Raw genomic sequence first — 109,854 nt, 5'->3', positions numbered from 1 at the left:
GATCCAGATGCACAGCATGGCACATCTGGAGTTTCTTTGCAGTGATTGAAGGCCCTGGAGCACCCATTCTCATTCTCTCTCTCTCTCTCTACTTGCAAATAAATAAAGATATTAAAAAGCTGGGCATGGTGGTGCACGCCTTTCATCCCAGCACTTGGGAGGCAGAGGTAGGATTGCCATGAGTTGGAGGCCACCCTGAGACTACATAATGAATTCCAGGTCAGCCTGGGCTAGAGCAAGACCCTACTTTGAAAACCCTCCAAAAATAAATAAATAAAATGAAAACTAACAACACAATCATTATATTTCTATACCACCTGAAGTTTTAAGGGAAAATGAAAATGCTGAAGGTCATATCACCATCATACAAATAATGGTGAGAAGTTTGATACACTTAAACACCAAAACATATTCTGAAATAAATTTCTGTGAAACACTTCTCTGAAAAAAAATAATTTTATTTTATGAATGTTGAATGTTTTACAATGATTTACTAAAAGTTAATATATTCTATAAAATATTATCTTAAAGTTTAATGGAATTATAACAGATAAGGTAAATACAGGATGGAATAAACCCAATCTCATTTTTATTATACAGTTCTTTTGATAAGAAATGTATCCAATGCTACAGGCACGCCTGATCTTCTGTGAAATGTGCTGTCCACAGTTTTTTGGTTTCTGTCACAGTAGCTATAAATAGTTGTTTAAGGATATCTTTATCTAAGTTCCTGCCTGCAAACAAAACAAACATAGTGATTATATTGTGCTTAACCAAATAACACAGTTTACCTGTGAATTCCAGAGTATAAAATGCTTGATAATCTCTAGGAATTTACAAAATCAATGGTAACCATGTAATCCCTTTTATAACTTTCTAACTACTGTCAAGATCAAGTTGGTGCTTACAGTAATCAATCACTTCGCTAAAGTTATCAGAAGAATTATAAAAGACTTGGCAAATTCTTATGACTATTATCACATGATTCAGACAAAACATTAATCACAAACTAATTTAGTTACAGAACAGAATCTTATTGCCTAATAATGGCTAAGTAGCACATTGCACATCCCCTTCAAAACTGTTTTGTATTTTGCTTTCGAAATTTTATCATTGAGCCGGGCATGGTGGCACACACCTTTAATCCTAGCACTCAGGAGGCAGAGGTAGGAGAATCGCCGTGAGTTCGAGGCCATCCTAAGACTACAGAGTGAATTCCAGGTCAGCCTGAGCTAAAGTGTGAGACCTTACCTCAAAAAATCAAAAAAAAAAAAAATGTTTGTTATCATTGGAATGGGGTATGGTGGCTCACGTCTTTAATTCCAGCACCTGGGAGAATGATTTATCCTTGGTTACTTACCAATAAGAACCAATCGATTTGTTCTCTCAGTGTCATCTTTCCAGCTCACTGAAGTCTCTTCCAGGTCGTAGAGCTCATGGACACCTTGCACAATCACTTGCTGTGGTTTGTCTCGGAGGGACACCAGGCCCTGCACAAAAGGAGAAGGACCATCACCCTCAGCTCAGTCTTGAAAAGAAACAGTGTATCATGTGACTGCTTAACATTTGCTAATCTTTTTCAACATGCAAACTCACAAAGAAACTTAGAAAATTATTCCACCTCAATCATTTGTGCATTGTAAATTGCAAAAAACTCTAATAATTTTGTGTACACTTATTTTTTATAAACAATTACTTTTAATGATAAAAACCAATACATATTAGAATGCTCTCTCAATATTATATATCAAAACAAAATGATAAAGTATGTTATATACCATATCCTAAGAATTATTCTGTTATTAAATTTCATTTGTTGTTGTTGTTGAGGTAGGGTCTTACTCTAGCTCGGGCTGACCTGGAACTCACTCTGTACTTCGAGGCTGGCCTCAAACTCACAATGATCCTCTTACCTCTACCTCCCAAGGGCTGCGAGTAAAGGGGTGCACCACCACAGCTGGTGGGATTTTATATTTCTCTCAAAGATTTAGTGGGAAAATTTGACAAGTTAAAGAATTTAGGTGGTGAATTTGTTTTGAAAGTGGGTTATAAAATGTGTGGACCACCAAGAGGAAAAGAACTATTACATTTACCTGGATAAAAGTTCACTCTGTATTGATTTACAGAAACAAAGAAAATTACCTGATAAACTACTATGGAGATAAAATTAGTTTCTGACACAATGTTTGTTATATAACACATGTATATTATATAATACAAGTATACATACATGTATGCATGCATACATACATACATATATATTCATCACATTATACAAATATATAGATTTGAAAATACTGAGTAACAAACCACACTTTTTTGTGTGCATTCTTGGTATATTTGGGCATTCTGGATACATTACCTCTTTGGTTTTCTCTATGACCAGTTTTTGCTTTTTTTTTAATTTTTATTAACATTTTCCATGATTATAAAAAAATATTCCATGGTAATTCCCTCCCTCCCCCCTGACACTTTCCCCTTTGAAATTCCATTCTACATCATATTACCTCCCCATCTCAATCATTGTACTTACATATATACAATATCAACCTATTAAATAGCCTCCTCCCTTCCTTTCTCTTCCCTTTATGTCTCCTTTTTAACTTACTGGCCTCTGCTACCAAGTATTTTCCTTCTCATGCAGAAGCCCAATCATCTGTAGCTAGGATCCACATATGAGAGAGAACATGTGGCGCTTGGCTTTCTGGGCCTGGGTTACCTCACTTAGTATAATCCTTTCCAGGTCCATCCATTTTTCTGCAAATTTCATAACTTTGTTTTTCTTTACCACTGAGTAGAACTCCATTGTATAAATGTGCCACATTTTCATTATCCACTCATCAGTTGAGGGACATCCAGGCTGGTTCCACTTCCCAGCTATTATAAATTGAGCAGCAATAAACATGGTTGAGCACATACTTCTAAGGAAATGAGATGAGTCCTTTGGATATATGCCTAGGAGTGCTATAGTTGGGTCATATGGTAGATCAATCTTTAGCTGTTTTAGGAACCTCCACACTGTTTTCCACAATGGCTGGACCAGATTGCATTCCCACCAGTAGTGTAGAAAGGTTCCTGCTTTTCCACATCCCCACCAACATTTATGATCATTTGTTTTCATGATGGTGGCCAATCTGACAGGAGATGGAATCTCAATGTAGTTTTAATCTGCATTTCCCTGATGACTAGTGACGTAGAACATTTTTTTAGATGCTTATATGCATTCGTATTTCTTCCTTTGAGAATGCTCTATTTAGTTCCATAGGCCATTTTTTTTGATGGGCTTATTTGATTCCTTATTATTTAACTTCTTGAGTTCTTTGTATATCCTAGATATTAATCCTCTATCAGATATATAGCTGGCAAAGATTTTTTCCCATTCTGTAGGTTGCCTCTTTGCTTTTTGCACTGTGTCCTTTGCAGTGCAAAATCTTTGTAATTTCATGAGGTCCCAGTGATTAATCTGTGGTTTTATTGCCTGAGCAATTGGGGTTGTATTCAGAAAGTCTTTGCCAAGACCAATATGTTGAAGGGTTTCCCCTACTTTTTCCTCTAGCAGTTTCAGAGTTTCAGGTCTGATGTTAAGGTCTTTAATTCATTTGGACTTAATTCTTGTGCATGGCGAGAGAGAAGAATCTATTTTCATCCTTCTGCAGATATATATCCAGTTTTCCCAACACCATTTGCTGAAGAGGCTGTCTTTTCTCCAATGAGTATTTTTGGCATTTTTATCGAATATCAGGTGGCTATAGCTACTTGGGCTTACATCTGGGTCCTCTAATCTGTTCCACTGATCTACATGTCTGTTTTTGTGCCAGTACCAGGCTGTTTTTGTTACTATGGCTCTGTAGTATAGGTTAAAATTAGGTATGGTGATACCAACAGCCTTATTTTTGTTGCTCAGTATTATTTTAGATATTTGAGGTTTTTTGTGATTCCAAATGAATTTTTGGATTGTTTTTTCTATTTCCATGAAGAAAGCCTTTGGAATTTTGATAGGGATTGCATTAAATGTGTAGATTGCTTAAGGTAACATTGCTATTTTCACAATATTGATTCTTCCAATCCAGGAGCAAGGGATGTTTCTCCACTTTCTAGTGTCTTCTGCAATTTCTTGCTTGAGTGTTTTAAAGTTCTCATTGTAGAGATTCTTTACTTCTTTGGTTAGGTTTATTCCAAGGTACTTTATTTTTTTTTTGATGCAACTATGAATGGGAGCGATTCTCTGATTTCATCCTCTGTGTGTTTGTTGTTAGCATATATGAAGGCTACTGATTTCCGTGTATTTATTTTGCATCCTGCTACATGGCTGTAGGTTTTGATCAGCTCTAACAGCTTGCTAGTAGAGTTTTTAGGGTCCTTTATGTATAGAATCATGTCATCTGCAAATAATGATAACTTGGTTTCTTCCTTTCCAATTTGTATCTCTTTTATGTGTGTCTCTTGCCTTACTGCTATTGCTAAGACTTCCAAAACTATACTAAATAAAAGTGGGGACAGTGGACACCCTTGTCTCGTTCTGAGTTTTAAATTTTAATTTCTGCAATAAGAAATTCCTTGGAAAGAATTAGGTAAGCCTCCGTGTGTGCTAGTTCTACACAGAGCACAAAGGACTACTGACTCCAGTTAACCTTCTAGTGGGAAGAGTACTAAAGACTGGATCCAGGACCTCACTCATTCTAGGCATGTGGGCTACCATTCTGGGCTACAGCCTTGGACCCTAGAGTTAAAATCTTCAACCTTTCAATGACTGTAAGAACAAAAAGTCCAGGAAAGCAGACCGTTTTGCCCCCAGAATCTGGCAGTGTTGTGGCACGATAAAGACCAAGGGAAAACCAAAAAACACAACTGAAAGGCCACACACATATAAGGGCAAAATCCAAGCTGAAATGGTAGATGACAAGCTGCTGAGCCCTGGTCTTGGTGGCAGCATTAGTGTCTGTGCCCTTCTAGTTAGCTTTTCCATACTACATGCCAGGGGATAAAAGTGTCACAAGGAGAAACGTGCTCTGCCAGTAGAATCAGGGCTGTCAGTGGCACTACAGCCACAAAGCAGCCTCGGGCTCCACTGCCTTCCGGTCTCTAAGTGGAAGTGGCCTGGGATTCCTTTGCCTGCTCTGCAGAGCCAATCCTAGGCACAGCCAGCACTGGGAGGAAGAAATGAGAATCAAAATGGCTCCTCTGCAGCCTCAATGTCTGTCACTCTAGCAACTGTAGGAAGTCAGTCACTAACTGGAGAGAATCTAGTCACTGCCAGTGACAGACACCTTCTGCATGCCTGTGAACCCACTAGAGTAGGCACTAGATGACTGCTACCTCTGAAGTGGGCATCTAGAGCTACTGCCTCCTGGAAAAACCTTCACACACACATGTGTCAAGTAATATGAATGTGTTTCCAAACAGAACAAGAATTCTTGTGTTCGTAGCTTGGTATAAACTATGACAAATGTTTAGCGTCTGCTAAATGCATCAAGAAACACGAGGTTCAGCAATAACAGGACTTTCAACATTATTTCTCTGTTAAATGAAGCTCTCTTAGAAAAATAAACAGTTTCTCGAAGTGACCCGTCTGTGTGGCAAGAGCGGCAGATTCCGGCACAGGCTCCCGAGCCAGGCCACTGCTCAGCACACCTGGCAGAGGAGAGCGGGGCGAGCGGCCAGAGCTCGGGTTGTTGCGGCTGCAACACTAACCGAAGCTGTGCGAATAAATCATGCCTCCCTCAGTGACCGCTGCAGCTCCTTTTCTGCACTGAACATGGTAAAAATGAAAGCACACAAAGATTATTTGTACTAAATCCAGTGCCTCTGTTTAAAACTAAGCATGGTTTTTCTGTAACAGCCAAGAAAATGACACTGTGCAAGTCTGCAAGGGTGACCGTGTGCCGCACCTTCAGCCGTATGACCTCCATGCAGTGCTCGTCCTGGTTCCTCACGTTCTTTTCCCACAGGAGATTCTGTATGGGGTGAGATAATTTAGTAAGACCGACCGTCACTAATGCGACAAAGCAGCTGATAAATCATTAATCGGTTAAAAATTGCATTCACCTGAATGAATACATTTAAATTCTCTTCCTTTGCATTTCCTGGGACTTCAAAGGTGATTGTAACAATACTCTGAAAAGCAATAGAATAAATAATCACTAATTCTTATAATGACGTCAATATATTTTCTTAAAAATATAAACAGCCGGGCATGGTGGCGCATGCCTTTATCCCAGCCCTTGGGAGGCATACGTAGGAGCGCAGGAGGATCACTGTGAATTCGAGGCCACTCTGAGGCTACATAGTGAATTCCAGGTCAGCCTGGGCTAGAGTGAGACCCTGTCTCAAAAAAACAAAAATAAAAATAAAAAATTACGCACGCGCGCGCGCACACACACACAATCAGCTTTAAGATGAAAAATAGAAAAACACAGAATTTTAAGTTGTCTATGTATTAATTTGTATTTTTAATATCTATGTAGATTTTTGAAACTAGCAACTCTATTTTCCATTCTATAGAAAAAGATATAGATCATTAGCTTAGTATTTATGAAAAGCAAGCCCTTTCATGAGAGGGTATTCATTACTCAACTCCTTCTTTCTAGGACTCAAGCTGTAAGAAGGAATGTCACAGAGTCCTGCCTCTGTACCAAGCCCAGCATTTTTGCCTGTGCCATCTTATATTTTCAGTTATACTTTACAACAAGCCTGGGGAGTCAAAAGAACTATTTCCATTTTATAAGCTGACAAATGAGATTCAGGAAATAAAAACAGATCTAGAAGCACTGCTCCAAACAAAGGTAAAATTCTGTTCTCTTAGAAAAATAAATTCAGAGGGAAGGTTCATTTTATCTCTAATGGAGCAAGCAAAAAGAGAGTTCTTAGCGATGAGAATGACAGCATGATGTCATCTTTGGCTTACACTCTGACAATACCACTTATAGAACACAGACTCAGATCTACTTTCCTCCTGGCCTTGATAAGTTTCTCACTGACTTCTCTACAGAACCACAGCATGATTTCTTCCCTTTGCAACAATACAACCTAAAATTTCAAACAGTGTAGTACAGGAAGGCCAACATAACATGGTAAAAACAACAACCCCATCATGGATTATAGGATGCTCATACCAACTCAAAATGGCTTAAATAGACAGAAAAAAAAAGGTATCAGCCCACATTTCATTCACCATTGGAAAGCTATGTAAGATTGTAGTGAAAATATAGAAATATCAGAACCTTTTTCATCTTTATAACACAGTCTTGGCTATGGAGCTTAAGATGTCTTTGAACTCAAAATCCTCCTACCTCAGCCTCCAAAATGCTAGGCTTTCAAGCATACACCATGTCCGGCTTCAGAGCTGTTTTTATGCAGACTTAAGAGAATATGTAAAAATATTGAAGAACAAGTTAAATACAAATATACCCACACTTAGTCTCCAATTTTACTATCCATATGGAAAACAGAAAGTGCTTCTTGTTCAGACATGAGAAGTACAAGTCAATTAAAAAAAAAAATCAAGGGCTGGAGAGATGGCTTAGCAGTTAAGGTGTTTGCCTGCAAAGCCAAAGGATCCCTGTTTGATTCTCCAGGATGCACTAAGCCAGATGCACAAGGGGCACATGCACCTGGAGTTTATTTGCAGTGGCTGGAGGCCCTGGTGTGCTTATTCTCTCTCTCTCAAATAAATAAATAAAATATATTTTTAAAAATCAAGTTCAATTTTAATATGTGAGACAATAACAGCACTTATCTATGGGGCATATGGCCCAAGACCCTCAGTATTTATCTGAAACCATCAGCAATATTAAGGCACAATGCAATGCCTTTTCCACCTTAATTAAGCACATATTATTATGGCTATAACTTCAGCAAGTTGGGAACAGAAAAACCAGTGTGAATGTTTTCTCCTCCTCCACAATGTCATAGATAAGTTTCATTGCGAGACCACAGGTCTGAGCAGCCTCAGCTTGTGATTGTTCCGCCTTCCTTATTGAACCAAACACTTTCACCTTTTCACATAAAGGAATCACTTTATAGCTTCTCTGACACATCTGCACTGTCATTATAACTACTCTTGTGCTTTGGGACACTTGAACACTAGCATGATGATGTATGAGAGTCGATCTGGCAGCAGAGATGCCCACTAACTGAATGATGGGCAGGTGCTGTGTTTGCATGGATACAGTGGATAGTGGGCTCATTCCCATCCCAAGAGGGACAAAGCAGAGTGGTGAGGATCAACCATGCTACTCTGAATGGCATGCAACTTAAAACTAATGAGTTGTTTTTGAAATTTTCCATTTAATAATTTGACTATAAGCTGACCACAGGGAACTAAAAACGGGAGGGGGGTGTCTATTTGTATTGTTACAATAAAAAAGCATTAGAAACAACCTAAATATCCACCAACAAATAAATGAAAATGTGACACTTGCATACAATTTGACATTACTTAGCATTAAAAGGGAAGGAAACTTTTTCATAGAGTATAATGTGCATAAGCTCTGAGGACATTAAGCTGTGTGAAATAAGCCAGTGCCAAACTGACAAATACTGTCTGGTTTTACTTCTATCAAGGATTTAAAATAGTCAAGCTCACAGAAATCAGAACACGGGAAGGTGGTTACCACATGCGGATGGGAGACAGAACTGGGGAGTTAGTTTTCATCACACAGAATGATAAGGTCCTGGAGATCTGTTCTACAACATGTATATCCAATACGTGACTTTATTCACTAGGCTGTACACTAAAAATGTGCTAAGAAGGTAGATCTTAGGTTAAGCGGCTTTTACAACAATACACAGTTCTTGTTTTAAAATCTCACTAAGCATACCATACTTTCAAACTGTTTGTTTGAGTTCAAAATACTATGCATAAAAAACTGATGTCTTAAATCCCAGCACTTGGGAGGAAGGGGTAGGAGGATCACTGTGAGTTTGAGGCCAGCATGAGACTATTAGTGAATTTCAGATTAGACTGGGCTAGAGCGAGACCCTACCTTGTAAAAACAAAACAAACACACAAAACCCTGGCAATATTTTTCTTCATTAAAGAAATTATGTAAAATGCCAAAATTTGGCATCAAAATATAATGTAAAAGGTTGCCAAATAAAACACAACTTATTGGTTTCAAAGACTGTAATTCTGTGTTCAAAAAATTAAAACTGTACTTAATTCAAGTTGTGTAACAGTGTTTAACATTCAGGATGTCTAAATTTAGGGCACAATCTAGTCACACTGCCTTACAAATAAAGATGTGGGTGGGACTGCACATGCACATGTGTGTACATGCATGTATAAGACAGAGGACAACCTTGGTTGTTGTTCGTCATACTGTCCACTGGGCCCCAAGGACCTGTCTGTCTCTGCTTCCCCGATGCTAGGATTATAAGAAATGGCCACCATGCTGGCATTTTTTTCCCCAGCAGCAGTGTCTCACGCTAGCTCAGGCTGACCTGGAACTCACTATGTAGCCCCAGGCTGGCCTCAAATTCACAGCAATCCTCCTACCTCCACCTTCCGAGTGCTGGGACTAAAGGCATGTGCCACCACAGCCAAGCTCCATGCCTGGCATGTTTACTTGGGTTCTGAGGATCAAGCTCAAATCTTCAGGTTTGCAAGGCAAACATTACTAAATGAATGATCATCCCCCAGCCCCAGTTTAAAACTTTTTTTAAAATTTTTATTTATTTATTTATTTATTTATTTGAGAGCAACAGACACACAGAGAAAGACAGATAGAGGGAGAGAGAGAGAGAATGGGAGCGCCAGGGCTTCCAGCCGCTGCAAACGAACTCCAGGCGCGTGCGCCCCCTTGTGCATCTGGCTAACGTGGGACCTGGGGAACCGAGCCTCGAACTGGGGTCCTTAGGCTTCACAGGCAAGCACTTAACCGCTACGCCATCTCTCCAGCCCCAGTTTAAAACTTTTTATGATGACTTATTTTATAGCTTAAGGATATAATTAACTAATTAACTGATTAATGTTTTTGAGACAGGGTCTCATGTAAGCCAGACTGGCTTTGAAATCTTGATCCTCTTGTCTCTGACTCTCAAAATACTAGTATTACATTTATTACAGGCATGTGTCACTACACCCAGTTATGACTTAATATTATAAGGGGTACAATTAATTCCAGTGTGAAACATCAAGGATTTTTTAAACTAAGATGGTATATAATGGGGGCTCAAAGAAGGTAATCTATATGTTGAAACTGTGGTTTCTTCACATACAAAATACTCTTTTATTAGATAGAAAACACCTGAAGATGATAAAGTTCATAAATGATGGTCAAAACTCAGAATTCCAGCTGGTGAGATGGCTTAGTGGTTAAGGTGCCTGCAAAGCCTGAGGAGCCATGTTAAACTCTCCAGGTCACACATAAGCCAGACACACAAGGTGATGCAAGCACACAAGGTTACATATATGCACAAGGGGAACATGTGTCTGGAGTTCGACTGCAATGGCCAGAGGCCCTAGCACACCAATTCTCTCGCTCTCTGTCCCGTCCCTCTCTCTCTCTCTTGCTTTCACTCTCACTCCCTCTCATTTAAAAAAAAAAAAAAAAAAAAAGGAGGGCAGTCTGTTGGGCTTAACTCAAAAAAAAAAAAAATCAGAATTTATAGTTACTTCAGTACCAATCTTCAACTGAAACTTCTACTTTCACTTTTAAACATCTGGATTGCCCTTTCCCCAACCCAACACTTACCAAAATACCAAGCCAACCAAGCAACTAAAAAAACCCCTGCTAATTCAACACTATTTTTCTTGGTATTTAAGTCAAAAAAGAGTATCTATCTCTTCTTTGACTACAAAAGAGTACAGAGCACTTTTCTACAATTTTGGATACTTTTATTATCTGTATCTGAGTAGGATAAATAAAGCAAGTATTTGTGTACATCGATATATAAATATAAACATATACATTGAATTGCATACTAAAATCTGCATGTGTTATTCTATATGAGAAAACACCACCTCTCATTAAGTTTCTGATGAGTTTAGGATACCAGTTAGTGTTAGCCCTCGTTGTCTCTATGAAAATGAACCTTGGAATGTGTCTAAGAGATTGTTTCCATAAAGGTTTAACTGAGGAAGGAAGACCTACAATGAACATGGGTGGTGCCCGTGGGCCAGTGTCTGACTGAATAGAAAGAAGAAAGGATCAGCATTCACTTCTCTTCATCCTTCCTGACAGCAGACACAATGTGACCAGCCATCCTACATTCCTGCCTCTGACTTCTGCACCATGATGGACTGTGAGCCTACGCCAATCCTTCCCTCTTTAAGTTGCTTTCATTGTGCATTATGTCACAGCAATGAAAAAATAACTAATATTTCACCCTGTCCTACGATATGGCACTTTGGCCCTTGAGAAAACAGTAGAAGCAGGAAAACTATTTCCACCTCCTCCCCTAAAGCTTGTCTAAAACCTAGGACCAATTTCCTCACCTTTCCCTGAAGGGGCTCTTAAGACTCTCATGTAGGAAATGCCTTTCAGATACCCACAGGGAAAAGCATTCTTACATCTAAAGAAGGCCTGAAACAAACAGGCTCTGCTAAGTCGCCCAGCTTAGTTAAGGTCACCGGAACATCCTCCTTTTCTTGTCATGTTTCTCTACCACTCTCTACTATTCATCCAGTTCTTCAGGCTTTTATTATGAAAGTTTTCCTATAATGTCAACTTACTAAATAAAGCTGTATAATTTTTTTTTTTTTTTTTTTTGGTTTTTCAAGGTAGGGTCTCACTCTGGTCCAGGCTGACCTGGAATTAACTCTGTAGTCTCAGGGTGGCCTTGAACTCAAGGCGATTCTCCTACCTCTGCCTCCCGAGTGCTGGGATTAAAGGCGTGCGCCACCACGCCCGGCTAAGCTGTATACTTTTGTTGATCTGTATTCTGTTCAAGGTACTTCAGTCATGAACTTAGCAATGAGTGAGGAGGAGATTTCCTCCTCTGCAACTCAGATCCACTAAACCAAGGGAAAGGTTCATGTTTTTGAATCCTAAAGCCTTTTGCCTGCAATGCTGTGTGCCCAAGTTCATATATTTAATGTAGGACAGTGCATCAGAATCACCTGTCAAGTTGTAACAAAAACAGACATGCCCTACTGACTGGTGAGATGACATCATGTCTGGGATTTGCTTCAACACACTCTAGCAGAGGTAATGAGTATATACAGGTTTGTTATACTGTCCAATATTCACATATGTCTGGATTTACTATTTAAAACTTTTAAAAACTCTAGCAAAGCAATGTTGAGAGGATAGATGAAAACATTGGTAAATGTACCATTTAAATTAAAAAACTATATACATGAGGTCCATTTTATTCTTTCTACTTTTGTGTATCACTGAAATTTTCCACAATAAAAATATATATAAATGCACATTAATATGCATACATTCAAGCCTCCTTTTAGAGATTTCAGGGACAGGGATTATTAAGTAGCCAATTAAGAAAAGCCAGGCATGGTAGTACCACACCTTTAATCCTAGCATTCAGGAGGCAGAGGTAGGAGGATCACCTTGAGTTCGAGGTCACCCTGAGAATAAATTCCAGGTCAGCCTGGGCTAGTGTGAGACCCTACCTCAAAAAAACAAAAAAAGGGGCTCAAGAGATGGCTTAGAGGTTAAGTGCTTGCCTGTGAAGCCTAAGGACCCCAGTTTGAGGCTCGATTCCCCAGGACCCACGTTAGCCAGATGCACAAGGGGGCACATGCATCTGGAGTTTGCAGTGGCTAAAGGCCCTGGCGTGCTCATTCTCTCTCTTTCTCTTCCTCTCCCTCTCCCTCTCTCTCTCTCTCTCTCTCTCTCTATCTGCTTCTTTCTCTCTCTGTCACTTTGAAATAAATAAATAAACAAAAAAATTTAAAAAAAGAAAAGCCAGAAAGAGTAGGAAGGAAAAACAGGATACTCCATGTTTGAGAATCACAGATCTTCATTATTTTGACAATACTCACTGAACCCCATCACATATCAAGTCTTGTGTTAAGCAATGAAAAACTCATTTTTGGGGCTGGAGAGATGGCTTAGCGGTTAAGTGCTTGCCTGTGAAGCCTAAGGACCCCGGTTCGAGGCTCGGTTCCCCAGGTCCCACGTTAGCCAGATGCACAAGGGGGCGCACGCGTCTGGAGTTCGTTTGCAGTGGCTGGAAGCCCTGGCGCGCCCATTCTCTCTCTCTCTATCTGCTTCTTTCTCTCTCTGTCTGTCGCTCTCAAATAAATAAATAAAAATTTAAAAAAAAAACAAAACTCATTTTTAAGGAACCCATATGTAGAGTAATGCAAGGGGAAAATATACAATGCATAGCATTATAAATACCATAAAGGGGTCTTTTCAATATAACATGGATGTACATAGTGGCCATGATACACTACTTCTTCATAAGACTTTTCTCTTTCAACATTTAAATTTTATTATTTATTATTATTATTATTATTATTATTATTATTATTATTATTATTTGAGAGAGAGAATGGGTGTGCCAGGGCTTCCAGCCACCACAAATAAACTCCACCTACTGTATCTGGCTTATGTGGGTTCTGGGGGATCAAACCAAAGTCCTCTGGCTTTGCAGGCAAGTGCCTTAACCGCTAAGCCATCTCTCCTGCCCTCTCTCACCATTTTAGATGGAACTAAGGAGGTGCCCTAAAGTTCTACCATCTATGATCTGCTCAACAGAAATGTGGGTGCAGTACAAAGCTATCTCCCTTGTTTATAGCATCTTAAATATCTTCCTAAGGGATTATAATTTCAGATTATAAAAATACCTTGTAGAATTCAAATGTACAGTGTTACTGAAGGTGAAACTCAACGTTAATGTTTACTTAAATAAGCTTTGCTTGCAGAAGACTTTTTCTTAACCAATTAGTTCAATATCACTTAAATAGGGAGCAGATGAGCCCCCAGGGTACTTGTAAGTAGAAATTCTCAGAAATAAGAACTGAGCAAAATATGTTAAATGGCCTGCAGTAGAAACTACAAAGAGCACTTCCTAAGACTTGATCAGGTGATCTCAAAAGCACTCACAACTCTCACAAGTATCACCCTAATTGAGAAAGACCATTTTAGCAAGATCAAATAAAATCGTGTAGTCAACTTACTTGAGACGCCGTAACAATACTGCACAGTTTTTTTTGTTTTGTTTTGTTTTTTACCTGATCAAGGTGAGGCGCTGCTGGGACATGCTGAAGTTTTGTCTGCAAACTAAGAAGAGTCACTTTTAAGTTCAGAGTTAACAGGCCAAATAAGGACAAGCTCTTCCTAAAAGAATCTATTCCACAGTTTCATGGGGATACCGTTCATATGTTCTAATACAGAAAAGCTGACAAATTTAAGTTTTGAAAATTTCTTTAAAATATATATGCATACACGTACTATTAGCAACATTTGTCTGTGTAGTTAAATGTCAGAAGACTACTTTATGATTTCAATAGCTCTATACAGGCTTCGGAATAAATATATGGTCAGACCCATGCCTTTAACCCCAGTATTCAGAAGGCTGAAGTAGCAAGATCACCATGAATTAGATAGATTGGTAGGTAGGTAGATAGGTAGATAGGTAGGTAGGGAGATAGATAGATAGATAGATAGATAGATAGATAGATAGATAGACAGACAGACAGACAGACAGACAGATGATAGATAATTGGATGACAGATAAAGATAGATATATAGATGGCCTTTTTGTACTGCTCAAAGTTTCTTAATTCTCCCTAGGCGTCCAAATATGAAAATAAAGTTAGTAGTTAAAGAAAGACAGAGGAATAATTTTTTCTTTGCCAAAGTTTTCCCTTGAACAACATCTACTTACTGAAGGACAACCAGAATCATAAGTACAATCTTCCTACAGTTAGATTCCAGTTAGGAACAAAGTCAGAATCTTAAGAGTACACTGTTCTCTTATGAAAAGAGCCAGAAGATCAATATGGCATAACAAATTACAACCATAACAACTGTAGCATACACTTGGACACTGATGGGGACAGAATGGGAGGGAGAAAAAAAGACTTAAATCCTTGCAGATGTTTCGCCTTAAAGAACAGTGAGGGGTAAATTAGTAACAGCAAGTTTAGGAAAGAGAAAAGGCTTATAGGAACTGTTGGAGGGAATGAGTCACACTGGGGGGTCTTCTTAGGGAAAGTGTCAAATTAAATCCTTCCCAGCTGGTTCCTCAGGAAAGGAGTCTCCTGTTTAGCAACTAAGCAAAAATAGTCATACAAAAGCCTTATCTATCTATAATGGTGGGATAGCATAAAATAGCTATTGAATAGCTTTAAGTATCATTAAGACAAACTGCTCTTAACCAAAAGTAGAACAAGATTAGAAAATCATTGTAAATAATTCAGCAATGAACCTTTAGAGTTAGTTCCTAGTAAGACTCAAAATTTGTGCCCTTAATTTATTCCCTGTCATACACAGAAAATAAACCTTTCTCTCGTCTAGTAGACAAGCATCTGCTACCAAAACTTAAAATTTACTAATCAGAGTCTTCATTTTACATACTTCCTTAAAACAAGAACATAGTAGTAAGTGTTCTGTCTAAGTATCTTTTTTTCCCCCCCTCAGGGCTGAAGAGATGGTTTAGAAGTTAAGGTGCTTGCCTGCAAAGCCTAAGGGCCAAGATTCAATTCCCCAGAACCCCACATAAGCTAGATGCACATGGTGGCACATACATCTGGAGTTGGCAAGTGGCTAGAGGCCCTGGTGTGCCCAAACTTTCAAGTCTGGGGGGATGGCTCAGTTGATAAAGTGCTTGGCTCCCAAGCATGAGGACCTGAGTTTGAATTCCCAGAATCCATGTAAAAGCTGAGCATGGTGATATGTGCCTATATCCTTGGTGCCGGGGAGGCAGAGACAGGAGGAGCCCTGGGGTTTACTGGCTTGTCAGTCTAGCTGCATGGAGACTACACGTTCAGTGACAGAGCCTATATCAAATAACAGGATGGGAAGCAGGGCATGGTGGCACATGCCTTTAATCTCAGTACTCAGGAGGCAGAGGTGAGAGGATCACCCTGAGTCTGAGGCCATCTGGGACTACAGAGTGATTTTTTAGGTCAGCTGGAGCTAGAGTGAGACCCTATACCTAATGTCATCCTCTGGCTTCCACATGCATGCACACATGCATGCACCTATAGTCATGTGCACTCACACACATGTACCCATATACATACATACCCAACAACAAGAAAGAAAAGCAAACTTTAAGGCAATAGTATTTCATTTCCACCACCCTTACAAACATATTTAAATGTACCACAAGATCTGTAACAAACCAATAACTCATCGCCTCCATTAAATAATTCAGTTCTAAGCCAGATGTGAGGAGTGGAAGAAAGGAATGAGCCAACTGTTGAAACAGCATTAATGTTCCAGTGAAATTTACCGAATCTTGGAATCAAAAGGACCAGCAATACTGGGGTAGGCTAGACTTCTGGCCATTTCTGAAATGGGCAACTGAGACAAAGGCTCCTCATGCTTAGGACACAACACAGCCACCATGTCCCTCATAACGCTAGAACTAACAGACTATTCTTGGGCTGGGGAGATGACTCAGTACTTAAAAGGTACTTGCTTGCAAAGCCTCCTGGCCTGGGTTCAATTTCTGTCATCCGCATAAAGCCAGATCGGTATTCCTCTCACACACATATTATAAAAAAAAACTCTTTTAAAAAGGCCAACAATTGCCAGGTGTGGTGGCGCACACCTTTAATCCCAGTACTCAGGAGGCAGAGGTAGGAGGATCACCAAGAGCTCAAGGCCACCCTGAGATGCTAGATGATAACTCGAAAAAGCAAAACAAAACAAAAGGCCAATAATTAATGGCCAAACTTCTGCTTTATTAAATGAATATGACTTAACAGGGGAAAGTCTCTCATGTCTTATAAAAACACAAAAGCTTTGCATGAAAAAAAATCAGTTTAACTTTTAAAAATATTTTATTTATTTATTTATTTTTTATTTATTTCAGCAAGAGAAAATGAGGGAGAAAGGGGCAGATATATAGAGAGGGAATGGGTACACCAAGGGCCTTCAGCCACTGTAAACAAACTCCACATGCCTATGCCCTTTGTGCATCTGGCTTACGTGGGTCTGGGGAATTGAATCTGGGTCCTTTGGCTTTGCAGGCAAGTGTCTTAACTGCTAAGCCATCTCTCCAGCCCTCAGTATAATTCTGAATGAACGATTTCCACTTCCATACACAATCATTATCAAGCATAAACCATAATGCAGACCTGAAGCTCACATCAAGACAGTTCACAACTTAGGACAGCAGTCTTCTAAAAGGAGGGATTACTTCTGCCATAAAGGAAGTAGGTGTTTTGACCATGTAATACAGTGAGGGAAACTACCTCACCGATGCACAATATTTAGAGGCATACATTTTCATGATATTGTGTGCTCACTTATGAAACTTAAGAAGAAGAAATTCACTGGGGCTGCAGAGATGGCTCAGTGGCTAAAGGCACTTGCTTACGAAGCCTGACAACCTAGGTTCAATTCCCCAGTACCCATGTAAATCCAGATGCACAAAGTGGAGCAATGCATCTAGAGGTGGGTGTGCAGTGGCAAGAGGCCTTGGTGTGCCCATTCTCTCTGTCTCTCTGTCAAATAAAAAAAAGACACTTATTATTTATAGTAGCCAAGAGGATAAAGCAATCTAAACGTCCACCAAAGGATGAATGGATAAAATAAATGTGACATTTGTATATAGAATATTGTTAGCTATTTATGATAATATAGGTGACCCTGAGGACACGTGAAGAGAAACAGCCAACAGCCAAAGGACAAACACTACAACCCACCAAAGCAGAGATTGGCGTAGTGGCTGCTGCACAAGCAGGAGGGCCGACGGGGAGCAGTTACTCCACAAATAAGTTTTACAGCCTGTTACTCATCATCATGCCTTTAGTTAACAATACTGTATGGGACACTTAAGAATGTGCTAGAATACAGCTCATGATATATATTCTTAGGACGATTAGGGAACAAAAGACGGTGACGTTCAAAAATAAATATTTGCCATGCCTTAGCAAAAAGATTCTCCAAGTCAGGCATGTTGGCACACACCTTTAGTCCCAGTACTTGGGAGCAGAGGTAGGAGGATCGCTGTGAGTACAAGGCCAGTCTGAGACTACATAGTGAATTCCAGGTTAGCCCGGGCTAGAACAAGACCCTACCTCAAAAAAAAATGGGGAGGGGCTGGAGAGATGTCTTAGTGGTTAAGGCACTTGCTGGCAAAGCCAAAAGATCTAGGTTTGACTCCCCAGTAGCCACGTAAAGTGGCACATGTGTCTGGAGTTTGTTTACAATGGCTAGAGGCCCTGGCATGCTCACTCTCTCCTTCACCCCTCTCTCAAATAAATATATAAAATATTCAAACAAAATAAAACAAATAAAATATTCCCAAAGAAGATATGAAAGCTGACCTAAGGAGAAGAGAACAAGGGGTAGGAGTTGTCTGTAGAAACACATAAGCTAAATTTTCTATGTACCTTCTGCAATTTTTTTCCCATGGAAAGAGTATTACAGCATTTGGCAGAGAAAATTAAAAATTAGCCTCTATGGTTAACTATCATTTGCATTAAAATTTCTATAGAAAAACATTATGATTTCTTAACAACCAATTAAAAGAACTTTCAAGATCAAAGTAAATTATCTTGTGAGGCAGATGTGAATGGTATACACCTATAATCTCAGCACTTGGGAGGTTGAGGCAGGAGGACCCCAAGTTCAAGGGCAGCTTGGGCTATAAGGTGAGACCCTGCCTCAAAAATAACAAAACAAAATACAGAATGAAGCCAGATGTGGTGGTTCACAGGCAGAGGTAGGAGGATCAGCATGAGTTGGAGGTCACCCTGAGACTACAGAGTGAATTCCAGGTCTGGGCTAGAGTGAGACCCTACCTCAAAAAAAAAAAAACAAAAAAACCTAGAACGGTCTTATATGTAAACAGAATGATTGCTTAAATCAGGGATAACTATGAAATAAAGTATTTACACTAAAAATGACTAAAATAAAAACATACCTTACTCCAGAGAGACTGTCAAATGCATGAAGATCCAATACATTAGAGAGATCAACTCTAAAGGAAGAAAATTCATGTGAACAGTTGAAAACTCTGTGAAGTTAAATCCAATTAACCAAGAAGAAAATCTCTAAGAGTTTTCTTAATCAAAACATAGAAGCTGGGCATGGTCATGCGCACCTTTAATCCCAGCACTCAGGGAGGATCACTGTGAGTTTGAGGCCAGTGTGGAACTACAGAGTAAATTTTAGGCCAGCCTGGACTAGGACGAGACCCTACCTCAGGGGGAAAAAAACAAACAAACATGTAAGCATCAAGATTAATCTGGAGCTGAGAAGGTGACTCAGAAGTTCCAGCCTAGGTTCAATTCCCCAGTGCTCATGTAAACCCAGATGTAAAAAGTGGTGCATGCAATTGTTTGTAGTAGCAAAAAGCCCTGGTACACATGCACATAAATAAAATTTTAAAAAAAAAATTAATTAATCAGCATATTTAGGGAAGTAACCTAAAATGACAAGCAAAAAACAGCTATTTTTTTAAAGTTTTTCTATATAAAAGTTACAAAAATGGATGAATGGTTAAGATCAAGCAAAAAATTACTTAGTTATAGTTTCAACAAACTATTTTAACTTTATTGCTCTTTCATGAAATCTAATTTATAAGCTTTCCCAATACTATCATTTTAGTCAAAAGATAGCCTAAGTAATCATGACATTTCTCTTTTTAAAAAATTATTTTTGGGGCTGGAGGAATGGCTTAGCAGTTAAGGTGTTTGCCTGCAAAGCCAAAGGACCCAGGTTTGATTCCCCAGGACCCACGTTAGCCAGATGTGCAAGGAGGCACACCCATCTAGAGTTTGCTTGCAGTGGCTGGAGGCCCTGGCGCGCGCACCTCTCTCTCTCTCTCTCTCTCTCCCTCTTTCTCTGTCAAATAAATAAATAAAAATTTAAAAACTAAAAAAATAAAAAATAAATTAAAAATTATGTTTGAAAGTATTTTATTTACTTATAGGTGGGGAATGAGTACAATCATGACAGAATCTCTTGCCACTGCAAACAAACTTTAGACACATGTGTCACATTGTGTATCTGGCTTTACAGGGGTACTAGGGAATCAACAAGGCTGGCAGGCTTTGCAAGCAAGCACATTTAAGCTCTAACCCCCTCCCCACTCTAAATGAAACTTTTCAAGTGTCTCCAAAAAAATAAAACTCAAAAGTAGCAGTACATGCCCATTCTCCTGGAATGTACTCTTTGGAATTTTTATATTCTTCCTCCTAAGATAAAACAGGTAATATAAAAATAGTAGGAGGTCTTGATTATGCATAGATGCAAGGCTCTGGGTTGAATCCCAGGCACCAGCAAGTAAGAAGCAAACACAAACAACAGGAATCAAGTAACTAATAGATATTAGCATAGAGATTAGCTCATTCTAGACTTATCTATATGTGGGTTTAATTCATTCAAAATGAAGTCACAAATGAAACTTCCAGTCACTGTGTTCTGCTGGAATAGTTGTTTTTTCTCTTAGTTACTTAATGATAATGTAACCTTGTGAGGAATGTAGCAATAATAACAGATGAGAATCATAATTAGTATTTGGTTTAAGTACATAAAGGTAAATCTATTAAGATGGGTGGTTGATTTCCACTTTAAACATAAGCTCACAAAGCAGCAGAGGACAGTGACTTTGTCATCAAAGCTCAGATGAAGGGAGAAGATGACAAGAATAATGAAATTTCAAAACTAGACTCTGGCAGCTTGCCAAGTACTTACTGAATTTTTTTTTCACTAAGGAAACAAAAGCTCATTTGTCACTTCAAAGTTGTTTGTTAAATGTACAAATGCACGGTAAACTATCTCCTGGAACTGGGGGGTGGCCAGCTGTGCCTCTCTGTCCCCTCTCAGCAGCCGGCGGCACACTCACACTCAGGACAGCATTCTCAGATTATGAACGCTTATCTTGGCACAGACAGACAAATTCCCATCTTATTAAATGATGAATACTGCACAGTACTATGTTAATAGACTATATCAACACTTCAAATTCTGGACATGCTAGATGTGCTGAACAAGGAAAATGACCAAGCAAAGCAGTAAATGTTCCATGAACAAATTCCTGAATATCAATTTACTCTTAAAGATCAAAGTCTTAACACTGAGTGTACTTCCTGGTCCACCTTCACAGTGGAACAAATGTTTGCAATGACAAGTCAAAACTGAATGAAGTTTTCCCCCAAGTTTAACATCTTCACCCCAGAAAACAGATTAAAGTTTAATAAAGTTTGTATATGCCAATTCTGTGACGATCTCATTCATGAAAAACAACCTTCTAAGTACGTTGGTGTTTCACTGTGATAGTGTCCTCACAAATACATATTCACAGGTATTCTTTTTTTGTTTATTATTTATTTATTTGAGAGTGACAGACAGAGAAAGGGGGAGAGAGAGAGAGAAAGAGAGAGAGAGGGAGAGAGAATGGGCACGCCAGGGCCTCTATCCACTGCAAACGAACTCCAGACGCGTGTGCCCCCTTGTGCATCTGGCTAACATGGGTCCTGGGGAATTGAGCCTCGAACCTGGGTCCTTAGGCTACACAGGCAAGCGCTTAACCGCTAAGCCATCTCTCCAGCCCAGAGGTATTCTTCTTTACAATAAGATTCTTCTAGCATTTCTAAGACAGATAGGATCAACAATAGACTTGTGCAAAATAATAAGATATCAAAGTGTCCCATCAATTTTCAAAGACAAGTATTAGAGGACAAGACAAAGCCTGAGCTTCCACATGGACGTTTCTATAAGCTTTCCTTCAGACCAAAACTGTCATGGAAAAGAAATCCCCACTCAATCAAAGCACACATCTAAAAACCTAAGTTCCATGGCACTGAATGCATGTAATTTCTTTCTTCAGAGATAAAAATATCAGATTTTTTTCTAAAATATTCAAATAGCAAAATGACCATTGCCATCATTTTGTAAACTAAATAGGAAAAAAAAGTAAACAAATTAGAAAGAAAACAGCATTAGAAGTTCACTTTTCTCCCAATTTCTTGCAAGGACATTTTCCTCACTGCAGCGAGTGTCCTCAAAGCATGCCACAGCCAGTCCCGGACCTATAAACTGCAGCTACCGCCTATAAGCTCAGTCCTGAACTCTAGAACGAATTTCAAACGGTCTTTCCCAGTGGCATCTCACACTCAAAACTGCTTACAAAGCTAAACTAACCCCCTCCCCTCAGCCTCCTTCCAGTGGCAATCCGTGTATCTCAGAGAACAGGCCTACACAGAGCCCACCTCCCAGGAGTCTCGCTGCTTCTAACTCCTCTCATTTCAAACCGTGCATCAGGACTCCAGAGCCTTTGTGCTGAGTTCACCCTTCTGCTCTGCTACATGCTGCCGTGTGTCCTGATACTCTGAAAGATCCCAAAGCCCCCCTGCCTGGAATATCCAGGTGGAATGCTCTCTCTCGTGCTGTAAGACCCAGGTCACTGATCTTCTTACTCTTCACCAGGGGGAACTGAACAGTCACCCCTCTGCCTCCCTATCCTTAAAGGACCCTGTGCAGATCAAATCTCTGTTGTGATATGTTAGTAACATGTACTTCATTGTTTCATGCTTGTTCGCTTCTGTTTTCCTCAAATGACTAATCTCAAAGGCAAGCACTTAAGTCCTAGCCAACACTGTGAAGTGCCTAGGAGCCAGTAGGATGTCCAGTAGTTTACTGAACTGGTTAGTTATTGGCCAACTGGGTCTTTTGTTTTTCCTCTGTTCAGTCCCTTTAAATCTCTAAAACTAAAAAAGCCCAGAAGAGAGAAATGGCATGTCTTCCACACTTCTTACTTCTGAAGTCTGCGCAGTTCCAGAGAACTTGTGTTTGTCTGCAAACCCACCTCGAGCGTGCAGCATGCTACGCTCACTCTTCAGTCTCGGTCAGGTCAGCCTCCCGCACAGCACTTTCACTTTTGTCAGCTACAAAATCCTCAAGAGATTAGAATGTTTAAAAAAATGCAATGCAATTTTTAAAGTGACTTAAGCTATTCTATTAAGAACTAAATCTGTAGTTTGTAAACTGAGGACCCCAAATTCCTACACCTTGAGGAATTATGACTTAATAGGGATAGATGTCTGCATTTCACTGAAAAAGAATCTAACTCAACTTCCATTTTTATAGCAAGAGTGCATTACTTTTAGAGTCTCAGATGCACTGGCAAACACCAAATACCAAAGGATTAGAAAAAAAGTATTCTATTCATTGTTCACTCATCCTTTAAGTAGTAAACACTGCATGGTTCCTATCCCATAAGAGAGCAAATGTTAGAAATAAGAGAAATGCCAAACAACTTCATTACATAACAAGCTAATCAAGATGAAAAACCCTAATTGGAGAAAAGAGTATTTTCAAAGTGAAAATAGAAAACTGCTTTGTGATGTTTGTAAACATGAACTGAATAAATGCTATTAAAACAGAACCATAGCTACTAAAAAGACATGATTTCTAAAAGCAAATTTAGCCAGGCATAGTGGCACATGCCTTTAATTCCAGCACTCGGGAGGCAGAGGTAGGAGGATCACTGTTGAGTTCAAGGCCAGCTGAGACTACATAGTGAATCCCAGGTCAGCCTGGGCTAGGGCAAGACCCTACCTCAAAAAAAAAAAAAAAAAAAAACAAGCAAACAAACAAAAAGCTAACTTAAGCATTATACAGTTGCCTTCATTTATAGAGAAAACTCAAGAAAAAAATGCAGAGCACAACGGGACGCAGACATCCGGAGAAGAGGCCCACAGCATGAGTCCGCAGGTTTGGACAGCGGAATGCGAAGCACGGGGAGCACGTGCTGGCCCAGAACTGCGGAGCTCACTGGGAACACTCTTCCCCGGATCAGCAGGAGGCTCCCGCAGATACATGCTGAGTCCGCTCCCAGGGGCAAGCCCAGCAGCTGCTGCTCTTACAGCCTCACACTTCTGACAGTCTGTCACCACTCTAATCTCTGCCACCACAGACAAGCCATTCCGCCTCTGCTGCATTTCCAAGCAAAGACTCTGATAGGAACTGGGCAGCACTAGGCTGCAGTTATGTGCCCCGGAGCTGCCATGAGCATGCTGAAGGGTCTATTAGCTACTGAGACATCACTGACTCAAAATGAGCTTAAATAAATATCTGTGCATAGAAATGTTCTGAAGCCAGGCATGGTAGCACATGCCTTTTATCCCAGTACTCGGAAGGCAGAGGTAGGAGGATCACTGAGTTCAAGGCCCATCTGAGACTACATGGTGAATTCCAGGTCAGCCTGGGCTATAGCAAGACCTTACCTCCTACCTCAAGAAACCATTACAAAAAAAAAAAAAGCTTTGAAATCATAGTAGCATTCAACAGAAAACAGTTTTCTCCATCAAAATACTGTAGGCAGGTGTTTTAAGATTACATCTATTTTATAAAGTTAAGTAAATGTGTACAAACAGAAGTAAAAGAGAAAAATTTAGAGAAAATGTAAATAAATTTAAATAAAAATATGTGTCAGGAATTTAAACGTAAAGATTCCATGTACCTTTATGCATAGTTTTTGCAACTGAAACATTAAGAACATTTTGACGGTATTAAAAGCCATTTAAATATCATAAATTAAATTAAGATTTCTTTGTATAGCTTCCCAGATTTCAATATAGAATTGCCTTTTTTGTTTGGATTTTTGGTTTTTTTGTGACAGGATTATACTACATAGCCCAAGATGGCCTAACTGAGATCCTTCTGTCTCAGCCTTCCAAGTGTTAGGATTATAGAAATGTTACACCACGCTAGCTAAGTCTTATTCTTTCTCATTAAGCAAAAGCACAGTTACACAGTGTAATCAAAGCTCTAATCTTAAGCAAGGACACTGGTTAAACAATCCAAACTAATTTATAAAGAGCATTCCAAACAACATGTTAGGTTCTTCTTTTTTTTTTCTCTCAATTTTTCAAGGTAGGGTCTTACTCTGGACCAGGCTGACCTGGGATTGATGTGGAATTAACTATATAGTCTCAGGGTGGCCTCAAACTCACAGTGTTCCTCCTACCTCTGCCTCCCATGTGCTGGGATTAAAGGCATCCGCCACCACGCCCAGCTAGGTTCTACTTTTAATGCACCTATGTTGTTAACAACCACATTACTTATCAATTCCTTAATGTTTATTGTTAACTAAAATTATTTGCTATTAGTGTTAGTAATAGTTTTTTGTTTTGTTTTAAAATTTTTATTTTTATTTATTTATTTGACAGAGAAAGAGGTAGACAGAGAGAGAATGGGCACGCCAGGGCCTCCAGCCACTGCAAACCAACTCCAGACACGTGCGCCCTCTTGTGCATCTGGCTAATGTGAGCCCTCTTGGGCTTTGCAGGCAAACGCCTTAACCACTAAACCATTCCTCCAGCCTTGTTGTATTTTTTGAAATAGAATCCGATGAAACCCAGGCTGCCCTTGAATTCCCTATGTAATCAATGATGACTCTGAACTTCTGATCCTTCTACCTCTACCACCCAAGCGCTGATTACAGGGATATGTCACCATGACCAGGTCATGCAGGGCTGAAAACTGAACCCCTAATCTCATGCATATTAGGCAAGCATTCTACAAACTAAGCGACAACCCAGTCCTAGCAATTAGTTTCAAAAATACCTTGATCTTTGTGTTTCTAATATTTTCCCCAGTCCATTTATTGATCTGAAATAAAATGGAAAAGATTAAGTGTTACGTTTTTTCAAAGCACACAAAAATCGTATTTCTAAACACAGAGTAAACAAATATAAACACATCTTGAACTAGTAAAAAGTGAAAATGGAAAACAATTGCATTTTCTTATGATTTAGTTCTTTTCCTTCACACCATATATCTGATATAGTACACTCCTACATCGAAGAAGACATGATGTGACAGACCCTCGGAAGGAAGCTACTGTTGCCATTTGGCTAAACGGCCATGTTGTACCCGTCAAACTGCCCTCTGAACCCTATGCTTATGATCATAGATTAGTGCTGTCCTCAGCTTTGGACACAGAAGCGTCTTTTTCCAGTTGGTGGTAACTACTAGGGAGGCTCATCAATGTGTTGAGAATAAGTGACTGCTGAGTGCCCAGTGAGAAGTGGAACATTTCTATCATACCCTCTAAGCTGAGGAAACACCGGAAGAAGGGGCAGAAAAAAATGTAAGAACTGGAGGATGGGAAGGAATCCATGGAGCACGGCTTTCTAGACACAAAGTGGCTGTAGCACGCCTGAGCTCACGGTGGCTGGTGTTACCTTCACAAGACCTGCATAAGTCTGGGTCCACCAACATTCCATCATGGGTGCTGGAGGAGCTCATGATGCTCTGAACCCTTCCTGAAGAGTTACTAGTAGTTAATGGGTGCTGGGGAGGGGAGACATTTTCTTCAGTGGTGCACCCACTTATAAGTTGTTCCTATTAATAATCCTCCACCTAAACTCATGCAAGTAATTCTAATTAAACTAAGAAAAGAAAAAAGAGAAAGACATTAAAGTAGAAGAGAGGCCAGTTGGGAAGAACAGGGAGGGCCACAGGAACAAGAGACGGCAATGGGAGGTGAATATGATCATAATACATTATGTAAGTATGTATGTATTTTTTAAAATGCCAATACATAAAAAGGAAACAGATCACAAACTCCACTGGAAAGACTGGGAGCTCAGATAGAATAAAGTGCTCACAAACTGAAAATGTGTAATAAAATACTAAATATTTAGATATAAGGCAAGTTATAGGAAAAAATGAAGTTAGATGAACAAATAGAGAACTGATGATGAACAACTAAAAGGAATGCCACAGGACACCCTCAGCAAAAAGTTGTCCCATGTGCAGTGATCTCCCTAGCCACGAGACATTATTTTTTACAATTTAAGTGTATTATTACTAAAATAATATCAACTATAGAAAAATATATGAATTTCTTAGTCATAATCATTGCAAACAATCCCCTAATGAATTATAAATTTTGATTCAGTTTATAACATATACTGCATGAACTAATATCACAGTCCAAATCTGATGTCAGCAGAAGTTATAAATATTAAATATGGTAATGTTGAGCTATCATGAAAAAAAGCACTATTCCCACTAAAAATGAGCTGTAACAGAAGTGACTGAATGTAGCTTTGTGTAGGGCATTGTTTAGTTTTAAGTCTTAGTAAATAATTCAAAACAAGGCCCTGAGCTCTGAACTCATCTGAAAGTCCATCTTTGGATTCAAAAGGAATGGAGTTCTCCAGAGCTACTATCAAAATGCCTTTGGATTTTGGATCATTTTCTGTACTTGAAAACCATTCACATTATCCTGTTGATCAGCCTTGCCCACGGGCATTGAGGACATTAAAAAAAGCTGAAAGACAAGACATAGCTGATAATCAAGGAAACATTAACTCCAGAGGGGGTTGTGGGAGGGGGAGACTTGACACCAGCTGAGCAGGGGAAGACATCAAGGAATGAAGGAGAAAGAGCACAAATGAGCTCTATAAAAATGTATGGAACGGCCAATGGGGATGGGGACAGGAAATGAATTCAGAAATTAGCAAAGCAAGAAAACATGAGTAAAATTGGAACCTGAAAGACATATCCAGGGGAAAGTAAATTAACTGTCATAGGTGAAGTTAAGGGGTAGGAAACACTCTGACTTTAGTTAAGTCAAAGAGCTGACAAGAAAAGGCTTATAAATGCAGCAGGAGGACCCTGAATATAAGCCTATAAATTCTGAATTATATTCCTATTTACTTAATGGTCAATTAGCCAACAGCAATATATGTGATTCCTTAATGAACCTTAAAAAGCAGGTTAACCTGTATTTCACATTTCTACAGGGCAAGTGTCATGGTAAAAATACTCTATATACTGCATTTTAGATTTGCAGGTCCTTAGCACACTTACAATTTTATAACCAACGTTGTTTTTTAAAAAAATAATAATAAATTTATATTTTGTTTAAACGAAATACAAAAGCATAAAAATGTGCATACTGATGTAGTGCCACATGGTATTTCAACCACGTACAGACTGTAGAATGCTTAAGTTAAACATATGTATCTGTTCAACATTTATCACTCTTTTTATGGATACACTGAAAATCCTTTCTTCTAGATTTTTTAAATAGTCTCAGTCTCTATTGTACCTAACAGTTGTCCTTAACTTGTTTAACTCCTCTTCTGAAATCAAGTCTGTTTTGTTGATGAGAATGATATCTGCCAATGCAACTTGCCTAAAAGAGCAAAGAACAAACCCAAAAGAGCAATGTTAGGAAATCAAAAATAAATTTAGAAACAACTTATTTCAATCAGTCAAGGACCACTTTGGGTTCTAAACCAGTGACTCAGTTTACCCTATTTATTGTCAGCCAGTACAGAGGAGCTACACTCATCATGACACAAGTTCAGATTTCACTCAAAAATATTTTGCTACCCTAAGTCTATAACATAAGCCTCAAAAGTTTATAATCAAAAGAATGATTTTCAATTCTTGTTTTGTAAAGAAAAACATAAAACTCAGGAATATCTAATATGGCAGAAATAAGGATAATCCATGTGAGCCCTTGGGGAGATGATTCAGTGGCTAAGAGCACTTGTTGTTTAAGCATAAGGACCTGAGTTCAAACCCCAGCAACTTCTTAATAAGCGTAATGCAGCCACACATGTCTACAACCCCAGTGCTGAGGCAGGAGGAGGCAGAAGACTCACTGGTATTCCCTCATCAGCTAGTCTTGCCTGAAAAAAAAAAAAAAAAAGCAATTCCAAGTTCAGTGACAGACTGTCTCAAGGAAATAAAGCAGAGAGTGATAGGTACTTAGTTACATATTTTCTTCTATAAAAAATCCATTTCATTTAGTGCATGCGCACACATGTGTGCATATGCCAGGATCTTTTACCACTGCAATCAAATGTCAGATGCACACACCACTTTTTTTGTGTCTGGTTTTACGTGGGTGCTGAGGAATTGAACCAAGTCAGCAAGCTCTGTAAGCAAGCGCCTTACTACTGAGTCATTTCCCCAGTCCCTGTTACCTATAATAAAAATTTTCATAAGGAAAAAGTTGCAATAATGTTTAGGTTGATTCTACATGCTTAGGTGGGACAGCAAACAACTGGGCCTCATACTCCACAATGACAAGGAAGCAACTGCTTCCTGTGGTCTCATTTTCTGTCTGGATCATTCACGCAGGGGCCTCACTGTTAAAAGCAGCCGTTTTTCTGTGATATTCTCTGCCCTAAGCCACTGTCCCATTAACAAAAATGTGTTTAGGATAAACCATCTAATTTAAATATTTATAAATCTAAAGACAAATCAATTAGAAACATAAAGATTCTTAAGAATGGCTTGAAATACAAATTAAAAGTATTTCAATATATGTTCTTCTATATTAAATAATAGTAAAGAGTGATGCAGTTTGGGGGGAGAAAATGAACCATTTCTTCAATTCCAAAGGAACTCTATGACAATAAAATATTTACAATGTTACTATTTCCCAAATTCATCAAAATGAAAGAACTGTGCCCAGCATTCACATTATGCCACAATATAGGTGGTTTGGGATAAAATGTTATCAGACTATGATGAATCATTAATAAATCATGGGGAAAAATATATTTGGTAACTATATTTTTTTCAGTTTATTTTATGATTTCACCTGACTGATTAAAGATTTTTTTCTAGTTGGCCAGCAATCAGTATAAATTTTAAATATGAATACCTAGTAGCTTCATTGATAAGGCCATCAGGTTTTTCTTCTGTTAAATGCTGAACAAAACAGAATGTGAAAAGGATTACTGTGGTGCGATACGAAACCTACTGCCAACACAAAGGATTCTACTTTAAAGCTATCTTTCTTGCCGTTAACAAGACTTTAACAAGCTTGACCTGTAAATGCACAAATGCAGAAAAAACTTTTTTTTCTTGCTGGTACTGAAGATTAACTGTAGGACTTCACACAGGCTAAACTTCACTGTACCACTGAACATCCTATTTCTCCAGCTGTTTTAAAAAATTGTATTTTAGGTTGGGCATGGTGGCGCACGCCTTTAGTCCCAGCACTCGGGAGGCAGAGAGGTAGGAGGATCGCCGTGAGTTTGAGGCCACCCTGAGACTCCATAGTGAATTCCAGGTCAGCCTGAACTAGAGTGAGACCCCCTACTTCAAAAAACCAATAATAATAATGTGTTCTATTTCAAGACTCCTGTTGAACTTGCTCTGTAGCAAAATTCTCCTGCCTCAGCCTCCCAAATAGCTGGGATTTCAGGCCTATGCCACCAGGCCAAACAGATCTTTTTGTTTTCTTTATTTAATTTTTATTTGTTTGTTTGTTTTTGTTTTCTGAGGTAGGATCTTACTCTAACTCAGGCTAACCTGGAATTCACTATCTAGTCTCAGGTTGATTTTGAACTCACAGAGATCCTCCTACCTCTGCCCCCAGATGCTGGGATTAAAGGCATGCGCCACCACGCCCGGCTTGTTTTCTTTGAATGGTTTTGTTTGGTTAGTTCTTCTGGGTATTTTGTTTTATTTGTGGAAACAGGATGTCACTATGTAGCCCTGGTTGGCCTTGAACTATCAATCCTGCCTCAACCTCTTGAGCGTTGGAGTTACAGGTGTATGCCACCATACATAGATTTCAATTTTGTTGTTGGTATATTAAAGACAGCCAGGCATCTTTATGGAACAGAGTAAGGTTTCAGTAGATGTATATATACATCGTGGGATGAGCAGCTCAAGATACAGGACACGCATCATCTCAAACACTCCCTACAATCATCCTCTGTGTAACAGAGTATTTCCTTTACCTGCTATGACTTTGTACTTGTTAACTGTTTTTTCCTCTTGCTTCTTTCCCCTCCATCTCTAGTAACCACATCCCAGCTCTCAGTTTTTCTAGATGGCGCATACTGTGAAATCATGTACTATTTGATTCTGAGCCTAACTAACCACAAGGAACTTCTCTATCTTAAAGCATTTTTCATTGTAATTTGTGTTCTATTTTCTATAATGAACCATTGGGAATTGTGTGGAAGAAAATACAGGAGTTTGTACTTCTGCTTTTTCCTTTTTTAAAAAGAAAAAGGGTCCCAAATTAATAGCATCATAAAAATATACAAAATTATAACTCAAATTTTAGGCATTTTCTTTTTATGTAGATTTTCTTGAGATAATCATTTGTTATTACTTATTTAAAGAAAGAAGGGGACAATCACTGAAACTACTCCCCTCTACCCGGATGCTGGGGATCCAGGTCTTTGTGCACGCTAAGCAAACACTGTACTCCCGAGCTGCATCCTCAGCCCTTAAAACTACTTTCTTGAAATCTAAGTTACCTACCCTATTCCTATCCCCTGAGCCATTCCCCATACTACAATCATATAGATCAGAACTTACTAGGCTATTCAAATTCTCTAGAAACAGAAGCTGCGGGAGGGACACAGCCCTAATTCTGGCCTCTACACAGTGGATCCTTTGTAGACCCATACACACACACATAGCGATCTGGCCTCTTAGTGGCCCTTTATGTTGCTGATCCAGACTTTGGCTAACTCAAAAATAATACTGTGACTGAGTTAGAAGGCAATGAAGTACTTTTCATCTCTCTAGAAACAATTCTCCCTCAATATTATTTATAATATCTATGACATAGGGTTTGCCAGAAATGGTCCTCTGCAAATTCTTACTTTCACTCTCAACACGTTAACCCTCAAGAGAAGTTCCTGATCCAGTAAAAAACTGGTTACCAGCATTTAGAAACAACTACATCATAGTCACACTCTTCATATTGGAATTAAACTTTATAAAATTACTAAGTCATTACATGCATTAATTTATTTAGGCTTTAAAACTACTATGGGAAGTGACTGTTACTGTTTTATAAAAGAACTGAAATCTAATACCTTGAACACCAAAGAATATTGTATTTACATACTATCTTTGGTCTATTTATTTTTAACTGAAAACATGCCTGACAAAAGTAAAGAGAACATTATGTAAAAATTTTGTCCTCTTATGTCATGTAAAATCAGCTTTCTATCTGCAAGTATTAACTAAAGAATACAGAAGAGAACAGGTAGAAGGAGCATCCTGTACACTATTTTACCAAGCTAGACTCACAACTCATTGGAGGAGGTCATCATGGTATGTGCACAGTTTAGAACCTAAGGGCAAGTTGATAATAATTTTACTTAGTCTTGTTTAAGACCACAGATCAAAAAAAAATTTCCACTTCTAAAGGCTGAAAAAATGCCGTTCAGGAGGAAACTAAACTAAACTAACATCATGTCAATATTTTCACTTTGGAGACAATCCTATAAACTCAACTGCAGACCACTCTGGAGGTCTCCAAACACGGACAGTATCATATTAAAAGTGACCCCATGCCAAAAGACCAAGTAACATGCATAATTATTACTGGGTTGAGACTAGCACACATCCTATTATGATGCAACCTGCCTCCAGAGAATGAGGGTATTAGCAGACCTACAACAATCTGGCACATAGGCCCAACAAACAGCCCGTAAGTGGACTATCGTTAACAACACTATTTGTTGACATCGATATATAAGTGTTATTTGAAAAATTCTATACAAAATGTAGCAAAATATCCCATTCCATTGAGCAATAAGTCTACTTACAATGAGACAATTATCAGGGCATTTGTTTCTGGATGATTCTATAATCCTGAAAATCCTTATAAAACTCTGAAATATTTTAAGGTATTATGTTGATAATTTGGAATTCATTTACATATTAACTGGATTATTTGGCAATGACTTTATGAAGCAAAATAGACCTGACAGAAGATTAAAGATTTGCTTTTTAGTTTTCCTAAGTATAATTTAAAACGGTATTTCACAAAGTAAGATACAATCTATTTATTCCTCCAAAAGTTTAGAAATTTCACTCAAAGGTAAAGGGTAGGGATGGGGGTGAGGTTGGAGAGATGACTTAGCGGTTAAGGTACATCCCTGGGAAGCCTAAGGACCCAGATTCAACTCCTCTACATAAGTCAGGTGCACAAAGTAGTACATGGGTCTGGAGTTTGCAGTGGCTAGAGGCTCTGGCATGCTCACTCTCTCTCTCTCTCTCTCTGTGTCTTCCAATAAGTAAGTTTTAAAAAAAAGAGAAAAAGTAAATGAGGTAGACTAACACTTGATTACCTCCAGACAGACAAGACAGATTAAATCTAAAAATAATTTAAAGTTCACAAAATAAAAGCCTGCTAATATGTACAATTCTCTTAGTGTAATATCATATATAATTATACCCTAAGAGATAAATGCACTGTTCTATGCACATATGGAAGATGTACAAACATTAAAAAATAATAAACACACACTAACATTTATGTTTTCTGAATATCAGCCCTACATTACTTAGAGTAACCTTTACTGCGCTGGAAAGATGGCTTAGTGATTAAGACATTTGCCTGCAAAGCCAAAGGACCTCAGTTCTATTCTCCAGGACCCATGGAAGCCAGATACAAAAGGTGGCACATGCATCTGGAGTTCATTTGCAGTGGCTGGAGGCCCTGATGTGTCCATTCTCTCTCTCTTTCTCTCTCTCTCTCAAATAAATAAATAAAAATATTTTTTAAAAGTAACCTTTTTTTATACATCAAAAAAGGCAATAATGATTCTGGTACTAATTAACCCAACATATTCAAATGCAAAAGTTCAAATACCCAATGTGGCTTATCACAACAAAATGAAACTGAAGTAATAATCAATATCATGGGTTATCATTCACAGGTATAAGGGAAAAGAGGACATAAAATGTTGGCCAAGGACTAAAGCAGTTAAGGCACTTGCCTGCAAAGCCTAATGACCCCAGTTCAATTCCTCAGGACTCACATAAAGCACAAAGTGGCACATACATCTGGAGTTCATTTGCAACAGCTGGTGGCCCTGGCATGCCTATTCATTCTCTCTCTCTCTCTCTTTCTCTCTCTCTCTCTTTCCACGGAAATAATATATATATATATATATATATATATATATATATATATATATATATATTATTATATATATATATTTTTTTTTTTTAAATGTTGACCAAAGGATATAACCTTCAGCTTCACAGGATGAATACATTCTAGAAAGCCAATCATGACATAGTGTTCAATTAAGACTACTAGATGGAGTCCTTGAGATCTGCTGAGCTTAGATCTCTCCCCACATACTAGCAAAAAGTACAAACTAGGGCTGGAGTAGGCAAGGCCAGAGGATCCTAGTTCCACTCTCCAGGACCCACATAAGCCAGATGCACCAGGAGACACACACATCTGGAATTCGTTGACAGTGGCTGGAGGCCTTGGCATGCCCATTCTCTCTCTCTCTGCTTCTTTCTCCCTCTCAAATGAATAAATATATAAATATTTTTTAAAAGTACAAACTATGTGAGCTGACACATATGTTAATGCTTGACTATTTCACAATGTTTTTACAACATATACACATGTATATCAAGGCATAAAATTTTATGCCTGGGCTGGAGAGATAGCTTAGTGGTTAAGGTGTTTGCCTGCAAAGCCAAAGGATCCTGGTTCGACTCTCTAGGACCCACATAAGCCAGATGACCAAGGGGGCACATGCATCTGGAGCTCGTTTTCAGTGGCTTGAGGCCCTGGCACACCCATTCTTTCCTTCCCCCTGCCCCTCTCTCTGCCTCTTTCTCTCTCAAATAAATAAATAAAATACATTTAAAATGTTTTTAAATTGTATACCCTAAATATACGTTTTATTTGTGAACATCAATCATACTGGGGGGGGGCGGGCAAGAAATCTTTGAAGTTACTTATGACTGTAGATACAACTTCAAGAAGGGGCACGGGGTTCTTTCCTGCAAAAATAAAATAGCAAGCAGGACCAAACAAAAGAAAATAAATCAAAGCTATCTTAAAATTCACTGGCTAAGAAAGAACTGTTGCTAACTAAAGTGGAAATAAATTCAAAGATGTCAGAACAAGGCAGGAAGGGGAAGCAGCAGCTCTTTTACATGGATGGTTATAGATGCAACACTGCTTCAGCTTTTAAAACATTGCATAATGTCAGCCTATTTTTCTTTCTCGCCTTTTCCAAACCAGACTGCTTTCAGACTGAATTGTTTCAACAGCTTGTGCAATTCAAGAGAAGAACCAAAATGAAACCCCTTCCTTGACCTTTTCTCTGTAACTTCATTCATTGATTCCATGGCATTAAATGCTGTCACATTTGTAGAACTGGAAGAACAATGTCAGTAGCCTGGGTGTCAAGCCATGAGAATAGAGGGCTGTCATTTTAAGTTGTCCAATTCTTTGCCCATGATTAAAAAATGAATATTTCAGATCAATGGGTGACAATCCCATTAGAGTGATAGCCTATGATATCAATTACCACTTCAGTTTCAATTTGGCTGGCTGGCCACAGGGTACCATTTCTCAGCTTTACTTGTGATGGGCTGGCTCTGTGAAGCATGACACCCTTAAATTGCTGCCCATTATCCAAGTGTCATTACTTGTACTGCCTCAGAATTCTCTGAATCACAAGCAGCTACTGAGGTCAAGCTTTGCAACCAAAGGAATTGGACAAGTTGGCAAATTCTTTATATAAAGGCAAAGTTATTTATCTGGCATCCGACTCAGAAAATCTAAAGTTTCCATTATCCTGACAGTATGTCAGTTTGGTGTAGGTATATTGATTTAATAATTTAAGAGGTTTTATCAAGGTGGCAGGGGTTAAACGCATACTGTGTTTGCATTATTCACAATGATGCTTTGTTTTCTTGGCCGCTATCATGCTGTTAAGAAATTCTATTCCTCTCTAGATCCAACTATACCTATAAAATTATTTCCACACATATAAAATTCAAGAGTTTGACTTTGGATATACTATATTAAGTCTACCAAAAAAACCAGAAATGTCATAGCTGCTATCTCATAAGTATACCAAATTTATTAATAAATATATAGACAGCAAGAATTCAAACATGCCTATAATCAATGTTCAAAAGGAGAAATCCATGGCTTCCTGGGGGACTTGGGGGGGAATTTTTTAATATCAATATTCACATTTTGCTTGAAATGATTTCAAAACAGCCATTAAGATTTTTTTTTTTCCTTGAGAATGCTCATAGGCACACATGGGTGTGTATATACTACCCTTCCCTAAGTCAGTTTCTCTTCCCGCCCTTTTCCTGCCCATAGTTAAATTTACCTTTACTTTAAAAAATCCGGCTTGTTTCAAAAAAACATAATCAAGCCCAATGTGGTGATCCACACTTTCAATTCCAGCACTCAGGTGTAGGAAAGAAGGAGGATTCTACGTTTGAGACCAGCCTGAGATACCAAACAAATTCAAGGACAGCATGGGTAAAAACACTGCAACCTTGTCTCCAGAAAAAGAAAAGAAAAAGCAATTAGTTTTTTTCTTAATAAAACTATAATTTTATAATATTGATTCATAGTCTATTTATAAGTTTAAATTATGAACTCTGGTAAAGGAATTATGTTCCAAATTTCTCAAATAGGGCACCCTGAGGAGGTAGTTGGTAGTAGCCATTTGACAAAACTGATATATCTTCCTGTGTAAATCTGGTAGGAAAACAAACTTAAAAATTGGCAAGTTCAGATGCATTAAGAGGTAAAATACAGAATTAATGAATTTCTAAGCATTTGTTTTAAATTCCCAAGAAATTATTATTATTATTAATATTGTAATATTTATTTCTTTGAGAGAGAAAGGGGGAGGGAGAGAGGGAGAATAAATGGGCACGCCAGGGCCTCTAGCCACTGCAAACAAACTCTAGACCCATGTGCCACCCTGTGCATCCAGTTTTACATGGGTACTAGTGAGCAGGACCTGGGTCCTTTGACTTTGCTGGCAAGCACCTTAACCACTAAGCTATTTCTCCAGCCTAAAATTATTATTTTGATCCTTGTATGTAAAGCTGACTTTAGTATGGGACTGGGTGCTGGGGCAAAGATAGGTTCATTTTCTACTAATAGTGTTGAGAAACACTATTTTATGTTTTACAACAATATGCTTTTAAGGGCCTTACTTAATAAATTTTATAAACTGAAGCCAACTAAATGACTCAGCAATTAACAAAAGCATTCACAGCCATGGATCCTTAATGGAGAATCTGTCCTCAGTACTCTAATGTACAAATTGTGGTTTCTTCAAAATCAAGTAAGACAATATTTTTAAGCCCAATTTCTAGTTTATAACAAAAACAAGACATCATATACTTTACTAAGCTCAATTCCTTTTACCAAACAGAAAAACTTACTAATAATGGGGTCAAATTCTAGTGAGGAGTTACACCTACCCAAATTTTATCCTGACCCCATAGCCTTATTATAAAATATTATAGTTAACTCCAAATTTTATCACAGCATGAAACCAAACTAAAAGAAAAGAAATACATACCTTAAAAACACAAAATAATTTAAAAACTTACAAATGCATATATTACTGAGAATACTACTTTGAAAAAGATTTTCGCTTAAAAATTTCAACACACACACACACACACACACACACACAAATAGCTGGTCATGGTGGCACATACCTTTAATACCAGCACTACTTGAGAGGCAGAGGTAGGAGGATCACTGTGAGTTCGAGGCCAGCCTGAGATTATATAGTGAATTTCAGGTCAGCCTGAGCTAGAGTAAGACCCTATCTCAAAAAAACCAAAAAAAACAAAAAACCCAGAAACAGAGACAATAATACAACTAAACCCCTATATTCCTAGCCCTTCACAATTAATAACCCATATTCTCTCAACTTACTTTTATTCCATATTTTGAATCTACAACAGTTACAATACCTATAAAGGAAAAAACACTTTAATTAACCTTTTAAAAAATGGTTATTAGTATTATATAACCATACTTTGAGAAGAAAATTAAAGCTGTCTTTCATTTCAAATACTATTTAATACAATATTTTTTGTCTTATGAATGGTAATTTAAGTCAATCTCAAGAATAAATGCATTTCAAGTATGTATTGAGGATCTACCTCTACTTCTAAGAAACTAGAAGTTATAAAATACATTTAAAAAGTAACAAATGAGATTTTGGTGCTTAAAAACTTATAATACATACTAAGAGAAATTTTATAATATCATGTAAAATGTGATCAATTATATAAGACATGTTATTTTAAGTTTATTTTCACATAACCAAAATCAATGCTTTCCCAATGTTTATTAAAGAATCTGAGATACCTTTAACATTTTATTCCTAACCTCTCTTACTAAACCTAGCACACAAAAAATGTTGTATACAAGTACCTAAGATCTCAAATGATCCAAATGATCAATTAGTTTAGTCATCTCTGAACATATGCCAAATAGTTTCTTTGAAAGTTTAGGAGCAGAATTTCATGCTGCCTCTTTTGTGCCCATGAAGCCCAGCCGCAATGATTCTTAAATTTTACCCTACAAATCTCTATTTTAAAATTGGTTTAAAGAAAAGTGGAAGAGAAAGAGAGAAGATGGAAGGTAATGAACACAGTTGCTAAACCAAGGACATGACATAAAATTTATAAGCATGAAATGTAACAAGTGATCAGGTAAATAAAGGAAGATGAGGTGTGTATACACTTAGTTCTTATCTTTAAGGGAAAATGAATGAAAGCAGTACTATGACCCTTCCATTGTCTTGGACTAACATATAAAGTGCTAACATTATACTAAGGGCTGGACTGGAGCAACAGAGGACACAGGCAATCTCTGTGGCATTTTAAGATGAAAGCCCAAATGGGGACTTGAGAAAAAGGCTGATTCTAGTCCTGTGACTGTCTGGGGCTTGAGAAGCTCTATGAATAAACATTTCATTATAAACTATACAAGCTTAAGAAACAATAGCACAGTGAATTAAAATTACAATAGAAACAAAATGAACTTAACCATACAAATTAATTTTACTTAAAAGCAAAAAAAATTATGTTTAACTTACCATCAAGATAAATATCACTCCCTAGTTCAGCATCGACCCAAAACATAGACGCCACAGCACCTGCAAATTCAAAGTAGGATGATATTTATCAAATTAAAATATTTCTTCAAATTGCAAATCCTGATTTTTATCTGTTCCGATTTACAGTAAAAGAATTAACTAACACACAAATTAAACCTGGACTTCCTTCCAATCTTCTTATGGGAACTATAATGACTGAACTTTTAATAATTTAGTCATTCCTATGGCTCTATTTCTAAAAAAATAAAAATAAACAAAGACCAACCTATAACAGTCATAAATCAAATTACAAGCTCTACCAGTGTCAAAATAATTTATCAACTGACACTGTCAAACAATTTGAGCATAATGGCTGAATACGCATAACTTATTTTTATTTTCTCATCTCCTATTGAATAAGATAATCATATAGACCAAAATAATAAATCATCCCTCAAAGGAAAGGAAACCAAACAGATAATTCTGAAGATTACCAGTTTAAAATAAGCTCACTTATAATTTTTGTAGAAAAAAATGTCAAACTGTAAATTTTCTGGTATTACTCAAACTTTATACTACTTATTTAGTATCAGGTATAAAATTTGGTCCTAAAGAAAAATTATTTCTCAACAAGAAACTTAAACTTATTTTTGACATGAACTGGTTTAGCATCAAGGTACATGCCCTGATTACTATGCCGCAACACATTAAACAGAAAACTGACAGAAAGGAAAGTATTTGATTTTCCAAAGCATCACTGTCCCAGTTAGTGACGGTGCTGTCTGAAAGAATGAGCAAAGGGGAAAACAAGGATAACTGAACTCATTCCCCTGTCTAAAACTGTCCACTAACCTGATAAGATGTGGTCCCCTAAGCATCACTCTGTGTCAACAGTGAAATACCTGTCAGCTGTTTACAGTGATTACTCATGCAAGATATAGCAAGGGCCACAAGATCTAATGGTTTCCTGATACCTATTGATTTTTTCCCAAAAACTTAATAGTTTTCCAATTTGACTTGAAATAGGATTTGTGAGTAACAGGAGCTGAATCAATGTCTGTCCTTTTCAAGGAAATTACTTTACCATGACAATTATTTAGCTTAGAAGTGGAAAGTGTCAGTCTCCTAAGCGAGAAACAACTGAATTGCCAATAAGATTTCTCTTTACTTTCTTGGTTAAAAACATGATTTTAATTAATAAAGAAGAAGTAAGTCTACTGCATCATTATGCCAAGTCAAAGGCATACTCATGTTTTCACTCAGTAAAATACCCAAAATTACAGTTTCATAACTTTTACAAATGTGTTGACTTTTATTAAATAAGTAGCTCTTAAATCTAGCCACTAATAGCTACTTATTTTTAAGCTGAACTATAAAAGTGTATCCAAGCTTTCATTCTAAATGTTGACTTTTGATACAATCCTAGCAGATTACAGAGCTGTTGTTGAAAATATGGGTAAAGGTGTTTAGAAGCAGAAAAGATGAGTGCATGAAGTAGCTGATTCTTCTCCCCAAGGAGCACTGAACAATGTCTGCAGGTATTTTTTATTTCTTCTAAAGATATGCTAAAGGCGTCTACCAGGCAGAAGCCAGGAATGCTGTTAGACATCCTATAATAGCCAAGACAGCTCCCACTCACAACAAATAATTATCCAAATTATCCAAAATGTCATTTGTGTCAAGGCTGAGAAACTCTATACACTCTCCCTTCTTTAAAATCTAATAATGAGGGCTGAAGAGATGGCGTAGCGGTTAAGCACTTGCCTGTGAAGCCTAAGGACCCTGGTTCGAGGCTCGGTTCCCCAGGTCCCACGTTAGCCAGACGCACAAGGGGGCGCACGCGTCTGGAGTTCGTTTGCAGAGGCTGGAAGCCCTGGCGCGCCCATTCTCTCTCTCTCCCTCTGTCTTCCTCTCTGTGTCTGTCGCTCTCAAATAAATAAATAAATAAATAAATAAAATCTAATAATGAGACTAGAGAGATGGCTCAGTTGGGAAAGTTCCTGCCATGCAAATATGAAGGCCTGAGTTCAGATTCCCAGCACCCACATAAAAACTAAGTGCAACGGAGCACACCTGTAACCCCAGAGCTGGGGAGGTGGGCAGAAGGCTGCCTGGGGCTTGTTGACTAGCTAGTCTAGCAGAACCCGAGAGCTCTAGGTTTAGTGAGAGACTCGGCTTCAAAAACTGAAGTGGGGCTGGGGAGATGGCTTAGTGGTTAAGGCATTTGCCTGCAAAGCCAAATGATCCACATTTAACTCCCCAGGACCCACATAAGCCAGATAACAACGGGGCACATGCACCTGGAGTTCATTTGCAATGGCTGGAGGCCCTGGCGTGCCCATTCTCTTTCTCTCTATCTGCCTATTTCTGCATCTCTCTCTCTCTCTCTCAAATTGATAAATTAAACAAACAAATAAAAAACTAAAGTGGAGAGTAATTGAAGACACCTGATGTCAACCACTGGGCTCCACATACAAATGCACCCACACCTGCACTTACGTGCCCCACATATATTCACATTACAAAAAAAACCTAACAAAAAAGTAAAAATTTTAAATGTCAAAATCTTATCATGAATGACCAAAGATCAGTCTCTTATCATAAATTCTGAAGAATGATGATCAAAATAAGAAACAATGTTCCACATGAGCTATTATGACCACTCCTAACTCAATCCTCACCCTCAACAGATGTTACAGAATAGTTTACAAAACCCCAGTACTTATCAGATCTATCTTCCCAAACAGGAAGAAGTAAAACTAAAAGAAAAGTAAGAAAGGGAAACTCAACAACAAGAAAAAACCTGCAATAGCAAGAAATTTTAACTATTTCTACACTTATCAGAGTGTAACTTCATAGTGCTAAGAGCAAAAGGGAACAAGAGGTTTGAGGGTGCTGATGCCCCACTCCAAGCAGTACCGGATGTATAATACAAAACACAGTAAACCCAAGAGGCAGGAGGGGCGTACTGGGTACCTTGAGAGAACAGACAGGAGTGGCCCCATTACCCCATACAGCTCTCTGGTCTGGGTTACTCATTTCAGTTATTTATGGACTGGTGGGTTGGGGTGGATGGGTGGTTGTGCGTGTGTGTGTGTGTGTGTGTGTGTGTGTGTGCGTGCACGTGTGTGTGTGTGTGTGTTGTACATGCACGCTCATACGTGTGGATTTGGAGGCCAGAGGACAACCACAGCTGTCAACCTCAGGCACTATGTCTATTTCTATTTCTTTATGAAACAGGGTTTCTCTCTGGACTGGAGCTCACCAATTAGGCTAGGTGACTGGTCAATAAACTTCAGAGATTCTCTTGTTGCTGCCTCCCCAGTGCTAGGGTTACAAGCGCCACCACTGCACCTAGCATTTTACATGGGTGCCAGGGCTAGAACTGAGTCCTCATGCTCACAAGCTGAGCACTGTGCAAACTGAGTCACCCACAGCCCCCACCTGTTTCCTGTAGCTTCCCTGGCCTGCTCTTGCTTGCAAATGGGATTCAAGAGAAACCTGTTTGGTAAGATAGGCAGGGTATTCAAAGGACTTTATCACAGATGTAAGTAAATGAAAGGACACGGACTCCCCACATCAAGTACAAATGCACACACATGATTACAGCTCAGATAAATAAAATTGATAAATGTCAGCAAGGGAAAAAGCGACTGAAAAATGAATAGGCTACACAAGTGGCAAGGACTTCATTCCTCACAGAAACATAATCTAAGAAATCAGAGAGAAAGAAGTTTGAAGGATTTATTCATAACGAAGAACTTAAAATAATACAACCTTACCAAAAACAAGCTCAAAAGCTAGAAAAAAGAACACTATGCAGAGAACTTGAAACACAAATGAAATTAATTGACATACTATTCCTTAACCAGTTATTTCATTTGAAATAGTAAAAAACAGACTGGAAAGTAGTAGAAACAGAATTAATATTTAATAAAAAAGAAGAAGAGAAGGAGGAGGAGGAAGAAGATTTAGCCCGATGCACAAACTGATGCATGCATTTGGAGGTTTGCAGTGGCTAGAGGCCTTGGCACACCCATTCTCTCTCATGCTCATTCTCTCTCTCTGTCTTTCTTGCTCCCCTTACAAATAAATAAATATATTTCTTTAAAAATAAGGATTTAACATGATCACAGTAAACATGACACAAAGATGAACCAGAACAAAATAGAGCTGGGGTATAGCTTACTGGTGAACCACCTGTAAGCATGTAAAAGCCCAGTACCAAAAAAAAAAAAAAAATTTAAGTAGATAAAGTTGGTATAGCACCCAATAATCTGACATAAAAATTAATGATGGTAACAAAAGGAAAATGTCCTAAAGTATGGAGACAAAAGCCCAAAAACAAGAGCAAAAATTCCAACACTTTTAAAAAAAAAGTTTTATTTCTTTATTTAATTTATTTGAGGCAGAGAGAGATGGAAGAGGAACAGATAGAGAGAATGGGTGCACCAGGACTTGCAGGTGTTGCAAATGAACTCCAGATACATGTGCCACTTTGTGCATCTGGCTTTACATGGGTACTACTGAATTAACTTGGATCATTAGGCTTTGCAGGCAAGTGTCTTAACCACTAAGCCATCACTCCACCCCAAAATTCCTACACTTTTAACAACCAGATCACAACTACTTGTACCTGGCACCAGTGACTTGACATCTTCAGCCTAATTCCTAATGAACTATAGTGTCCTATCCAAATGGCTATTCTCAAGAAAGGCAATTTGCTCTATAAAATTTGCTACTAACAAAATAGTCAGATGCCCACCTATCAATCCAGAAATGAATACCCACCCCCCAGACAAATGGCCCATGAGAAAAGAAATAATTTCCCCTTTGACTATTCTAAAGAGAATGCCCATTCCCTCCCCACTGCCTCTTTGCAGTATATTACAATATGCTGTCTGTCTCTTTCTTTTTGTGTTATTGGATAAATTCTTTTTAGTACAACTCTTGCCTTCCAGACGCCAATTTGTGTGGCATGAAGAGCTAAGGACATGTTATACTTGAGGAAAAAAAATGATAAATACCATTAACAAGTATCTGGCTTACATTAAAAATTTCTACATTTGGGGGACTGGAGAGATGGCTTAGCGGTTAAGCGCTTGCCTGTGAAGCCTAAGGACCCTGGTTCGAGGCTCGGTTCCCCAGGTCCCACGTTAGCCAGATGCACAAGGGAGCGCACGCGTCTGGAGTTCGTTTGCAGAGGCTGGAAGCCCTGGCGCGCCCATTCTCTCTCTCCCTCTATCTGTCTTTCTCTCTGTGTCTGTCACTCTCAAATAAATAAATAAAAAATATTAAAGGGCTGGAGAGATGGCTTAGCGGTTAAGCGCTTGCCTGTGAAGCCTAAGGACCCCGGTTCAAGGCTCGGTTCCCCAGGTCCCACATTGGCCAGATGCACAAGGGGGCGCACGTGTCTGGAATTCGTTTGCAGAGGCTGGAAGCCCTGGCGCACCCATTCTCTCTCTCTCCCTCTATCTGTCTTTCTCTCTGTGTCTGTCGCTCTCAAATAAATAAATAAAATTTTAAAAAAAAATATTAAAAATTTCTACATTTGGGATATAAAAGCAAGTCACCTTGAGGGGATGGCGGAAAACTTCTAGAGTAACAATGAATGTCCCAATGTAATAAAACAGTGACCACAAAGCTTTATGAAAGGTTCCTAAAGGAAAATGACCAGCAAGTTCCCTTTCAGGAATGGCAAGCATTAAAGAAACAGCAAACAATGAAACACTCAAAAACTTTGCTCTCCAGATCCCACATAAGCCAGATGCACAAAGGTGAGGCAAGCACAAGGTTTCACATGCTCACTAGGTGGCACCATGCCTGGCTTTATAAACGTTTGTTGTTTTGTTTTTTTGAGATAGGGTCTCAGTCTATCCCAGGCAGACCTATAATTCACTATGCGGTTTCAGGGTGGCCTTGAACTCACAGCAATCCTCCTACCTCCCAAGTGCTGAGATTGAAGGCATGTGCTATCAGGCCAGGCACCAATTTTTTTAAAAATACACAACCCACCTTTACGTATGCAACAAATTAATTTTTCTAAATAAAGTTAGGAGAAACACTAAGCGATTTTCATACTTCCAAAAAAGTAAACCAGGAAGAAGGGCCGGGAGCCAGCGGAGGCCAGCGGGCAGGAGCTGTGTGCAGGAGCCGCAACGAGCTCCCCGCTCCTCCCACGCCCTCTGGGAGTACCCGCTGGGCATGGCGGCAGGGAGCCGAGCGGGCCGCCATAGACAACAAGTTCACCAAGGAGCTGGACCAGTGGGTGGAACAGCTGAACGAGTGCAAGCAGCTCAATGAGAACCAAGTGCGGACGCTGTGCGAGAAGTCTAAGGAGATCCTGACCAAAGAGTCAAACGTGCAGGAAGTGAGGTGTCCCTAACAGTCTGCGGCGATGTGCACGGCCAGTTCCATGACCTTATGGAGCTCTTTAGGATTGGCATGAAGGCCCCAGACACGAACTACCTATTCATGGGTGACTACGTAGACAGAGGCTACTACTCTGTGGAGACCATGACTCTTCTTGTGGCCTTGAAGGTGCGTTATACAGAGCGCATTACCATATTGCGAGGAAATCGCTAAAGTGGACAAATTACCCAAGTATATGGCTTTTATGATGACTGTTTTCGAAAGTATGGAAATGCCAATGTGTGGAACTACTTCACAGATCTAGGTGATTATCTTCCACTTACAGCTTTAGTAGATGGACAGATTTTCTGCCTCCATGGAGGACTCTCCATCCATAGATACACTAGATCATATAAGAGCCCTGGACTGTTTACAAGAAGTGCCACATGAGGGCCCAATGTGTGATAGTATATTTCAGAAACATTTAACCACGCCACTGGTCTCACGCTGGTTTCTCATGCTCACCAGCTCATCATGGAGGGATACAATTGGTGTCATGATCGAAATGTGGTTACCATTTTTAGTGCTAGACCTAATTACTGTTATCATGGGAACCAGGCTGCTATCATGGAATTAGATGACACTTTAAAATGCTCTTTTCTTCAGTTTGACCCAGCACCTCCTCGTGGAGAGCCTCATATTACTCAGCAGACCCCAGACTACTTCCTGTAAACTCCTCCCAGGAACACCTTTCTTTACGTCATGGACCAAACGGTGCCATACCAAGAATGAACATTCAGCACAACCTGAGACTGAAATTTCGTCCACTGCTCTAGAGGGTCAGTGTAACAGTCTGCCTGCTCTGTTTACTGTAACGCCGTCTTCTCAACTGTTTAAGCAAAGAAGGTAACTCACGGCTTCACCTCCTTTTGTGCTTACTTGGAAATTTTAGTTATGGTGTTGAACAGGCATGGACAAACAGAGATGAGTTTATTTAAGAAAAATTCACAAACTGACTTTCACATAATTTTCCTTTATTTTATCAAAATGTATAGCTGAAAAAGAGATTTTTCTTGGGAGTATGTTGTCAAAGCATTAAAGAGATTTCCCTTCATTTAAACTAAAGTGCTGTTTCCTGTTGATCTGCATATTTCCATACATTTGTCATGACAGTGCTTGCATCCTGTTTGGTGTCTGAGCAAATAAACTTTCCCTTTTAAACAAAAAAAAAAAAAGTAAACCAGGGGCTGAGAGATGGCTTAATGGTTAAGGTGGTTGCCTATGAACCTCAGGACCAAAGCTTGATTTCCTCAGTAGCCATGTAAGCCAGATACACAGACACACATGTGTCTGGAGTTCATTTGCAGTAGCTGGAGGCCTTGGCATGCCCATTCTCTCTCTCTCTGACTGCCTCTTAACCTCTCAAAATAAGTAAGTAAATAAATAAAATATTTTTAAAAAGCTAAGTGATGTTTCATGATGTTCACTATCTAAGCAGCACAAGATTTTCTCTATAAAGTAGCACAACTGGCTATGGTGAAAGAAATATTTGCTATTTAAAACAAGGCATACAAGATATCTTCCTATTACCAAACTCATTTAACTTTTTTTTGATTTTATTTTTGAGAGAGAGAGAGTGAAAGAGGCAAAGACAAAGAAGCAGAGAGAGAATGCCAGGGCCTTTCATTCACTGTGAATGAATGCAAGGTGTATACGCCCCTTGTGGCATATGTGCAACATTACACACCTGCATCACTGCATCTGACTCACATGGGACCTGGAGATTTGAACATGTGTTCTTAGGCTTCGCAGGCAAGTAAATGCCTTAATTGCTAAGCTATCTCTCCAGCCCTAATTTACTTTCTAAAACCAACTTATAATACTCTAAGAACTATCATTGAGGTATTTTATGGGTGACCAAGACCCAAAATCAGTAGCTTTCCCTTGGCTAAATGCAGGAGTTGTCCTTTATAGAGGAATATCTAGATCATTGCACCTTACCAGATATCAGAAGGGTCTAGCCTTTTCTTATCTCTGTCCCCTTAGGAAGTACTTCCACTCTCTTCTGAGAAGGCCCTTCCTACAAAATTGACCTTTTTTCAGAAACCCTGACCCCATACACCTGACATCAAAAAGAATTAGACTGGTTGAGCCAACCACCCATTCATGTGCTCATAAAAAACCCCAACCTGAGGGCTGGAGAGATGGCTTAGCGGTTAAGTGCTTGCCTGTGAAGCTTATGGACCCTGGTTTGAGGCTCGACTCCCCAGTACCCACATAAGCTAGATGCACAAGGTGGAGCAAGTATCTGGAGTTCATTTGCAGTGGCTGGAGGCCCTGGTGCACCCATTCTCTCTCTCTCTCTCTCTCTCTCTCTTTGCCTCTTTCACTGTCTGTCACTCTCAAATAAATAAATAAAAATAAACAAACAACAACAAAATTTTTTTTTTAAACAAACCCAACCTGAATCTTGAGGTGGGCTTCTCCAACCCCTCTTACCTCCCTAGGCAAGAGTTCTATCTTTCTTTTTTCTCTTTAAGTTTTGAAGTCCTCAACCTCCCACCACCCCCCAGGACAAGAACTATGTCTTCCTTCCCTTAAGTTCCCCTTCTCTTAAAACTCTCCTTCCAGCTGGAGAGATGGCTTAGTAGTTAAGGCGCTTGCCTGTGAAGCCTAAGGACCCATGTTTGACTCTCTAGATTCCACATAAGCCAGACACACAAAGGGGAAGCCAGCGCAAGGTTGCATATGCCCACTAGGGAACACAAACATCTAGAGTTTGATTGCAGTGGCTGAGGCCCTGGTACACCAACTCTTTCACTCTCCCTCTAAAATTTTTTTTAAAGCTTTCCTTCCTAAAGCTCTAAGCTATAATAACATCTTTTGGGGGACTGGAGAAATGACTTGACAGTTAAGGCAATTGCCTGCTAAGCCAAAGGACCCCGGTTTGATTCCTCAGTACTCATGTTAGCCAGATGCAGAAGGGGGTGCATGCATTTGGAGTTTGTTTGTAGTGAGTGGCTTGAGGCCCTGGTGTACCCATTCTCATATTCTCTCTCTCTCTCTCTCCCTCTCTCTCTCTCCTGCTTTCTCTCAGTCTCAAGCAAATCAATAAAAAAATAAATAAATAAATTTAAAAAAATCTTTTGGAACTTTATCCTCTGGCCTATGGATTTCATTCACTGAACTCACAATATAAGAATCTGGGGACAATTTAAACTATCAGTGCATTAGCATATATTGGTGCATTGACAGAGGAACCCCAAAACTCCTGTATTATCATTAATCCAATCCATCAGAAATGTACAAAATTGTAAGAAAAATCCATGCCTACAATAAGGAACAAACAGCTCAAACCCAATACAACTTTGAAAACAGAGAGACAATATCATTATAAAATACTTTAGGACAGTAACAGATTTTGAACTCAGTTTAATACTTCTTTTAGGCTACTAAGACTACTGCTTTAGCAATGTATCCCCTGGCATTTTAATGCAAATCACCCTAATGCCACAGGACAGAAGGAAAAAAAAAAAAGAAGAAGAAGAATCAGCATGTGTCCATCTTACACACACACACACACACACACACACACACACACACACACAAATACTACACAAACCAGGAATAAAGATTTTACCTACAAATCATTTGGGAAAATAAAGACTTTTTACTACAGTTAGAATTTGGTAAGAAAGCAACAAAAAACCATTGTTAGAGGTCAATTTTATGCATCTTTCTATGGGGAAATTTAGAAGTAATTCTATTCATAGGTTTATAAAACAACCTATGGATAATCATTAATTCCACACTTGTAGAAAGGCTCAGAATATCTGATATAACAATATATTTTTGATACTTTATGAGAGCATTTATAAAAAAATTACTCAATTTTAATAGAAAAACAAAGTGGTTACAATTAATATACAGGAAATAGGTTATTGTCAAGAGTCCAAATCTCTTCATTACCATCTAAGAAAGTTGAGTTAGAAGGTGAGCAGGGGAGCTGAGAGTAAGCTCAGTGGTAGCTCAGCATGCACAAAGCTCTGGGTCCAATCCTTACCACCACCACAGAGAAGGTAAAAAGATAAAATCTCTACAGGATACAAGCAATCAAATATATACTTAGAAGTAGGATGTTTTGATTCTTCCTTAATTTCCTTCTAATAATACTAGCTCCAACCAGTAACTCTATATCAATCAATAAAACTTTAAATTCTAGAGCTGGAGGGAAGGCTTAGCGGCTAAGGTATTTGCCTGCAAAGCCAAAGAACCCAGGTTCGATTCCCCAGGACCAACATTAGCCAGATGCAGAAGGGGGCGCATGCATTTGGAGTTTTTTTGCAGTGAGTGGCTGGAGGTCCTGGTGTAACCGTTCTCATTCCCCCCACACACTTCTCTCTCTCCCCCTGACCCTCTCTCCCTCTTTCTCTGTTAAATAAATAAAAATAAAATATATTTTTAAAAAACTTTAAATTTTATTAACAGCTTAAAAGTTTCAAGAAGCACTTTAATCATTCTTTTATGATATAAGCCAGAACTTTCCCTATCTTGAACAAACAAATCAAAAACGAAATTTTAAAAAATTGAAAATAGGGCTGGAGAGATGGCTTAGCAATTAAGACACTTGCCTACAAAGCCAAAGGACCTAGGTTCAATTCCCTAGGATCCACATTAGCCAGATGCACAAGGGAGCGCATGTACCTGGAGTTTGTTTGCAGTGACTGGAAGCCCTGGCGCGCCCATTCTCTCTCTCTATCTCTCTCCTTCTCTCTCCCTTTGTCTGACTCTGTCTCTTTCAAATAAATAAAAAGTTTATAAAATAATTTTAAATTGAAAATAAAGCTTTAATGCTAATTTTACATATTTTCTTAACGTTCAAAACTATATACTAGTTATCAATAATGTCACTTCTTACCAGGATCTGCTAATCCAGTGGTCTCTAGCAGTATATAATCAAATTTCCCCTTTTTCTGCATCAAATTCTCAATAGCTTTAAGGCCATTGTCCCTGGAGAATACCAAAACATAATATAGAATTGGTTACTTGAATATTTTAGGTAATCCTTATTAGCATCTTAAAATATATTCAATAATACAACACAAAAATATCCTTAGGGGCTGGAGAAATGGCATACGGGTTAAGATGCTTGCCTGCAAAGCTAATGACCTAGGTTCCATTCCCCAATTCCCACATAAAGCCAGATGCACAAGGTGGTGCATGTATCTGGAGTTAGTTTGCAGTGGCTAAAGGCCCTGGTACACTCATATTCTCTCTCTCCCTTTCTCTAATAAATAAATAAATAAATAAAATATTTAAAAATATATTTTAGGCACATCAAAATTTAACTCCTTAAGCTTCTAATAAAATGTCCAACACCAATGAAAAGAACATAGGTATATATACAAATATAAAGAAGTGTGTAACAAATTAAGACCTTAAGTTATTAAAATCAAAAGCAGAGGCAGAGGGGATTTTATCTGACAAAACTCTACCAGTATTTGTCATTTTTACAGCTTTTTTTTTTTTTTTTTTTTTTTGGCTTTTTGAGGCAGGGTTTCACTCTAGTTCAGACTGACCTAGAATTCATTATGCAGTCTCAGGTGGCCACGAACTCACAGCAATCCTCCTACCTCTGCCTCCTGAGAGCTGGGTTAAAGGTGTGTGCCACCACATCCAGCCAGCTTTAAATATATATATATATTTAGTTCCATGTGTGTATATAGTTGTGTGTATACACCAAATTCTCTTCACCTTACAAATGAATGCCTATCTAGCTTTGGGGGGGGGGGGAGTGAATGGGGAATTGAACCAGGCTGGTACAGCTTTGCAAGCAAGTGCATTTAACTGCTGAGCCATCTTCCAACTCCCATTCTAACCCTAGTCCTAAACCCTCACCTTCAATATCTATAATAATGATGAAATTGATTTCACACCATTTAGTTCTATCTGAATTACAGTATAAGTTCTAATACTTTTTAAATGATAGCAGTAAATTCTATCTAGCTCGGGCTGTTCTAGAACCTGCCATGTAGCCCAGATTGGCCTGAAATTTCATTTCCCAAATGCTTGAACTACAGATGTGTACCAACAAAGTATCATTAACAAAGTAAAGGAAAATACTGCATACACTGAGTTTTGGTTAAGAAAGTCTCTTATGACTACTTTGTCCTTCGAAATAAAGTGACTCAGTTTCAAGCACCTAAGGCAGAAAGTTAATTCACTAGGATACACAAAATCAACAGCACATATATTACTTCCCAGAAGTTATCTATGAAATAGGAGTTACTACATTTGAGGTACTTTTCTAGGACTTATGGCAGCTTAGTGAAGAAAAAATATTGTCCATGTCATGTTTTCTTCCTTCTCCTTCTTTTGTGCATACATGTGTATGGTGGACTAGGTGTGGTGTATGCGCATAGCTGTGCAGATACATTCATGGATGCACACAACACAGAAGCCAGACTCTTCTGCCTTATTTCCTTGAGAATCTCTCACTAAACCTGGAGTTCCTCTTTACCTTGTTTTTTAGTTGGCTGAACTAGCAAATCAGCAAACCTCAGCAATCCCCAAGGATTCTCCTGAGGCATGTGTGGCCATATCTAGCTTTTTACATGGATTCTGGAGACTGAACTCAGAACCTCATGTTTGTGTGGAAGCACTCTTACTCACTGAGCCTTCTCCCTGGACCACTTTGTTGTTGCTGTTGATGCTTGAGATATGATCTTACTAAGTTGCCCAGGCTGGCTTTGACTCACACTGTAGCTCAAGCAGGCCTTGAACTTGGGATCTTCTTATCTCAGTCTCCTGAGTAGCAAGGATTACTGGCTGTACCATCAGGCTTAGCTGGGTATTTTCTTTTTTGACAATCATTTATTTTTTAAATTTTAGAGAGGTTGAAGACTTAAAAATAAGACTAATAGCATTTTAAGTTTAGAATAATCCTGGGTGTAGTTGTGCATGCCTTTAATCCCAGCACTCAGGAAGCAACAGTAGGAGGATTTCTGTGAGTTCAAAGCCAGTCTGAGATTACAGCAAGAGTTTCAGGTCAGCCTGACTGACTATTCAGAATAATAATTTTTAGATAGGAAATAGAACATTGAAAAAATTCAATAAAAAGAAAAAAGATTCAAGCAAATAGAAAAAAAAAGCAAGAAACAAATTAAGAAAATATGCTCTAATAAATTTAACAAACCACATAAATTCAGTTAAACTGCACAGGGAAATCAAAGCTAGAAATATAATCAATAGCCATTTCTAGTAAGCCAACAAGCATGCAGTAAAACCTATTCCTTACTTCACTGAACAGCACAGGCAACCGTTTCGAAGTTCCAACCACTCTTCATAGAGCTCTCCACCTTGGCTGACAGCTAAGGACTTCTCCACTGCACTTCCTAGAAAAATTAATAGACAGTCCTTAGATTACATTCACTAGCCACCCAAAAGCAGAACCAGAGATTTCAAAGCAGAATCCACATTTTATAATTCTTACTTCTTTCATACTCTTCATGTAACCTCAATAGTTAAATTATAGTACTCAAGACCATCTTAACTGTTTTTCCTTTAGGATATAAGTGGAAAAGAGCATGGTGCCTCTCTGTATCCTAACACTCAAGAGTGGGAGGCAAGAGGATCTTGAGTTTAAGGCCAGCGTGGGCTACATAGCAAGTTCCAGATGTGCCTGGACCTACAGAGTGAGTCCCATGATTGATTGGTTGATTAATAGGTAGCTAAAAGATCATACATACATATATACAAATATCCATACATGGAATGACAGACACACAGGAGGATAGATTGATTTCTTAAAAGACAAATCTAAAATTAATAAACACAGCAACTTGCACTTTAGGGCTCTTAGTTGGCCAGCACCCATTTCTTATTAAAGGAGCTACCTTGAGAATATTTTTTAAAATATTTTTATTTATTTATTTTTTTTATTTGTAAATGGGGGGAGGGATGGGAATACCAGGGGCTCCAGCTACTGCAAAAGAACTCTAGACGCATGCACCACTTTGTGTATTTGGCTTTATGTGGGTACCCCGGAACTGAACCCGCATGATTAGGCTTTGCAGGCAAGCATCTTAACAACTGAGCCATCTCTCCAGCCCCTTTGAACGCATTTATTCTTATCTATGGTAAACTTTCTAAATATAGTAGTATACTTTACATATTGATTTTTGTATGTCCTTCAACATCTGATGAGAGAGTTTAAGTATTATTTTTCTTTTAACTCTTCTATTTTGTTGGTCTCTAGTATACAAATTGCTCAGTATTCTTAATACAAGTAAACACCCTTAATTCATTTTGAGGAAGGTTTGTGGCCAAAGTAGCATGTGCTAATTTAAAGATTAAGCTTTTATACAAATATACAAAAGTTTCCTAGTAATGCTTACATGAAAAATAATTAAGGACATGTGAGATGCTTATCATAAGAACAATTTAAAATGTTCTACCTGCAGTATACCCAAAGCCAGGGGACATTTTAAGTGACCAAAAGAAAAGAAAAATTTATGTTTTCCACTCATATTTCAGTTAGGTAATGATAAAAGAATTAGTCTCCAGGCAACACAAAACATTAATACAGCATAAAAGAGTATTGGGAATGCCGTGGAATACAAAATTATAAAAAGCATCCTTCCAAATTGAAGAAAAACAGTAAGAAATTGTAAGTAAATGTAATCATTACACAATTAGTAGCCAGGTGTAAATGTAAGCACCAAAGGAAGGGTAGGACAGCTTACAGTGCCAACGTCCAGACACAAAATGGCCTGGATACCCATGACTTTGCCTGCTAGGAGAAAAAGATGACGACATCAAAATAAAAGAGAAACTAATTGAAAGGGATAGGAGATATGATGGAGGGTGGGTTGTGAAGGAGAAGGTTGGGGGGATGGGAATTATCATGGTTTATTCTCTATAATTATGGGAGTTGTCAACAAAAACAAGTTTTAAAGGGCAGGAGAAATGGCTTAGAGGTAAAGGTGCTTGTCTGCAAAGCCTAAGGACCCAGGTTCAATACCCCAGTACCCAACTAAGTCAGACACATATGGTGGCACACACATCTGGAGTTCATTTGCAGTGGCTGGGGGCCCTGGCATGCCCATTCTCTCTCTCTTTCTTTCTGAGTCTAATAAAAATTTAAAAAAAAAAAAAAAGCTAAAGGGCTTGAGAGTTGGCTTAGTGGTTAAGGCACTTGCCTGCAAAGCCAAAGGACCCAGGTTCAAATCTCCAGGAACCACATAAGCCAGAGGCAAAATGGCACATGTGCCTGGAATTTGTTTGCAGTGGCTGAGGCCCTGGTATGCCCATTCATTCTCTCTCTCCCTTTCTCTCTCAAATAAATAAATAAAATGGTTTTTTTAAAGCTAGAAATGGGCTATTACTAGAAATCTTAGGAGTCTTTTTCTTTAATTTTTATTATTGACAACTTCTATAATAATAAGCAGTAAACAATGATAATTCCTTCCCATTCCCACGTTTTCCTTCACAACTCCACTCTCTATCATAATCCCTCCCCTTCTCCATCAGGTCTCTCTTATTTTGATGTCATCATCTTTTCCTATTATGATGGTCTTGTGTAGGTAATGTCAGGCACTGCAAAGTCAAGAATATCCAGGCTATTTTGTGTCTAGAAGAGTACACTGTAAGGAGTCCTACCCTTCCTTTGGCTCTTACATTCGTTCCACCACCTCTTACAAAATGGACCTTGAGCCTTGAAAGGAGAGGAGAGGAGAGGAGAGGAGAGGAGAGGAGAGGAGAGGAGAGGAGAGGAGAGGAGAGGAGAGGAGAGGAGAGGTAAAAGAAACTCCCACATGTTAAATTTTACTTCTAGCTTGTTATGACACACACCAGTAGGAAAGTACTGAAGAGGCAGGCAGGGGCAGAGGCAGAAGCCGGAGGATCAAGTTAGAAGCCAGTTAAAGCTACACATTTAAAAAAAAAAAAAAGATTTTTACTTCTAGAGCCAATGATTTCATATAAAAATCTAATTTAATTCTATTAGTATGCATTCCAAAGTTATATAAAATTTTATAGAAACCACCTTGTATCACCCCAAATCTATATACAATACTTGATTAAAAAAAAAATGTATCTCAAGCAGGGTGTGGTGGCGCATGCCTTTAACCCCAGTACTTGGGAGGCAGAGGTAGGAAATCACCATGAGTTCAAGGCCACCCAGAGACTACATAGTGAATTCCAGGTCAGCCTGAGCTACAGTGAGACCCATCCTCAGAAAACAAAACAAAAAAATCTTATTTTTCCAAAACTCTCCATAGTTTTCTCACATTATAATACCTTTTGTTTTATTTTGTTTGTTTTTCGATGTAGGGTCTCACTCTAGCTCAAGCGGAACTGGAATTGGTCACAGGGTGGCCTTGAACTCATGGCGATCCTCCTACCTCTGCTTCCCAAGTGCTGGGATTAAAGATGTGCGACACCATGTTCAGCTAAACTTTTATTTTTAAATACAGAGCATTGGCTGGAGAGATGGCTTTGTGGTTAAGATGTTTGTCTGCAATGCCTAAGGACTGAGGTTCAATTCCCTACTATCCACGTAAGCCAGATGCACAAAGTGGCACATGCATCTGGAATTTATGTGCAGTGGTTATAGGCCTTGGCATGCCCATTCTCTCTATCTGGCCCCCACTCTCTAACAAATAAATAAATAAAATTTAGAAAATTGTAAAAAAAAAAAAAATAGAAAATCACCTCTCCAATGGAATAAACTTTTCTGTAAGTTCTTAAAACATGATATTTATGGAATTTTACTTACCTTCTCCAAATTCATTTAAAATAACTGCTATTCTTTTACTATGTTGCTCGGTCAAAATGTAGTTCAGAAGGGTTGTCTTTCCAGCACCTACAAATGTTAAAGCAACAAATTTCAAAGACAAATTTTTCAAGGCACCAAAAGAACATAAAATGTCCTAATGTCTCCAGGAATTTATATGCCATTTTTCATATTGCTTAACAATATTATAGAGGATTTTATGAAAAAGATTATAGAAATCTCTGAAAACTATTATACTAAAATTCTTGTATTATACCTTATATTGTATCATATATTAAATGTGCTATATAAAATGTTTATATTAAATTTTGTATTTTGCATATTTTCATAAATATTAAAAATAACCTTACAAGATCAACCAGTTCTTCAACTAAATATTACTAAAATAATTTCTTCATAACTTACAGTACAGTAATACAAGGGAATCTAAAATTTCTATTTAATAAGGAGTTAATGAAATAATGGCTCCTAAGAAATGAAACATGCAGCTTATGAAATGTAAAAACATGCATACCCCTTTCATAATGACCTTTCTGAACCAAGTATGCTTGGTTTATTTTCTTAAACTTTACATATATAAAGACTTGTAATATATTTCAACATCCATTGACCATATACACACTAAGACTAACTATATGGCTACTTTTGGTATGCCTAAGCAATCTATAAAACTGGTTTTGTGTTGGAGAGATGGCTTAGCAGTTAAAGTACTTTCCTGCAAAACCAAAGGACCCAGGTGTGATTCCCACGGACCCACATAAGCCAAATGCACAAGGTAGCACATGCATCTGGAGTTTGTTTGTAGTGGCTTGAGGTCCTGGCACACCCATATTCTCTTTCTCTCTCTTCTCTTTCTCTCTCAAATAACTAATAAAAACAAAATATTTTTAATATATATTTATAAAAATAAAAAAATTTAAAAACTGGTTTTAAGAAATGGAGTACAGAAGTAGAAAGTGTTAACAAGACTACTCAGTATATATTTATAAAGCTATGTGGACTTTATCCAGTAGGTGGCATAACAAACCTATTTTGTTCATCTCAAGAAAAACATTTACCTAGTGAACAAAAAATACCAAAGGTCATAAAGAATTTTTTTTTTAATCTCAAGTGCAAAGTACTATAGTTTAATTACACAAATTCACTACTCATTTTTCTGTTGTTAGACATTTATTTAGGCTGTTTCCAACGTTTTGCTGTTACAGTGTTGCTAAAAAGTACAGTTTGTACCCATCTACTACAATATATTTCCAGGTTTTCTCAGGTATAACTTTAGAGTTATCCCCAATATCACCAGAGTAGTTACTTTAGGTCACATTCCTTTTGAACGCTTTTGAAGAGATTTTTTTAAAATTTTTGTTTATTTTTATTTATTATTGCTTATCTGAGAGCAACAGAGAAAGAGGGAGGGAGGGAGAGAGGGGGTAAGAGAGAGAGAATGAGCGCACCAGGGCCTCCAGCCACTGCAGACGAACTCCAGATGCATGCACCACCTTGTGCATCTGGCTTACATGGGTACTAGGGAATAGAGCCTTGAACGGGGGTTCCTTAGGCTTCACAGGCAAGCGCTTAACTGCTAAGCCATCTCTTCAGCCCAGCACTGGATTTTTAAAAGTGTTTTGGTAAACACAACATTACAAAAGAGTAATATGTAGGATAGAAGAGAAAGACTTTAAGGAGATAGAACATTGAGGAAATTCTTACAAGCAGACTCCATGAACAGTAAGCTATGCAAAGTCCAGTGACAGGGAAAGTAGGAAGGAATCCATTAATGTTAGGTATCTTTTAACATAATTATTATGGTCTTAATAATCAACAGGATTGTGGGGGGGGGGGGGAAAACTTCAAGATATAGCTCAGATTCATTCAAACGGATGAAGGATGGACCAGATTCATACTGTGCTTTGGTGAACCATGAACAAGGCAAAGAAAAGTCTCCGCTTCCATGGAAATAATATAAATGGAAGGGGATGTTAGGAAATTTAGTTAAATAAGGAGGCAATGCTACCACAGGATGATACTTCAACAAGAGACATACAAGATGCTATGGAGAACTTCAGCTGAACATCTAGCCAGAGGAGTAACAGCAAGAAGAAAAAGTCCCAAGGGGCTAAAATAGGCAGTCCCTTTAAAAAGGAAAACATTCAGTGTGCTTAGCCACCTGTCTGACAGGCTAGGGAGGTTAGCAAGGACCAGATGGTATAACCTTGAAAATCATGCTAAGGCATTTGAACTTTCATCCAAGTGAATGCCACTAAAGGGTGTGACACACTCAAACTATCATTTGTAAAGATCATTAGGGCTTGCTTAAGAATATTAAAGAACAGCAAGATTAGATTATATTAGTTGGAAGGAAATACTGATAAGAGTATTACAAGTGGTTGGGATCACCAGAGCAGGATGTGAGGACACAGTTGTCTGATAGGACATCACATCAGACACCATATGGATGTAAGGTAAAAAGTGGAAGCCAGAGAAGTAGGTGGGAAAATGTGAAGAACATAATAGAAGCCAGCAGAATGGTGTATCCAATGTTTCCAAAATCAAAACTGGTACAGGAGGCTGGACAGATAGATGGCTTAGCAGTTAAGGCACTTGCCTGCAAAGCCTGAAGTCCCATGTTTGATTCCCCAGTACACATGTAAGCCAGATGCACAAAGTGGTGCATGTATCTGGAGTTCATTTGTAGTAAGTAGAGGCCCTGGTGCACCCATTCTCTCTCAAATAAATTTTTTAAAATGGTACATGAATAAAACCGTGCCTTAAGTTCAGCAACAAGGACATTGCTGACATTGGTCCTCACTCCAGAGCTTCAGGCCACTATCTCCAGTCTGAAGTATGCTGTGTGGACAAGGAATTCGTGCAGCTTCTATACAGCAGCCTCCATAAGTGAGGAAATAAAATCTATTCTTTTATAAAAATTAGTCCTGAGTGAAAACTAGAATAAACAATCCACAAGGAAAAAAAGTGTGGGAGAAAGGGCAACAGTGTTCTTAGTTCCCAGGGCTGCAGAGGTGGCTTAGCGGTTAAGGTGCTTGCCTGCAAAGCCAAAGGACCCAGGTTTGACTCTCCAGGACCCACGTAAGCCAGATGCACAAGGGGGCGCATGCATCTCGAATTCGTTTGCAGGGGCTGGTGGCCCTGACGCGCCCATATTCTCATTCTCATTCCCCCCCCCTCTCTCTCCCTCCCTCCCTCCCCCCCTCCCTCCCTCCCTCCCCCCCCTCTCTCCTTGCAAATAAGTAAGTAAATGTGTTCCAAGTTCCAATTTGTCTCTTGCAGCACCTAAAAATAGTATTTGCCACTATAAAGAAAACCACTTAGGCACATTTAACGTTTTCCACGTTTGCAATATAGTTCTTTATTTACCCTAGCTCTATCTAACTGCGGGAATTTAAAATGATGTCTCCAAAACGTTATCAATAAAGAATAAGCACATGGACTTCAGGAAAAGTGCACCATGTTCACAAAATTAGTTTGCAAGTATCCCTGTGCACCTCGCAACACCCTCAGTTTGAGAAACAGGGCAAAGATTTTATTCTTACACGTTCTATCACAGTGATTTGCAAACAAACCTCAAAAAAAATAAAAAAAGAAAAGATAAAACGTTAAGTGGAAATCCAATGAAGAATGTCCCACTTGTACGGGGCATTTCACACACAGGAGAGCCTTTAATTTAATGGCCGAGACAGGTGACGGTACTACTGCCCTTCTGGGAAGGTTTCAAAAAGGTAAGACGACTTGTGAGAGGGGCACGGATATTCGGGGGTGAGTCTGGGCCTCGACGCCTTGTTTCAAAAGGCGAGGCTTTGCTTCTCGCGGAGAAACGCAGGCAATCCGAACGTGGAGGCCAGGTGCCTGTCCCCCTACCTCGGACGTTCGTCCTGGGCCAGGAGCCCCGGGGCCCAGAGGAGACACCAACAGTCGCCCCGCCCCGCCCGATCGGAGCTCACTGCCCATTCTGCCCGGATGCCAATTACCTAAGTACCCCGTGATAATTGTGACAGGGATCTTGACGCCCGGGCCAGGCCGGTCCTCCTCCGCTCTTTGCTTGGTGTCAATGGGAACCAACACGGGACAATCCTCGGCGTCCTCCTCCTCCTCCTCCACCGTCACAGCCGCCCGTAACATCCCGGCCAGCCACACACCTAATGGCACTTCAAACCAGCAAGCCCACGGTCAAACCGCGGCAGCGCCAGCCCAGCACGCCGCGCCGCCCGCTGCTGTCGTCATCACACCGCGACGCGAGGCCCCGCCTACCCCGCCAGTTACCTGGGCTCTGAGAACCAGCCCGCCCCTTGGCCACGCCCCCGTCTGGCCACGCCCCCGCTGGTTGGCCACGCCCCGCTGCTGGGCGTGCTCCTCCACGGCGTGTGCCCTCAGCGTGATGCAAGGCTGTGAAGGGTCGGGGCAAGCGGACCACCGCTGCCTTGAAGCTGCCACTGGAGCCCAAAGCCTTAGTCACTGTCTGTTGCCACAGCTGAAACCAGAAAGCTTGATTCCCCAGTCGCTTAACAGCAACATTTCACAAAAGGCACAGACTTTATCATGTTGACATCTTTTTTTAGTATCATTAAGGTTTGTTTTTAATTTTTTGTTTATTTGTTTATTTATTTGAAAGACAGCAAGAGGCAGACAGAGACAGAGAATGGGCACTCCAGGGCCTCCAGCCACTGCAAACGAACTCAAGATGCATGCACCCCCTTGTGCATCTGGCTTACGTGGTCCTAGAGAATGGAACCGGGATCTTTTGGCTTTGTAGGCAAATGCCTTAATCGCTAAATCATCTCTCCAGCCCGTGAATCAAGTTTATTTTTTAAGTCAAAGTTCTATCTGTACTTTCCAACGTTGGGACATCAGTAATACTGTCATGAGAAGTGCTGACTTTCATAGTTTCAAACTCTGATCTTGAGCCAGGTGTGGCGGCACACTCCTTTAATCCCAGCACTCACTGGGGAGGCAGGGATAGGAGGATTGCTGAGTTCGAGGCCACCCTGGGCTAGAGCGAGACGGTGCATTGAAAAAAAAATCCTCCGGTTTCTGACAATGGAACACTCAGGAGCAATAGATTGTTGTTAGAAAATTTTCAGTGCCAGGGATGGGATACCTCCAGTGAGTTGTTGGCCAGGGAGGTCCCTGATGCCCCCAAAACATTATACACCATTACCGAGGCCCTTGGTTTCCCACCAGGAATATATGGTAAGACCCTATTGCTGAAGACTGCACATACTTGGGCTACAAGGCCACTGAAAAATCCTGCTGGAACTCCTCCATGTAGACCAGCGGACAGAAAGCTGGAAGAAGCCATTCTACATGTAGTTCAATGGGAGAAAGAGATACCACCAGTGAAGATACTCTACAGTGGACACTGAAGCCTTATAATTGCCCAGCCAGCCCAAATGAGCCAATGGGTGCAATAGTGGCATATCTGTCATGGTGGAAACCAACTGCCCTCCATTTGGACTGGAGGCCCGCTCCATGGGTGGGAACACATCCCTGATAATGAAAACTTAAAACAGGGGTAGTCATGAGCCCTAGGGGTGTAATATCTGCTGATGTCTGGAAAAATGTATATACTATGCTTATCAAACTGCCCAGTAAGCACTTCTCTTAATATTTACACCCTTATATTAACGCTACTCTCACTTTGGGTAGAGAATCTTCTCCTTTCAGATGGCAGTGACCTTGGGATGACTCAGAAGGCATCATAGTGCTGGAAAGAAGTGGCTGGAGTACTGAGTAACATCTCGATCACACCTTCCAAGGCTCAGGGTCTAATGCGGAAGAGGTGGTGGAAAGAATATTAGAGCCAAAAGAAGGGTAGAACTCCTTACAACATGCTCCTCCAGACACAAAGTGGCCTGGATATCCATGCCCTCATAGTGCCTGACACTACCTACACAAGACCATTATAGGAGGAGGAAAAGATCATGACATCAAAATAAAAGAGAGACTGATTGAGATGGGGAGGGGATATGATGGAGAATGGAATTTCAAAGGGAAAATGGGGGGGGGGTATTACCATGTGATATTTTTTATAATCATGGAAAATGTTAATAAAAATTGAGAAAAAAAATCTGATCTTGGGCTGGAGAGATGGCTCAGTGGCTAAAGGGACTTGTTTGCAAAAAGCCTGACAACCTGGGTTTGGTTCCTCGGTACCCACATACAGCCAGATGTGCAAAGAGGCCCATGCATCTGGAGTTCATTTACAGTGGCAGGAGGACTCTCTCTCTCTCTCTCTGCCTCCCTCACTCTCTCTCTCTCTCTCTAGTAAATTAAAAAAATATTCTTTTAAATCTGAGCTTAGCAACAAACATGAACATTAAAACTTGATTAAACTATTCTGTTTGTTACTTGCATAGCCACTGAATCTGTGGAGTTGTTTTCTTTTTTCACTCTAGTTACTGGGCAGAATTTAGTAAGTTTCTATGTATCTGAAGAGGAAGGTTTTAATTTATTCAGGTGTTTGACTTATAACCTCAGTTGTCCCTAAATAGTTAGACCTGACTTGTTATTTCTGTCATAACAGAAGAGTTACCAACTTTTTTCCTATTCTCCGTGAACATTTAGCACTGTTGTTTGACCCAAAATGTCTTTTTAAATAAGTAATAAGAACTCCTAAGTATAATATGTAGGATAAATTAGTTTCTAATGTATCTTCAGATTTCTTCCTCAGGGTGGAGAGATTATTTAATGAGCTACTTGAGCACAAGGGTCTGGGATGACCTGCTTGAGTGGGATTCCCCCAGAACCCATTTTAAAAGAAAAAAAAAATCTAGGTATGGTCACACACAACTGCAACCCAGTCTGCAGGGCAGGTGGCACAGGTGGCAATCAGAAAACCCTGAAACAGCAGCTTCAGGTTGAGCAAGAGACCCTGTCCCAAGGAAGTACATGGTTGAATGACCGACAAGGGCACCCAAAGTTCTCTCTGGCCACAGCAGACAAGTGTCCAGTGAACATATTTGCACACCAGGTGTGCGCACCACACACACCACATCATACCACACCACAAATACTACTTACATACCCGACACATGACATACACAAAAATATTCTTTCTCATGTATAGTAAAGGAAGTATAGCTATTGCTATAAAGTGTTAAATCAATGTACCTAATAGGCATTATAGTAAACATATTTTTAATACTTTTTTATTTATTAGAGACAGAAAGAGGGAGGGAGAGAGAGAGATAGAGAAAGTGTAAATGGGCACTCCAGGGCCTCTAGCCACCACAAATGAACTCCAGATGCATAAGCCACCATGTGCATCTGGCTTACGTGGGACCTGGAGAATTGAACCTGGGTCCTTAGACTTCACCTTAACCAGTAAGGCATCTCTCCAGCCCTGTAGTACACATATTAAATGCATTATCTTACCTAACTCCGAGGGTAATACAACTTGTATGCCAATTTTATAGATGAAGAACCCAAAAGTTAATACAATCAGTAAATGGCAACTGTGTGGCTCACTGCCTGGCAGGAAGTTCCATGCACTTCCCACCTAGGGACCTGCAAACATTTTCTGTAAAATCAAAGGGTAAATATTTTAGGCTTGACAGTCCAAAACTCAAATTTAAGGCCATTACATAGGTATTTACATAATAAAAAAGAAAACAAATGTCCTTACTTTTCTGAGACAAGGTCTCATGTAGCCCAGACTGGCCTTTACTTTCTACAAACTTTAAAACCTTAATTTTATCTATTTTCACATGCCATGAAATTATTTTTCTTTTTAATTTTAATAATTTAATTTTAGTAATTTTAATTTGTTGGCTTATTAAATATGTTTTTAAAAAATTCTTAGCTTGCGGTTATACAAAAAGAAGGACTGAGTATATGGCTCAGTGGGTAAAGGCGATTGTTTACAGAGCCTGATGGCCCAAGTTCAATTCCCCGGTATCTATGTAAAGCCAGATGCACAAAATGGCACACTCATCCTAAGCTCATGTGCAGTGGCAAGAGGCCCATTTTCTCCCTTTCTCGCTCTCTTTCCTTTCCTCCTTTCATCTTTCTGCTTGTAAATAAATTATAAATAAAAATAAAAATAAATAAGAAGCAAAAAAGAGGGGGCAGTAGGCCATACTTTACCAGCTAATGTTATGTAAGGTTTTCTTAAGCTGAATGAAAGTTTTGCAGAAAGAGATCTTCCTTGCTGCTTTAACTCAGTTGGTAACTCTTTCAACATTTCTACCATCCCTAGTTCTTACATTTTTTTCTTAAGGTAATATTTTTAATATTTATTTATTTGAGACAGAAAAAGGCAGGGGGCAGAGAATGGGCACACCAGGGCTTCCAGCCACTGCAAAGGAACTCTAGATGCATGTGCCCCTTGTGCATCTGGCTTATGTGGGTACTGGGGAAATGAACCTGTGTCCTTAGGCTTTGAAGGCAAGCACCTTAACCACTAAGCCATCTCTCCAGCCCATCTTACATGTTTTATACACCACAATAACCTCAGTACCAGGACTGTTCAGAGGAGGGTCTGAAGCACTAAAGCATAAACTATCTCCAGAGGCATTGGTATCTGTTCCAGAGAGGACCAAATTTTGGCAACATGTGAGTCTAAACCTTGTATTTGAGCCACGCTAGAGAGCAGCAGAACAGATAAGCTCGAAAGCCATCTATATTCAAGCAGTTCAGCTTTGTGACAATGTCCTTGGGCAAATTCCTTATTACTCCCCATTGCTTCATTTTTGTCTTTCGAATAGTTATGTCAGTCTCTATGAAGCTTTTCTCTCTCCTCCCCATCCCCCTTTTTGCAACTTCCTGCAAATGCAAGAACCATGCCAGGGGCCAGCAATAGATACTGGCTTAGCAAAAAGGAAACTGAGGGTTTCATAATTAGTCCACTTCCTCTAATCTAGCAAAGAAATAAATACAAAACCTTATAAACATTTAATATCCATCAATTCATTTGATACTTTGTTCATTGGGTGCACATAAGGTTGTTAGGTATATACCTAAAAATGGGTTTTATTCTTTTAACTGTTTTAACTAAGGTAGAATATCAATATTCAATCCAGATAGTCATGTGTCAAGACATATAAGCACTTAAGGACATGAAATCGTATTTTCTCACCTGAATATTAAAAGTGGCTGATAAAACATTTCAGTGTTTTAGAAGGTATAACTTTAATTGCAAAGATTGTTGGCAATATTTTGGAATCCATTATGCGGTGGTGGATAAGCCATATGTATATTGGTTTTTCGAGGTAGGGTCTCACTCTAGCTCAGGCTGACCTGGAATTCACTATGTAGTCTCAGGGTGGCCTCGAACTCATGGTGATCCTCCTACCTCTGCCTCCCGAGTACTGGAATTAAAGACATGCACCACCACACCTAGCTTAAAGCTATATTATTAATAAGACCTGGCTTTCAACAACAACAAAAAAAAAGACACAAAACAAAACAATACAAAAAAATCAAAACCTGCAGGCGGACCAACTTGAGTGGTACACTATCGCTTCTAAACTACACTGTCAGGTAAGGAGCAGGGATTGAGCAAAACCAAAAATAATATTGTGAAATACATTGTAATCGTTCAGGGAGAGAGTTTAATTAATATAAGTAATATCCTCTTCTGTTATCAATAGGAACAACATTGACTTTTGTGGCCTTAAGTTTTACTTTCTAATGGTTATACTTTTTAGAAAAAAAAAATCCATAGGTAACTGTTCACTATTGTTTAAATATAAAGATTACAGAAATAAATGGAACATCTCAATTCTTCCTTTTTCTCACTATTCACCACCATCACCTTGAAGTATTAATTGCACTTTGCTGAACTGCTGGCCTATCAACAGAGCCTGGTCTCCCTGACTTTGAGCCCAGTGGCTTTGGGGTCCTGTAAGCCTCAGTCAACACTCTTATTACCATTGTGCGGCTCTTACAGAGTTTATGAGACCAGGTGACTTACAAATAATAAAACTTATCTCTTACTATTCCAGAACCCATGAAGTCCAACATCAAGGCACTGGCAGGTTCACTGTATGAGGAACAGCTGGTTTCTGCTTCTAAAATGGTGCTTTACAAACGAAGGAGCAAAAGCCACTCCCTTACACTGCTCTTACGCAATCATTATTCTCACCCACAAGGACACAGCCTTATAGTTTCATCACCTACAAAGGCCTCATGTCTTAGCATTACCACATTAGTGATTAAACTCCAACATAGGTATTAAGAGGATGTGTTAGACTATAGAAGTCACCAAACTTTTACTTGAGAAAGATTAACGATTTCTTTTTCCTCAGATTACCTTTCTTCTTATTTAGCATTGCTTTTCTGCCCCAGAGCCTCAGTATAGACTGCCCCAAACACATCGCCTCCAAGCCACTTCCTTCTCTCCACCTCAATCCATCCTCTAGCCTATATTAGGATATCCTATGTTAAGAACTCTAGCCCGGCATGCTTGGCACACACCTTTAATCCCAGCACTCGGGAGGCAGAGGAAGGAGGATCTCCATGAGTTCGAGGTCACCCTGAGACTACACAGTGAATTCCAGGTCAGCCTGAACTAGAGTCAGACTCTACCTTGAAAATCAAATTAAAAAAAAACAAACAAAAAAAAAACAAAAAACTCTAGTAACCATCCTCCCTTTTCTTTAGTAAGATTAGACCACCAACCAATTAGCTGCATGCATGTCCTCCAGAAGTAAAGACTAAACATCCCAATCTGCTCCAGTTCTACATACAGCCATCAAAGAAAGTTCTGGCTAAGGGGCCGTGTGTTGAAGTGGCAGGTGGCCACGTCCGGGAACCTAACAGCATTACGCATTCATTCTTTGGTCCTGCTGCCTGGGATGCAGCAGTGATAGCTGCAGCGCATGAGCCACATCCCCTAGGAGGCGAGGCAGAAACCGGGAAGCAGCGCGCCTGCGGAGGGCTTTGCAGAGTAGAGCCACAGGCAAGAGAAGTGAACTTGCATGTTATTTACATTTCTGTTTATGTCGCTGGAACCAGTCATAACTGATACAGGAATTTATTTGGTTAATTGCTTCCAGAATAAAATAAATAATGCCTGAGTGTAATGGAGTTATGAAGAGTTGAGACAGGACAGAAGTGTTAGGTAGAGTTTCACCATTGCCAGTCTCACTTCTCTCATTTACATTATGCAACAATTGTGTGCAATTTAACAGAAAACTGTCCAGATTTTAATTTTCATATGATATTATTTATTTGAACCTGCCATGGTCTCTTTTTTTAATAAACATTTTTTAAAAATAGTTTTTGTTCATTTTTAAAATTTATTTTTATTTTTATTTATTTATTTGAGAGCCACAGAGAGAGAGAAAGAGAAAGAGAGAGAATGGGTGCGCCAGGACTTCCTGCCACTGCAAACGGACTCCAGACGCGTGTGCTCCATGTGCATCTAGCTAACATGGGTCCTGGGGAATTGAGCCTCGAACCAGGGTCCTTAGGCTTCACAGGCAAGGGCGTAACCGCTAAGCCATCTCTCCAGCCCTTTTGCTCATTATTTATTTATTTATTTGTGAGTGACAGAGACAGAGAGAGAAAGAGAGAATGGGCACGCCAGCGTCTTCAGCCACTGCATACAAACTCCAGACCCATGCAACCCCCTTGTGCATCTGGCTAACGTGGGTCCTGGGGAATCGCGCCTCTAAGGAGGGTCCTTAGGCTTCACAGGCCAGTGCTAAACCACTAAGCCATCTCTCCAGCCCTTAATAAACATTTTTTTTTTGTTACTTATTTGTAAGAGAGAGAGAGGGAGAGAAAATGGGCATGCCAGGGCCTGTTGCTACTGCAAGTGAATTTCAGGCACGCACCACTTTGTGCATCTAGCTTTACATGGGTACTTGGGAATCAAATTTAGGTTTTGCAAGCAAGTGTCTTTAACCATTTAGCCATCTCTCCAGCCCTCACCAGGCTCTCTTACTGCTGCAAACCAACACCAAACACTTGTGCCACTGTTTTAAATTTTTTTAATTTATTTTTATTAGTTATGGACATATTTAATATGTAAACAGCACATGTTGGTGCACCCTTTCCCTCCTCCTCACCCCTTTTCTGAAGAGGCCTTCCTCACTGGAGATGCAGGTCAACCCTATGCGGATTGCAGACCATGCATTATGGGAACAGCAGTCAGTAATGGGAGAGAGAAAACGTCTCTGTGCAAAATGTCCTAACTTGTATCTCTAACAATCGTCTCGCCTTCTCTTCTGCAAAATTACCTGAGCCATGCTAGGAACATTTTAAGTCTACTTCAGTGATGGATATTTAGGAGCCTCTGGATCTCTGAATTGATAGGTGTTGAGTGTCCTCAGTGTCTATCTCTTTCACCCTTGTGCTGATATCAGATTCAGTAAGAAAGCAGCACTCTTGCTCATTTCCCCAGTTCCTCTGTGGTTTCAGCTGGGGCCGGGGTGGAGTGCACTGGGTCGTTTATCTTCTCAGCTCCAGCTCCCATCTGAAAAAAGAAGCAGATTCTCCAACAGAGAATGAAGTCAGCACCAGTTAAATGGGATAACCATTATTAATTTAGAGAGAATTTAAAGGGTATAAACCTTCTTATAGCCCCCAAGATCAGTGGGAGCTTGACAATGGAAAGCAGAATCATTATCTGGATCTAATTCTGACTTCTTTCCCAGTTACAGATATGGTTTTCTTTCCACTGAGCAGATCTGTTAGTCAATCCAAGAGCAGTTGGTTACCCACCATGGCTGTGTGACACTATTGCACTTGTGTGAGCATAATGTCAAGTTGTTTGCGTCTAGGTCACTTAGACTTTGAGTTGCTCAGACAGATGTTGGCCACTTTCCCATGGTAGCTCATGTAGCACCTTCCAGCAGTAGATGGGATAATTGTCTGAGGTCTGGCTCTCTTCTGGGTCCCAACCAGGTTTCTCTATGGTCCCTGCCAACAGCATATGGTGTCTTCAGCAGTAGGGTCTTACCATTAACCTCTGGTGGGTAAGCAAGTGCTCTGGCAGAGGTCTTTTTTTTGGTGGGGGGAACATCTAGTAGATCTCTCTGATCAATTGTGGATGTAAACCACATCCTGGTACAGGGAGTTACAAGCCAGTGCCAAGGGAAAAGAAACAAGAAAAAGACAGAGTAGAAAGAGAAACAGGAGAAACTTAAGATTAGGCTTTATCTCACCCTCTCCAGGGCCCTTTGATTCAGGTGCTCCCCTTAAAGTCCTCTTGAGGGTTCCAGCTTTTAGTCTACCTTCTAGGATATACAATGCTATGGTACCAAGTCAATTTGGGTTCAGTTTTATGTCACCCCTCCCCACTCTTCCCCCAATCCCTACCCTCCATATTGTCCAAGCCTCAAGATGCCATTAGGTATGACACCAACTCAGGCTGATCCAGGTTAGGAACCACAGATGAGTGAGACCATGCAACGATTGCCTTTCTGTGATTGTGTGAGTTCACTTAGAATGATCTGTTCCAAGTTTGACCATTTCTCTACAAATTTCATTGTGTTATTCATTCATCCAATGATGGATACCTGGGTTGCTTCCAGTTCTTATCTATTATGAACTGAACAGCTATAAACATGCTTGAGGAAATATCTTTGAACTGAGATGTGGAGCTTTTAGGGTAAATGCCCAGTAAGGGAATAACAGGGCCTGTTGATAGCTCTATATTTATCCTTTTCAGGAGTCTCCATATTGATTTCCATAGTCGTTGTACCAGCTTACATTCCCACCAACAGTGAATAAGTATTCCTATGGCTCCATATCCTTGCCAACATTTGTTTTCAATTGATTTTTTAATGTTTGCTATCCTTACTGGGGTAAGGTAGAATCTCATAGTTGTTTTAGTTTCAATTTCCCTAATGGTTAGGGATGTTGAACATTTTCTTAAAGAACTTTTTTAAAAAATTATTTATTTAGTTATTTGAGAGCAACAGACACAGAGAAAGACAGATAGAGGGAGAGAGAGAATGGGCACGCCAGGGCTTCCAGCCTCTGCAAACGAACTCCAGACGTGTGCGCCCTCTTGTGCATCTGGCTAACGTGGGACCTGGGGAACCAAGCCTCGAACCGGGGTCCTTAGGCTTCATAGGCAAACATTTAACCGCTAAGCCATCTCTCCAGCCCAGCCCAAAGATTTTCTTAAATGTGTGTTAGCCATGGGTACTTCTTCCTCTAAAAACTCCCTATTCAGTTCTCTGCCCCACGTTTGGAGTGGGTTGTTTGATTTTTTTTTGTTGTTGTTTGTTTGTTTTTCAAGGTAGGGTCTCACTCTAGCACAGGCTGACCTGGAATTTACTATGTAACCTCAGAGTGGCCTCGAACTCACAGTGATCCTCCTACTTCTGTGTCCCTAGTGCTGGGATTAAAGGCATGCGCCACCACACCCGGCTACTGTTTGAGTTTTTATTGTTTAGTTTTTTGAGTTCTTTGTACATTCTAGATATTAGGCTATGTTAGTGGTGTAACTGGAAAAGATTTCTCCCATTCAGTGGGTAATCTGTTAGCTCTGCTTATGGTATGTTTGTCTGTGCAAAAGCTTTTTAGCTTCATGAGATCCCATTGTTTGAGTGCTTGCTTAATTTCCTAGGCTACTGGGATTTTGTTCAGGAAGTCTTCTCCCAGTGTTATATCGTGGAGAGTGCCTCTTCTTTTTTCTTCTAGTAGTTGAAAAATTTCAGGTCTCTATACTGATGCCTTTCATCCATCTGGACTTAATTTTTGTGTATGGCTAAATGAGTGGGTCTGATTTCATCTTTCTATATATGCTCATCCAATTCGTCCAACACCATTTGTTGAAGATGTTATTTATTCTCCACTCTACATTATTGGCACCTTTGTCAAAGGTAAAATAGCTTTAGTTAGTTGACCTAAGGTCTGGGTCTTCAATTCTGTTCCATTGGTTTATGTTTCTGTTTTTATTCCAGTATCATGCTCTTTTAATCACTATGAATTAATAATATAGCTTTAGGTCAGGTATTGTAATACCACTAGAGGTGTCTTGTTTTGTTTTGTTTTGTTTTGTTTTGTTTTGTTTTGTTTTGTTTTGTTTCCCCCTGAGGATATGTTTGGATAGCTGAGGACTTCTGCCCTTCCATATGAATTCTGAGACCATTTTTCAATCTCTGTGAAGAATGATACTGGTATTTTTATTGGTATTGTGTTAAATCCGTATATTGCTGTTGGTAGACTTGCCATTTTCACAATATTAATTCTACCTATCCAGGAGCATGGGAAGTCTTTCCATTTTCTCAAGTCCTCCTAAATTCCTTTCTTGAGTTTTTTTTTTTTTTTTTTCTGCTTTTGGGTTTTTTGTTTTGTTTTGTTTTTTTGTTTTTGTTTTGGTTTTGGTTTTGGTTTTTCGAGGTAGGGTCTCACTCTAGCCTAGGCTGACCTGGAATTCACTATGTAGTCTCAGGCTGGCCTCCAACTCTTGGCGATCCACCTACCTCTGCCTCCTGAGTGCTGGGATTGATGCCCGGCTTGAGTTTTGTTTGTTTGTTTTTTTAATGTTTTCATTAAATAGGTCTTTTACATCCTTGGTTAGTGTTATTACAAGGTAGTTAATTTTTTGTTGTTGTTGCTATGGAAAATCGGACAGCCTCACTGATTTCTTTCTCTGTATATTTGTCCTTTGCAAATATAAAATCTACTGATTTTTATGCATTGATTTTGTATCCTGCCACTTTGCTAAAGGATGAGATGGAGACTTTTGGTCACTTATATGTAAGATCATGTCATCTGCAAATAGGGCTAACTTGACTTCCAATTTGAATCCCTTTTATTTCTTTCTCCTGTATTATTGCTTGGGTTAGTACTTCTAGTACTAAGTTGAAGATCAGTGATGAGAAAGGGAACCCCTGTCTTGTTCCCAATCTCAGTAGGAATTCCTTGAGTATTTCCCCATTACGTATTATTTGGGCTTTAGGAGCTTTATATATAGCCTTTATTGTGTCAAGATATAAACCATCCATGCTTATTCTTTCCAGTGCTCTGATCATAAAGTGGCATTCTATTTTGTCAAAGGCCTTCTCTGCATCAATTTATATGATCATGTGATTCTTATGGTTAAGTTTCTTTATGTGGTGTATTACGCTGACCAATTTCCATATGTTAAACCATCCCTGCATCCCTGGGATGAAGCCTACTTTATCATGGTGGATAATGCTTTTGATGTGTTGCTGAATTCTGTTTGCAAGAATTTTGTTCAGGATCTTTGCACCTAAGTTCATTAGGAATATAGGCCTATAGTTTTCTTTCCTTGTTGCATCTCTGTCTGGTTTTGGTATTAGGGAGATGCTTGTTTCATTAAAGGAGTTGGGGAGGATTCCCTGGCCTCCAGTTATTTGAAACAGTTTGAAAAAAATCAGTTTCAGTTCTTCAATGAAGGTTTGATAGAATTCAGGTGAGAAGCCATCCAGTACTGGACTTTTCTTTCTGGGGAGGTTTTCTATTATCTTTTCAATCTCTATGGATGTGATAGGTTTGCTTAGGACATTAGTCGGCTCTGTGTTTAGTTTTTGTAGGTGGTACATGTCTAGGAATTCATCCATTTCTTCCATATTACTCAATTTTGTGGGGTAGAGGTTTTGGAAGTATGCCCTGATGATTCTTCCAATTCCATTGATGTCTATTATGATCTCTCCTTTTTCATTTCTAATCTTATTAATTTGAGACTTCTCTCTTTTTTTGCTTGATCAAATTGACAATCTTGTTTATTTATTAAAAGAACCAGCTCTTTGTTGCACCAATTTTTGTAATTGTTTTCTTAGTTTCCAATTTGTTGATTTCTGCTGTAATCTTGGTTATTTCTTTCTGTATGGAGCTCTTTGGGTTGGATTCTTTTTCTTTTTCCAGTGCCTTTAGGTGGACAGTCAGGTAATTAATTTGAGATCTCTCTGTCTCTGTAATGATGGCATTTAGGGCTATGAATTTTCCCCTTAGGACTGCCTTCATTGTGTCCCATAAGTTTTGGTAGGTTGTGTTTACATTATCATTCAATTTTAGGAATTTTACAATTTCTTTTTTGATTTCTTCTATGACCCATTCATTGCTTAAAACCACACTGAGGGACTTCCGGTTAAGATGGCGGCGTAGGTACCACGCCAAAACAGCCTGGGGGGGGGAAGACCAAAAAAAACTCAGCAAAATACACACTTTTACTAAAAAGTGAGGTGTATAGGAAGTTGAGGCGGCAGCGGAGAAGTAGAAGAGTTCCAGAGCATCCAGAGCCTGCACAGCCGGGAACAGCGGCTCCGGGCCGCTCGGCTACCCGCCGCAACCGCGGAGCGGCAGAAAAACCGCCGGTCTCTCGGCTCGAGCCGCAGGACAAGCCAGGTGCGGGAATTTCCCCTCACACCGCGCTCTCCGCAACTCGGGAAACGTGAGGGGAGAGCGGCAGCGAGCAACGGAGGGAGGAGCAGACCGCGAGGTAAAAGCACACGATACAACCAGAACAGCGCGGCTCCCTCCCCTCCCCTGCTGCCTGAACCCAGCTCTAGCGAACACAGCAGCGGCCCGGGACCCGGCCACGCCAACTTGGGCTGACGGCGGGACCCAAGCAGGAGCAGAATTTGGCAGCAACTTCAGCGGTTCCAGCACCGGTACCAGTGGCCCCAGCAGCAGCGGACCCAGGAGGGCAGCGGCTTCGGGGTGAGCAGCAGCGGTGGACACGACAACGGCAGCTTCAGCAGTGGTGGGGGCTCCGGCGGTGACACCTACAACAGCTGCAGAGGCGGCGGCAGCAGCTCAGTTTGCCCCGTAGGAAAAGCAAGTGCCCAGCTCCAGAAATCAGAACAGCAGCCCGACGACCCAGGCAGCAACTTGACTGAGACCACAATCACCCAAGGTAACTGGGATTGCACCAGGGAAGGGTCTCACCTGGTCACAAGCTGACTTGGATACCTCAACAGACCAGAAATCTAAACCTCTTGGTTGATAGAGGATCTGGTCATTATAATAACTACTCTTGCATACATACTCGGGGCTGTTTTTGATGGAATGGGTACAGTGTTTAGCTAAATTTTAGAATCTACCAGTATATTATTCCACTCAGCCTGCTTGAATACTCCTATAGCAGGGAAACTCAACCCCTAAGAACATCTTTGTAGATACTCTGAGAGTCTTAAGAGCCACACCTAATACCTTAAGGTCCTACCCTGAAAATATTTTACACCAAATCAATTGATACAGCTAAGAATACACAGCTAGCTAGAAAATCCAAGCATTAACTTAATCCAAGATGCAAAAATATATACATTATAACACAAGAAACACTAAAAAGCAAGACGATATAAATCCACCTAAAAGTATTAATGCATCAGAAATGTCCTCCAGTGAGAAAGAGTTAGAGGAAATGCCTGAGAAAGAGTTCAAAAGAATAATTATAAATATGTTCAAAGAGGTCAAAGAACACATGAAAACAATCAAAGAAGAAATCAAAGAGGAAATCAAAGAGGAAATCAAAGGAATCAAAGAAGAGGCAGGACACCAATTTAATGAAATAAAGAAGGCAATACAAGACATAAATAGAGAAATAGAAATAATAAAGAAAAACCAGTCAGAATTACTAGCAATGAAGAACACAGTTAATGAAATAAAAAACTCTGTAGAAAATCTCACCAGTAGGATGGATGAGGGAGAGGACCGAATATCTAAGCTAGAAGATCAGGTGGCAGACCTAATGCAGTCCAACAAAGAGAAAGACAAACTTATAGAAAAGTATGAGTGGGAATTTCAAGATATTCGGGACACTATGAAAAGATCCAATATAAGAATTCAGGGCATAGTAGAAGGAGAAGAATTCCACTCCAGAGGCATAGTAGGCATCTTCAACAAAATCATAGAGGAAAATTTTCCCCAAATTGGGAAAGAGGTGCCAATACAGATACAGGAAGCCTTTAGAACCCCAGCCAGACAAAACCCAGAAAGAAACTCTCCTCGCCACATTATACTCAAACTTCCAAACACACAAACCAAAGAAAAAATATTGAAAGCAGTTAGAGAGAAAAATCAAGTTACCTACAAAAGCAAGCCCATCAGGATTACAGCAGATTATTCAACACAAACTTTTAAAGCCAGAAGGGCCTGGAGTGATATATTCCAAGTTCTGAAAGATAACAACTGTCAACCAAGGTTACTTTATCCTGCAAAGTTATCCATCCAAATAGATGGAGAAATAAAGACATTCCATGACAAAAGCAGGTTAAAGGAATATCTGAAGACAAAACCAGCTCTACAGAAAATACTTGATAGAATCCTCCATGCTGAACAAAAGGAAAAGCACACATATAAGGAACCTAGAAAAAACCAGCCATACTCAAATACCAGTTAACAGAAGAGAACACAGGTAGAACCAGTAACACACACACACACACACAAAAATGGCAAACATAAATACATACCTTTCAATAATATCTCTTAATATCAACGGTCTCAATGCCCCAACGAAAAGACATAGATTTGCAGACTGGGTTAAAAAGCAGGATCCTACAATTTGTTGTCTTCAAGAAACTCACCTTTCTACAAAGGATAGACATTATCTTAGGGTGAAAGGTTGGAAGACGGTGTTTCAAGCAAATGGGCCTAGAAAACAAGCAGGGGTTGCTATCCTAATATCAGACAGGGTGGACTTTAGTCCGAAGTTAGTCAAAAAAGATAAGGAAGGTCACTTTATATTGATTAAGGGCACACTCCAACAGGAGGACATTACAATCCTAAACATATATGCACCTAACATGGGGGCTCCCAAATTCGTCAAACAAACACAATTAGAACTAAGGTCACAGATAACACCAAACACGGTGGTGGTGGGTGACTTTAACACCCCACTCTCATCAATAGACAGGTCATCCAGGGAAAGAATAAACAGAGAGGCATCTGGACTAAATGAGGTCATAGAAGATATGGACCTAACAGATATATACAGGACATTTCATCCAAAGGCTGCAGAATATACATTCTTTTCAGCAGCACATGGAACATTCTCTAAAATAGACCATATATTAGGACACAAAGCAAATCTTAACAAATTCAGGAAAATTGAAATAATTCCTTGCATTCTATCTGACCACAATGGAATTAAACTACAAATCAGTAGCAAGAAAGGATATAGAGCATACACAAAATCATGGAAGCTAAACAATACACTACTAAATGATGAGTGGGTCAATGAAGAAATCAAAAAGGAAATCAAAAAATTTATAGAGTCAAATGATAATGAGAACACAACATGCCAAAATCTCTGGGACACAATGAAGGCAGTTCTAAGAGGTAAATTTATAGCCTTAAGTGCCTATATTAAGAAATTAGAAAGGTCGCAAGTAAACGACCTAATGCTTCACCTTAAAGCCTTGGAAAAAGAAGAACAAGGCAAACCAAAAAGTAGTAGACGGGAAGAAATAATAAAGATTAGGGCAGAAATTAATGAAATAGAAACAAAAAGAACAATCCAAAGAATTAATGAAACAAAGAGTTGGTTCTTTGAAAGGATAAACAAGATTGATAAACCCTTAGCAAATCTGACCAAAAGAAAGAGAGAAGAGACACAAATTAATAAAATCAGAGATGAACAAGGTAACATCACAACAGATTCCAGAGAAATTCAAAAAATTATAGGGACATACTATAAAAGCATATACTCCACAAAGTATGAAAATCTGAAAGAAATGGATGATTTCCTTGATCTATATGACCTACCTAAATTAAATCAAAATGAGATTAATCACTTAAATAGACCTATAACAAACATGGAGATCCGAGCAGTTATCAATAATCTCCCAACTAAAAAAAGCCCAGGCCCGGATGGATTCACTGCTGAATTTTACCAGACTTTTAAGGAAGAGCTAACACCATTGCTTCTTAAGCTTTTCCAGGAAATAGAAAAAGAAGGAATCCTACCAAACTCCTTCTATGAGGCCAGCATCACCCTGATACCAAAACCAGGCAAAGATAGAACAAAAAAAGAAAATTACAGACCAATCTCCCTCATGAACATAGATGCAAAAATTCTCAACAAAATATTGGCAAACAGAATACAAGAGTATATCAAAAAGATCATTCACCCTGACCAAGTAGGCTTTATCCCAGAGATGCAGGGATGGTTCAACATACGCAAATCTATAAATGTAATACATTACATAAATGGGTTGAAGGACAAAAATCACATGATCATCTCATTAGATGCAGAGAAAGCATTTGACAAAATCCAACATCCCTTCATGATAAAAGTCCTACAGAGACTGGGAATAGAAGGAACATATCTCAATATAATAAAGGCTATTTATGACAAGCCTACAGCCAACATATTACTAAATGGGGAAAAACTGGAAGCTTTTCCACTAAAATCAGGAACAAGACAAGGGTGTCCACTGTCTCCACTTCTATTTAATATAGTTTTGGAAGTCTTAGCCATAGCAATAAGGCAAGAGACACACATAAAAGGGATACAAATTGGAAAGGAAGAAATCAAGTTATCACTATTTGCAGATGACATGATTCTATACATAAAGGACCCTAAAGACTCTACTAGCAAGCTGTTAGAGCTAATCAAAACCTACAGCAATGTAGCAGGATACAAAATAAATACACAGAAATCAGTAGCCTTCATATATGCTAACAACAAACACACAGAGGATGAAATCAGAGAATCACTCCCATTCACAATTGCATCAAAAAAAATAAAATACCTTGGAATAAACCTAACTAAGGAAGTAAAGAATCTATACAATGAGAACTTTAAGACACTCAAGCGAGAAATTGCAGAAGACACTAGAAAGTGGAGAAACATCCCTTGTTCCTGGCTTGGAAGAATCAATATCGTGAAAATGGCAATCTTACCTAAAGCAATCTACACATTTAATGCAATCCCTATCAAAATTCCAAAGGCTTTCTTCATGGAAATAGAAAAAACAATCCAAAAATTCATTTGGAATCATAAAAAACCTCGAATATCTAAAATAATACTGAGCAACAAACAAGAGGCTGGTGGTATCACCATACCTGATTTTAACCTATACTACAGAGCCATAGTAACAAAAACAGCATGGTACTGGCACAAAAACAGACATGTAGATCAGTGGAACAGAATAGAAGACCCAGATGTAAGCCCAAGTAGCTATAGCCACCTGATATTCGATAAAAATGCCAAAAATACTCATTGGAGAAGAGACAGCCTCTTCAGCAAATGGTGTTTTGAAAACTGGATAAATATCTGCAGAAGGATGAAAATAGATTCTTCTCTCTCGCCATGCACAAGAATTAAGTCCAAATGGATTAAAGACCTTAACATCAGACCGGAAACTTTGAAACTGCTAGAGGAAAAAGTTGGGGAAACCCTCCAACATATTGGTCTTGGCAAAGACTTTCTAAATACAACCCCAATTGCTCAGGCAATAAAACCACAGATTAACCACTGGGACCTAATGAAATTACAAAGATTTTGCACCGCAAAGGACACAGTGAAAAAAGCAAAGAGGCAACCTACAGAATGGGAAAAAATCTTCGCCAGCTATATATCTGATAAAGGATTAATATCTAGGATATACAAAGAACTCAAAAAGATAACTAATAAGGAATCAAACAGGCCAATCAAAAAATGGGCTAAGGAGCTAAATAGAGAGTTCTCAAAGGAAGAAATACGAATGGCATATAAGCACCTAAAAAAATGTTCTACGTCACTAGTCATCAGGGAAATGCAGATTAAAACTACATTGAGATTCCATCTCACTCCTGTCAGATTGGCCACCATCATGAAAACAAATGATCATAAATGTTGGCGGGGATGTGGAAAAAAAGGAACCCTTCTGCACTGCTGGTGGGAATGCAATCTGGTCCAGCCATTGTGGAAAACAGTGTGGAGGTTCCTAAAGCAGCTAGAGATTGATCTACCATATGACCCAGCTATAGCACTCCTAGGCATATATCCAAAGGATTCATCTCATTTCCTTAGAAGTACATGCTCAACCATGTTTATTGCTGCTCAATTTATAATAGCTGGGAAATGGAACCAGCCTAGATGTCCCTCAACAGATGAGTGGATAATGAAGATGTGGTACATTTATACAATGGAGTTCTACTCAGCGGTAAAGAAAAATGAAGTTATGAAATTTGCAGAAAAATGGATGGACCTGGAAAGTATTATACTAAGTCAGGTAACCCAGGCCCAGAAAGCCAAGCGCCACATGTTCTCCCTCATATGGGGATCCTAGCTACAGATGACTGGGCTTCTGTGTGAGAATGAAAATACTTAGTAGCAGAGGCCAGTAAGTTGAAAAGGAGACATAAAGGGTGGAGAAAGGAAGGGAGGAGGATACTTAATAGGTTGATATTGTATATATGTAATTACAATGATTGTAATGGGGAGGTAATATGATTGAGAATGGAATTTCAAACGGGAAAGTGTGGGGGTGGGGAGGGAGGGAATTACCATGGGATATATTTTATAATCATGGAAAATGTTAATAAAAATTAAAAAAAAAAAAAAAAAAAAAAAAAAAGAAAACAAATGACAATAAATGTTGGCGAGGATGCGGAAAAAGGGGAACCCTTCTACACTATTGGTGGGAATGTAGTCTGGTACAGCCATTGTGGAAATCAGTGTAGAGGTTCTTGAGACAGCTAAAAATATATTTTCCATATGATCCAGCTATAGCACTCCTAGGCATATATCCTAAGGTCTCTTCTCAGTACCTTAGAGATACTTGCACAACCATGTTTATTGCTGCTCTATTCACAATAGCTAGGAAATGGAACCAGCCTCAATGTCCCTCAACAGATGAATGGATAATAAAGATGTGGTAAATTACACAACAGAGTTCTATTCAGCGGTAAAGAAAAACAAAATTATAAAATTTGCAGGGAGATGGATGGATCTGAGAAGGATTATACTAAGTGAGTCATCCCAGGCCCAGAAAGCCAAATGTCACATGCTCTCTCACACATCTGGATCCTAGCTATAAAGGGGTAGACTTGTGTGTGAGCTGGAACCAAAAATTGGTGGCTGTGGTGGTTTGATTTAGGTGTCCCCCATAAACTTAGGTGTTCTGAATGCTAGGTTCCCAGCTGATGGAAATTTGGGAATTAATGCCTCCTGGAGGGAGTGTATTGTTGGGGGCGGGCTTATGGGCTTTAAAGCCAGTTTCCCCTTGCCAGTGTTTGGCACACCTTCCTGTTGCTGTAGTCCACCTTATGTTGGCCAGAGGGTGATGTCCACCCTCTGCTCATGCTATCGTTTTCCCCTGCCATCGTGGAGCTTCCCCTTGAGCCTGTAAGCCAAAATAAATCTCTTTTTCCCAGAAAAAAAAAAAAAAAAAAAAAAACCACACTGAGCACTTGTCCCACTTTTTTAAAACTTTTTTAAAAATTTTTTTAGAGAGAGCAAGCAAGTGAGAGAGAGAGAATTGCCACGCCAGGGCCTCAGCCACTGAAATCAATTTCCAGATGCTGTGCTACCTAGTGGGCATGTGTGACCTTGGCTTGCCTCACCTTTGTTCATCTGGCTTACATGGGATCTGCAGGGTTGAACATGGGTCCTTAGGCTTTGCAGGCAAGCACATTAACCACTAAGCCATCTCTCCAGCCCCACTTGTTTCACTTTCACATTCACCACTGAGCCATCTTCTCCAGCCCTCAGATTTTTAATTTTTTTCTTTTTATAAACTTTATTATAATTGATTTATTTGAGAGAGAGAGAGAGAGAGAGAGAGAGAGAATGGGCACACTAGGGCCTTCAACCACTGCAAAAAAAACTCCAGACACATGAGCCCCCTTGTGTATCTGGCTTACATTGGTCCTAGGGATTTGAACATAGGTCTTTTGGCTTTGCAGGAGAGTGTCTTAACTGATAAGCCATCCCTCCAGCCCAGATTTTTTTAAGTTTTGACTCACATCTTTGCCACTACCATGTTAAATATTTTTCTTGGCACTTGCATTCATCTGTAGCTTTGTTTTTAATATATATAAGGAACATAGGCTTTGTTTTGGAACTTGCTTTCTTCATTGAAAATATTCCCCAGTGGTGTTTTCTTCTCACAAGAGTAAGGTTGACCTCATTTAATTTTTATTACTGCATCTATATACACGTTTGTTTATTTTTAGCCATCTCATTCCATTATGGAGACACAATTATTTCATCATGTCTTGAAAAGGCTCTTGAAGATTCATTAGGTACCTCTCTAAAGCCTACATCAAAGGTAAATTTAATCAATACTCAAGAAAAAAAAGAACGGGCCAGGCGTTGTAGCATATGCCTTTAATGCCTTTAATTCCAGCACTTGGGAGGCAGTGGTAGGAGGATCTGTAAAAGTTCAAGGCAACTCTGAAACTTCATAGTGAGTTCGAGGTCAGCCTGAGCTAGAAAGCAAGACCTTACATAGAAAAAACAAAAAAAGAAAGAAAAGTCCAGGCATGACTGTACACTGCCATCATCTCAGCATGCTGAAGGTTGAGACAGGAGGATTCTGAGATAAAGATCAACCCATGCTTCACATAGTGAGACCCTCATCTGAAGAACTAAAATGTAAGCCGGGCATGGTGGCGCACGCCTTTAATCCCAGCACTTGGGAGGCAGAGGTAGGAGGATTGCCATGAGTTCGAGGCCACCCTGAGATTACATAGTAAATTTCAGGTCAGCCTGAGATAGAGTGAAACACTGCCTTGAAAAACCAAAAAAAAAAAAAAAAAAGAACTCAAATATCTAATAGCAGACTGATATGCTAAAAGTCATGTGATTGATAAATTTGCTTATTCTCTAGTTTGTTGCTTGAGAGTTCTTAGCCTCACATTAAACAAGCTTAACATAATTAAACTGTGGAAACTTCAAGTTTAAATTAACTACTTCTAGTTAGCTTTAACATGAATTTTGTTAACATTTCTGGGTTATTTGTAACTAATATGATAAACACATAATGTATTAATTTCATAACCTCATGCCTTATGTATTGTTGTCCATAAATTTATATATGTACCTTAAAAGTATTTATTTATTTGCAAAGAGGGGAAGAGTGAGAGAGAAAGAGAGAGAGTGTACGAGTATGCCTGGCTTTTTGCTGCTATAAGCAAACCTCAGACCATGCTTCACTTTCTCTTTTTTTTTTTTTTTAACTTTTTTTGTTCATATTTATTTATTTATTTGAGAGTGACACAGAGAGAGAGAAAGAGGCAGATAGAGAGAATGGGCACGCCTGGCTTCCAGCCACTGCAAACGAACTCCAGTTGCATGCACCCCCTTGTGCATCTGGCTACTTGGGTTCTGGGGAATCGAGCATCGAACCAGGGTCCTTAGGCTTCATAGGCAAGTGCTTAACCGCTAAGCCATCTCTCCAGCCCCCATGCTCCACTTTCTAGATCTGGCTTTATGTGACTACTAGAGAATTGAACCATGGCTGAAAAACTTTGCAAGAAAGGACATCTAACTACTGAGCCATCTCCCATATGTACTTTTTTTGTTTGTTTGTTTTTTCAAAGTAGAGTTTCACTCTAGCCCAGGCTGACCTGGAATTCACTATGTAGTCTCAGGTGGCCTCAAACTCATGGCAATCCTCCTACCTCTGCCTCTCAAGTGCTGGGATTAAAGGCATGAACCACCATGCCTGGCCCATATGTACTTTTATTACTTAATTTTGGTTAATGACTTTAGAAAGTAGTGTAAGTATGGATTAAAATTCAACTCTGAATTGCCACTGGGAGAAAAAAATTAATTTTCATGTTGCATCTTCATTTTAGTATTGTTTTATGCTTACAATAGAGCTTAATTACTGAAAATCTTAAGTAAATTTGCTGGAAGTTATTAGTAGGCAGAGTATTAACCTATATCCTTTTATTTTTTTATTTTTTTCTCAATTTTTATTAACATTTCCCATGCTTATAAAAAATAACCCATGGTAATATGCTCCCTCTCCCCACTTTCCCCTTTGAAACTCCATTCTCCATCATATCCCCTCCCCATCTCAATCAGTCTCTCTTTTATTTTGATTCCATGATCTTTTCCTCCTCTTATGATGGTCTTGTGTAGGTAGTGTCAGGCACTATGAGGTCATGGATATCCAGGCCATTTTATGTCTGGAGGGAGCACATTGTAAGGAGTCCTACCCTTCCTTTGGCTCTTACATTCTTTCTGCCACCTCTTCTTTTAAAACATTACAGTTCTTTTTGCTTCATGTATTTTTATTTATGAAATACTCTATTATGGGCCGGGGATATAACTTAGTGCTAGAGTACTTCCTAGCATGTATAATGCTCTGGGTTCAAGCCCTAGTTCCACAAAAAAAAGGAAGGAAATGTTGTCTTATAGTTAAACTCTAGTTGTCTATTTGACAGGATTAGAATCATTATGAAAATAAATCTCTGTTCATGTCTGTGAGGGATTTTCTAGATTAGGCTCATTGAGGCAGGAGAACCTACTCTAATGGTGGGTGACATGATCCCATGGGCTGGGTTCCTGCATGGTTTAAAGGGGGAAAGCTAGCTGAGCATGCAGCATTCCTCTCTGTCTACTTCCTCCCTGCTGATGTTATTACGTGAGCTGGCTTCCTGCTCCTGTCATGCCTTCCCCACCATGATGGACTCCACCCTTGACAACTATAAGCTGAAATAAACTCTTCCCTTCACTAAGTTGCTTCTGTGCTAAGCACATACTCTGTCACTGAGCTTCACCCCCACCCTGAGCACTGTGATAATTAAAGAGCCTACACTATATGATGGTGGATTCTGATCACAAATGTGAAAAGTTCATCTACAACTTAAATGAACAAATTCAGTTCCCTATAACATGCATAGCCTACAGATTAACCAATCACAATTTTCATAATAAAATTGTTTTGTAGGTTTTGAAAAACTATTATATGCTTTCTTTAAGTTAGAGATTATATTCCTGAGAGTTTAAATAAAAACTCAGAAGTTGTTGACTTGCCTGCATAGCTACTTGTTCTTTCTCAGTAATAAACAATGACTTCGGAATATTCCATTGTCCAAAAAAGTAGGTTTCCATATGACTTATTTATATCCTCTTAGATTTTGATTAGCCCTCCCTCCACCTTTCCTTACTCAATCTCTTCCCCTGACCTCACTTAGGCCTTTTCACCCCCATTAATCTGTTCTTCTATTTGCACATATACAATGCCATCCTATTAAGTACACCCCTATCTCCCTTTATATCCCCTTTCTAGCTTACTGGCCTCTGCTACTGAGTTTTATTCCTACGCACACAGAATTCCAATCATTTGTAGCTATGATCCACATATGAGAGAGAACATGTGATGTTTGGATTTCTGAACCTGAGTTACCTCACTGAGTATAATCCTTTCCAGATCCATCCATTTTCCTGCAAATTTTGTAATTTCGTTTTTCTTTAACACTGAGTAGAACTCTATTGTGTAAATGTGCCACATCTTCATTATCCACTCATCAATTGAGGGACATCTGGTCCCATTTCCTAGCTATTGTGATTAGAATGGCAATAAACATGGTTGAGCAAGTATCTCTAAGGTAATGAGATGAGTCCTTAGGCTATATGCCTAGGAGTGCTATAGCTGGATCATATGGCAAACCTATTTTTAGCTGTCTCAGGAACCTCCACACTGATTTCCACAATGGCTGTACCAGATTGTATTCCCACCAACAGTGTAGAGGGGTTTTTCTTTTTCTACATCCCCACCAGCATTTATGGTCATTTGTTTTCATGATGGTAGCCAATCTGACAAGAGTGAGATGGAATCTCAACCAAGTTGTAATCTGCATTTCCCTAATGGCTAGTGATGTAGAACATTTTTTTAGATGTTTATATGCCATCCATATTTCTTCTTTTGAGAACTGTCCATTTAGTTCCATAGTCCATTTTTTGATTGGCTTGTTTGATCTATTAGTTTTTTGAGTACTTTGTATATCCTAGATATTAATCCTCTGCCAGATGTATAGCTGGCAAAGATTTTCTCCCATTCTGTAGGTTGCCCCTTTGCTCTATTCACGGTGTCCTTTGCTGTACAAAAGCCTTGTAATTTCATGAGGTCCCAGCGGCTAATCTGTGCTTTTATTGCCTGAGCAATTGGAGTTATAATCAGAAAGTCTTTGCCAAGACCAATATGTCGAAGGGTTTCCCCTGCTTTTTCCTCTAGCAGTTTCAGAATATCAGGTCTGATATTAAGGTCTTTGATCCATTTAGACTTAATTCTTGTGCATGGAGAGCGATAAGGATCTATTTTCATCCTTCTACAGATACATATCCAGTTTTCCCAGCACCATTTGCTGAAGAGACTGTCTTTTCTCCAGTGAGTGTTTTATTGATCTGCACATCTATTTTTGTGCCAGTACCATGCTGTTTTTGTTACTGTGGCTCTGTAATATAGGTTAAAGTCAGGTATGGTAATACCACCAGCCTTATTTTTGTTACTCAAAATTGTTTTAGACATTTGAGGGTTTTTGTGCTTGCAGATGAATTTTTGGATTGTTTTTTCTATGTCCAAGAAGAATGCCATTGGGATTTTGATGGGGATTACATTAAATGTATAGATTGCTTTTGGTAAGATTACCATTTTCACAATATTGATTATTCTGAGCCAAGAACAAGGGACATCTTTCCATTTCTTAGTGTCTTCTGCAATTTTTCAGTTGAATGTTTTAAAGTTTTCATTGTAGAAATCCTTCACTTCTTTGGTTAGGTTTATTCCAAAGTACTTTATTTATTTATTTATTTATTTATTTATTTATTTATTTATTTATTTATTTAATGCAATTGTGAATGGGAGTCCTAATATGTGGTCTATTTTAGAGAATGTTCCATGTGCTGCTGGCTGGGTCACTGCTCTGATCGCCTGTGCTGGGTGCTGTGTTGGTGAGCTCCCTTCCCCGGGTCTCTGATGCTTGCTGCCACTTGCAGTGGGGGTAGGGGAGGCTGTGGATGGTGGGTGAAGTGCTCCCACTGGTCTTTGCAATCCTCTTCCTCACAAGCCACTCCGTTGGTCACTGCGGTCCTCCCCTCACATTTCTTGAGTTTGCGCAGAGGCCAGTGTTAGTGGAGAACCCCCTCACCTGGCTTTTCCTGTGGCTCAGGCTGAGCCTAAGGGCTGTGGCCACACCGACCTGTTTCTGCTGCTGCTGGAGCCACTTCTACCAGCTTCTATGATCTCTAGATGCTCTGGATCTCTCCCACTTCTCTGCTTCAGTTGATAATTCCTTATACTCCTTCACTTTTTAGTAGAAGAGTGTATTAAAGGTGTGTGCCACCACACCTGGTGAATCCTTTCTAACTGTCCCTCTCCAATTTTGATATAATTTTTCTCTTCTCATGAGAATGGATACATTTTTGATTACCACATCATTCTTAATTTCTCGTTAGCAATCCATTGCCATTTTCCAAACTAAAAGGAAAACATTCCTTTAAATTTTAACTTTTCATTTTGAAACTGTTTCAATTTCTAGAAGTTATAAATACAGTTCAGTTTCTCAACTGCCCTTCACCTCTCTCTCTTCCACAATATTAGTATCTCACAATCACTGTACTAGTGTCAAAACCAGGAAATTAACAATGATATGAAGCTATTAGTTATTGTGAATGCCTTATTTAGTTGCCTCACTGAAGTACTAGTTGTATCTGGGTGTGGTGGCCCATGCCTGTGATCTGAACACTCTGGAGGCGGCAATCCAAAAGGATTGCCACAGTTCATGATCAGCCTGACCTTCATAGAGTTCCAAGTCACCCATGGCTATATAGTAGGAAGTGGCCTCCAAAAAAATATTAAAATATAATAAAGTCCTATTTCTGGCACAGGTGCCAATTCAGGAAGCCGTATTGCATTTAATCGTCACATCTCAGTCTAATAAAGGACATTGCTATCTTCGTCTTTCAACTTTAAGGACTTTGAAGCATGTTGTTATTTTATTACAGAAGTTCCCTCAGCTTGGGTTTGTCTTTCCTTATTACTACATTTGGATTATGCAGAGATACTACAGGTTAATGTTGTCTCCTTCTCTGTGTCTCACTTCAGAAAGCACCCACATATCCCTTCCTCCTGGTGTTAACATGGTCACGTGGGTAGAGTGCACCAGCTTTCGGCAGCATAAAGTTACCATTTCCCTATCGTAGTTAATAAGTGTCTAGTGGAGAGCTACTTTAAAGCTATGCAAATATCTCACTTTCATTTTTCTCAGTGCTGGCTACCCAACCCAGTCTTCATCATACTAGGCAAGACATCTGCTACTGCACTACATCTTCTTGGGGTTTTTGTTTTGTCTTTATGTTTTTTGTCTGTTTGAGACAAGGTCTCCCTATAGACTCTATACTGGCCTTGAACTCACTATGTAGTCCATACATCTCACAAATCCCCTGCCTCTGCCTTGTGGGTGCTGGAAATGATAGGAGTGCACCGCCAGAGCAGGTGGCCTGGTAGAGTTTTTAAAAATAGAAATGAACACTGATACTTTTTGTTAATAAGTAATTTTTATTTTTTAATTTTGTTTTTTATTTATTTATTTGACAGAGACAGACAGAGCAAGAAAGGCAGATAGAGAGAGAGGGAGAGAATGGGCGTGCCAGGGCCTCCAGCCATTGCAAATGAACTCCAGATGCATGCGCCCCCTTGTGCATCAGGCTAACGTGGGTCCTGGGGAACTGAGCCTCGAACCCGTGTCCTTTGGCTTCACAGGCAAGTGCTTAACCACTAAGCCATCTCTCCAGCCCCAACACTGACACTTTTTAATATTTTATTTTTATTTATTTGAAAGAGAGAGAGAGAGAAAGAGAATGGGCCTACAAGGGCCTGTACCCACTATAGACAAACTCCAGACATGGGCACCACCTTGTGTATCTGGCTTACATGGGTCCTGGGAAATCGAACCTGGGTCCTTTGCCTTTGCAGGCAAATGCCTTAACTGCTAAGCCATCTCTCCAGCCCTACCTGGTAGATTTTTAAAATTATGCTTTAGTACACTAATTTTACAATCTATTTTTTTGTTGTTTTTTTTTTAAATTTAGTTTATTAGTTTTCTTTTCAGCAAATACAGGCAGTTTGGTACCATTGTTTAGGTTCATCCATGATCTACTCCCTCCCAATGGACTCTCCTTGTTGATGTAAATGGGTCATGCATTGTGGAGTTAGTCCACAGTTATTGGTACGATAAATGTCTCTGCATATCATGACCCAACATGTGACTCTGACATTCTTTCCGCCCCCTCTTCCACAAAATTTCCCTGAGCCATCTTTATATGAGTACTCAGCAGTATTCAAGTCCATGAGTCTTCAAGCTCATATCCTGGGATTTTTTTAAATTACTTTATTGGCAATTTCCTCCCCTCCATTTTCTCCATTATTCTTTGTGGAATTCTTAAGCAAATATTGACCATGTCCATATTGACCCTGAACTTGCTAAAATTATAGATTTGTGCCACCAGTTCCAGCTTTGGGCTTTGATTTTCTTTTCTGCTTTTAACATTTCCTCATCTCTTTGTTATTTTGCTGTCTTTTCTGGGAGATTGACTCAAATTTTCATCCAAATTTCCTGTGATTTGACTATTTCCTTATCTTCACAGGTCTGGGCTGGAGAGATGGCTTAGCAGTTAAGATGCATGCCAACAAAGCCAAAAACCCAATATGTACATGATGCATGCATCTGGAATTCATTTGCAGTGGCTAGAGGCCCTGGTGTGTCCATTCTCTATCTGCCTTTCTCTCTCTCAAATAAATAAATATTGGGGGGGAGGAGGGGATGTTGTGATGGAGGGGAATAAACACAAAACTAGACCCAAAATGAACTGAAACCATAGAAACCTGCCTTCTTGAAAGTAGACTAAAAGATTTAACACTCAACAGGAGTATGAGGGGATTGTCTGGAAAGAAGGGCCCCTGAAGAAGGTGGGATGAAGCCTAAACTTGAAACATGTGGCTCTGCTCTGTAACTCCCAGTACCAGAAATCAGTTGCTACTCACAATGAGCTGTTGATGGAGAGACTTACAAGGTCCCCCAAACAAGACAGGCTTCTGTCAAAGCACTTGATTACCCACCTGAAGTAAAAGGTATTGCTGAAGTCACCATGTGTTGCCAACACAGAACATGGAGAGACCTGGCTGGAATCTGGAAGAGACAGCTGGTCTAGTGATAGAAAGTGCTACATGAGCCACTAGGGGAAAGTGACCAGCAACCAAGCAGCCAGGGCTCTGAGTTACTCAGAAGCAAACACCCTGACAAACACACCAGTGCAATGCTGCCACACAGCCTGGTGGGTCAGAGTCCTACTGAGACCAAGATTATGGTCTCCAATGAAAAGCTCCCACTAGTTTTTGGCCAAAAGAGGGGAGACATCTCCCTAAATTAACAATGCTTATCCAATTAAACCTATGCTGACTACATTCTCTATTGGAGAATACCCAATAAAATAAACCACCCCTCACATCTCAGTCAAGGCCCAGGTGAAACCACAGAGGAAGTGGGGAGACAAGCAAGAGTGCTGCTTCCATGGTGAGCCTGACAATCAGTGCCAGGGTGAAGGAGACAGACCCTGAGGATACTCAACACCTACCAAAGCAGATCCAGAGCCTCCTGAGAGGTTTTCACTAAACCCCATCTCCATATAAGCCAAATGTTCCCAGAGTGGCTTTATACCTTATCCAGCCTCTGTAGCTTGGGCAGGGGCTATTATCTTGATGATGTAGAGCTGAAGATGGGGATCTAGGTATCTGACCACTTTTTTCTTTTCTTGTTTTTTTTTTTTTTTGAGGTAGGGTCTCCCTCTAGCCCAGGCTGACCTGAAATTCACTCTGTAGTCTCAGGATGGCCTCGAACTCACAGTGATCCTCCTACTTCTGCCTCCCGAGTGCTGGGATTAAAGGTGTGCACCACCACACCTGGTTATGATCACTTTTTTTTTTTTTTTAATATGAGAGCGACAGACACAGAGAGAAAGACAGATAGAGGGAGAGAGAGAATGGGCGTGCCAGGGCTTCCAGCCTCTGCAAACAAACTCCAGACACATGCGCCCCCTTGTGCATCTGGCTAACATGGGACCTGGGGAACCAAGCCTCAAACCGGGGTCCTTAGGTTTCACAGGCAAGCGCTTAACCACTAAGCCATCTCTCCAGCCCTATGATTACTTCTTAAACAGTATCTTAAACAGCATCTAACCCCTGTCTTTAACTCCATCTTCATCCCCATTTCCAAAGGGACTTGGCATCCCTAAGCCTTTTAGGAAGCCTGGGAAGCAACCGAGTGCTGCCCAAATTCACCAAGACAAACTTGGGGATCATCTTTCCCATCCTGCTCAATGTTACCCCTTCATCTATATGTGGCTTCTAAGTTCTAAAATCATATTCGATCTACCTAACTCATTATTATGCTGTGATTTTTGTCTGAAAAATATCAGCCCCTTTACTGTTATTTTACTGGTCTTAGGAAAGAACAAATGGACATTCATATATTTCATTGATAACTTCTACTCAGAAGTCTATTTTGCATTTTTACAAACAAACTAAAATCTGGCTCAGGAATGTATAGATGAATAAACTTGCTTTACGATTTTACTACAGGAGACTTCTACTCGATGTAGCTGGTCAACAATTGTGTCCACAGATTACAAATTAAACTTCTGACTCATGCTTTTATCCAAGGAAGCACATTTTAATTCACTCTTATGGCTTACTTGTCAACTGAAAAGGAAACTAATTGCTGATGGCTATAACTGCAAACAAAGGTGCCATTTAAAACTTCTTGGGGCTGAAGAGGTGGCACAGGGAGGGAAAGACCTTATTGCACAAGAGTGACACCCTAAGTTCAGATTCTCCAAACCCACATAAATGCCAGATGCATTAGTGAGCATCTGTAATCCTAGGTCTCCAATACTAAGATGGAGGGTGGGGCAAAGAGAAGCTCAGAAGCTTCCAGGTCAGCTAACAGCAGTGAACAACCAAAGACTATGCCTAAAACAGAAAAGAACCAGCACCAGAATTTTTTTTAATGTCTTAAATGTGAAGTTTTACTTAAATACAAACTGAAAGATTGACTTATTCTCAGATGAACTCTGTCATGCTTTGAAGCCTTTCATGCTAACAGAAAAGACTCTATACATAATTATAAAATCCAATGAGAGAAAATTCAGAAATAGATTTCAGATTTCCAGTTGTTGCTGTAAATGACTGGTGGTAATGTTCTTGAAGCCTAAGAACTCCTCAGGAAATAGAAGTTCATACAACTGTCATCAGAGCCTATGCAGAATGTGAATCAGCGATGTGGTTTTTCTCCAGCTCAAACATTCTATGACTCTACGTCAACCCAATTACAACAGCAGATAGAGGGTATAAAATATCAAGAATGAAGTGAAATTAGCTGTCTATGTATATTCACATGATGGTCACCTAGTCATGAAAACTGTCTCCAAGAGGCAACTATAAGAATAAACTTAAATATGCGAAATAGGAAAGGCTCACTTACATCAACTTCAAAGAGAAAAAGTGGTGGTCTAGGACACTGATGATCAGGTTCTTCACTTGGGGGAAACTCAACTAAGGTCTATTACATGTCCTCTTGTGGCTGGTAATGCTCAATTTCTTGCTCTGGCTCTGTATTACTTAGACGTGTTATTAAATTCATTGAGCTATACATTTATCTCTGCATATTTGTCCTGATGCATGTTACATATGAAAACAAATTTTATTCATAAAATCATTAACAAACCAGGTATGGTAGCAAACACCTTTAATCCCAGCACTAGGGAAGCAGAGGTAGGAAGATCGTCATTAGTTTGAGGCCACCCTGAGACTGCATAGTGAATTCCAGGTCAGCCTGGGCTAGAGCAAGACCTACCTCAAAACCCACCCCTCCGCCCCCCCAAAGTTAACAAAATACAATATGAACTATCTGTCATTCTCCAGTGACCTGCTCCTCCCCCTAAGAGATTCCCGGTAGAAGGGAGAGAATGTAAGTACTATAACCTCTCTAAATGTGGCTTCTTGCATAGTACCTAAAGCTATAGAGGGAGAATACTAAACATAAATTGTACTGGGTGTGGTGGTGCACACCTTTAATCCCAGCACTTGGGAAGCAGAGGTAGGAAGATCACCATTAGTTTGAGGGCATCCTGAGACTTCATAGTGAATTCCAGGTCAGCCTGGGCTAGAGTGAGACCCTTCCTCAAAAAAACAAAATAAATAAATAAATAATATTCCAAAACCTTTTTTTTTTTTTTTGCTTTTTCGAGGTAGGGTCCTGCTCAAGCCCAGGCTGACCTGGAATTCACTATGTGTGTCTCAGGGTGCCCTCGAACTCATGGCGATCCTCCTACCTCTGCCTCCCGAGTGCTAAGATTGAAGGTGTATGCCACAACAGCCAGCCACAATTCTAAGCCATCTTTCTGAGAGCTTAGAATGACAGTTTTCTGCCCCTGTGAGAAGATGCTACCTGACTCCAGCTCCAGGAAGCTAAAGCAGCCTGGGGCATCAGTGTACAGCGGTCAGCCAGGATGGCCAAGCCAAGGACTTCTTAGCATTTCCACTGGATCAGATACAGGCATATGAGGGTGAGCTAGCAGAGGGTAATCTTGGGTCCTGTTCAGTAGATCTGCTTAGAACCTGACTTGCTGGACACTGAAGGGGAGGGCAAATGAGCCAAAAGTGCACAGTAGAAATAGGAAAGTATGACCCAGGTAAAATGACCTATAGGAGAGAACATAAGAAGAAATAAAACAGCCCCACCAGACTTGGTGGCACACACCTTTAATCCCAGCACTCGGGAGGCAGAGGTAGGAGGATCGCCGTGAGTTCGAGGCCACCCTGAGACTACATAGTGAATTCCAGGTCAGCCTGGACTAGAGTGAGACCCTACCACAAAACAACAAAAAACAAAACAAACAACAAAAGCCCCAAGATAAGTCAGCTTTGAGTGCCCCTGGCACAGGAAGTGCATAGCCAGCTGACAATGGTGTCGGCTCTCATTCCTTACACTCCTCCAACCAAAAAGGCTCAGAAGACTGCCGAAGCTGGGGTGGGAGAAGGAAAGGAAGTGGGACAAAGTGTAGAAATCAACCGTGCATTCTTCCTCTCTCTTCCCATTGCAGCCTGACAGCCTGGAGCACAAAGCCCTGGGGGAAGACTTGTCAGTAAAGATAAGGGGGTATTCTAGACTCAGACAGGAAACAGTGTCCAACTGGGGATTGTCACCTAAGAAGAGTCATAGGACCTGCCCATGTTTCCTTGTGTAAGGTGCAAGCATGCCTCAGTGAATGGGCTTGATGAGGCTGTGGGAAGCACAGCAACGATGGGTGTTCTCATTTCATTTACCAGTCTCCATTCGTATGGGCATTAGAGTAACACAGTTTTAAAAACTTTGTTGTTAAACAATGATCAAACTGATGTAGTGTTGCGCCCCTCCCGCTAGCAGGAAGAACGACAACAACAGGATTCTTCTCAAGCACACTTTATTGGGAGCTCCAAACTGAAAGAGAGAAGGACCCCGACCCTATGGAGCGCCAAGCTTATATACTTATGGTCATGTGATCGTATAGCGTCGTCTGATTGGCTTAAGTCTCATCAGATGATTTTGCATCACCCAATCGGGATGGGTGAGCAACCATATTAGAATAACATCATGTGCTCATGCGCAGACAATTAGGATACAAAAGCAGTAAACAAGCTGACATGGCAAAGCCTGACGAAGCCAGCATGGCTTCCCACAATGTAGGATTTTGGAGTTCAGGGAGGAGTGCCCCTTCTGGGCCTGTGAACCCAACTTTTGGGTCCTTATCTTATTTAGCAAAGAGTTGATGAAACAGACTCCAAAAAGGATAAATTATAAATTATAAAGTTTATTTAGAGAGAACTGTGAGGGAAATTAAGATCCAGGGAGGCGACCAGCTGAAAGACTCAAGCCAGAGGAAAAGTCTCCTTGCCTGGCTGGAAAGGGAGAGAATGCCCATCAGAGACATACACAACCCCACGTGGAAGGCAAAGCATAAGAACCAAGATTCTTTTCACACAAAAGACCAGAGAGGGCTGGGGAGATGGCTTAGAGGTTAAGTGCTTCCCTGTGAAGCCTAAGGACCCGGGTTCGAGGCTCGATTCCCCAGGACCCACATTAGCCAGATGCACAAGGGGGCGCACGCATCTGGAGTTCGTTTGCAGTGGCTGGAGGCCCTGGCATGTCCATTCTCTCTCCCTCTCCCTCGCTCTCTCTCTCTCTCTCTCTGTGCCTCTTTCTCTCTCTGTCACTCTCAAATAAATAAATAAAAATAAACAAAAACTTTAAAAAAGACCAAAGAGAATTAAGCAATAGTGAGGGACTCAGAGATCAAAGAAAAAGTCATACATGTAATCAAAGTGAGAAAGTACACCAAAGCCTGGCACAGAAGGCAAGCAGAAAAATACCCAGACCAAGGAACGTACTCCCCCCTTCCCAGTCTGCCTGCTCAAGCCAGGTCACAGGGGGAAAAGCTGGGGCAGGGGTACAGCCCATGTGATTAACTTCTTTTATAAGGATCAGACATTTAACAATGGTGAGCCTTGTAATCAGGCTCAGGTGTGTAACCTGATTGGTTTAGGACTCAAGGGGGGAGGGGCCAATACCTGATTGGTTCATAGGCTCAGGAGGCTGACCTAGAGAGTCTGAGGAAGAATCAGGAAATTCTGGCTGGGGAATGTTGCTGGTAACCATCTTGGATGGGACAGGCTCAGAATCGAGTTCCAGTTTTGCCAGGATGGACAGAATGTCATCTCCTTGTTCCTTATTCGGGCTTCTGTCCCCAGTTAACCACCTGTAGAAAGCTATCATACTCCTGTTTCTCCTTCACAGTCCTGGAAAGAAAAACTAGTAGTTTTAGTCCTGTGTGTGTGTGTGTGTGTGTGTGTGTGTGTGTGTGTGTGTTGTACGTACCAGCACATAGCTCCTCTTTGATTTACACTTTTCTAAGCTCTAATCCTCGTTTTGGCCATCCCATTCTTTCTCCCTCTCTTTTGCATGCACATGCATACAACATGTGTGCATGCATGTATTTGTGTGCAGCGCATATATGGGTTGTGTGTGGTAAATGGATGTGTATGCAGATGCACATACCCTAAGCACATGCAGAGGCCAAAGGAGAACATCAGGTCCATCTTTATTTTACGCTGGTTTTTCTAGGAGGATCTTTCTCTAGCCCAGGCTGAACTGGAATTCACTCTGCAGTAGGGTGGCCTTGAACTCACAGCGATCCATCTACTTCTGCCTCCCGAGTTATGGGATTAAAGGCGTGCACCACCACGCCTGGACTTCGGGTTCTTCTTAATGTTCATCAGTATATTTCCTTGAGAAGGGGTCTCCCCTCAATCCAGAGCTGCTGTCTGTCAGCAAGCCCTATCCTCAGTGATTCTCTGATCTCTTACTTCCCTGCCCTCATGGACTGAAGTTACAGATGTGCATGGTCACACCAAGCTTTTTTTTTTTTTTTAATTTTTATTTATTTATTTGAGAGTGACAGACAGAGAAAGAAAGAGGCAGAGAGAGAGAGAGAGAGGCGAGTGGGCACGCCAGGGCTTCTAGCCACTGCAAACGAACTCCAGACGCATGTGCCCCCTTGTGCATCTGGCTAACGTGGGTCCCGGGGAATCGAGCCTTGAACCGGGGTCCGTAGGCTTCACTGGCAAGCGCTCAACTGCTAAGCCATCTCTCCAGCCCACACCAAGCTTTTTATGTGGGGTTTGAGGAGTGGAACTTGGCCGTCTCTGGCTGAGAGGCCCTCATGCTTAAGTGCTCTTAATGACTGAGTACTCTTCCTAACCCTTTACCTACCTTTTTTTTTTCAAGGTAGGGCCTCATTCTAGTCCAGGCTGACCAGGAATGCACTATGTAGTCTCAGGGTGGCCTCGAACTCATGGTGATCCACCTACCTCTGCCTCCCAAGTGCTGGGATTAAAGGCGTGTGCCACCACCCCCAGTTCTTACCTGCCATTTTTTGCACAGCATTTCTTTCAATTCTGTTCAAACACCCGAACTAGAGCTGGTGAGATGGCTCAGAACATAAGAGTGTTTGCTGTGCCAAGCATGAGGACCTGAGTGTGGTCTCCAACACTCACCTAAAAAGATAGGCACAGTGCCCACACCAGCCTGTAACTCCAGTGCTGTGGGCAGGGGGAGAGGAAGGATGATGGCTGAGGTTCACTGGTAAGGTGGTCTACCCAGAAAATAGAGAGCTTCAAATTCAGTGAAGGACTCAAGGAAATAAGGCAGAAGAACAATAAAGAAGGACTCCCGATGTCTTCTTCGGCCTCTGCATGTGTATGGTTAAGGCATACACCTCTGCACAGAGATACACACACCAAGCTAAACTCCGGATAATAAAAAGGTTTTAATCAGATCATTGCAGGGGTGTGGGGGGGGGATCTTTCATATTAGTTGATGATTCAACCATTGAGAACAATAGTTGTCCAACTTCGGTATCTAGCAGAACCACCTGGGGAACTTGGCAGACATGAAGAGATCATTGTCTTGTTCTACAATGAGTCTAGACTTTTGCATTTTCTATTAGCTCTCCAGGTAATTCTACACTCTGAACATTTGAGATCTTTTTGTCTTATAGTGCCTAAGTGTCAGGACATAGTGGGAGAGATAGCAGTATTGTCTCCTGGACACAATATCCAAATTCCACCTCTTACTCTGCATCAGCACGGTGACATTGGGTTAAATCACACCATTGATTGCACTGTGGCATGATAACTGTGACCTTCCTGAGCATTGTGAGCAAGGACCCAGAGGGACTGAGCAGAGACTAACACATGGTTTGCTATTCTCCCTTTGGAAATACCTGAGTCATTTATTGTGATGTCTCACTTTTTTCTGGTGATAGGCAAGAGCCTGAGTTGCAGGGAAGTAGACAGGGAGGATATTGGCTACTCCAGACATGGCGGGGGAAAGCACTTCAAAAGTTTGTAAGAGTTGGGGAGATGGCTTAGTGGTCAAGGCACTTGCCTGCAGAGCCTAAGGAACCAAGTCTGATTCCCCAGTACCCACATAAGCCAAATGCATAAAGTTGTGCAAGCCTCTGGAGTTAGTTTGCAATGACTGGAGGCCCTGGTGCACCTATCTTCTCGCTCTCCCTTAAATAAATAAATAAATAAATAAATAAATAAATAAATAAATAAACCAGGCATAATGGCACACACCTTTAATCTCAACATTCAGGAAACAGAAATAGGAGGATTGCCATGAGTTCAAGGCCACCTTGAGCTGGGACTACATAGTGAATTCCACGTCAGTCTGGGCTAAAGCAAGACTCTACCTTAAAAAATCAAAAAGTAATAAATAAATAAAATATTTAAAAGTTTGTAGAAATTTTGGTTTAACAGTAGCAGGTATCAGGGTCAACAAAATTTCTGAAAATTCTATTAATCTATCTCACTTATTTCCTCCAGATGGCTCACAACATTTAGGGAGATCATAAACACTCTAAAATAGTAACTTTTAGTTTTAAAAGTGAACATAAATCAGTAAAAATACTAAGGCCCTAACAGGCAAATTAGAAAATACATAAGCAGATGCAATAAAAAAAATAGGACTATGTCATGAATGCATAAGAAAAAAACTATAATGATATATGAAAATGCCATAATGAAACTCATCACTCTGTATGCAACCTTAAAACTTAATTAAAAAGAAATTACTTTAACAAATGACTTAAAATACAACTATGTACTAAAGTAACATTAAAAAAAAGATTCAGTTCAGGGCTGGAAGATAGCTTGCCTGTCCGAGGTAATGCCCCATCACCCACATCAAAACCAAATACAAAGTGACTCACATGTCTGTGATCACAACACACCAATGTCAATGGGAGAAAGAGTCAGGAGAGCCCAGAAGGTTGCAAGTCAGCTAGACTGGCCCACATGAAGTGGTAAAGAAAAAAAAAAAAAGAGCCACTGCCTCAAACACGGTGGAAAGGAAGGACCCTGAGGTGGTCCTCTAACATCCACATGTGTGCCATGGCACACACATGCCCATGCACACATGTACATACACATACATAAGTTTAAATATTCAATTCACCTAATAAGCACATTAAAATGTATTTTTAACATTTTAAAATTATTTTTAGCTCATTAAAGTATCAAGGATTTTAAAAAGACAATGCTAGGGCTGGAGATATGGCTTAGTGGATAAGAGCTTGCCTGTGAAGCCTAAGGACCCCGGTTCAAGACTCAGTTTCCCAAGACCCACGTTAGCCAGATGCACAAGGGGGCGCATGTGTCTGGAGTTTGTTTGCAGTGGCTGGAGGCCCTGGCATACCCATTCTCTCTCTGCTCTCTATCTGCCTCTTTCCCTCTGTCTGTCACTCTCAAATAAATAAATAAAAATAAACAAGCTCATTTTTTTTTAAAAAAATACAATGCTCTATGTTAAGGATGTCATGAAAATAAAACTAACATTGATTACAAATTGGTACAAACCAACAAAAATGTTTGTAATATCCCATCTTAAACTTACTTTGAAAATAAACAAAGCATCAACTTCCACTTACTCTTCATCTATGTCCCCCGATTTATATTTCTTTAATTCACATTTTTTTCTTCCAAGGTTATTATACTATTGTTATCATCAACACTGGCTACTAAGTAAGTTATGAAAATCATAATATGCTGCTCCTTATGCCAGAGATAACTCAGTATCTCCTAAGAATAAGACTATTCTCTTACATAACTGTGTCATAAGCATCACATTAAGGAGCTATAACTTTGATACAATATCATTATCAAATACACACATGGTTCCTATGTAGATTTTGCTGATTGCCCAAGATCCCTGATGTCTTCAGTTATTCTTTCTCTTTGGTCTTTTGTTTGTTTTTGTTTTTGTTTTTTCAAGGTAGGGTTTCACTCTATCTCAGGCTGACCTGAAATTCACTATGTAGTCTCAGGGTGGCCTTGAACTCACGGTGATCCTCCTCCCTCTGCCTCCCAAGCACTGGGATTAAAGGCGTGCGCCACCACACCCAGCAGTCTTTTTTATTTCTTGTATTTGTGAGTGTGGTGCACGTGCTTGTGAAAGTCAGAGGTTGACACTGGTATCTTCCTCAGTCGCTGTCCCTCTCATTTTTGAGTCAAGGTCTCTTACTGATCTAGAGCTCACTGGTTCAGCTACACTAACTACCCAACCCCAGGGATCCTCCTGTCACGGACTCCCCAGGGCTGGATTACAGTCACTGCTTCAGTGCTCAGTGTCTCACATGGTGCTGGGATCCAGCTAAGGTCCTCATGCTTGTAGTTCCATCACCCACTTAAAAGCCAGATGCAAAATGACACGTGCATCTGTGCTCCTAAAGCACTATGTCAATGGGAGGTATGGTGAGGAGAAGCTGGAAGCTTACAGATGGTTAGACTGGCACATGAAGTAGCTTACGATTTCTCTTAGATCATTCTCAGTGGAATCAGAAATGCTCTCACAACAGTTATTTTCTCAGTGCTGAAACAAAATACCCAACCAGAAACAACCTATGGAAGGAAGAGCATAGAATTTGGCTTACAGTTTCAGAGGGTCGAATCCTTCATATTGGGAAAGGCATAGTGGTAGCAGCTTGAGGCAGCTGGTCACAATTAGCACAGTGAGGAAGCAGAGAGAGAGGAATGCTGCTGGTACTTGGCCAGATCTCTCCTTTTTAAAAAATCTTTTTTGGTTTATTTTTATTTATTTATTTGAAAGTGACAGAGACAGAGAGAAAGAGTCAGAGAGAGAGAGAGAGAGAGAGAGAGAGAATGGGTGCACCAGGGCCTCCAGCCACTGTAAACGAACTCCAGATGCTTGTGCCCCGGCCAGCGGGGAGTTGAACAAGGATTCGAGGAGAAGCCAACCTGAGTGGGGGAGGCAAACAGACACAAGAAGGAGACCAAGCTAGGTATTTGTCAAGGTCTCGAAGTTTATTTTTTACACATAGGTTTTTAAATGGTTGTAGGGGGAAGGAATCATAACCAGGCCAGAGATCACAGGGTTACTGGTTAAATGTAATTTTTTGTTTCTTCATCAATTACCAGCAGCACCAGGAGAGGCTGTCACCCAGGCGTAACGGCTCCTTCATTTCTGGTAATAGATCATTAGATGAGGAAATAGAAACTTAACTTGCTATATGGCGGTTTCTGTCAACATGGCCGAGGTTTGGTTCATAGCTCCCAACACCTGGGGAATAGAGCCTCGAACTGGGGTCCTTAGGCTTCACAGGCAAGTGCTAAACCACTAAACCATCTCTCTAGTCCTCCTTTTTAAAAAAATTTATTTAAAGATCTCTCCTTTTTATACAGTCCAGGACCCTCGCTATGGAATGGTATCACCCACAGGGTAGATCTTCCCTATCAATCTAATCAAGATAATTCCTTGTAGGTGATTCTAAGTCCAGTCAAGTTGACCACCAATATGAACCATCACAGCTCTGCTCTACATATCTCCAGGAAGAGCTGTGGATTGGAGTTTTTCTGACTCTTATGAATCCTCTGATTAATTACGCAGGACGGGGTGGTCATGCTCTGATGAGCCCGCTTAGGTTAGATACTCAACCTTAGTGCCTAGAGTGGAGACGGGTCCAAGCCATGGCCTGAACATTTAAGAAGTCTATTTCCTTAAGGAAAATAGAATTGATGTTCCCAGAGAGGGTTGGATTGGATGCTGGAATGACATGGCAATGTATGTCTGCTATACCCAACTCACTACTCAGAGCTGGTGGTGACATGCAAACTCATAGAGGAACAAATAAATACTTAAAGGTATCAATATAATAAAATAACATAAAAATAGCAATTACAAAGTACAATTGGCACAGAAAATTAGGCTTAAATAATTGTAAAATGCAGAATAGAAACTTCACAGTAATGTGACTATAGATCAACAGTTTTACTATACACAAGGGGAAAGACTGAAAAAAAAAATACTGTAGCATGCTGACAGCTTTGCTATGTGCTTAGAGGGAGAGATGGTGGTCAGGAAATTTTGTCATGTCCTAGTGGGGTCTATAGGAAGTAAGGTCAAGATAAGTACATGTACAAACATTAAAAAAGCTAAGTACATGTGATGATTGTGTCCTCTTCATGTAGATCTGGCAGGGTCATCCTCCTAAGAAGAATGAAGGCTACAGCCTGGAAGGGAATCCCACCACCGACTAACAGACGCAGCGCTGTGCTCCAGGGACAGCAGGAACTGAAGGAGCAAAAAGAACATTTACAGGTTGCCCGGGAAAGGTTCAGCCATAAGAAGCAATCGAAGGGTGGGTAACTGATTCTTTCTTTGGAAAGAGGAAAACGGACGGATGGACTGGGGGTAAGAGCAGTGCAGACCCGCGTGGGTGCGCTAGTGACGGGCAGTAGCATCGGACTAGAAGAAGGGCACCTGGGTTTCACTCCCCTCCTCTACATCAGATATGACTTACTTTGGGAATTGGAGGGTTGTTTTTTTTTTTTTTGTTTTTTTGTTTTTTTTGGTTTTTCAAGGTAGGGTCTCACTCTAGCCCAAGCTGACCTGGAATTTGCTATGTAATCTCAGGGTAGCCTCTAACTCACGGCAATTCACCTACCTCTGCTCCCAAGAGCTGGGATTAAAGGCATGCACCACTATGCCCGGCTTTGGGATGATTTTTATTGTCAATTTGATTTGAGTAAGAAATATTTTGGGTGTAACCAGAGAGGATTAACTGAGGAGAGGAGACACTTCCTGAATGTGGGCAGTACTATCTCATGAGCAGGGTTCCAGACCGAATAAACAAAGGTAAAATGAGTACCCACATACTCCCTTTATCTGTTGCAAGACCACGCAGATACGAGCAAGCAGTCTTACACTTCTGCACCGCAGCCAGGGTCACCTTGGCCACCATGCCGTCCCTATTGTGATGGACTCTGCCTTCAAACTGTGAGCTAAGTTAGCTCCTTCCTCACTAAATGCATGTTGTCACATATTTGGTCACAGTGATGGGGAAAGTACCTAATAGGGGAGCAGTGTCTAAATTGTTCCTCAAAAAAATATTATTTCTGCCAGGCAAAGTGGCACACGTCTTTAATCCCAGCACTCGGGAGGCAGAGGTAGGAGGATCGCCGTGAGTTTGAGGCCACCCTGAGTCTACATAGTGAATTCCAGGTCAGCCTGAACTAGAGTGAGACTAAAAAAAATAGTATATATATTTATTATTTCTTCATTAGCATCCCAGAATGTGTGTACAGGTTGAGGGAGGTGAGGCAGCTGGTACCGATGTAGGGCACCTTTGGTGGGGCCTTCAGACTCAGGTCCCATCTCAGGACTCATTTTTTTTTCTTTCTCCACTTCTGCTTTCTGACATAGCCTTTGGCATTGCCTGTCTCCCTGTCTTGTGTGTGATGTTCTTTCTGCCTGTCCTGGTCTGAATACGCTCTTCTCTTCTGGTGAACATGTCCTCTAAGACCCAGTTCCATCACTGCGGCAGCCCAGTCATTCTTGCTCAGTGTCCATCTCTCTGCAACCACCCTCCCTACAAGAAGAAGTCATTTCCTCTCAGAGCTTCCTCAGTCTCTCAGAGTTTTGTGCCACAAGAGTTTCCTGCACTATTTAACAGAGCCCACACTCCTTTTTATTTCCTTCTCTATTTGTGTCTCACTCCTAAAAATGAGTTCTGGGAAATCAGGGAATGAGGGAACAAGTATTGCTAATTGTTTTGTCTCTACTGTGACCCAGTACGGTGCCTGACCTGTGGTGATCACTTGGTGAGGTGAATAGTTAGAAGGCACATGAGTGATAATGAGGGAATTCATGCACTTAATGAATTAATACAAAGTCCTTTCAGTTACAAATTACTATACTGTGAACAGTTCTGTAGAAAATGAGATGGCATTGCATATTTGAATATGCTCTAAACTCTATATTGAAAATACTGATATATTTTATATGCCATTTTTATTTCACACCCCAAGAAATAAACACAAAACAGCCAGAAAATATTCATACAAAGGCAAATTAAAATGCTTAAGAGAGGGCTGGAGAAATGGCTCACTAGTTAAAGATGTGTGCTTGCAAAGCCTGACAACCCAAGAGTCAAATCCGTGGTACTCATGTAAAGCCAGACTCAAGAAGTGGCACATGTACCTGGAGTTTGTTTACAGTGGCAGAAGTTCCTGGCATATACATTCTCTTGGTATCTCTCTCTCATTCTCTCTCTCTCTCTTTCTCAGCTTGCAAATAAATAAAAAATACTTGAGAGAGAGCTGGGCATGGTAGCACATGCCTTTAATCCTAGCACTTGGGAAGCAGAGGTAGAAGGATCGCTGTGAGTTCAAGGCCACCCTGAGACTACATTGTGAATTTTAGGTGAGCCTGAGCTACAGTGAGACCCTACCTCAAAAACCAGTATATATACTTAAGAGAAGCCTAGAGAAATAACTCAATGGTTAAAGTTACTTGTTTGCAAAGCCTGATGGCCTGGATTCAATTCCCTAGTACCCACAAAAATCTAGATGCACAAAGTGATGCATTCATTTGGAGTTCATGTGCAGAAGCTCCAGTGTTCTCCCTCTCTCTCTCCTTGCAAATAAAAATAAATTTAAAAATACATAAGATCTGGAGAGATGGCTCAGTGGTTGGAGCGCTTGCCTGCAAAGTCTTGTGACCCAGGTTTGATTACCTAGTACCCACATAAAGCTAGATACACAAAGTGGCACATGAATCTGGAGTTTGTATGCAGTGGCTGGAAGCTCTGATACACCCATTCTCTCTGTTTCTCCTCTCTCTGCTTGCAAATAAATAAATGAAAATAATTTAAAAATAATTAAGAGTATAACACATAAATATTTCACTTCCTTCTGAAAAGCATGGGAAACTTGGCCACTCCCATTCAGGTTCATCCAACATGTATTTAGTGCTTGTCTGAATCTAATACTGAATCATGTATACATCTACTTATTCAACAAATACTTTATAGGGAACATCAACTGTATGTAGGGCTTTGTTCTAGATACTTGATCAGTAAACCAAATAAAAACCCTTATACTAATAAAACTTGGGCACTATCATCATGAAGAATAACAAATAAGCAAATAAAATTTATAGTACAGTTAGTGCAAGGTACACTATTCATTTAAAAACTATTTTATTTATTTATTTGAAAGAGAAATGGGGAAGAGAGAGGAAGAGCGAGAAAAAAAAAATACCTCCAGACACATGTGCCACCTTGTGCATCTGGCTCACATTGGGTCCTGGGGAATTGAACCTGGGTCCTTAGGCTTCACAAGCAAGTGCCTGAACCACTAAGCCATGTGTGCAGCTTGAGTTTGATGTTCCATTACCCATGTAAAACCAAATGCACAAAGTGGCACATGCATCTGGAGTTCATTTGAAGTGGCAGGAGGTCGTAGTGTGTCCATACTCTTCTCTCTCTCTGCCTCAAATAAGTAAATGAAAATTTACCAAAAGAAGTCCTTAGGGATTTGGCATTCCACTAGGCTATGTTTATTTGTGATGAGCTATATTTCTTAACCAATGAGACAAATGTGACAAACTGAAAGGAGTTTTCCTTCCGATGGAGGTGGGGAGAGACAACTTGTTTCAAATACTGAAGGATGGAGAGGGATTGGAGGAGATACTGGATAAGGACAGCGGGAAGAGTGACATACGTAGAGGAGGCTCGGGCAGAGAGGAACACAGTCTTCTCTAGGGACAAGGTGGATATCTGTCGTGCTCTGACTGACAGGGAAGGGGTAGAGCTGGCTGCGTGATGTGGGCCTTTCACTCACTAGGAGAGGTTCTCACGTAGAGACCAAAGATGCTACTGAGCACCACTAAAGGCAACTGAACAAGGAAAAACATGAGAAAATAGGTATCTGTGGTGGTTTGATTCAGGTGTCCCCCATAAACTTAGGTGTTCTGAATGCTAGGTTCCCAGCTGATGGATATTTGGGAATTAATGCCTCCTGGAGGGAGTGTATTGTTGGGGGCGGGCTTATGGTCTTTATAGCCAGTTTCCCCATGCCAGTGTTTGGCACACCCTCCTGTTGCTGTGGTCCATCTTATGTTGGCCAGGGGGTGATGTCCACCCTCTGCTCATGCCATCGTTTTCCCCTGCCATCGTGGAGCTTCCCCTCGAGCCTGTAAGCCAAAATAAACCTCTTTTTCCCAGAAGCTACTCTTGGTTGGGTGATTTCTACCAGCAATGCGAACCGGACTGTAACAGTATCTTTGTAAGCACAACCTACTGGCAGAACCCTTGTCAGACCAAATTAAGTAAATGATACAGCAGAGTAGCCGTTAAGAACCTTATTCCTGAAGGAGAAGCGAGATAGCAGATGTATGAAGAGTGGAGCTGTAAAGTAAAATGCAGGTGCAGCAGTACAGACCTGCAATCCCAGCACCGGGAGACAAGGGCGTTATTGGGTCAGATAGCTTGTCTACCTGAGTCAGCAAGCCGTAGACTCAGTGAGAGATCCTGTCTCAGAACAAGATAACGGGGAGCTGGAGAAATGGCTTAGTGGTTAAGGCACTTGCCTGCAAAGCCCAAGGACCCATGTTGGCCTCTCCAGATCCCAGGTAGACCTGATGCACAAAGGTGAGGCAAGCAAAAGGTCACACATGCCCACCAGGTAGTGCAAGCTTCTGGAGTTCAACTGCAGTGGGTGTGCCAATTCTCTCTCTCTCTCTCTCTCTCTCTCTCTCTCTGTGTAAATCTCTCTCTAAAATATTAAAAATAAAATAAGATGGAGGGGATAGAGAAAGACACCTGATGTCAACCCCTAACCTCCATATGAACCTACACATAAACGTACATCCACACATATAAGATACATACACACCACATACATGCAAGCAAAAAAAAAAAGATAACATAAAATAAAATCTTTTTTATTACTTTATTTATTTTTGGTTTTTCGGGGTAGGGTTTCACTCTAGCCCACGCCAACCTGGAATTCACTATGTAGTCTCAGGGTGGCCTTGAACTCACAGCTATCCTCCTACCTCTGCCTCCCAAGTGCTAGGGTTAAAGGCGTGCACTCCCATACCTGGCTAAAATCTTATTTTTGTTAAACCAATGTTAATTGAAAGGAAATAGAGAGAACAGTGACATTTACAAAACGTAAGTGGTATCCTTGAAAGTGATTAGATCTGACTTGTGTTAGAGCTGACACACTGATAAAATGCAGGGAAAAGTAAGAATATGGTCTCATTCACTAGGGCTCACAGCTCATCAAAAGCTGAAGCCATAACCCAGATGTTCTGTTTCTCCCCTACTAAGTGACTCCAAAATTTAAAGCCTAGTAAGCAGGGAAGTAACGGCACCAAAATAAATGGGTGAGTATAGAGAGATGGCAAGTTTCCAGTGGGTGGGAACAGAGAGTTTTAGTTTGTATGGGTGAAGTTTGAAGATGTTTCAGTGGAACTAGCTAGGTGCTGGAATTTTAGAATTGGAAGTGGCTCTGCCCTTATTTGTGATCTTGGACAAATCATTCTATCCCGTTTGAGCCTTAGTTTCCCCAGTAAAAAATGGGGACCATGTTAACACTTAGTGGTTGTATTCATATGTATTTGTAATATGTATTAATTTATGTATTGGTAATATGTATTAATATGTATTTGGCACAGTGCCTGGTTCAAGGTATTAATTAGTTATTTGTTAAATATAGTAGGCAAGATGCAATGTAAAAAAAAGCAATTGGATTTCTAGGGAAGTCAAATGAGGTACGGGGAATCCAAGAGGAGAATTTAGGATAATTGATGTATGTTTGGTTATAGAGTCAAAAGAAATTGTGGGACTGAAGAGAAGGATCAGGGGTTAAAAGTGTTTGTGTGCAAAGCGGTTCAGCCCTGGCCCAATTTCCCATGAGCCCACTTAAAAGCGCAAAGTGGCACACGTGTCTGGAGTTTGTGTGCAGCCTCAAGAAGACCCTGGCATGAACATTCTCCCCCCAACTCTCTGTGTCTCTCTCAAGTAAATAAGTAAAGGTAAAATAAAAGTAAAGAGATTGTGTGTCGCTTGTATGAGCGCGGGCATATATGTACCAGGTGCACTCCTGGAGGTCAGAAAGTGTGTCGCCACCTTTCACCTTGTTTGAGGCAGCATCTCTCACTCTCGTTGTTGTTCACCTACGTGTTTTCCAGTTTGCTCATCTGTGGGCTTCTGGAAAATTCTCCTGTTTCTGCCTCCCTTCTTGCTTTCGGTGTTCTGGGATTATAGATCCCTAACCACAAAGTCTGTCTTTTTTCTCCCCATGTTGTCTAAACTGAGGTACTTATACTTGAGTGGAAAGCATTTTATTCACTGAATCATTTTATGCCAGGCCCAGAGATTTTATGAAAATGGAAAACAAAATTGAATGACATAAAGACAGAGAAAGAGGAAGGGCAAGAGAGGCCAGCAAGCGAGGCAGGGAGGCCTTCCAAAGGAGAGAAGCTCAGCTGTAATAAACTGTGGAAGCAGTGAGAATGAGGAAGAAGGCTGTTGGCTGGCTCATTTTGGAGTTTGCTTCAAAATGTGTAAATGTGTACAAGAAAAGATCAAGCTGAACATAGGCATTTGGCCACAGGGATGGCTAACACATTCATGATGAATATTTCTATGGCTATTAAGGAAATGCGGAATTATTTCTAAGAATAAAAAGGATGAATTGGGGGGCTGGAGAGATGGCTCAGCAGTTAAGGTTCTTGTCTGCAAAACTTAATGACCTGGGTTCAATTTCCTAGTACTCTCATAAGGCCAAATACATAAAGTGGTACCTGCATCTGGAGTTCATTTGCAGTGGCTGGAAGTCCTGGTGCATCCATTCTCTCTGCCTCCTCTCCTCTGTTCTCTTCCCCACCCCTCCTTTCCCCTCCTCTGCCCTCCTCTCCTTCCCTCTCCTTTCCTCTTCTCTTCTCTCACTCCCCTTGCAAATAAGTAAAAATATTTTTTTAAAAAAAGAATGAGGGGTAGAGAAATGGCTTAGTGGTTAAGGTGCTTGCTTGTGAAGCCTAAGGACCCATGCTCGATCTCTCTCCAGATCCCACATAAGACAGATGCACAAAGGTGAGGCAAGCACAAGGCTGCACATGCCCACTAGGTGGCCCAAGCATCTGGAGTTCCATTGCAGTGGCTGAGGTCCTGACATGCTAATTTTCTCTCTCTTTCTTTTATATATATATATATAATAAAAGAATGAATTGACATCATGGAAGATTCTAATACTGGTCTAAGCTCTAAATTTAGGTACCAAATGTAGTTTAATGAGGCAAGAGGAGAGATTTGATGATAGTCTCTTTATTCCAAAATGTTTCCCTAATTGCAAAATTTGAACATTTGAGATGCTTTCATTACACTTCACTTGTGTTTGTGTAGAAATTAGTATATTTTTTGTGCTACATGCAAGTATGTTCCATAGACATTCAGAAACAGACAAGATCATCTGAAAGGCTTAGTACACAGTGGACTGAAGACTGATGTAAAAGTTTCCAGTGAATTATTCATTTGTTCCCAGAATGAAGAATCATTTATATTCTGTTGATATTTTTCTGTTCATGTTTTCTCATAAATACCACTGTACTTCATTTTGGCAGAAGGAGCCTGGAATTTGAATGCTGCGCTTTGAGCATGTGAAACAAGCAGGGCACCACTGAGTTATACTCCCAGCCCTTTCAAACTTGAAAACTTTTGAGACAGGCTGTTGCAAAGTTGGCCTGGCTGGCCTTGAACACACTCTGTTGCCCAGGTTGGCCTTATGGTCTTTTTAGCTCAGCTGGGACAAGCTTGGGCCTCCACAGCTGGCTTTAAAAAGAAAGCCCTTTGGGCTGGAGAGATGGCTTAGCGGTTAAGCGCTTGCCTGTGAAGCCTAAGAACCCCGGTTCGAGGCTCGGTTCCCCAAGTCCCACGTTAGCCAGATGCACAAGGGGGCGCACGCGTCTGGAATTCGTTTGCAGTGGCTGGAAGCCCTGGAGAGCCCATTCTCTCTCTCTCCCTCTATCTGTCTTTCTCTCTATGTCTGTCGCTCTCAAATAAATAAATAAAAAATGAACAAAAAAATTAAAAAAAAAAAGAAAGCCCTTTGGGCTGGAGAGGTGGCTTAGCAGTTAAGGCGTTTGCCTGCAAAGCCAAAGGATCCTGGTTCAATTCTTTAGGACCCACGTAAACCAGATGCACAAAAGGGTGCATGCATCTAGAGTTCGTTTGCAGTGGTTGGAGGCCCAGATGCGCCCATTCCCTACCTCTTTCTCTGCTTCTTTCTCTCAAAATAAATAAATAAATAAATAAATTTTAAAAAAAGATTAACAAAGAAAGAAATCCTTTTTTCCCTTTAGGTCTGTTTCTGTAATCTGTGTAATGTTATGTTATGCACATTGTTTTATATGCTTAAAGGCATTGATATGGGAGGGAGGAAAGAGTTGCCTAACCAGCTCTGAAGATTTACTGACCTACACAGCCGAAACCGTAGAAAGCAAGCCACTGAGAGGAGACAACACATGTTTACAGGCATTTTGGAATTAGGTTACAGAGTAGATTGTGTTAGCCCAGTATTATCCAACAAGATTGCAACGTGGCCCACAGATGTGAACGTAGGTATTTTTACTTTTTAAAATAAATATTCAAGGAAGGGAAAAGTAAACTGTTTGTTCATTTAACATATCCCGAAGTTTCATCTTTAGCATGCAATCAACACAAAATCAAATTTTTTTTGTACTGTCTTGGAAATTCGATGTATTTAGTTTACAACCCATCTCAATTCAAACTAATCATAATTTCAAGTCGTCCCCAGTCACATAGAGCTTGTAGTCACCATATCTGTATAGTGCAGCTTTAAAAATTTTTTTTAAATATTTTTAATTATTTATTGGGGGTGGGAAGAGGTAGCTATACAGAGAGAATGGGTGTGCCAAGGCCTCTAGCCACTGCAAAGGAACTCCAGACACA

General features: G+C 40.0%; 1 protein-coding gene and 1 pseudogene across 4 annotated transcripts; one reads left to right on the top strand and one right to left on the bottom strand.

Moving 5' to 3' along the window:
- Positions 1-440: 440 nt before the first annotated feature.
- LOC101618180 (putative COBW domain-containing protein 7) lies at positions 441-60,328 on the bottom strand. Of its 4 annotated transcripts, none has more exons than XM_045133260.1 (15): positions 60,089-60,328; positions 56,091-56,177; positions 52,611-52,707; positions 50,232-50,323; positions 38,963-39,022; positions 37,792-37,829; positions 29,734-29,780; positions 28,162-28,248; positions 25,665-25,709; positions 19,015-19,071; positions 14,144-14,192; positions 6,046-6,114; positions 5,889-5,954; positions 1,361-1,490; positions 441-734 (listed from the first exon to the last, which is right to left on the bottom strand). In XM_045133260.1, the coding sequence occupies exons 1-15, from the start codon at positions 60,237-60,239 to the stop codon at positions 628-630; spliced, it is 1,182 nt and encodes a 393-aa protein (XP_044989195.1). In that variant the 5' UTR covers positions 60,240-60,328; the 3' UTR covers positions 441-627. The 4 variants fall into 4 exon arrangements, with proteins under 4 accessions (XP_044989195.1, XP_044989198.1, XP_044989205.1 ...); XM_045133263.1 differs by having other exon boundaries at positions 28,180-28,248; XM_045133270.1 differs by lacking the exon at positions 28,162-28,248.
- LOC105943709 lies at positions 40,491-46,540 on the top strand (annotated as a pseudogene).
- Positions 60,329-109,854: the final 49,526 nt, after the last annotated feature.

This window comes from Jaculus jaculus, chromosome 1 (assembly GCF_020740685.1).
Source record: "Jaculus jaculus isolate mJacJac1 chromosome 1, mJacJac1.mat.Y.cur, whole genome shotgun sequence".
Classification (NCBI taxonomy): domain Eukaryota; kingdom Metazoa; phylum Chordata; class Mammalia; order Rodentia; family Dipodidae; genus Jaculus; species Jaculus jaculus.
The sequence above is the reverse complement of the archived record's forward strand: the minus strand, read 5'-3'. Positions and strand labels throughout refer to the sequence as shown.

Coding starts and splice junctions, on each gene's coding strand:
- LOC101618180 (XM_045133260.1), bottom strand. CDS start 60,239: ATGTTACGGGCGGCTGTGACGGTGGAGGAGGAGGAGGAGGACGCCGAG. Junction 37,830..38,962: donor GAGTGATATTTATCTTGATG/GTAAGTTAAACA, acceptor TTTCCTTTATAG/GTATTGTAACTGTTGTAGAT. Junction 1,491..5,888: donor TGGAGGTCATACGGCTGAAG/GTGCGGCACACG, acceptor CCTTTTGTGCAG/GGCCTGGTGTCCCTCCGAGA.